The 144179-nt window shown below is 46.3% G+C and overlaps 1 protein-coding gene and 1 long non-coding RNA gene across 2 annotated transcripts; both read left to right on the forward strand.

The window, feature by feature from the left end:
* Window positions 1–14612: 14612 nt before the first annotated feature.
* Window positions 14613–60625, forward strand: MIS18A (MIS18 kinetochore protein A). Its single transcript, XM_042998671.1, has 11 exons — window positions 14613–14977; window positions 17677–17743; window positions 21834–21956; window positions 24688–24784; window positions 25555–25672; window positions 39803–39967; window positions 40583–41221; window positions 55868–55952; window positions 57419–57554; window positions 58035–58255; window positions 60397–60625. The coding sequence occupies exons 1-5, from the start codon at window positions 14635–14637 to the stop codon at window positions 25633–25635; spliced, it is 711 nt and encodes a 236-aa protein (XP_042854605.1). The 5' UTR covers window positions 14613–14634; the 3' UTR covers window positions 25636–25672; window positions 39803–39967; window positions 40583–41221; window positions 55868–55952; window positions 57419–57554; window positions 58035–58255; window positions 60397–60625.
* A 78809-nt stretch (window positions 60626–139434) lies between these two features.
* On the forward strand, window positions 139435–141011 carry LOC122230549. Its single transcript, XR_006207533.1, has 2 exons — window positions 139435–139873; window positions 140302–141011. It is a non-coding gene; the product is annotated as an uncharacterized LOC122230549 (long non-coding RNA).
* The last annotated feature ends 3168 nt before the right edge of the window (window positions 141012–144179 follow it).

The raw sequence follows: 144179 nt of genomic DNA on the forward strand, positions 1-144179 counted from the left end.
TCCTAATAACCAGAAATCTTAAGGCTGCAAAGAATGATGCAGTCGTCAACTAATCCAGGTCCTTGGCATGCAACATTATGAAATTAAAGCCCAGTCAAATGGTTCTCAATAATTGTGGCATGGAATGCATCACACTGGCCCACAGATAGCAGCAGTTACAGAATCTGGAAAGGACATGTCATCCACAATGTTCACTATACCATAAAAAAACCACTGGAATTACAAAGACATGGGAAAGCCGTGACTTCCGGTCTGGAGAAGAGGAAGTCAATGGAAACCAGCTCCAAGGTCATCTAGATACTGGAATTAGCAGACAAGGACCTTAAAGCAGCTGTTATAAATATGTCCGCCAAAGACCTAAATAGAAAATATGACCCAAATTAATGAACAAATGGGGGAATCTGAGCAAAGAAAGGGAACCTAACCACAAGGACAAGAAAACAAATGGAAAATCCAGACCTGAAAAGTATAGATTCTATATAATGAAAAATTTACGGTGCTGAAGGTGGCAGCAGTCGGTATGGTGGGGGAACAGAGGAACAGTAATTAGAACTTCTCCAACCCAAGAAACCAAGGGAAAGATTTAGAAAATGAGTGCTCTTGTGATACATGAGATAGTAGAAAGTTGCCTTATGTATATGTAAATGGTATCCCAAGGGGCAGGAAAGAGAAAACGGGGCAGAAAAAAATTTGAAGAAAAAATGGCTGGAAATTCCCTAAATTGGTTGAAAAACAAATTTGGGGATTTAAGATGCTTGACAAACCCCAAAGGGAATAAATAGAAAGAAAATCACACCTAAGCATATCGTACCATGCAGGGATAAGATTTAACTCGAAGAAAGCATAACAGTAAAAACATCTTGTGTTCCTAATGAGAGAGTATAACATATATGAAACAAAAACGTATAGAACTAAATGGAGTAAGGAAAATCTACAAAGTTGGGTTTTAAACATCACAATGTCAATCTTCGGTAGAATAACTAGACAAAAATCCCCAAATTCATATAGAACATAAACAGCTCTATTGCTGTGGGTTGAATTGTGTAACCTCTCAATTATATGTTGAGGCCCTAACCCCCTAATACCTCAGAATGTGACTATATTTGGGGATAGGGTCTTTAAAGAGGAAATTAAAATGAGGCTGTTAGGGGGGCCCTAATCCAATACACTGGTGTCCTTATAAAAAGAGGAGATTACTGAGGCCCCTGGGTGGCTCAGATGGTTAAGAGTCCAACTTGGGCTCAGGTCATGATCTCATGGTTCATGGGTTCGAGCCCCACATCAGGCTCTGTGCTGACAGCTCCAGAACCTGGAGCCTGCTTCGGATTCTGTGTCTCCCTCTCTCTGCCCTTACCCCACGTGCACTCTCTCTCTGTCTCTCGAAAATAAATAATAAAAAATGTTAAATTTTTAAAAAATGTTTAACATCATTAGTCATCAGGGAAATGCGAATAAAATCAGGAGATCCCTCTATATGTAACAGAATGGGTAAAATGAAAAAAATACCGACTGCACTAAACGTTGGCGAATATACAGAACAACTGGAAATCTCAAACACTGCTCATGGAAATGCAAAATGGTACAACCACTCTGAAGGAAAGAAGTCAGGCACATACAGCCTCGTACAGTACGATTCCATATATGTGTGATTCTGCAAAGGGCAAAACTGCAGAAACCATTTGTTTAATTGGTTGTGTCTGGGGGTGGCAGTCGTGGAGAGACCAGAGGGAACTTTCTGGGCGCGATGGCAGTTTTCTTTTTCAACACAGATGCGAGTTGTTTAAGTATATGCATTTTTCAAAACTCACCGAATTGTACACTTAAGAGTTGTGTTCTTTGCTGTATGTAAATTTACCTGATCTGTAAACAAAGCAAATGCTGTCTTTAAAAGGGCCAATTCCAAAACAAAAGCAAAACAAGTCAAGTCAATTGCCTCTATCTACAGAATTGTATCTGTTAGTGTTGGGAATGTACACTTCGGTTTGAAGGAGTTCTTCTTCACGAGTGCAGTTTGTCAGCAAGGTATGGCGGGCGGGGTTCTGCTTGACCATGTCCCAAGCGCGCCGCGGGGCCTGCCTGCTGGGTGATCCGGAGCCTGGTTTCGTTCCTGGGTCCACCTCCTGGGAAGTGAGGCTGGGACATGGCTTGCGGAAGCTTATAGACTTTCCTAAATGTCGTCAAATTTGTAGAAGTAAATCTATGGGTCGAAGTTAGGAGGTTGGTTGGGGTTTAGGGGAGGGCTTTCTATCTTCATGTAGCCTTTTTTAAATAAAGGAATTGTAGATAACTTTACCCTTTTCTTTTCTTTCTTTCCTTCTATGTTATTTCCTTCTGTCAGAGTTCTCTAGAGAAACAGAGCCAATAGGAGGATCTATCTATCTATCTATCTATCAATCATCTATCATCTATCTATTTCCTAAGGATACCTGTCTATCTATCTATCTATCTATCTATCTATCTATCTATCTATCTATCATTTCCTAAGGAGATCTATCTACCTATCCATCCATCCACCCATCCATCCATCCATCCATCCATCTATCTACCTATCAGCTATCTATCTATCTATCTATGTATCTATCTATCTATCTCCTAAGGAGATCTATCTGTTTCCTAAGGAGATCTATCTATCTATCTATCTATCTATCTATCTATCCATCTCTCCGAATAGCTGCCTGTGACTTCCCCTTTGCCTTCCAGTATCCTGTTAGAACCTAACTAACTGCCTCTAGCCCTTGCTTCCTTCCTCTTGCTCCTTTCCTCTTCCTTTCCCTCCTTCCTTCATACATCTTCAAGTTGATCATAATTGAATTCCATTCGTTTGGAATTTTCACTTCTACCTGACAAAATACTGATTATTAAAAGGAGTTTCTTGGTCTGGTAATAGTCGTGACTTTAAAATACCCATGAAAGTGATGCGGTTTGAAGTGTTGGGGTTCAGAGCCGATGGCCAAGAAAGAATTCTTGAAACGTTTTGGTGCAAAAAGGTGGTTTTATTAAAGCACGGGGACTGGACGGGTGGGCAGAAGGAGCTGCACTCGGGTTGTGAGGAGTGACTGACGATACAAGGTTTTCTGTCCAGTGAAGGGGAAGGCGATCTTAGGACTCCAGGAAATTGAGTCTGTAGGTTTCTGGAGATAGCCCTTTTCCTTGTAAATCATTAAGACAGCTGCAAACTGATGGAGACTCCTGTTCTGCATGACCGCGATCTCTATCAGTTAACCATTTGTTTTTTCCATGGGAAAACCAGAAAGCACCTGGGTGGCTCAGTTGGTTAAGCTGTGCTGACAGTGGGGAGCCTACTTGGGATTCTCACTCTCTCCTTCTCTCTGCCCACTTCCCCACTCTCTCTCATTCTCTCTCACAAAATAAATAAACAGAAAAAAATGTTTCCCCCCTTTGACATGTGTAAGAACTAATACTCCCATCGAGGTCAACTCTCCGAGATAATAGCAACATAGTTATATCAGCAACTACCTCAAAGACCTTGTCTGTTGGCATTGTTTTTCTTCTCGTTTTAATTTATAACCCAAAGCTTGGAGGTGAAGTTGTTTTTCCAACGGTGTTTTCTTTTGTAAATGTTTATTTATTTTGAAAAAGAGAGAGAAAGAGTGTGGGCAAGTGGGAGAGTAGCAGAGGGAGAGAGAGAATCCCAAAGAGGCTCCACACTCAGGGAGGAGCTGGGCTTGGGGCTCGATCCCATGACCCTGGTATCATGACTTGAGCCAAAATCAAGTGTCTGATGCTCAACGAACTGAGCCACCCAGGTGCCCCAACAGTGTTTTCTTTTGTAGGAAACGTGCACACTTGTTAGCTGTCACTGTGACTAGAGATTGAGCGAAGGGGAGAAGGTAAGAGGAAGAAACGTTAAGAAGGGAGAACAGACATTTACTGATCGATGACCTGAGCACTTTGTGTGATTCTCACAACTTTCCACCTCAGCTGCTGGGAGCCCCATTTCCCAGGCAGAAAGCTGGGGTGCAGACAGGTGGGACAGCCTTCCTGCCCTGCCCAGTACCTGTGGGACTTGCAAACCCGGGTGTATTCATGCCCTACAGCTGGCACAACCAGTTACCACACGCTTGGTGGCTTCAAACGACACAAATTTATTATCTTATGGTCCTGGGAGTCAGAAAATGAGTCTCGGGGTGCTACAAATCAAGGTGTTGCTAGGGCTGGTTCCTTCCGGTGACCCTGGAGGGGGAGTGGGGGAGAATTTGTTTTCTTGGTTTTTCCAGCTTCTGGAGGCCGCCCTCACTCCTTGGCTTGTGGCCCCTCCTGTGTCACATCGTCTTTTACCACTTGATTCTTTTGTCACATCACCGTCTTCTGTGGCCAAACATCTCTCTTCCTCTTTCTTATAAAGGTATTTAGGATTACACTGGGCCCACGCAGATAGTCCAGGATAATCTCCCCATCTCAAAATCCTTAATTTAGTCACATCTGCAAAATCCCTTTTGCCATATGAAGTAACATTCACAGGGTTCTGGGGTTAGGACATGGGTATCTTGGGGGGCTATTCTTCAACCTAACACATGTGAGCAAACAATGCTATGCTGTGGGCATACAAACCCTTAAAATAAGCACAGCACTTTTCTCCAGAGTGTCCATTTTCCTCAAAGATTTTTAGTAAAGAGTTACATGTAAGCGTAGGAATTGAACAGAGTGATTTTCGGCAAAGAGTTACATTTTAATCCGAGGCAAACATGGGGATATAACGGAGTAAATACAAACTTTACATGACTTAAAAAATTTATTTTTGTCATAGGCAATTTCAAACATTTCCAAAAACAGCAAAAACAGAGTAATAAAACTCCGTGTAACCATCACTCAGCTTCAACAACGATCAAGATGTGGCTAACTGAGTTTCATCTGTACCCCCACCTACTCCCCCGCCCCCCATTCTGGACTACTGTGAAGCAAATTCTAAATATTTCACTTCATCTGTAAATATTTTGGTATGCAAATATTTTATACATATTTTGACATGCAAATAGTTTAGAGGATTCTTTTTCTTTTTTTTTTAATTCATTTATTTTGAGAGAGAAAGAGAGCGTGTGCACAAGCTGGGAAGGGCAAAGGGAGCGGAGAGGGAGAGAGAAAGAACCCCGAGCTGGCTTTGTGCTATCAGTGCAGAGCCCGACACAGGGCTGGATCCCACCAACCACTAGATCAAGACCCGAGACCAAATCTAGAGTTGGATGCTTAACCAACTGAGCCACCCAAGCAATCCCAGAGGATTCTTTTTTTTTTTTTTAATAAAGCCATAAAACTCTTATCCCACCTATAATTTAATAATAATTATCTAATTGCATCCATAATCCAGTCATCTTCAAATTTTCCCTGTTTGTCTCATAATTTCTTTTACAGTTAATATGCTCAAATCAGGAACAAATAAATAAGGTGCATATGTGGCTGTTGGTTGCTATGACTCTGAAGTCTAGTTAAATTTACAGGTTCTTTCTCCCTCATCCTTCTCTCTCTCTCTTTCTCTCTCTCTCTCTTTTTAAACTTGCAATTTATCTGTTGAGGAAATTGGTTCTATGTCCTGAAGAGCTTGCCAGTTGGGTGCCGTGGTGGAGTTAGTCATGTTCCCCATGCCCCGTATTTGCTGGAAAGTAAAGTTAGAGCTAGAGGCTGGACCAGACTTTGGTTTGATTTTTTTTTTTTTTTTTTTTTTTTTTGGCAAAAGTACCTCACAGGTGGTGTGGTGTCCTTCCTTTGAGAGGCACGTAATGTCTGGTTGTCTTTTTTTGTGATATTACCAATCAGTGATTAACCCTTGATGCAATTCTTTAATGTGTTAAGCGTTGTAAAAATGGTGACCACCTTCGTCTATCTCCTTCTTCATTCATTAGCTACTGTTCTTTAAAAAATAAACAGAAAAGAGAAACCTTCCTTCATGACTGTTCACTTACCTGAGGAACAATTCATATCAGGGTGGGATAGATGTTTGATTTACTTGTTTGTTTAATCGCCAGTTTTCAAAATATTGATTGGGTTTTCCAGCTTCTCCCAGTGAACAGTGAGAGGACATTTTTTTAAGTCATTATGAGCTCATGCCATTAAATCTATTTGATGTTCCAATTCATTATAGCTGTTACTTTTACTGATGCAGAAATTACCTATGTGGACAGTGAGAGCCTCTTCATGTTGGTTACATTAGTAGTTGGCTTTGCCTTGGGTTTTATAGTTTCCTTCCTTCTGGAATGACAAGATGGTCCAGGCTCAATTTGTCTCTTTCTTACCCTAGACCGTGGATTCAGCTATGTCTCCGAGGACTCCTGGTTTCATTTATAGAAAATGGTGTTTAGCTATCATAATCTGGGTGCTAGAGGTGCTTATTGCTATTGGGTTGATTATGTGTTCAGGTCTATTCAATGTAGGGAGCTAGGATATATTTGTTTTTTAAGATATAAAAACATCATGAGTTCATACCAATACTTACAATCCAGAATCACAACTGTAGAGTTCTACTTAACCCTATCGTACTTAGCTGTACCTCTACTCCAAAACTTAAAATCCTATTCCAAACAATACTAACATAATTATTCAGTATATAATATACACACAAATAGTCTTGGAATAACAATTTCAGTATCAACAATAGGAGCAATATGGTTACTAGAAACCATTTGAGACTTTTTATGAAGGGGGCAATTTTGTTGTTGTTGTTATTTGAGTATCTCCTATAAGATATGTGTAGTCAAATTTATGTTTTAAAGTCACGTGAAACAGTTCTCCCTATGAAGGCTGCCACCCACTAAATATATTCAATATCTCAATATTTAGAGATTGCTTTTTAAAAATTTTGGTTTTACAATTATGTAAAATAGTCACGATTCCAAAGTCAAAGACACAAAATAAGGTATATTCATAGAACTCTAGCTTCTGTTCCTGTCCTCCCTTCCTGTAACTTTCAATCAAGTAAGTACTTTCTAAAAGTTTTCAGTTTATCCTTCGACTTTTAAAAATATAAGTATTCAGTCTTTCTCTTCCCCCATTTTGAAATGTCAAATAGCAAACTTCATTTCTTTAAACCTTGCCTTTTTCACTTACCAACTTATTCTGGAGATGTCTCGTGGCATGCAGAGAGATTTTTTTCTTTTTCACAGATGCATAATGCCGCCATTTTATGGGTACAGTACAACTTATTCTTCCAGTTCCCAGTTGGTGGATGTTTGAGTTGTTTTCGATCTTTGCTGTTGCAAATAATGCCGCAATGCCCGTGTTCGTGTTTTTATCATATTCTTGGAATCGATTCCTGAAAGCAAGAATTCTGTCAAAGGCTACACACTAATGTAATTGTGTTAGATATCACCAAATTCCTTTCCGTAGATGTTATAATTACTTGTGTCTCTATCAGCAGTGTATCAAACTACCTGTTTTCCTGGACAATAGCGTGGACAACAAATTATCTTGTCAAGCTTCTAGATTTTATCACACTGATAGGTGAGCTACTGGTGTTCAGCATAGTTTAAAAATAAATGTAGAGAATCTTTTCATATATTAAATGTTTGCTTTTCTTTTACTGAGACCTCACATCTCGCATTTCTTGTTGCAGCACATTTTTGGATAAGAAAGGATGTGGTGAGGATATGTTTTCTAAGTTTAGTTATGTCTGAAAATGTTAACTGTATCTGGTCATGATTTGAGTGGGTATGTAATACTTACCTGAAACTTATTTGCCCTCTGAACTTTGACCTTTCTAGCTGCTGAAGTTGAGTTGCTGATGAGACATCTAATGCCACTCTGATTTTTCTCTTTTTGAAACTTTGTAATCTTCTCTGAAGCATTGGAGTTTTGATTGTTCACAATGCTAAGTCTTAGCGTGAGATGAATTCATTCCTTGGGCTGGGCAGTCGGTATATCCTTTCCATCTGAAATGTTCATACATTTTAGCTCTGAGAATTTATATTGTATTATTTCTTTATTTGTTCTCCTTCATTTTGTCTTTCCTGTCCACTTGATCTGGCTTTAGTCAGATGTTGGACCTCCTGGACTGATTGCTTATGGGTTTGATCTTTTTCTCCCCCTTTTATATTTCTTAGTTATTTAATTTTGTTTTCTGTGAATTTTCTTAAACTCGATCTTCCAATTCTTTTACTATGGATGCAACAACATTGCATCAAATCTGTCTAAAGATCCATAATTTGTGTCTTTGATACTTATGGTCTCTCTAGTACTACTCCAGATCCGGGAGTTAGTCTTCACTTTTTGATCAGTCTCTGTTGAGTCTGGAGAACTTCCTCTTAGTTAAAAGGGAGATTTATAGGTGTTTGATACGGGCATTAAAGACTCATATTCGCTGAGTCCTTCCTCTGGTTGTCTGTTTAAAACATGGAAAGAACCAGGGGAAACAAAGGAAAGAATGTGAGGGACTGACTTACGAATTTTATACTGGAAATGCATTCTTCTCTTACAGGATATTGTAATTCTCCAGAATTAGCCCCCTTGAAAGACTGTATTTTGAAAACCACAAGGCACTACCAAATATATGGTGTTATATTTCAACAATTTGGTATAGTGCTGTGCCTGCTGTACTTGGGGTCCAGAGACCTAGGTTCTGGACTGAAATCTGTGTATTAGTCAAGGCTCTTGGTAGACAGAAACCCAATTCTGACTAGCTTAAACACCAGCGGGTCTTTTATTTATTTTTATTTTTTTTAATGTTTATTTTTGAGAGAGACAGAGACAGAGCGTGAGCGGGGGAGGGGCAGAGAGAGAGGGAGACACATAATCCGAAGCAGGCTCCAGGCTCCGAGCTGTCAGCACAGAGCCCGACGCGGGGCTCGAACTCACGGACCGCAAGATCATGACCTGAGCTGAAGTCGGACGCTCAACTGACAGAGCCACCCAGGCGCCCGAACACCAGCGGGTCTTAATGGGAACATGTTGTGAGGGGTGCCCACAAATCTGGAGGGAGACCCTTGGGAATGGGGATTCGGCCGTTACCCTTGATCCGCACCTCGTATCTTGTGTCTCTCTGAGGGTCAGTGTCATGCCAGGATGGTCCACATCGCTGGGGACATGGCTGACGACAGCTCTGGGATCATGATTCAAGAGGAAAGGTGAGCAGAAGACTCTCCCTCCAAACTTTGGCATGAAACGTTCCAGGGACGGACTGAGACCGGCTCTAGTTCTGACAGCTGTTCGCCTCGAACCAATCTCTGTGGTCGGGAAAGTCGTGGTCTGGGATGGGACGTGCGTGGAGTGAGACCTTCAGGATGGAAAGCCCACCAGAGCAGCATTGTAGGAGTGAGGGAGGGGGTGGTGTAGTTTTCCCAAGAAGAGGGGAAGCGTGCTGGGCATATAACAGCCCAGATGTCCGCTTATCTCTGCCGCTAATTAGATCCAGGACTCCTAAACCACACTGGGCCTCAGCCTTTCTATTTGTGGAGTGAGACATGGAGACGAAGCGCTTCTCTGATTCGCCCCCAGCTCAAATATATTATGAATTTACTGAAGATCAGATGCTTTTCTCCTTATTCTTTTTTAACTTGCGTGAGAATTAAATATATCTGCTAAAGACCGGAAAAGCGTGATTCCACACATTAAATAGGAGAGGGAAACAGAACTATTTAAAGAACATCCTGCATCAGGATTGTGAAGAAGGTGAAGCATATTCCTGTAGTTATTGTTTCGCCCCTGCAGCACAGATAGAAATAGCTAACCAAACTTTTCCCACAGCACATTTTATCCCCCTGGGGAGGGCTCTGATTGTGCCAGAAGGTCCCTGGGGACTGAGTGCCCAGCATGGCATTCTCTTGGTTGCCAGCTGGTCAGGGCAGGCAGCTGTGGATGCCATTTGGCTCCCAGTGTCTCTACCAGTAAGAGTTGGACCAAGAGGTCCTCAAATTCAACTGCAGCTAGCTCTCTACTTACTAGTGGGACCAGCTGATGGACCCTGGGACCTGCAAACACTCCTCACTGTCATTCTTGTGTAAGGGTCAGGAAGTGTAGCAGTTACAATCTAGATCATGATGGTAATCAGCGGCCATTAATTTCTGATTTCCCTCAAATGCCGGTGAGCTTTTAAAAAGGCACAAATTCTTCCAGCAAAATTGCCAAGGTCTCATTTGTTTCTTCTCCCCCTTTTTTTTTCCTGTTCCTTCTCTCTCCTAGTTATATTTTCTTGCTTTGTCTCTCTCTCTTTCTACTAGTGCTTGCCACAGATATTTATTAGACTAGAATTTGTTTGTTAAACACGCCATGGCTTTTTAAATTTTTTTTAACGTATATTTATTTTTGAGACAGAGAGGGACAGAGCATGAGCAGGGGAGGGGCAGAGAGAGAGGGAGACACAGCATCCGAAGCAGGCTCCAGGCTCTGAGCTGTCAGCACAGAGCCCGACACGAGGCTCGGACTCACAAACTGTGAGATCAAGACCTGAGCTGAAGTCGGGCACTCAGCCGACTGAGCCACCCAGGCACCCCTTACGTGCATGGTTTTTGATCCCAGCCAAAAATGATAGTTGAATCAGGTAGTCTGAGTAATGGTATGTTGAGCAAGAAGGATGGAAGGATAGAATCAAAATGAACTCTTGCTTTGAATTGTGCTTCCTACTGTGTTCTTAGAACTTACTTGGTAAGGGGAGCCTGTTCTTTGCCCCTGGACGAGGACAAGGGCAGCCTGTATGCGGGGTTCCCTCCATTGGCCACTCCAGACCCACTCACCAAGCAGACTTGTATGGGCCACATCAATATGCTGTGTGCCCTCTGGATTCTGGTTGCACTTGGGCAATGGAGAGCTCCAGCAGGAAACTGGAGGAAGGAAAGAGAACAAGGTCAGGAATTTAATCTCCTGTCTCTCTCCAGGCCAACTCATCTGGCTGCGTCCCTTGATGGAAGGGTGATCCTCCCTACGCGGTCTGCTTTTCATGGCTCTCTTTCCCTTGAGAAAATGCCCTCCCTGCATCCCTGTGGGTCAAGGCTATGGATACGGGTTCCTGGGCCCTTGAGGATCTCTGCTACATGCTGTCTCTACCTTTCTCATTTGACACTTTGTAAAGAAGCCCTCCCATATTATTGCAGTTTGAGTGTAACTCTCTTAGGGAGTAAATAATTATGCAGCTACTTCAGTTATAAACGGAATCTGTGACAGAAAATGGTAGTGTCCAGTCCAAGATATTAATCTACACTGTAGTCTTTGCTCAAGGGTAAGAGTTATTATCTTCCTCCCCGAGGTGGGATTTGTTGGCGGACACCTGCCCCTAGTGTGGCTGGTTCTGCGTTCTTTCTCACCTTACCTGCTCCCCGCTATTTCCATTCCCAGGCTGAAATGGGGGACAGAGGGGGCAAAACAGTTTTCACTTGAATGGGTTCCATCATAACCTGGTCTTGCACCCTCTGGCCCGGCATGGTTAGAAGCAACTCCCCCCCTAGCCGCCCGGAAACCCCCTGCACTCCCACCTGCAGCTGCCCACCCACGACCCAGGAAGGTCTCCCCTCGGGCTGGTCCTCCAGGGGCCCTTTCACGCTGGGATGCTCACTGCTGGAGAGTCTTTAACCTTACAGGTTATCTTGGGCAGAATTTAAGACTCTAGGTGGCCTTCCCACCAGCAAAGCCCATATCTGCTTGACAGCCTGTCTGGCTCATCTCTGTTGTGCCACCAAAACAGCTCGACAGCCCGACTCTCCCGCCCGCCACCGGATCCCCAAACACCTGGGAGCCCGCGGGCCCAGCGAATGGTTCCTCAGTGTCTCCTCTCAGCCAGATGGAGGCAACGGGGGCAGATACCCTCCACCTTCTCTAGTGGGGAGAAGTGGAGCTCACAGCCCAGCCCGTCTCCAAAGAAATCCTTCTTAGGACGTCATCTCGGTCACTATTTTCTCTCGTCCTTAATCTCGATGAAATATGGGAAGAGGCGTAAGGGCAGGAGGGAATTAATTTTCCAACATCCACTCTGAAGGATCCTTCCAGCGAGAGAGGCAATTTCTTCTCTCACACCTCTTGGGACGTCATTTTTACTGCATCTTGGAGTCTCAGTAAAAGTCTTCATCTTGACATACTGTGTCAGACTGTGACGTACACTTTGAATTGCTGGATAGAACAAAACAGTTCCAACTGGCTTCTACAATAAGGAGAATTTGTTGGTTCGTGTAACGGAAAGAGTTCGGAGGTTGGGGGCTCAGTTTCTCGTTGATTCTCTCAGTTCCCCCCTTCTCTGTGTTTTCAAGACGACTACCTGAAGCACTCTGGGTATGTGCTTCTTTGTCCGCATCCAGGCAACAAGGAGGACGTCCCTTCCCTTAACCACTGAACAAGAGTCTTGAGGTTTACTCTGGTCAAAACTTGACAGCTCAGGTTCAGTTGTTAACCTGAGCCAATCCTTATCACCAGGGGCGCCTAATGTGCTGACTGGCTTAAGTCTTGGGTGGGAGCCATCACTGCACCAAGACCGGAAGAGAGGTGGCTCTCATTGGGTTAAACCTCTGGGGATCCATTCCTGGAACTGGGGGTGACAGTCGGGGACGTGAAACTTGGACTCAACACCTTATGCAAATCTCCTGGCTGTATAAGTAAGAGGAAGGTTTGAAATGGTTGTTCAGGAAGCCTCTGCCCCACCCAGTCCAAGGTCATCTTACTCGAGCGTCTGATTTTGTCCCCATGTAAGACATGGTTTTGTGGGAATCTAAATATTGTGTGCTCATAATACAGACATACTTGTGACTACGAGAGGGGTTCATTTTGCATTGGGGCTGACTTCTCCATTAGGCACAGGGCCCAAGGCCCATGATATTTTTACCGCCCCACAGAAATGTTTTACTTTCTTTTAAAATCAGAAGAAAAAAAGGAACTTTTAGGTTAAAGAAAATGTTTTAATATACAATATTTATATATTCACCTTAGTAGCAATACAGCTGTAAAATGTAATTTGTATTATTATTATTATTATTATTATTATTATTAGGGGATTGGGCCTAAAAGTGCATTGGTGAGAACCTGCTCAGGCAGCCACGCTGTGCATTCCTTCTTTACTGGGCTCTCCCACCATAGAATTTAAGTGTTGCCAATAAGAACCCAAAGCCTGACGCAAGGGGATCATTCCTTTGAATTCCAAGGTTACTACCCATTTGCTTAAAGAACAGATGTGGGTTGTATCACTGTTGTATCAGATATATTATTGTGCTTGAAAACAGCAGTCCAAGGAGGTCAGGCTTGCTTGCACAAAAAAAAAAAAAAAAAAAAAAAAAGAAAAGAAAAGAAAAGAAAAGAAAAAAAATAGGAGGGAGGGCAATTTTCCTCCCATTGGAGGCTAATTAACATGGCCATGGTACACTAGGGTTAAAGCATTTTCAAGCCTATCATATCACTTGATCCCCGTTAACAATCCCCAGGGGGTACTGACCCATTTAACCCATGAAGAATCAGACTCAGGGAAGGAAAATTGCCTTTCCATAGTTTGCTACTAATGGAGGGTTAGGTCAGCCTGCCATTTCTGACTCCAAAGCTTTTGCTTTTGCTGGTGCCCAGAGGCAACTACATTGGAAGTAAAATTTATGTAAACAGTTTAGCAGACCAAGTGAAGTGGGCAGTGTCTTAGGGTACAGGAGAGTCCCAGGAGCTGATCTAGTCTTTGGTGGGAACCGTTTCTCCTACATGCTGCAAAGTTGTCCATGATGCAGCTGTCCCTTCGCCACCGACCTTTCCTGCCCTGACGTGGTCCTTTAAAGTCTGGCTTTTGGTGCATAGCTGAGGAAGTCTGTCCTTACCATCCATAAGGGATGCCCCCTCCATGCAAGGGCCTAATGGCTGGCTCCCGGAACCAGTCAACAATCACTTCCAAACTTTCCATTAACACTGCTGCTGTTCACACTCACTTCTCCAGCTTTTTCCTTGCATTGCTAGCCTGAGTGATCCAGAGCCCTTTCCAGGGTCTCATTCCAGCAAAAACAATGCACAAAAGAAACCTGATAAGGTGGCTTCCCAATAACCCCTCTTTCTCCACTTCGAGGAAACGAGACAGACTAGAGCAGTGGCAATCAAAAGTGGAGCTGGCAATACTCACAGCACTGTCATCGCCTAGGAGCTCGTTACAAAGGCAAATTCTTGGGCCCAACGAACCTTCTGAACTAGATCCGAGAAGACAGGGCCTGTAAAGTTGTGTTTTAATCAGCTCCCACGTAACTCTTAGGCACGCTAAAATTCAAAAGGCTGCAGCACGGAGGGTGGGGGAATGAGGCTGTACAAAGCAAGAGTGTGTCCCAATTCTCTCTCTCTGGGTGGAGTGTGGGGAGGAGTATTCACTTTAGTAACCACTGTGAAAGTCTCAGGGAAGGGTTGGTAATTTAGTTTGGGACCTGTAAATTTCTCAAAGACACCGCCCCTCCTGTGTAAGGGGCTCAACACCCTTACCCAAGTAGACCAGCCGCCAGATCTCTAGCAGCCTCAATTTCCTAAAAGCTGGAAAAGCAGCCTCAACTTCCTCAAGCTGTTCTGCAGCGAAGAACAGCCGCCTTGGAGCAGTCCGACAAGGAGCAGGCGCACTAGCAGGTTGCCAGCCGCCTCTTCTCCCTTAGGCTCCGCCCCTCAGCCACGGCCCCCTTCCGGTCTCCGCGGCCTGGCCCCGCCCCGCGCAGGCGCTTGGGCGCTTTTTCCCGTGGCGCTCCGCGGCGCGGGCGATTTGGAAGAATGGCGGGCAGTTGGTCGCCGGGTTGCAAAGGTTGCTCTTCTACTAGCTGTACGTGTGGCGGCGACAAGGGCAAGTGGGGCGACTCCTCTCTGTTAGGCAGGCGGCTCTCGGAGGACTCGGACCGTCACCAGCTGCTGCAGAAGTGGGCCAGCATTTGGACCTCCTTGAGCGGGGACCCGTCGGTGGCCTGTGCAGAGAGGACGCGGCGCGAGGAGGCTGTGGAGCCGGCCGAGGAGGAGGACAGGCCGCTGGTGTTTCTGTGCTCCGGCTGCCGGCGACCGCTGGGCGACTCCTTGAGCTGGGTGACGAGCCAGGAGGACACCAACTGCATCTTGCTGCGCTGTCAGTGGCCGCGCCGGGCGGGGGGGGGGGAGGGAGTTGGGCAGGGGGCGGGGGGAAGCTTGGGGCCACCTTCTTTCCTAGCGTGCCACACCTGGACGGCCCGGGAGGAGAAAGAGAGAGGGGTGTTTTGGGGCTGTCTAGGGTTTTTAAAAGCAGAAAAATCTGGGAAGGTGAGCTGTCCCAGGAAAAGGGGAGAAGGAGGGTCACCCCTGCGTCTTGGGCTCATGAGGCCGGTCCTTTTCTGGGGTCCCCCAGCCCAGAAGAGCAGCGATTGAACCAGCATCTTGTGGTTTTACATTGCTCAGTAAAAAAATGACCAACTGAATGAGGATAATACATACACGCGGTAGTTAGGAGGATTAAATGAGTTAATGTGTATCATGAGCTCAAAATGGCTAGTAAGGGCCACTTGAAGTGATTTTTGTAACGGAGATACCGTTAATCCTCCCAATCTGTCATTGCTGATCCGGGTCTGGATTGCTTCCAGAGGTGCCTCCGTTAGAACAGCATGTACTTGGGTTGAGATTTTTGATACAGTAGGAGAACCTTTTTTTTTTTTTTTGGAGGCAAGACATAATATGTATGGTGTTAAATCTTTCATTTTGCTTGTAGTTTCTGTTTTTACGGAAAGTAGAACTATCTTTTTCCAGATGCTTTTTTGTTCTGTTTTATGTATAAAGCGCCTTCTGTTACTTACTTTTTCTATAACAGTTTTTAAATTTTAAAAACTGTCAGCTTTAGACAGTTCAATTTACCCCACCCCCCACCCTGTGCCTTTCCCCATTGCTGCCATGAAAGATAAAGAAATGAACTCTTGGATTAATTTCCATTTCCTTCCGCCTCAGTTTGAGTTAGTTATTTTTACTTTGTCAAGGTTTATGACATCTATGTTCTGTTCTGTAGCCATAGCCTGGTCATTGAAGCTTAATGTAATGTTTGTATGGATTTGTTTCTCAACTCCAGGACCCTTATTAATACAAGAAAGCTTAATAGCTTTCTCATTTCTGAGTTGTTTATTTCATTAATCATCATCAGTAGTCCCTTCCCACCCCCACACCAATCCCCAAGAAAACTTCAAATTTGAGTGGTTGAAAATGCCTTTCTGTTCTCTTTCACATGAACGTCCTCTTGACTGCATGTACGATTCTGGGATCATGCTCTTTGCTTTTTCTAGGCAGGGACCAGCTAGTGCAAAGGCCCTGAGGCTGGTGTGACTGAAGAGCAGAATGAAGAAGGCGGCAATAAAAGAGAGGAAGGAAGGGGTCAGAAAATTCAGGGCCTTCGAGGCTGTTCTTCAGAATTGGAATCTGTTCTAGTGAGTGAATAGAATAGAATTCTATTCTAGTGAATATTAGAATATTCTAATCTATTCAGCAAGGGAGTGATATGGCCCAGATTTTTCTTTGGAGGAAGCTCTGAAGGGAAGGTTAAGTGTGGAAGTGGGAGGTCAGTAGGAGCTAGTGCAATAGTCTAGGCAAGAGGACGTAGTGATGGTTTGGGAGCAAGAGTGAGTTTCGTGAGGTGGAATTGCCAGGACTGATCGGTGGAGTGGATATGGGGGTTACGGAGGATGAGATGAATCAAGGGTGACACCTTGCGTTCTGATATGAGCAACTTGGTGGATGGAGGTGGAATTTACCCAGTTCAGGTAGACCGTAGGAGGTGAAACCAATTGCTTTGGACATTTTAAGTGTGAGGTCTTTTTCATTTCCCTCTGTCCCCCATCCCTTCCTTAGTGTATCCTGGACCTAGATCCTCTGGGAATGTTTCCTGCTTCTGGGGTCAGCTGTGACACCATCCAAGTCATGGCCTAAATAAAAGATTTTTGTCCAAGTCCCTGAGAGCTCTGCATTTGAAACCTGGGCGTGTATGCATTGCCTTTTAACATCTTTCTTGGTTTTATTTTATTCATTTTTAGACTAATTTAAAAAAATGTTTATTTTGAGAGAGAGCGCATGCACACGTGCTATCGGGGGCAGAAAGAAAGGGAGAGAGAATCAGTGCTGACAGTGCAGAGCCAATGTGGGGTGGGGGGGCTTGATCCCACGAACCCTGAAATCATGGCCTGAGGTGAAATCAAGAGTTGAACCTTAACTGACTGAACCACCCAGGCGCCCCATCTTTCTTGGGTTTAATCCCAATTTTACTGTACCTTGCAGGTATTCTTGGTAATCTGTGACTGAGGTTCTAGGTGTTCCAGTCTTTACTGGTGATTGAATTTTCCCCTCTAGTTTTACTTGTTAATGTCAGTGGTTTTCACGGATGAGAAAGAACTCTCATTCTGCCACCTTTTTTCCAGGAGAGGTACAGAGGTACATTTTGTTTTGAGCCACCTTGTATGCCTGTGGGACTTTGGGCTCTTATCTTTCCTGGTTCTCTGAGTTCTAAAAGGAAAATTGAATTAGAAGTTCTCTAGGGGCGCCTGGGTGGCTCAGTGGGTTAAGTGTCCGACGTCGGCTCAGGTCACGATCTCACGGTTGGTAAGTTCAAGCCCCACGTTGGGCTCTGTGCTGACAGATCAGAGCCTGGAGCCTGCTTTGGATTCTGTGTCTCCCTCTCTTTCTGCCCTTCCCCCATTCACGCTCTGTGTCTCTGTGTCTCTCAAAAATGAATAAATGTTTAAAAAAAAAAAGTTCTCTAAATACCTGCATGTGTATTATAGCAAACCACATTAATAAATTATTGTTACTTTGCTCTAGGTGTTTCCTGTAATGTTTCTGTGGATAAGGAACAGATACTGTCCAAACGTAAAAATGAAAATGGTTGGTGAGTAAGGCTATTATTATCTGTTGGAATATGTGTATTTGAGAAAATGTTTATTTTTCAGCTAAAAATCTTTAAAAAGATCATTACCAGTAAGATTAGTTGGGATAAAAGTTTCTTTATGGTGGTCAGTATAGAATCAGCCATTTTAATGTATTAACTCTTGCGCATTGGTGATCTTTTTAGATATTGCAATGGAAGAGTTTCTAAATTTCTTTTTTTAATTTTTTTTTTTTAACGTTTATTCATTACTGAGAGATAGAAACTGAGCATGAACAGGGGAGGGGCAGAGAGAGAGGGAGACACAGAATCCGAAGCAGGCTCCAGGCTCTGAGTCATCAGCACAGAGCCCGACACGGGGCTCGAACTCATGGACCGTGAGATCATGACCTGAGCTGAAGTCGGATCCCCAACCGACTGAGCCACCCAGGCGCCCCGAGAGAGTTTCTAAATTTTAAAGTCACATTCTGACACTTTCTTTTGGGTGTTTGGGCTTAGTGCTAAAACAAGATGAAAATTAAAAAAAAAAAAAAAAGTCTATATCATAAAATCTTAGCCAAAGGATGCCTTAGACCAACGCTACCTACGTTTTTTTAATGTCATGCTACCCATAGAGAATGCTAGTCTCACACTTACACACGTGTACATGTGGCCTGTTGAGGTAAACAGACAAGGCTGCATGAGGCTGCAGGCAGCCAGCACGGGGGCTCCAGCAAGCCCCAGGCCCCGTGCTCCCGCTCCCAGGGCTGAAGGCGTCACTCTCTTGGCATCCCCGTCATCCACTGTGCTACAAGTGGCATCTTCAGTAAACTGAATGGGGGGCTCTGCCTGTATAATTGTTGCCCAGGGTGTGCTTTACCGAAGTAACTGTAGGTGGTACACAAACAGCTCAACAGAAATTAATGATCATGCATGTTTTTTCACGTGTACTTGAAACTTCTGGTTTTTCCTTTTAAAGTCATGCTAGCTAGAGTGTCCAATTCAAATAAAGTGCATTTCAATTAGGAGGTTACTCTTTTTAAGGAGAATTACATTAATGGTAGTACAGGTAGTATGTGTAGGTGGCAGAAATGGTGCTGCTGGCAATGCAGGCGACCTCAGTTTGGAAAAGCCAGACTTAGCTTGTTTTGCAGTTTGTAGATAAAGAAAGGAAGGCCTGGGGAGGTAGGCCACAGGACGGTGCAGTGGTTAGAGCTAGCACGGTGCTGTGTCTCCCCTCCCTTCTTGCAAAGTGTTCTTTCTTCTTGCCGAGTTTACTTTTTTTAAGTTTATTCATTTATTTTGAGAGAGAGTGTGCGTGCACGCGTGTTCAAGCACGTGTTGGGGAGGGGCCAGGAGAGGGAGAGAATCCCAAGCAGTCTCCACATGCAATGCAGAGCCCAACACGGGCTCGAACCCACGAGCCGTGAGATCACGACCTGAGCTGAGATCAAGAGTCGGAGGCTTAACTGACTGAGCCATCCAGATGACCCCAATTTTACTTATTTGGATGCCACTTTCACCATTTTTGCCATATTCATATACCAGCTGTCATGTACTTACTATCTTTCATTATATTGACTCAGGATTTTATTTAGATTTATTTAAAAAGGAATCTAATGTATTACTGCCATACATATGTCATTTGCCATTGATTAGATGTTTACTACAATGAAAACAGATGTTATTAAACTCTAGCAGGGATGCTGTCACCTCACTTGTTCTGAGCCCAAAGTCTGTATGAGGTTTGTGTTCGAGACTTCCTAGCACCAGACTGAGACTTGCTTCTTCTTATAATCGGGATTGATAGAGAACTAAAGGGGAATTGACTCATCCTCTGTCAGCCAGTGTTATTTAGTCCTGTTTACTTGTATCACCTGAACCCATCATTCATGCCACATTACACTGTGCTAAATTTCATCAGGGTCCCATATTCCACACTTGGGGAAATACCGTATCGCTTTAGAATGCTCGTATGTTTTTGATAGGCCTGTCCTACTGAATAGCTGCTTGCGTCATTCTGCAGCTGGTCAACAAGAACACTTGTGGGTTTTAGAAATGTGTCGTTAAGGTAGGAGTGTTTCCTGGGTCCGTTCTGTTGCTTGTTAAGTTTCTTACATGCTAACTCATTTCTTGTCGAAAATCACCCTGTGATTTCTGGTACTGCTTTCTCAATATTGTTGTCCAAATTTAAGGGTAGGTTCTGGCCAAATCCTTGCCAGCTGTGAAAACAGAAAGACACTACAAAACTGGGGCGCCTGGGTGGCTCTTCCAGTTCGGCGGCCGACTACAGCTCAGGTCACGATCTCTCGGTCTGTGAGTTTGAGCCCTGCATCGGGCTCTGTGCTGTCAGCTCAGAGCCTGGAGCCTGCTTCGGATTCTGTGTCTCCCTCTCTCTCTGCCCCTCCCCTGCTCACACCCCGTCTCTCTCTCTCTCAAAAATAATAAACATTAAAAAAAATTAAAAAAAAAAAGAAAAACCCTACAATAATTGTAGCTACTATCTCTTCATTGCTTCTCAAGATCACTCTGGAAGTGAATGGGTTTGCATGTATTCTTCAGTGGTGTTTACTTTGATTTTGATAATTTGGGATAAAACAATGTTACCCACTGATCAGTGTGTTTTGTATCTTACCTTTATTTAAGTATCCTTTCTTGGCTGATTACACCTGCATCACATGTTAGTTCACAGTCTTGGTAATTGTATATGGCAGCCTCATAAAGATTACGAGGTTCGATATGTAGTGTGGACATTTTCCTGTTCACCGTTGGTAGCATAGATAACATTCCTTCCCGGGCTTTATGGAGAAATATAAAATGAATAGAAATATAGAATATTAAAATATCAGAAAAACATAAAATAGATTTAAAAATATAAAGTAAAAAGTATAAAAGCCTATAGAAGCTTAATATATGATCAATAGCATATTATGTAGCTAATTATATTACCAGTGAGAACTTATAATTTACTGGGCAGTGGTTCATTTTGTTCTTGGCTCCCTATGGAGCTGCAGTAGTTAAAAAAGTCTCTCCGTATCTATAGGTAAACAATAACTAGAATGAAGGAGCAATTAATTATGTGGAGAACTTGGATCATTAAGTAGAATATTTGTGAGTTGCCTATGTGGAGCATGTGTGGAGTGAGTAGAAGAGAGTTAGGTCGAAGTCTAATCAAAAAAGAGAAAGCTTCTCTAACAGATGGACGAGGAGCGCATGTCCAAGATTTATGTCACTCATTTACTGAGGGAATCGGAACATGGCAAAGCTGGTTTAGAGAAGGACACTCTCTGGAGAACAAATCTAGTTCGTGTCCCCCAGGACAATAAAGCCTCCGCCTTTGAGGTTATCTTTTGTACTAGCAGAGAACATTTGCCTCTCCAGCAGACTAAAATCATTTGTGGTGTTACAGATTGTTAATCTTACTAATCTGCTTTCTGTAAGTCCTCATCGAACTTCAGAGTCTGGGCCCTGATCCGTAGTAAGTAGTAAGCACCCAGTGTTACCTTTCAAGTAGAGCGAAGTGTGGCCCACGGGTCAGGCACTTCTTTTTGTAAATATATTTTTATTGGAACATAGTGCCTATCTGGTTATGTATTGTCCGTGGCTGCTCCTGTGCTACATTAGTAGGGGCGAGTCATTGCAACAGACACCATGTGGCCTACAAACCTAAAATATTTGTTCCCTGGATCATTACAGAAAAAATGTGGCCACCCCTGTCCCAGAGCGTTAATGATTCTCAGTGGGCTTGGTGGACAATATGAGATTAAAAGAGCCTGTGGAATCCTTTCCTTCTTTTCAAGTTTTAGATAATTCTTCTTAATACCAGATTGAGGGATTTACATTCTAGAAAAACTCCACATCAATATCCTCTCGTCACTTTTCTATGTGTCCCCCGTCACTAGGTGCTTAAGTCATTGCGGCCTGGAGGCAACTGTCCACACTTCTAATATATGTTACTACCATTTCTTTCCTTCCTTATTCATATGACTTAGTAAGGTTGAAATAACATATTTTAGCCACTTAGATGTTAAATGTTTCTGGATTTCAACAGTGGGATCTTTGTTATAACGAGTTGTACCCTGTTTGCTGAAGCACCGGCCTTTCGCTGTTGCAGTGTTCTGGAGACGTTGTACTGCTCTGGGTGCTCGCTCAACCTCGGTCACATCTACAGATGCACACCCAAGAGCCTAGATTACAAGAGAGACTTGTTTTGCCTCAGGGTTGAAGCCATTGAAAGGTAAGTTTGATAAATAAATGGTTATCTCCCGATTCCTCAGTTTTCTGCAGAAAAATTAGTATAAAAACAGCAGAACGAAATCAACACTATTTGGTTAAAATACATTTTCAAGTAATAATTTCTGACAAAAAGCCAATGATTTTTTTGTTTTGACCTGATATATTTGGCATGGGAAAATCAGACATACTAAATTATAAGGAGAAAGCACTGCGAGAACATTTTTCAGAGTAAAAATATGTTCAGTTTTTCCTAAAAAGGTTTTTAAGCGATATGTGTTGTCCATTTTATTTTCTCCCCCATTTTTTAGCCTAGAATATCATGAAGAATTAGGAATTTCAAAACTAGTTGGGAAAGAAGTACCTTTGGTGTTCTGGAAAAACAAATACAAAGTCTAACCATTTTCTTGAGTCTAGTGAAGAATCGCCTGCTTTCTCTGAGGATGCAAGGAAGTGCCTTCATTCTTCATGATTTCTAAAAAGTAAACATTTGGAAACAAGGCGAATGGGAGGCTGATGACAGACGTCAGTTAAAGAATTTCAGAGATCTTAATGGCCTTCTAATTAGCCTTTTTTTTTTTTTAATGTTTTTATTTATTTTTGAGACAGAGAGAGAGCATGAGCAGGGGAGGGGCAGAGAGAGAGGGAGACACAGAATCTGAAGCAGGCTCCAGGCTCTGAGCTGTCAGCACAGAGCCCGATGTGGGGCTCGAACTCATGGACTGTGAGATCATGACCTGAGCCGAAGTCAGATGCTCAACCAACTGAGCCACTCAGGCACCCCATAATTAGCCTTTTTTACTAGGAAACACAAAATTAAATAACTCGTTTGACTCCTGCGTATTTTCACTTATCCTAGAAAAGATGTAATCCTCAAGACTTTAAAGATGCCTAAAAATCTTATATATCAGGAAAGAAGAAAAATTTAAGAAGAAATGAAAGAGCTTATACTTTCATTACTTGAGGTATTTTGTCACTCGTGCTGAATTCCTCAGCTTTTCTCTTCAAAAGATTTAAAACAGTATTCTTTTTATCAGAATTGTGATTTCTCATCAAATTATTCTTTGATAACTTCAGTCTGCCACCTTGTTTGAAACTAGACAGGTTCAGATCAGAATTTTAAACTCTGCAAACTTCCTACAGCCCTCACACAAAAGACGGATGAACAGGTACTGTTCACTGTTGTGTGGATGGAAGCCTGTCTGGAGAGATAGCAGATCTGTTTTGGTTTTAAGATAGGAATAGAAGACCCAGGCCCAAACAGATGCTCCTTTAATCTCCATGAGAATATTACTAAGATCTGTGAAAATTAAGTGAGGGAGAGGACAAGTGTGAAAGGACATGAAATCTCAGCTTGGTCGGCTTGGTACAAAACTTTCAAAAGTGGTACATATCTGTATAAAAGGAAACGTGGAAAACTTTGCCACAGGAGAGTATAGTATTGTTGTTTTTTCCTCTTAGGGTGGAATTTTAATGCCAAGGAAACTGCTTGGTTTTAGAAGTGTTTATTTACAGTTTTTTTTGTTGTTTGTTTTTTTGTTTTTTGGTTTTTTTTTTAAGATTTTATTTTTGGGGCGCCTGGGTGGCTCAGTCGGTTGGGCGTCTGACTTTAGCTCAGGTCATGATCTTGTACTCCGTGAGTTTGAGCCCCACATCGGGCCCTGTGCTGACAGCTCAGAGCCTGGAGCCTGCTTCGGATTCTGTGTTTCCCTCTCTCTCTCCCCCTCCCCTGCTCATGGTCTGTCTCTCTCACTCTCAAAAACGAATAAATGTTAAAAAAAAAAAAAATTAAAAAAAAAAAATTTTATTTTTAACTGATCTCTACACCCAGTGCAGGACTTGAACTCATGACCCTGAGATGGAGAGTCACACGCTTCACCCGCTGAGCCAGCCAGGAGCCCCTATTTACAGTTTTGTAAATTACTTAGTGCCACTTCATCTCCCACCTCCTCTCATTTTTTTGCCTTCTGCAACTTTGTCTCCCATGCCATTTTTCAGAAATACAATCAATGAGGTTTCCACGAGAAGATAGTTCTTATTTGACAAAAGAAGTGACATACTGGAGTTACTACATGTGATAAAAGACTTCAAAAGAAATGTAAATTAATCAAGTTTTCTTTGGAGAAATACTAACACCTTCTTGTTTGCTGTTTTGATCTCTTGGGTTACCAACACCGGGCCTGTTTTCCTTGTTTCCAGGCCAGTTTTTCTCTTCCTGCGTATTGTCTGCACCACAGCATCCCCTAACCTCAGAGAGCCGGGCACAACAACTTGGACGATTACTGTTGAAGTTGCCACATTGGGGTGACCAGAACTGACTCCATAGATTATTTACTACAAGTCCAATTTGAAATTATACGTGTTCCCCGAAGTTATAGAAAGCAAAAAAGCAGTGGCTTCCTCAGGATCTTTTCAAATTTTTTAATCACAGAATTTTGAACTATGACTGTTAATGTTTTGGCACCCAGCTAACTAAAGAGCAAGTTCGTTCCAGGAATGAAATACTTAGAGTATTGGAAAATATGTAGGAATATCGGGACAAAGCTGTTACGGAGAAAAATACGATTTTCTGTAATACAACTTCCTACATAGGTTGCTAGTAACAAAAATAGTTATTTTGTGTTTACTTGGTACAAACAGATAGTGTAATATACTTAGAGTTTTAATATTAACTAAAATGGATTTAATATTTGCGTCCTTTTCCTATTTTAACCTTGTGCTGCACTGTACTTCAGTTATATTTTAGGGTCCTCGGAAAAGCAAATCGTGTCAGAAGATAAAGAACTTTTTAATCTTGAAAGCAGAGTTGAAATAGAAAAGTCTCTAAAGCAGGTAATTCTGTTCTGTACTTCGTATATCTTTGTATGAACCACTTCCCTGTTAGTGAACAAGGGCTCCTCCACAAATACTCCTCACAAAGGCATCTGTTTTGATCTTAGTACTTTCATGGTAAGAGAGTGCTTATTTTATTTCAGTTGTTAGTAAAATTGATTTTGGGGGCGAGCCAAACTACAATTTAAGCTAAAGCTTTATGAAAAAAAATAATAAGTCATTTCATGCCTTAATCAAAACAGTGTATAATCTAAAACTAGTAAACTGTATTTCATTTCATGGTACAAACGACCCGATTTTTAAAAGCTCTTTATGTATTTATTATTTGAGAGAGAGAGTGCGAGAGTGAGCATGAGTGGGGAGGGGGGACAGAGGGAGAGAGAGAGAAAATCCCAATGGGACTTGATCCCATGAACCTTGAGATCATGACTTGATCTGAAATCGAGAGTCAGACCTCAACCAACTGAGCCACCCAGGCGCCCCAACAACCTAATTTTTGAACGTTAACGTCTTTTCATGGCCAGATAGGCAACATTCTGATGTGTGTATAAGAGAACTCCAGGTTAGAGACTGAGAACTACTGTTAATATAATGATGCCTTATTTATATAAAATTTAGTTTATGCCTCTAAATAATTTCATTAAACACTGAATATGTGTGATGCATATCATAGTCATACATTTTATTAATGATACATATTTTAATCACTTAATGGTGCGGTTTTAATCATGATCATATGTGTATTTTAAAGTATTTTTTCAATTCGATAGATGGAAGATGTTTTGAAAGCATTACAAGCGAAGCTGTGGGAGGTTGAATCAAAGTTGTCCTTTACCAGCTGCAAAAGCTGAAATGTCTTCCACGTGCCCCATTCTGGACTCCCTGCAGGTAGATGCTTTCTTTTGTAGCAATTCTAGTCATTCGATTTCGCTCGGAATGGAAAGAATTCTAAATGGCCGTATGAATACAGCGCACCCTCTTGTACTGATCAGATGAGAAGGATTGTAGCATTACTTTTAGGATATATTCTTTCCCAAAGTCAAAATTTAAAGCCGTTTTATGATACTTGCTGAAATTGGAACTTTGGAGCTTTTATTTTGATAAACTGCTATGATTTTCTGTACTGTTTTCTCCTTTGTATCAAATTCATTATTGTTCATTTCCTTTCTTAAGAAAAACTTATTCACCTTGAATACTTTGGGAAATATTTGATATTGAAGGACAAGAAAATCTTGGAGGTTTTTCCACCCACTGTGTGAGTGGATCTTTGAAGACTAATGCATAAAGCTCTGAAGAAACTGGTCAGTTGAGTTATTTCTCAGAACTGTTTGAAAACTTGCACAAGAGCAGACGAGCCTATGTTCCAGTGGTAGCAGAATTCCACTTGATCTGTTTGTTTACTACCATACGCCCCCAAAAATCTGGAATAATCTTCACCAAAGAGATTAGTAGTCATCTCTGAGGGTGGGATTCTAGGGGATTCTCAGTTTTCTATAATGTGGGACTTAGAGTAAACATGGGCTATTTTTAAAATCAGAGAGAGAATAAAGATTAAAACAAAGCATTTTAAAGTTGATTTTTACGAAACCGAGTTGTGGTATTTAACTGAACTCAGAAGTCCTGACGCCATGAGTTGTACATGTTTACCGGACCGGTTGCACTGTGGAAGGCTGCTCAGGAATATAAGGGTAACCCCAGATTTCTCCAGGCCCCTTTCTGTTTTTGGGTGCAGATGAGGCCGCGTGACATTAGTACTCAGAACGTAGGAGTAATTCAACTCGGTTTCTGCTCAGAAGTTCCCTAATTCTTTCCCAGAATACTTAAGGTACCCTAACCAAAGGTCCTAAGTCAGATCAACTGAATCATTTAAAGCTATTGAGTAATTTTTGACCAGTTGGCAATAGCCTCTAATAACTAGAAATCCGTGAGCCCTCTAGGGTAGAATGCGGGGGAGGGAAAGCACACACCTGTACCCGCTGGCGACGAGAGAGTCCTCTTGCCTCCGTGAGCTTGATGCAGTCCCGAGTGTCTGTCGCCTTAGGTGCTTCAGGGGCACATTCAGAAGAGAGGGGAGAGGATGTCAGCAGCAGGATTCAGCTGACTTTCTGGTTGCGCAGGTAACAGTACGCCAACAGTCTCTTTGGGGGCTATCCCAAAGACAGGTGGTTTGGCTCCCTAATTCCGTAATACCTGCTCATACCGGGACATGCCAATCCATGCGCCTTGAAAAGTGCTCATTTCACCGAGGAAAACTCATTTCTAGTCGCCACAGTGCTGACGCCTCCCTGTTGTGGGTCAGGAGAGAAGCATGGCTCCCGGGCCCTAGGCTGCCTCTAGGGCGGGCCTTTGGTCAGCCGTCCCCGGAGCTGTACGTCCAGGGAGGGTCCTTCACATGAAGTTAGCTCACCGGTCCTGGGTGCGGACGGAAAGCTCACACACATTTTGTCACGTGGTCTTCACTGAAGCATCTGACCGGAAATGCCAGGAAACCGTCGTGTTCTTCATCTTTGGCCTCTGCCTGTGATGTCACTGAAGGGGTGTCCTTGCCACTGCCGTGGGACAGCGATGCCGAGGTTCCCAAACCGCTCACCCCAAGGGGTCCAAGCGGGACTGCTTTGTGTCCCCTGCATGCTGCACTGTGACACTTGCAGAAGGAGGGGGTCTGCCCGACTCCGGGACAGCCTCTCCTTGGGCCATGTGTCTCCCCAAAGCCTGGTAAGCCTGGCTTTTCCGGCTTTGCGTGAGGTCTTGTCAGAATGCTGCTTTGTAAACTTCACCCTGTCTTTCCACCCTAAAACCTACAAGATGTGAGGCAATGGGGTCTTTTTTCTATTCCTTGCAACTGAAAAACACAATGTGCCATTGTTTCTGGTTACCAAGTTCTGGTAAGTGGCTGCTTGTGAGCAGGAACGAGGGTGCTGAAGCAAGAAATGATTGCTCCCCCCAAATTGCGTAAGACCCGGCAAGGAGCCTTCAGGCAGATCTGCCCTGAAATTGTTCTTCCAGCCATCCCCATAAAGGGTGCTCCCCAGTGCTTCAGGGAGAAGATACGGAAACTGGCACCAGAACCCATTATGTGGCCTTTACAGACTCCTAACTATGTCTGTGTAGAACGTTATATAGAATTTCATCCCAGAATGTGGGTTCTGTCCTCAGCAAATTCTCCCATCGTGTTTATAAATTTCCGAGCTCAAGAGCCCCCTGAGGTCATTGTTCTGTGCAGCATCAATGCCTGGATGGGTGATTCTAGTCAAGCTCTGGACATTTAAATTGGGCAAAATCAGGAGAATGCATCCTTGAAGAGTGGGGTCTAGGCATTTAGCGGGAACTTCTTGAACGAAGAAGCCGTGAGTGAAGGTTCCCTCAGCTTATTTTTGAGAGAAGATCTCACGGGTAGCAGAAATTCCAGGTCAGGGTCCCAGTTTAACTGCTTTATGAGCCGTGTGACCCTGAGCAAATTATTTAATCATTTTGAGCCTCTGTTTTCTCATCTGTAAAATGAGGACATAATAGCCTTTCCTTGAATCACAGATCATCAAAGTAGATAATGCTTAAGAGCGAGTACTCTGAAAACAGTAAAGCATCACAAAAATAAACAACGATTTAACCTTGTTTAAAATGGGTTGATCTGATTCACTCTTCTAGCCGGTATACCCATGGGAGTCTATGGATGGAAAGGGAAACCTCTGAAACACTGTAATACAGATATAAATATTACCGTTTATTGAATTTCTTTCTCCAGTTACAAACATATGAACATTGTAGAAGATTCAAAAAATAGAAGCATGACACAAAGAAAATAAAACCTACACGTCCTCTCACAACTAAAAGACAATTATTATTCACTTTTTGGGGTATATCTTTGTAGTCATTTTTGTATCCTAATTTGGAATCCTACTGAACATACTGTTTTCACATAAACTACTTCATTGCTATGTTTCTGCAGTTATTAAATATCTTCTATAACCTGATTTCTCGTGACTGTATTTTTAACGAAACACTGATTTTAGAGCCTGTTTAAGTGTAATCATACGGGATGACATTCCTCACATCTTTTCATTTAATAAATGGAAACACTGTATCTTAAGACTTCAGTGATTACAGCCGCACTCACTCTTCACCTCTTCTGGAGAAAAAGTGAAAATGCCTGAAAGCTGATGACTTAAAATTTTGTATCGATAGTCAGTGCTGTAGATCTTTTCTGTTCTTCCTGATTAAGATAAATCAGCGGGGAGCCGCGTGCCTGTGAAGAAACAGAAAGCTCGTTTGCAGTTACTGCGAACTGAAGGAAGATCATCTGATCTAACCCAGACTCGTTTTGGGGACTGGTCATTAATTTTGTTTAGTAAGAGCTGAGTCCCGTCTGTCGGGAGGGGGTTTTATCCAGGCAGGTGATCACGGTGGCCCGCCGTCAGGGTCAATCCGTGTAATTGTAGTCTCTTCAGAATGTTTACACTTGCCTAAATTCTTGCGATGATAACTGGAAGGCAGCGTGAAATGAGGGGGTCAGAGGAGTGATAGGCTGGACAGGAGTCTTACTGGCCCAAATGTGATTTGAACTAGAATCAGCCTCCTTTCGTTCCAGTCCGCTCCTATTGACTTTTGCTGGCCTGACAACATTAAGCCTAACTTTCCCCCCCCTAAACAATTGCCACGTGGCTTTAGATATCCTCCATCTAATTGTAGGCAGAGATGGACAAGGTCCCCACCCCCGCCAGGGTCCTTGCAACCTTCTAGCCCATTTGAGCTAAAGAAGGAGATGAGAAATAATTCAAAGAGAAACGAGAATCCATGAACCGACTTTGCAGACTTGAATTCTCTTCCCCACGCATTCTGTCACCTCCGTGTGCCTCCCCCTGACCACCGTACCATCATCCGGAGCTGTGGGTTTACGATTCTGGAGGCTTCCCGAGAATAGCAAATTATGAATAAGCAGGGTGTGTGTTTGATGGAATACCATTTTCCAAACCGAATATAAGAGTAGGTAACCATTTTGAAGAGAAAGGTTCTGGAGCCTTCAAAGGATTTTCCCTAGGGGACAGACAGACGGCTGCTTTTTACTCCTAGCTGCTTCCCAGGGATGACTTCTGCTCTTAGGTAGCGTTTAACGATCATTTCCTACGTACCCAGCACTGTGCTTGGAGCTGGGGGCTCACCCCTGTCTTCACAAAACCCCCTTTCACGGGAATCCTTACTCCCATTTTGTAGATGCAGAAACTGAGATTCAGAGAAGTTAAAGAACGGCCTGACTCCCCAGGGCTCTGCCTCACTTCTGCCTCCTCCATCTATACTGAGCTGCAGTTGGGACGCCCCCTTGGTTCTTAGCAATCAAATATGTTAAGGGAAGGTGAGTCACCGCCGTGTTAGCAGCTTTGGTATCTAGGGTTTAGAACCCTTTTCTGTAAAATGAAGCTGATTGGGCCTCTTTGGCGTGAGTTCCCTCCACCTCCTTTGTTTCTCCCTTGAGGTTCCCCGGCCCGGCCGCTTGCAAGCCCTGCCCTCTTCCCGTGTTTTGGATCTCCCCCGCACTCCCTCCTTTCTGTCCTTTGTTTTACTTTAGTGCACTTACCACCACGGAAGTCACAGATTACACTTGTTTGTTAGCTTATTGTCTCTCTGTTGGAGGGCGATCTCCACGAGGACGTGGCTGGAAGGGGATGCGGCCGCACAGTCAGTGCTCGTTTACGATTCAGCGGGATGACTTCTGCCGAGTCACCTGTCTAATTTCTCACATCTCCAGCCACAGTCCACTCTGCGGACTCTACTCTTGCCCCTCGGGCGCACTCAGGCGTCCTTTTGGTGGCGAGCGCACCTGCGGCCCGGCTACCTCGCTGCACGGCTCTCCCACCTATAGCCAGACCCGCTGGTAACAAGCTGTGGCCTTTCGATCGTCCACTCGGAGCATTCTCCTGAAACCACTCTCTTGAAGGCTAGCAACGAAGGTTGCCACAAAGTGTTCCTATCTGAAATCCCTCCAACTTGCAACAATTTGCTTTTTTTTTTTTTTTAATTTAAGGTTTTATTTTGTTAAGTCATCTCCACACCCAGCGTGGTGCTCGAACTTATGACTCTGAGATCAAGCATCATGCCCTCTGCTGACAAATTTCCAGTTGTCCTCCCCTTTAGAATTCTCTTCCCAGTTGTCCGTATTTCCTAGCCATGCGTGATGAAATATTCAGGGCCAAAATGGCACGGGGCCTGGGACCTGCTGTAAGATACTTCACTGAAGTCACCACACGGCAGGGGTGGTCAACACCATTGATCGTGGCCGGTCATCACTGACGAGGTGTGGAGGCTTCGTTATGACTTGGTTTTTTGCGAGTGTTTGCAAGATTTTGTCAAGCCAAACCACGAGTGCACGCTCATGCTCCATCGTTAATGACCTCTGACCTGCCCCTCCTGCCCTCCCCCCCTTGCCACCCTCACCCGCTGCCCTCCCCTCGTTCTCTCTCTCCAGTCTTCCCTGGACACTTCCCGCCCTGTCCTGACTTCAGTGACCATCCCGGGTCTCCAAATCCCCACAGCCCGGTGGGTCTCCCTCAGGCCCTGGTTCCGAATCCCCAGTGACCTGCACCCGCCCCCAGGTGCCCTCCGTGTGACATTGTCCTCTCTCGTGTGCCCTGGACCTGAAACACTGGTCACACGAACTCTTCCGTTCCCTGCCCCTCCTCCAACCCACCGTTGGGTCCGCCCTCCTTTCTCAAAGTCACGTGTTCCCCAGCCCATTTCTCCCTTAGGCGTCCTTACTTCTTGCTTGCTTGAATTACAGCAAAACCTTGGATGGCGAGTAACTTGTTCCGCAAGATGAACATTTTTAATAAATTTTAACTTGATAAACGAGCAATGTCTTGCAATACAAGTAAAACGTGCCACCGGATGTCACATGATCACAACTGAGCCAATGGTTCTTCTCTCTCTCTCTCTCTCTCTCTCTCTCTCTGCGGGATTGTGGATGATCATCTCCCATTCTTGGATGCTCCGTCTCAAGCCATGGCATTTGGCAGAGATCAGTGATTTTTCAGGACGTTGGAAGGTGCCCACAACTGGCACTAGTATTTTTTTGTCACTTCAAAGCACATGGACAGTCCTTTGCTCTTGTCCAGACAAGAGTAAGCCGAGGAATGCTCGCTTCATTCTAGGTCAGCTGCCTGCAGATAGAGACCCTTTCCTCTGCTGTCTTATTGCCAGTGACATTCAACACAGTATATGACAAGAGTTTATTAATACCGTCCTGTAGTCCAAATCCGTTAGTGAGAGTGAAAATCGTCCTGTGCAATAACCCTCCTCTCTCGTCTCCCTCACACCAGCCCTGTAAGTGCAGGCTAATTTATTTTTCTTCACAGTTTGTATTTTCTGTATTATTTTTTATTATATTGCAGTATTGTAATCATTTTTATATGAATATTTTTGGGTTGTGGAACAAATCTCTGAGTTTCCGTTATTTCTTATGGGGAAATTCGCTTTGATATTCAAGTGCTTTGGATTACAAGCATGTTTCCGGAGCGAGTTATGCTCGCAAACCAAGGTTTTTTTTGTTTTTTAATGTTTATTTGTTTTTGAGAGAGAGAGAGAGAGAGACAGTCCAGGGGAAGGGGCAAAGAGAGAGGGAGACAGAATCTGAAACAGGCTCCAGGCTCTGAGCTGTCAGCAGAGGGCCCGATGCAGGGCTTGAACTCGTGAACAGAGATCATGACCTGAGCTGAAGTCGGGCACTTAACCAACTGAGCCACCCAGGCGTCCCAACCAGGGTTTTACTGTATTTAGTTGGTCTTCATGCTTTAATTCCCTACCCCTGATCCAGTGAACACGCCATTGTCAAATGCATGTTCCCATGCTCGACATTACCACGTAGCACCCAGAATATAGGTCTCTTGATCTGACTCCTGGCCCTTGTTCTGGCCCCAGATGGCTTCCTGGCTCTGTCTCCCAATTTGTTTACCTGGGACTCTGAACTTCTGCCAACCAGAACACTCTGTGTCTCAATATGCCATTTTTTAATATGTATACAGTTTTTACTTGCCCTTCAAAGTCCTGCTTGGATGTCACTTCCTCCAGGAAGCCCTTGTTGATTTCTCAGTCAGAAGTAATTTCTCCCACTTCATTCCTAAGTTCCCTCAGGATGTTTTTCTTGCCTCATTTGATTTCATATTATAGTTATGTGGGAAACTTTCCTGCAAGACTAACAAGTTTTTTTCCAGAGGCCCAACATGTAGGGACTCATATGTTGGAGGCAATTAATACTTGTTACATGAAGAGAGAATTTTCATCTCCTGTCTACTTTGTACAGTCACGATGGTAAATGGAAAACTCTGAAAAGCAAAACAAAAATGTTTATACTAAAGCATTCTAGATCACTTTTAATATTTCAAAATTGACATATAAGGATAAAAGAAACTATCCCAATATGCATTGGTGGTGTGGGGTTAGAATTCCATGTTAACCATGTAAATAGGAACTCATGGGAAAAAAATACCAAATTGAACTCATTTACATGTGTAATTACCCACCTGTGATCATTCTGTTTTATCTATTTCCTCGTTCTCCTCCCACATCAAGGTTAAAAGTACTAACCAACTACAATGAATTCTTGGCATTGGGTGTGTGTGTACATGCAACCCTGTGGCTTGAAACAAGGTGCAGAATCGCCGTGCACCTCACGCGCCACAGTGTGGGTGAGAAGCCTAGCAGATAGACGTCATAAGCCGCCTTCAAACGTGCGATGCACGAGAGGAGATTTGGAAGTAAATGGCATTGGGAATATCCTGCCAGTGTATCTTCTGTGATCGGGAAAGCTATGAAAGAAACCCACCGCCTTTATTAACATGGAAATCCAACAGGCACAGTCCTGTGGCCACTGGAAATAGTTGCTTTTTTTTTTTTTAATTTTTTAAAAATGTTTTTTATTTATATTTGAGACAGAGACAGAGCATGAGCAGGGGAGGGGCAGAGAGAGAGGGAGACACAGAATCGGAAGCAGGCTCCAGGCTCTGAGCCATCAGCCCAGAGCCTGACTCGGGGCTCAAACTCACGAACCGTGAGATCGTGACCTGAGCTGAAGTCGGACACTTAACCGACTGAGCCACCCAGGTGCCCTGGAAATAGTTGCTTTTAAAACAATTTTTTTAATGTTTATTTTTGAGAGAGAGAGCAGGGGGGCGAGAGCAGGGGAGAGGCAGAGACACAAAATCCGAAGCAGGCTCCAGGCTGTGAGCTGTCAGCACAGAGCCCGACGCGGGGCTCAACCCCACGAACCGCGAGATAATGACCTGAGCCGAAGTCAGAAGCTCAACTGACTGAGCCACCCAGGTGCCCCTGAACAAGTTGCTTCTGATGAGGTCCTTGATAGGATAGGAAGGAGTCAGGGAGTGGGCTTTGCCTCAAGACCCTCTTTCCTTGTTGGGGGAAAGGATAATCCTAGAACTGGGGTAGACAGGCCCTTGAGTTTGAAGAGGCAAAAGAACAGTGGTTACCCAGGCATCTTGGTGTTGGGGCGGTGGGGGATTGTAACCCCTCGGGATGCTCTCCAGGGGCCCGTGGTCCCTGCACGGAGGGAGTCTGATGGGGCAGCCCTGGCCCACCCAAGGGCAGGGGACTTCTCTCGAGCCGCTGGAGACTCACGGTGGTGGGGGGGGGGGGGGGGGAGACGTCCCCTGGGAGCTTATTAGTCTGCTGTGATCCCGGACCTGAGTTCGACAAGACCCCGGGGTGGTCCCTATGCATGTTCGAAATTGAGATGGGCTGTCTGGAGGACAGTGAATACATATCCTTTAGTACCCTCATCTGTTCGGTCACAATTAACGTTCTCTGAATATCCTAGTTGTTTCCTCTGCGCCTCGTTGAACACCCCATGAAGCAGGTGAGGATTATGCTCCGGCTTGGAGTTGGATTTTTTTTCTCCCTAATCTGACCACAAGGGGCCGCATTTTACCACATAAATATTCATCGAGTCTGGCGGTCACCAGCTGGGGAGCTGCAGGAGGGCCCTTCCCGTGGATGGGTTGCCTCATCTCGACCTGGAGTTTATCCCTCTCCCTCGTAAGCGAGCCCCTTAATTAAAATCACGTTCAAGGCCTCTCCCCACTAACCCCCACCAGATTGCCAGCAGCTTAGATTACTCAGTATTCATTCCTGAAATTGTCTACACCTACACTCCCACGAGCATTTCCCCAAGAGACTTAGGTTTTACACTGAGAAGTTAATTATGTTTTCTCTTGCAGTCACTTCTTAAGTTTCCATGACTCAGGTTCATTACTAACTCCCCTCCCCCAGTGCTTTCCGAGGGCTTAATCCAGTGTTTGCCAGAGCACTTTGAAATTTTTTTTTTAAGCATTTTTTTAAATATATGAAATTTGTTGTCAAATTGGTTTCCATACAACACCCAGTGCTCATCCCAAAAGATGCCCTCTTTAATGCCCATCACCTACCCTCCCCTCCCTCCCACCAACATTTTTAAAATTTATTTTTGAAGGGGAGAGAGACTGGGTGGGGGAGGGGCAGAGAGAGAGGGAGACACAGAATCTGAAGCAGGCTCCAAGCTCAGAGCTGTCAGCACAGAGCCTGATGTGGGGCTCGAACTCACAAACCGTGAGATCATGACCGAAGCCAAAACCAAGAGTCGGACGCTCAACCACCTGAGCCACCCAGGCGCCCCTGCCTGAGCCCTTTGGAATTGCCAATCAAGAGAGAGGACAGCCTTCCTGAAGAAAAGCACATTTCTGATCACCTTGCTAATATGCTTGACTCACGGGACTTCCCAGGAATCCTAGCCTGTGTTGGTGCCATTCGTTCCTCTGGAAACATGAAGGAACGCTATTATCTTTTTTTTTATGGGACAAGCCTTCAAAAGCATTTTATTCAGTTTAATACATTTTCCAAAACCTTAAAGCAAATTCAACAATCCTATTTTAAGTCAGGCTCGAAATGGAAGTTTTTATGTATGGGTATATCTACTTAAGCATTAAATTATTTTGCTCAACAGAATGTACCCCAGGCAAAGAGGTGCTGTGAGGCCAGACCGGACTGGGAAGCCTGGAGCCTTGGGGTCTGTGTCCTGCGTGCCTCTGACTTACAGAGCAAGTCTTGTCCTTGGCTCCCAGCCTCGGTTTCCTCATTTGTATAATGAAGAGGCTTGACCAGAACAATCGGTCGCGTTCTTCCTTATCAGCGTACGTGTTTTGCTATTCCAATTAAGCATTGATTTGGAATGGCAAACTTGACCAATGGCTGATAGGTCAGACAAAGCATCGGGAAGCAGATGGCCATTGACAATACTCTCCCTTTTGGAGAACCGAGACCACAGAAGAGCCTTCGAATGGAAGTACCACCCACATTTGCTGCCGCTGCTCCTGGCAGTGAGTCGTAGGTGGCTGCAGGTGGCGCGTCTTGAGGATATTCTTGAATCAGCTCATGGAATTCTGAATAGAATTAACACGTGGGCACGTGAACACTTTATTTAACAGCATCTCCGGTCACCACTGTTTCATCGCGAATATTAATCCTTTTTTAAAATCTTTTATTTATTTTTAAAAGAGAGAGAGAGAGAGTGCGTGAGCGGGGGAGCAGCACAGAGAGAGGGAGACAGAGGCTCTAAAACGGGCTCTGCACTGACAGCAGAAAGCCTGATGCAGGGCTTGAACTCACGAACCGTGAGATCATGGCCTGAGCCGATGTCAGACGCTCAACGCACTGAGCCACGCGGGTGCCCCCAAGCATATTAATCTTTAAAGTACGTTAGTGATTTCTTTGCTCATTGCTTGAGTTTCTTTCAGGGGAAGAGATGTGCGCCCCGCTGGAGTCATCTCACTGTTGTCGGTTGTCGTGCTGGTGTCCGTTCCTGGCTCCCCACCCCCATCACTGTAGCCCCTCAGCAAAGCCATAGCCAACCAGAACTTAAAGTCGTCAGGGCTGGGTGTCAGCCACAGAGCAGGGCCAGCAGAACCCCGTGATGCCAGCCCACCCGGCAGTTTCCACGGCAACCGCTGTTGTCTGTCTTCCCGGTCTGGAGGGGACCCTGGGAGACTCCATCCTGACGTGGCTCTGAAGAGAACCAGCGTGGGGTGAGGCAGTCTGTGAATGAGGACACTTTGGTTCCAGCCCCGTTTTTGATTTTTCTCCATAAGGTTACTTCTTATTCACATGTATTTGCTCTCGTCCTGAAATGAGGATTTGAATTGAACTCTTCTGCGGTGGGCAGTTAACAGCATATTTAAAATAGACGCAGAGCCGTGGTCTGAGAATCACTGGACGGCCTTCCAACGATTAAGAAGTAACAGAATGCTCGCAGGAGAAAGAAAGACTTTTTGTCACTTAATGGAGGAAGCATTAGCAGGAGCCAAGATGAGGGAGAAAGAAAGGGTAAGGGATAGCCCCCAACCAGAGCAGCTCAGGTCTTGGAATGTTCTTCTCGTAGTGAGACTAACATTTATTGTCCAAACCAGGGCTCAGGAGAGAGGGACAGGGGCAGATTTAACAATGAAGCCGAGAGGACAGACGTAAACCATCCGAGGCAAGCCAGCCTAGGTCACCCCACCTTTTGTGCTGCGTGGCAAGAAAGTCCTTGCAACAAAGATCCCTTCAGCTAATGGAGAGTGAAAATCACGGGGCTCAAGTGATCAAGATTCCTGGTCCTCTGATGAGATGAGTTGAGTGGGAGCAGCATACAAGAACGGAGAAGGGGGTGGGGGGGGGGCGGTTGGCCAGCAGCCTGGGGAAATGCAACAGAGTCAAACAGAAGTGAACAAAAAGGACAGTGAGGTTGTCTCCAAGGAAGCACGACTTGGGGGTGGCCCCGGCCAGTGGTTTTGTGACTTCGTCCAGTAAAGAGTATAATAATTATGATTTACGTTTGAACGGAAATACATTCACGTTTCTGGGGGAAAAAAATCCCAACACAATTCGTGTGACAGCGTTTGTGGTTTATGATTAATCCTGTTACCTAAAGAAATTCACTAAGAGTGAGCCTCAATACGCTTATGAAATATGTTTATTATTATCCTTGAAAAAGTAAACTGAGTTTCCCATACGTAGGAAGCTAACAATAAGATAAAATAAACCGAAAAGGCTGTTTTTTTATGATATTAAATATACTCACCTCGGGGGCAAGCATACATGGTCTTTAATCAAACGAGCTTTCTTGATGAAATAATCTTAAAACTTTAAAAAGTATGTTTTAGTCTGTTTTGGGCTGCTCTCACAAAATACCATAGACTGGGTGGCTTATCAGTACTGGAAATTTACTTCTCACGGTTCCGTTACGCAGGCTGGAAGGGAAGTCCAAGAGCAGGATGCTGGCAGGTCAGGTTCTGGGGCACCCTTCTTCCTGGGCTACAGGTGGCTGTTTGCTCACTGTATCCACATGTGGTAGAGATAAGACAAGGGGGGTCTCTGGGCTCCCCCTTTTATTTTTAAGTTTATTTATTTATTTTGAGAGAGAGAGAGCGAGCAGGAGGGGCAGAGAGAGAGAGAGAGAGAGAGAATCCCAAGCAGGCTCTGCCCTGTTTGCACAGAGCCCGATGCGGGGCTTAAACCCACAAACTGTGAGATCATGACCTGAGCCAGTCGGATGCTTAACCAACTGAGCCGCCCAGGTGCCCCTGGGGTTCCTTTTTTAAATAAAAGGCGCTGATCCCAATCATGAGGGCTCCATTTTCATGAACTATTCACCTCCCAAAGGCCCCACCTCCTGATACACCCCATCACACTTGCGGGGTAGGATTTCAACATCAGTTTTGGGAGGGTCACAACATTCGGTCCATTGCAAAGTACTCAAGAAATGTATTTTTGCTGTAGAAAAAGTAGAAGACCCAGATAACTGAAAGAAGAAATAAAATCATCTGTAATCCAAGCACTGTAAATATTTTCGTATATATCCTTGCACACCATTTCTCATACATTTTACTTATACCTATAATTATTAAAATGATAGCTGTAATAATAATTATCATTACCATATTAGGAACAGTTGTCAGCAAATGTCAGCAAATATACTCATAGAACATTGTTTTAGTAACTATATAATATTTCACAGTTTTGAAGAGTTCATTTAAGCAAATTCTTGGCATTAGGCATGAGGCTGTTTCCAGACGTTTTGTATTACAAACAATGAGGAATTGAACATCTTCTAGAGGAATCTCTGTGCACGTAGAGTGAGTGCATCTGGAAAGTGTGACTTCAGTGGGCCATCTGAGACCCGTTAACACTGGGCTGTACTTGTGATCTGATTGTGCAAAGTACACACAACACGAATGGAAAAGGGGACATAGTTTCTAGTTCCGGCCCAGACATATAACCCTGAGCACATACCGTTTTTTTCTTTTTAATTTTTTTTAATGTTTATTTATTTTTGAGAGAGCAGGAGAGACGGAGTGTGAGCAGGGGAAGGGCAGAGAGAGAGGGAGACACAGCACCTGAAGCAGACTCCGGGCTCTGAGCTGTCAGCACAGAGCCCGACACGGGGCTCGAACCCACAAACCGTGAGATCATGATCTGAGCAAAAGCTGGATGGTTAACCAACTGAGCCACCCAGGTTCCCCCTGAGTGCATACCTTAACTTCTCTATGTTTTAATTTTCTGATTCCTAACATCACAAAACTTAGACATAATTAATGCACCTTGTTCTTTGAACGGGGCTACTGTAAGGGTTTGTTGGGTAATGTGTGGAAAACCATTTAACATTATAAAGCAATTTACCCTTATAGGGACTTCTTATTTTCTTTTAAAAATGCCATTAAAATTTTTTTTTTAACGTTTATTCACTTTTTTTGAAAGAGAGAGACACAGCACAAGCAGGGGTGGGGCAGAGAGAGAGGGAAACACAGAATCCGAAGCAGGCTCCAGGCTCTGAGCTGTCAGCACAGAGCCCGATGCGGGGCTCGAACTCATGGACTGTGAGATCATGACCCGAGCCGAAGTCGGACGCACAACCGACTGAGCCGCCCAAGCGCCCCTCAAAATGCCATTTTAAAAAATTCTATTACATCGACTAAAACTGCTTCCAATTTTTTTTCCTACATTCTCCAGGAACACTGATTTTAATGAACCAGCCCACAAGCATTGCGTAATTTGGAAGTTGTGGCCCCTGAATGAGCGCTTCCGGGGAGAAGCTACTAGAAGCCCTGGCTAATCAGACACCTGCCTGCCTGCTTTCCAGCTAATGATCGCAAACCAAAGGCAGAGGGAGCACAGGTTTGCAAAGGAAGTAACCCTTGGTGTGTGACCTGGGGCGGGGGTAGCTAGCTACCCACAGTGATCTGGGGCGGATCCCGACCAGCCTGAGAGAGACAGAGGCCAGCCCACTGTCAGAGATAACCACAGCTGTTGGAAGGGAAGGCTGGGGAAAATATTTTCGTAAAGAATCCTGGGAATCCCAGCTCCAGTTGGGGGCAAGTCGGGAGCAGGAATGGAAATTGGCAGGCGGAATTAACCCCAAGGAGACAATCCTGTGGCTGGAAACTGCGCGTGCCTCCCTCACACCTGCCCGTTCACCCACAGGATGGAAAAGCGAGGGGGAGAATTCCATTGGGCAAACATGCAGGGGTCCAGAGCCTCTCCTCCCTCTGCCCCTCGCCCGCAGGCCATCGGCTCACAATTCTGGGGGGGGGGGGTTGTGACGGGGGGTGGGGTGAACGGTGCTCTGTGAGGCCTCTGATGATCTTTGCGCTCTCTGAACAGATGAGTGAACAGCACAGGACACAGAGAGGGGGCCGAGGGTCTCCTGCCCAGCCTGGCAGAGAATGCAGCTTGTAGGAACCCCGCAGTAATTCTCGGGGTCCCTAAAAAAACGTTTGTTCCCACCCACAGGGGAAGACGTCTTGCAATTAGAAGGAAACGGTAACCCCCCCAACTGTAACGACAACATTTCTGAGTTCCCCGAAAGGGGTGTTGTAAAGCTAGCGTATTTCTTTTTCCCCCGGAGATGACCCGAAAACACGAGTTCCCTGTAGGCGGAACCTTCCATGGAAGGTGAACTGAGCTCAGAAAGGGAGCAGGAAGGGAAGGGTATTTCTGGAAGTGGGAGCGCTGGGGCGGAGGGACAGGAGGACGCCCACTCTGCTCGTGCAGAGACGGACAGGTGCTAGCCTGGAGCCCTTACTTTGCTTAGCTGTGGCCGTCTCCACTGCAATTATTTTAGGTTATCCCAGTTATTTTAAATATGCCATATAATGCTGACCAAGTAAATGTAGCAGCACATTCCCCCAGGTTTTAAGATTGATGAAAACGGGGACGACGTGGCATCATACTGTTACAACGGACTTTTTATTGTAGTTGTTGTTTAAGTGCAAAGGAAGGCTGGTGGTACCTGATAAATAGAAAAGGCAAGAGTCTACTACGGACCATGAGCGGAAAACCACGGACGCTTCTGAGAGTAATTAATCCCCGCTGCACAGTCTCCTGCCTTCAGCAGAGTTTGGAGGAAAAGCCTTCATTTGGAGCAAATAGGTAACTTTTCGGCTTGCCTTCAAAGATCAAGTTCCTAGTTTTGTTGGACGGCTTCATTTTTCAACTGCTGGCAAATCGGAAGGGGAGGGACGGCTTTTATTTGGGTTTCTTCTATTTGGGTTTCTTCTCTTACATGTCGAGGTTGAGAACAGACGTGTGGAAGGTTCCATTTGGGGGTTGAGAGGTTAAAGGTCATGTTTTGAGCTTCCTGGACTCAGCATAAGGTGCCTTGAGGGGGCTTGTGGTGGTTAGTGATCTGAGGGTTTGGGGTCAGCCAACTTGAAGGGAGGGGGTGTGCGAGAAGGGAAGAGATAGCGAGAGAGAGGATGCGAGAGGGTGGAGAGAGAGAGAGAGAGAAAGACTGTGAGTTGACTTAGTTCATTTAGGAGCCACAAGTCACCCTGGAAAATTGTTTCCTCAAGACTGTTTTCACACAGGTAAGAAATAGGCTCACTGAGGGGTGCCTGGGTGGCTCAGTCGGTTAAGCGTCTGACTTCGGCTCAGGTCATGATCTCACGGTTTGTGGGTTCGAGCCCCGGGTCGGGCTCTGTGCTGACAGCTTGGAGCCTGGAGCCTGCTTTGGATTCTGTGTCTCCCTCTCTCTCTGTCCCTCCCCCACTCGTGCTCGCGCTCTCTCTCTCTCTCTCTCTCAAAAATAAACATTAAAAAAAAAAAAGAAATAGGCTCACTGAAACTTCGTTGTTACCTCTTAGGGGGCAGCCTTGGAGGAATCTGTGTAAAACCCTTCTTTGGGGAGCCACATCCAGGGCTGCTAATGTAAGGGGGCTTTCTCAACTAAGAAAGAAGGGTGAGGAAAGGGGCTGTCCAAGGGTTGTGCCAGAGTGGCCCGACCAAGGGGGGTTGGGGGGAGCTAGAGAGAAATAAGATTGTACACCATCCAGTCAACCTACGAGAAGCTCAGTCCTGCCTTCTGGAAGGCCCGAGGGCTCCTCTGGACGCCAGCCGGGCGGCAGCGAGAGCTTGGGAGGAGAGACAGGAACTGCCCAAGGGGTCTGGTGGAGGGGGGGGGCGGCCTGTGTGTGCATCCTCTGGGGAGCTCCGGGAAGTAACTGGGGGGCAGGAGAGACGTGAGGTCCTGCCTCAAGTGGGTGGATTTAGGGATTTGCTGCTGGGGGTGGGGAGGCTTGGTGGGTACAGAACATCTATATTATTCAAAAAACATTTTTTTTTTACAAGTGTGTGTTTTATAATTACAAAAACAAAAACCTAGTACAGGTATTCATTTGGCGGGGGGGGGATCGGGGCAAGAATCGAGGCTTAGTTTGGTTCACATGTTGGGCGCTGGTGGGACCCACGCTGTTGGTCGACTTATCTCAGGGTTTGGGGGCAGACAACGTGAAAGGAGGGGGTGTGGAAAAAAGGAAGAGATAGCAAGAGAGAGGGAGGGGGAGAGACTGCGTTGACCTAGCACATTGAGGAGCCTCAAAAGTCATCCTGGAAAATGGTTTCCTTAAGACCGTTTTCACGCTGGTAAGAAGTAGGCTCACTGATACTTCTTTGTTACCTCTTACGGGACAGCCTTGGAGGAATTTGTTTAAAACCCTTCTTTTGGGGGGGCACTTGGGTGGCTCAGTGGGTTTAGTGTCCAGCTCTTGATTTCAGCTCGGGTCATGATCTCGTGGTTCGTGGGTTCGAGCCCCGCACTGGGCTTTGCGCTGACAGTGTGGAGCCTGCTTGGGATTCTCTCTCTCCCCCTCTCTCTCTGCCCCTCTCCTGCTTATGCGGGCTGTCTCTTTCTCTGTCTCTCAAGAATAAATAAATTAATTAAACAAAACCAAAACCAAAATACCCTCCTTTGGGGAGTCACATCCAGGGCTCTTAATTCTAGGGGGCTTTCTCAACCGAGGAAGAAGGGTGAGGAAGGGGGCTGGCCATAAGGCAGGGAGAAGGGGGGGGCGGGGAGGGGCGGGTTTGTTTCTGCCCTGCTCCTTTCTGTCGGGAAGCAGCTGTCTCCCGAGCCTCAGTCTTCTCTGTGAAATGGGACTGTCGAGAGGCTCACGTGGTACCTTATAGAGTGGCTGAGGGGCGATAACGAAGCCTCTCCATGAACACTGGTTTGTGAACTGCCATTTAAACGCGGAGCTCTGACCAGCAAGTTGGTGCGGTTTTCTTCCCTGCGAGGATGGAGTATCCATGGCGCCTCCCCTTCACCTCTAACCCGTTAATCATGGCTTCTGGAGAACGGAAACACAAACATTGCCAATGAGCCCCCTTCTCAGCATTTCCCTGCATTCATGCTGTGTCTCTCCCTGCTGGGGCCCTGCGTTAGAGAGTGGGGAGCAAGGGGGCCCAGGCAGCAGGTCTGGGGGGCCCTGGATAGAGTGCCACGCGGTGGAGGAAAAGACCCCTGCGCTCAGCCTTTCTCCCCTGATCTGCAACGGTCAGAGATTAATGAACCGCTCTCTCGTGGCTCCGTGAGGCTGCGTGAGAGGCCAGGCCGCCCCTCCCGAATTCCAGGCATCCCCCCCCCCCCCCCCGTTGAAATACAAGATGGCAAGGCCGTATCAACCGTCCTTCTCTCTGCCAGCAGACTCTGGAGTCTTGGTCAGCCAGGGAAGTTTAATGACAGCTATATAAGTGATCCCGGATTTGTTTTGTGGGTTTTCCAAAGCAAGAGGGGGAAAGTAATTTTATTTTTATAAAGACGAGAAAACTACCCAGAAATACTTGCCAGCTGAGCCCTTTCTTCATGTTTTTATTTCCTAGCTTCTTGATCCCATAACTTCCCGGGCCTCGTGTGAGGCAAGTTTACTGTCCTAGACAAAGGGTAGTTTATATCCTTTCGCTGCGTGCCCAATGGGAGAAGGGGAGGACGTAAGAGAGACTCAGGGTGCAGCTGTTTCTTCTAGAAAATGCGAAGTCCTACTGGGGGAGTAGCTGCCTGCATCCATAGATTAGAGAAACATCACACGGGGGGGAAGAGTTCGGACTTGTGAAGTCAGTGGGGCCCAAACCGTGTCTTGCTCTGCCCTAGCGTGCCAGAGTTCCACTGCAAACCCAGTTTACGATCTCTCGCCTCGTTAGGTCTGAACAGAGAAGGAGGGTAGAAAGATGAACAAAATTCTCGCATGAGTTTTATTTCCTTTGGCTCCAGTTGTTTGGACGTGCCACACACTCATCTATCCCTTGGTCTATAAACAGCATGTAAGTCCATATATTCAATTCGATCAACAAGCTTTTATTGAGCACCTACGACATACCTGCAGGGGGATGCCGAAGAGATGTGCCATCAAGGACAGTGCGGAGAGTGGAAGGGACGTGAGTGCCAACCCCAGCTCCACCATCTTGTGATCTTGGCCAGCTACCCCATCTTGTGACCTTGGCCGGCCACCCCCATCTTGTGACCTTGGCCGGCTACCCCCATCTTGCAACCTTGGCCAGCTACCCCATCTTGTGACCTTGGCCGGCCACCCCCATCTTGCAACCTTGGCCAGCTACCCCATCTTGCGACCTTGGCCGGCCACCCCCATCTTGCGACCTTGGCCGGCCACCCCCATCTTGCGACCTTGGCCGGCTACCCCCATCTTGCGACCTTGGCCGGCTACCCCCATCTTGTGACCTTGGCTAGCTACCCCATCTTGCGACCTTGGCCGGCCACCCCCATCTTGTGACCTTGGCCGGCTACCCCCATCTTGTGACCTTGGCCATCTACCCCTATCCTGTGACCTTGGCCGGCTACCCCCATCTTGTGACCTTGACCATCTACCCCTATCTTGTGACCTTGGCCAGCTACCCCCATCTTGCAACCTTGGCTGGCTACCCCCATCTTGTGACCTTGGCCGGCTACCCCCATCTTGCGACCTTGGCCGGCTACCCCCATCTTGCGACCTTGGCCGGCTACCCCCATCTTGCGACCTTGGCCGGCTACCCCCATCTTGTGACCTTGGCCGGCTACCCCCATCTTGCGACCTTGGCCGGCTACCCCCATCTTGTGACCATGGCCGGCTACCCCCATCTTGCGACCTTGGCCGGCTACCCCATCTTGTGACCTTGGCCGGCTACCCCCATCTTGCGACCTTGGCCAGCTACCCCATCTTGTGACCTTGGCCGGCTACCCCCATCTTGCGACCTTGGCCGGCTACCCCCATCTTGCAACCTTGGCCGGCTACCCCATCTTGTGACCTTGGCTGGGTACCCCCATCTTGCGACCTTGGCCGGCCACCCCCATCTTGTGACCTTGGCCGGCTACCCCCATCTTGCAACCTTGGCCAGCTACCCCATCTTGTGACCTTGGCCGGCTACCCCCATCTTGCAACCTTGGCTAGCTACCCCATCTTGTGACCTTGGCCATCTACCCCTATCTTATGACCTTGGCCGGCTACCCCCATCTTGCGACCTTGGCCGGCTACCCCCATCTTGCGACCTTGGCCGGCTACCCCCATCTTGCGACCTTGGCCGGCTACCCCCATCTTGTGACCTTGGCCGGCTACCGCCATCTTGCGACCTTGGCCGGCTACCCCATCTTGTGACCTTGGCTGGGTACCCCCATCTTGCGACCTTGGCCGGCCACCCCCATCTTGTGACCTTGGCCGGCTACCCCCATCTTGCAACCTTGGCCAGCTACCCCATCTTGTGACCTTGGCCGGCTACCCCCATCTTGCAACCTTGGCCGGCTACCCCATCTTGTGACCTTGGCTGGCTACCCCCATCTTGTGACCTTGGCTAGCTACCCCACCTTGTGACCTTGGCCATCTACCCCTATCCTGTGACCTTGGCCGGCTACCCCTATCTTGTGACCTTGGCCGGCTACCCCCATCTTGTGACCTTGGCCGGCTACCCCTATCTTGTGACCTTGGCCAGCTACCACCATCTTATGACCTTGGCCAGCTACCCCTATCTTGTGACCTTGGCCAGCTACCACCATCTTATGACCTTGGCCAGCTACCCCTATCTTGTGACCTTGGCTGGCTACCCCCATCTTGCAACCTTGACCAGCTACTTTCTGGTGCTGGGCCTCAGTTTCCTTATCTGTAAGGTGGGGCAGGAACACATAGGGGAGAAACTAACCCACATGAGATAACATACGTAAATATCATGGTTAAGGTCATTTGGGTGGCAGGCAACACAACCCATTTAGGACAAGTTTAACCAAGAAAGGAAGCCAGGCATTAGGAGGGTGTTGGGGTCTCTCCTGGAATTCGCTGAAAAGGAAAACCTGGGGGCCTCAAGGAAAGCGGGGACCCAGGATGTTCTGGGGGTTTCAGCAACCGGAGTCTATTCACCTCAAAGTCTCCCCAGACAAGGTTCTGCTCCGAGTGCTGTGCTCTGTGACTCTCTCAGTCCTCACTCTGACATAAAGAGTCTGTGTGGCTCGGTTAGCAACAGACGGAGGGCAGGTCCCAGTCTAGAAGCATGGGTGGGACGGGAAGTGGATGCCTGTATTAGCCTGCTACAGCTGCCCTGACAAAATACCAAAGACTGGGTGAGTTAAGCAACAGAATTTTATTTTATTTTTTTTTTCACAATTCTGGACAATGCTACAAGTCCAGGATCAAGATGTCAGTGGATTTGTTTCTTTCTGAGGACTCTCTCTTTGGCTTGTGGATGGCCGTATTCTTCCTGTGTCTTCACAGTGTGTGTCTGTGTCTTATAAGGACACCAGTCATATGGGATTAGGGCCCATGATAATGGCTTCATTCTGACTTGATGACCCCTTTAAAGACGCTTTGTCCAAACACACTCACGTTGTGAGGTGCCGGGGTTAGGACTTCAGAGTGTGAACTTTTTGAGGTATACAGTTAAGCACACAACAATGCCGTCCAACAAAGAGGCTTGCTGAGGGCTGGGGAGACGTGCCCAAAGTTGGGCATCAGTAATGCCCCTACCCCAGGGATGGGAACATAGTAGGTTCTTTTCAAATGCTGGTCCTCTCCTCTTTTCTGGGTAAAATACTAGGTCTCTGTGATCAAGGGACTCATCCTCCTCCAGGGGACCATGAAATCTCAAGCCATGGGAAGGACACGGACTTGGGACTCAGGGGCTCGGGGTCTTGGTCTGGGCTATGCCGCTGCTCACCAAGTGGGCAAGAGATGTCTGTCACCTTTCGAGTCTGTTCCTCAGGTGTAAAGTGGGGAGAGTAGATAGTGGTGAGTGGACTCAATGATCCGACAACTTAATGACTCTGAGCCTTGCAGTGGTTAAGGGCAGGGTGCCAAAGTGAGGGGTAATAATTGGTGTTGGCTGGGGTGACCGAGAAAGCATTTGTGCTTGTGCTCGTGCTTGCTCAGAACAGGGTGTTTCCCATAATCTTTGTTTGGGCTGGAGCCAGCCATCCTCCGTGACTGACTGACCTTTTTTTGGTCAAAAGGACCTCATCTCTTTTTCTTCTGTGCTCCTCCCTCTCCCCCCTCCCCCCAAAACACCCCCTCCCCAAAACCAAACAAAGAAACTCTGCCCTTTGGAGCCAAAGCAGCCTGTTTTGGGGGGGAAGTCTCAGAGAAAGTCACTTTCTGCGTGTTCCCCTCAGTCATCACCCTGACTGCCAGGCTCCGGCTGTGGTCAGCACTGCTGAGATGTCTCTGCACAGCCCCCTATGCGACCCTGGAAACTCTGAAGGCCGGTTACTGAGAGAGAAGGCTCTGGAAAGGGTCTGCCAGGACTCTGGCGACGGAGTCAGACAGAGATAACCACTAGAAGGTTTCCTCATCTCTGTGCTCTGGAATGTTCCCACAGGGAGCCTGCCCTCGGTTTACTGTTTCCTTGGATGACTGTTGGGGCTTTTACTTTACATAGAACCCCTTGCTGGAGTTTGAGGGGCTCAAGGAAGCACACCCTCCCCTCTTTGCCTGAATCCAGAAATAACTGAGCAGAAGAAAAAAAGGGGCACAGTGATGAGTTCCCTCATAGAAACCACCGAATCATACCCCCTCCTGTACGACCGAGGAGGGACACACTAAATGCCCTGTGTCCCAGATCTCGATCTAGCCAGATCCGAAGGATGAGGGAGGGAGCCAGGGGCTAAGTGATGACCAGGTGACTCTTTCCAACAAATGATAGAGTCACTGACGTTCTTTCCAGAGGCTGGAGCCTTATGCGAAGGGTCTTGCCTCATGAAGGGAAATGCCAGGAATGGGGAATCCGAAAAAAAAACGTTTCCACCCTGCTGCTGTCCCCAAGACCACCCAGCCCAGACATTCAGGGTGAGAACTTTTTACGGACTCTTGACATGACAGAGGGGGAGGTCATGGAGCAGGACGACAGCCGCTTAACGCTGCATGTCAGCCCTCAGCCCTCTTGCTTTTTGGGTATCCTTTGGGGAGCCTGCCACCAAGAATTCTTCCCTGCCTTCCTCCTGCCCGAGCTATAGCTTCTCTTGTGTTGCAAGATCCTGTGCTCTTAGAAGAGACTTCTCGCACAAAGTTCCTCTGGTTAGGCAGAGGCAGAATTTTAGCCGCTCACCACCCCCCCTCCGCTGGACGTCCAAGGAGCATGAAAGCGCCCCGTGATCGTCTGTCTCCTTTGGATTTCACCCTTCAGCGTCTCGGAAGAGCTTGCAGACTCCACCATTTCTCTGTCCTTTGTGCAGATGGCAGGGAACAACTTGGACAGTGACTTTCCCCGCTGTGATGAATGAGGCCGCCTCCCATCAGAAGGCAGAAGTGCCTACCGCTAGTGTGGGTGTTGGCTGGAATCCTTTTCATCTACGGGGAGACCTCACCATAGCGTGCGAAGCGTTCTCCTCAGCACTTAACGGGGTAATGAGATCAAGGGAGTGAGCCTTCACGCTAGGTCGATGACCAATTAACCAGTGACGGTTTCATTTTTGAGAATGGTGTGAATTACGGAGCTGGCGTGATTCTTTTTCCAGATCGAACCCAGATGTCAACTCCCCTTATTCGATAGCCCATTTTTCCCCCCACTAACTTGAATGGCTTCCTAAATTATTTACTAAAAATCTACACTGATCTGGACCCTATAGGTTTCAGGCTCTATGTCAATTGATTATTGGTCTGCTGCTGCGTCACTGACACGCTTTGAAAATTACGATAACCTTAGGATATATTTTGGTATCCCGGAGCAAATCTTTCCACCGTCGTGCCTTTTCCAAAATTTCTTGGCTTCCCCTATGGGTTTTCACCTCCGCTCAATATTTTAAAAGGATCAGTTTTATTGAGGCATCGCTTACATACAACAAAATTAGTGGGAAATAAAGTTATTGTACAATTCGATGGGGTGTGACAAATGGATAGTCATGTGACCACCTTTACAGTTATGATATCGGACAGTGTATAACCCCAAAACTTCCCTCGTGCCCTTTTGCAACCTGTCCCCTCCTCACCTCTGGGCCCTGGCCTGCAGTTCTGTCTTGTGTCATGGTGGGTTTTTGTTTTTTGTTTTTTTTTCTGGAATTTTATACTAAGGGAATCCTACAGGATGTAGTCTTTAGAGTCTGGCTTTTTTCACTGAGCGTGATGTTTTGGGGGTCATCCACGGCCAGTACAGGAAGCAGTAGATTTTTTCCTCTTTGTTGCTGGTGATGACCCAATGTGTGACTCTACTGACACTTTGTTTCCCATTCACCCAGCAGAGGGACCTTAGGGCTGTCTGCTGCTTCTGGCTATCATGAGTAAAAACTTCGAATTAACATCTGCATACAAATCTGTGAGCGGCGCTCACCCTTCTTTAGGGTAAATACCCGAGAGTGGCATTGCTGTGGTCATGTGCGAAGTTCATGTTTCCCTTTATAAGAACTGTTTATGTGTTCTGCTTTCTTTACATGCTCACCAGCACCCACTCTTATTAGATTTTTAATTTTAGCTACTTTAATAGGTGTGCCTTGTGGGCGTTTTTATTTGCTTTTGCCTAAGGACTAATGGTGAACACCTGTTCATGTGTTTATCTGTCACCTGTAATTCTTTTTGGGAAAGTGTCTGTTTAAGCTTTTTGATTTTTTTTTTTTTTCAAAGTGGGGTTGTTTCTTTCCTTATTGACTTTTAGCAGTTCTCAGTATATTTTAGATACAAGTCCCCTTGGTCAGCTATGTGATTTTCAAATATGCAGGCTGCCTTTTCATTCTCTTAACTGCTTTCCCAGACCAAAACTTTTTAATTTTGATGAAGCCCAATTTAACAATTTTATCTTCTTTGGTGTCCTAAGAACTCTTCGCTAAGCCGCAGATGCCAAAGGTTTTCGGCCATGTTTTCTTCTTAGAAGTTTAAAGTTTTATATGTTTCATTTAGGGCTATCATCTACTTGAATTTCTTTCTTTTTCTTTTTTTTTTTTTTTTTGCAGAAAGCGTGAGGTTTGTGTTCACGTTATGAATGATTTTTCTCTTTCTTTTTTTTTTTTTTTCCATTGGCCTATGGACATCCAGTTTCTCCAGTGGCATGTGTTCAAAAAGCTCATCCTTCCCTTGAATTGCTTTTGCACCTTTGTAAAAAGTCACTCGGTCTTATTTGTGTGGGTCTCTTTCTAGATCCTGTTTTGTTGCATGATTACCACACTGTCTTGGTGAGACAGATTAACAAAGAGTTCACTCGTTTGTTAGGACGTAGCTCACACGTCTATAGGAAGAATTATCTTAAAAAAAATTTTTTTAATGTTTATTTATTTGAGAGAGAGAGAGACAGAGTGTGACCGGGGGAGGGGCAGAGAGAGAGGGAGACACAGAATCGGGAGCAGGCTCCAGGCTCCGAGATGTCAGCACAGAGCCCCATGCAGGGCTCGAACTCACAGACGGTGAGATCATGACCTGAGCTGAAATTGGACGCTTAACCGACTGAGCCCCCCGGGCGCCTCAGAAGAATTCTCTTGCAACATTCCTGGGTAGTACGGTCCTCTCCACATTTGCCTCTTCGCCGGCCTGGTCCCTCTGCCTTAGCCCCACAGCCCTGTGAGTTTCTTGAAGGCAGGGACAGTGGCTTTCCTGATATGAGCCCAGTACAGGGCCTGTCACACGGCAGTGCTCGATGACACTTGTTCAATAAAATGACTAACGGTGGATTAGCGGAGTGCTGTCTGTGTTCAAGAAGACAGACAGGAGGTCACCTTCAGAGGGAGGCTTCTGCCAAATAACTGTCACAAGTGAGGAACAGACAGAGTCATTTTGCTGGGTTGCAGTCGTGAGAAATATCTTTGTTTTTGTTTCGGTGTAGCCTAATTCAGGTGAAGAAATATATTTATGGCCTATGTTTTTTTGTTTTTCGTTTTTCAGTCCAAATGAAAGAGTTCTATTCGATCCCAAGGGGGGAGGGGGACGATATATCTTCTATATCTAAGATTACCTATTTTATTCAATAAAAGACCGTGAACAAGGAGACCAGGACAACTTTGCCTCTTCTCAAATGTCCCCATCCAGGTGTGTCTGAGGAGTGTCAGTCCACGGAAGCCTTATCGTCCTTCGTCCCGGCGTGGACTGGGGCTCATAGTGGGAAACTCGGCAGTGTCAGTCTGTTTCTTGCTGCCGTAAAGAGTTTTTCTAGAAAGGAATTGATTGTCAAGAGATCAACAAAACAAGACTGCTTTCAGCCTTCGGTGGGACACGGGAAGAGCTTGGTTAGGCGGTTTGCCTACCAGTATTCTTTATAATGAAATTCCGTCTCTGAGCTACTGAGGGTTGACATGGGTGTCGGGTGGGGGAGGGTCAGAAACTCAGCCTGAGAGTCCCCTGTCACTGCTCCGATGTTCAGCTCTTCATATCTCTGCTTCGGTCTGCTCCACACGTTTCCCTCAAAATGGAAAATCCTCGGGGCACCTGGGTGGCTCGGTCGGTTAAGCGTCTGACTTCAGCTCAAGTCATGATCTCACGGTTCATGGGTTCGAGCCCCGCGTCGGGCTCTGCGCTGACAGCTCAGAGCCTGGAACCTGCTTCGGATTCTGTGTCTCCCTCTCTCTCTGTCCCTCCCCCACTCACGCTTTCTCTTTCTCTCAAAAATAAATAAACATAAAAAAAAAAAAAAGGGAACCTTCAGGATCTAAGGCATCTTCCTAGTGCACTGCCTTCACTGATCAGAAACTGTTAGTGAGTGGTCATTTTTTTAATTTAAAAGTATTTAAATGTTTGTTTTTGAGAGAGAGAGAGGGAGGGGGAGGGGCAGAAAGAGAGGGAGACAGAGGATCCGAGGCGGGCTCTGTGTTGACAGGGCAGAGCCCCATGCGGGTCTCAAACTCACGAACCATGAGATCATGGCCTGAGCCGAAGTTGGCTGCTTAAGCAAATGAACCACCCAGGCGCCCGGTGAGTGATCGAGTGATCATTTTTAAGTCACCACTGCGGTGTCCCATCTACGGGAACTTGTCCTTTTCCATTCGTGAGTGTTTCTGACTGTCAATTAAACACTTGGCCTCTTCAAATAAAGCAGCTCTCTCCTGGAATGTTGCTGGATTTCAGTTGTATTTTCTTTGGTTGGTGAAGAATTTGAAGTTCTCCTTTCATAATAACCGCACCCAATGATTTCCTTAAACCCAAACGTGAACAGTTAGTTATATGTTTAATTTTCAGAGCCATGAGATTGTATATGAAGGTTATGAACAGGTAATATCATCATTCTGACTTTGAAACAAAACAACAACAACCATAAATATAAAATCACTATGGCCCCTCCAAAAGCACTGAAAGTGAAATGCAACCTTGTCATTTAAATGTGACTTTGAGGGGTAGGACCACACTTTAGCAGCTTGAGCAACCTCATTTTTCGCTCCTTTCTTTAAAGAGGAATTTCTAAAATATTTAACCAGCTTCTGTCAAGTCTCCAGAAGTGAGCCATGAATGAAACTTCCCGTGTTCTGGGATTGCAGTGGCTGCTAGGAAAATAAAGCACAAGTCGATGAATCCAGGGAGGAGGTGTGTGAATGGACTCGGCAGTAATGTTTCACTGGGAAGTGACTGCTGGAGACATTTTCTTGAGCACATAGAGAAAACAGGAGCACTTGGGTGGCTCAGTCGGTTCCTCATCTGACTTCGGCTCAGGTCGTGATCTCGTGATCCATGGGTTCCAGCCCCGCATCCAGCTGTGTGCTGACAGCTCGGAGCCTGGAGCCTGCTTCCGATTCTGTGTCTCCCTCTCTCTCTGCCCCTCCCCCACTCACGCTCGTGTGCACGCACTCTCTCTCAAAATAAATAAAAAGCGTTTTAAAAAATCTTAAAAAAAAAAAAAAAAAAAGAAAACCCAAACGAACCAAACGCTCAAAGACGGCAATGAAACGGTGACGTTAATAATAAATAATAATAATAAATGTAATAATACACCTCGGGGGCATTGACACTTGTGGCCGCCTCTAAGCGCCCATGGGGAGAGATGGGTGTGCCCCTGTAGAAAGCAGAAAGGGAGCCAACTTGTACGCATACATACCCAAGCCTTAATCCTGACGACAGTGTCATGGGCTGTTATTATCCCCATCTTACAGATGCAGAAACTGAGTCCGGCTCTATCCCTTGATTTTGGCCAGCGCCACATAAGTCCTGCTTGTCTCCAGAACCTCCCGGCGTGCTGACACTGATGTTACCGAGTGTCTCCCCCCCCCCACCCCCGACCCCCCGCCAGACACGGGCCTATTGTTCCCACACGATTCCCAGCAGTTAAGATTCACTTCCAACATCAAAGGTCCCTGTTTCTTTAGTTAGACCTGCCTTCGTTTCCGCAGAATCAAACAGAGGCAGAAGCCTGTGGTTCGGGAAATGTGACTGGGAACAGCCCAGGAACCCCTTCCATTCAAACTGCACTGTATTTTCCCTTCAAGCTACTAAAGGTTTCCTGAGCAAAATGCCCCCGGCGTGTAATTAATGTGCCAACCCCGTGGCCCTTTTCCTCCAGGGAGGGCCGGACAGAGTTTGAGCTTTCTTTGTTTGAGAAGCTGCAAACACCAAACCGGAGGGTGGAACTCAGCTGAGGCTTCCTCCCATTCTGGTTTTATTATTTTTTTTCTCGTGGCTTCTCTGCGGCCAGCTGTTATGAAAGCACCCCTCCCCCCAACACCCACCCCGCAGCCTACAGTTGCTCAAGGATCTCATCTCCTTTCTGCGGCTTCTCCACCTGCCTGCCTGTGATCCCCCTTCACGGGGACCTTTTCCTGGGGAGAGTTTTACAAAGAACAGAGAGGCCCGCTCAAGGCCACCTGTGGGGAGCGAGCTCCTTCACCCTCTTCAGCCTTCTTGCCGACATTTGGAGCAACGATGACGGGAGGCAGGTTGGAAGGTAGTGTCCGGAAACTGCAAATCGCGTAGATGGTTTCAACTTTTTTTTTTTAATTTTTTTTAACGTTTTTATTTATTTTTGAGACAGAGAGAGACAGAGCATGAACGGGGGAGGGGCAGAGAGAGAGGGAGACACAGAATCGGAAGCAGGCTCCAGGCTCTGAGCCATCAGCCCAGAGCCTGACGCGGAGCTCGAACTCACGGACCATGAGATCGTGACCTGAGCTGAAGTCGGACGCTTAACCGACTGCGCCATCCAGGTGCCCCGATGGTTTCAACTTTAAGTTCAGGTAAAATATCCGTTCCCCTGTCCCCGGCTCCTGTCTCCCCAGCAGAAAACGAATCCCTGGTAACTATACTACTTGACCACTGTGCTGGGAATTAACTTCCCACGGTCACCCTCAGCACAAATGTAGGGAAGAGACACTTGGAGCTGAAATGAAGCCCAACTTTAAAAAACGTCCCTCCCCTGTGCCGTCATTAAAGGGTTACGTTTGTATGTTAAGAAGAAAATTAAAATTATTCATAACCCCATTGCACAGGTAGAAACACTATCAAGATTGTGCTAAGATTTCTCTTCAGTGCACATATAGGATCGTTAGAAAAAATTTTTTAAATGTTTATTTATTTTCGAGACAGAGAGAGAGAGACAGAGTGCACAGGGGAGGGGCAGAGAGAGAGAGAGGGAGACACAGAATCTGAAGCAGGCTCCAGACCCTGAGATATCAGCACAGAGCCCGATGCGGGGCTCGAACTCACGAGCCATGAAATCATGACCTGGGCTAAAGTCAGATGCTTACCCAACTGAGCCACCCAGGCACCCCTGTTTTTTGTTTGTTTGTTTGTTTGTTCGTTTGTTTTTTACACAACTAAAATTATAAAGTTGATATTATGTCAACAGGAGGGGTCTGTGTCTCTTTCGTAGAGCTAAGGTTTTTTTTTTTTTTTTTTTTTTTTTTTTTTCCAGGAAATGAACCCTCGTGGTGTAAGGTTGGAATGATCATTTAAACATTTTCGGACAAAGCAAACTGCACCTTGAAATGGGAGACTCATGATGTCCTTCTTTGTCTACCTATAGCCCCCCAAACTCATCCCTCCCTTTTCTCCACAGCAGCAACTTCTACTGAGTCAGTAGAAGTAGCTAGAAGTCATTAAGTAGTAGAAGTTATTATGATTCAGGAAGGACTCGGCCCATGGATATCTGAGGAAGGGAGAGAGAACACGGGCCAGAGAAACAAGGGCGCAGTGGTGATGGTATTGGGGTTGATTGAGGAAGGGGCAAGAGTAACAGAGGGAGAGGTGTTATGAGAAAGAGCCAATATGGCGGAGATGGGGTTTCATCCATGTCTGTACACATTCCGGCTTGCTTGAATGGGAAGGCAAGGTCATGGGGCAAGGTATGATTAAAGAAGGTGGGAGTAACGTAGATGACTCCCAGACTGAAGTAAAGAACTGGTGCAGAACTCTCCACCTTCTTCTTCCTCTGCTGCAGGGACCAAGGAGGCCTCACATATAAATGGCGCACCTGGATCCCTAACAGACTTCAGGGAATTTTGGAATAAGCATCTGAAACAAAGGTGAGTTGCATTAAGCTATTGAGATTTGGGGCGTGTTTGTCACAGCAGCACAACCTATTCTGTCTTGACTATCTCACCATGCTGGTTCCCACGATGGAGGCCCACAGTGACAGAACTTTGCTTTCCTGGTCTTGCTCATGGCTTGGCGTGGGCAAAGTGCCTGTGTGGCACAGGTGGGGATCTACTGTGGGGCTTCAGAAAAGTGGCTTTCCTGCCTTAGGAGAGGAGACAAGGGAGGCGACACCATCTTTCTCCCCACTTCTTTTGCCAGATGCTGTCATAAGTGGATATGGTGCTTGGGGCTGTGGCAGCCTCCTTGGGACCATGAGGGGGAGATCTCACTGACATTCTGAGGATGGCAGAGCAGAAAGACGGCAGGCATCTGGGGGTCCTCGGTGATCCCACAGAGCCAGTGAACCATCCTGAAACTTCCCTCCCTCTCTGCTTTTGATGGAATTAGTTAGGAGCACCCATTTCATTTTAACCACTTTTAGTTGGTTCTTCCCTTACTTGCAGTCCCAATGTCCTAGGCACCCATTTAACGGTCAGTAGTACATCAACATTAAAACCATTGATATCATTTCCCCTAAATTATTGGGAATGTAATTTTATAGTTTTGCCATTTGTGAAAAGCTGAACACAGAAAACATATTTAGAGGTAGGGCTTGTTCCCCCAAGATTCTTGTTTTATACAGGATCCATCCCGTAGAGTTGTTTCCAGTAGCAGTAACCTGCATGGAGTTGAGTGATGAATTATAAAGTGAAAGCATTAGGCGACATCTGTAAATTGATTACCACCCCCAATGCCAATCATGTCATTGGGCTTAGCCCATCGTAAGTGTTCGATACAAGGCAGCCCTTGGTACTATTATGCTTATGTCGACGGGCTGTACTTTTCGAACAAAGATTCCACCGCAGATCCGCTGGCAGGAAGGCACGGGGGCTGAATCTGTCTGGCTAGGCTGGGCTACACTGCCATAATACACCAGCCACACGGCAATCCCACCGGCTCGCGGCAACGTCAAGATTTATTTCTCCCTCACGCTACAAGCCCATCTCGGGGAAGCTGGGGCTCTGCTCACATCATTGGCAGCCTCTGTCTAGAACATCGCCGTCTCATGGCAGAGGGAAGAGAGACACCATGAGCCAGGTGCTGGCCGTTAAAGCTTCTGCCCGAAAGCGACACACGTCACTGCTGCCCGCATTTCACTGGCCAAAGCAACTTGATGGTGGGGGGAGGGTCACCATGAGAGAAGAGCAGAATTTGGTGACCAGAGGCACTGACATGGAGAATTTGACTCCATCAACCAGCCTACTTTCCCTGAGATGATACCATTCTTCTCAGGTCCTTGCCTGTGCTCCTGCCATTGAACTGGCTGTCCCCTAACATCCATTGTCTTTTCTCCCACAGTAACAGAATGCTCAGTTTCTAGCTGGACTCCCAGGTTAAACCCTTCCTTCCACAGGCTCCCATGGAGGTAGCTGTGGCTGTGTGTCAAACTCTTGGGTCAACGGAACGCAAGCCACCATGATCCGTGATCCGGATCATTCTCTCAAAAGGAAGAGATAGATCCCCTCTCCGCCACCCTTTGCCACTTCCAGGTATCTAAAATTTAGAACTGTGTTGGGCCGTCGGTGGACAAGAGTGACACCCTAGGGATGACAAATTGGCAAGGTACTAGGAGTTTGTACCTCCTCAAAATCTGTGCTGTTGAGCCACCCTTCCAGCCTGGCCTTTTACATGAGAGATAAATAGATTTTGATTTATTTTTTGCCACTGTTATTTTGGGTTTGTATTTCAGCAGTCTTCCATTTCCTACCCAATACATTCCATTTTTGTAAAACTCAGCTGGCATTAAACAATAGCGGGGGAAAAAAGCAAGGTTATATTTAGTAACAAAGATGCCCAACTGTGATAGTTCCCCGATGCCACTTGTAAGGATGCTCTTAAGACAGCATCCTGCTCCTTAACGAGAACACTCAGCCAAAGAGTGAGAAATGCCTTCCACTATTAGACATGACAGCTTCTTGGAGCAAGGACAGTACCTCTTTAACTTCACCTTTTCCCACTTTGTCTTGCAGACATCCTTCCTATAGAAAAACTTGTCCCGAATGGTGGACTGAAGAAGAAATACAGGTGGACGGGTCTCCAAACCCTGTGTCTCCACCAAGAAGTCACAGGCTGTTTACTCTATAGGCTGTACGCTCTCCTCTGTCTTTGCAGAGGTCAGCAGTTACACTGACAGTTCATCTAGGCTTCTGGCTTCTTTGTCGATGTTCCATTTTGTGCTGGTATATTCTTGGTTAGTATTCTTCCAGTAGTGATGCCAAATAGGTCTCACCTCCTGTGTCAACTCTTGGTAGTGGCAGCATGGCCACCATGTTGAGAATTCTGCCTCATATGTCTCAGGTGGGGTCCCTGAAGCAGACCCTGAGACGGATTCAGATGCTCTGGGCTTACTGAGGGAGGACTTTCCGGAGAAAGCGATCAAAGGAAGCCAGAGAGGGTAGGGAAGTAGCTACATGAAGATATGGTCTCAGCGGCAGCCCGACTTCAGTCTGATCCCCTGGGGGCCCCGGAGCACGTATCACACCTCAGAGTCGGTCCCACCTTGAGACAAGAGGGCTGGACTTTTGTAGCCCCTTATTTGTCAGTTGGTGGCTGTAGGCTATCTTGGGTGAGGCGCCTCCCATTTAGTTGAGGGCAATTCTCTGCAGATGAGGACAGCTGGGCACCTGTCGCAGCTGACATTCGTAGCAGCTGGGAGACGGGCAAGTGTAAATGCTGATAAAGAGGATCCGGGCGGGACACCCCCAGCATCTATCACTCCGCATTCAAGCTCAGGGGATGAGTGCCGTGATCAATTAGCGATGTCTGCCACGGGCACGGTCACCATCTCTGTAGAGAAGTGCGCAGAGATCTGGTGCGATGAGGAGAGGAAGGGCTGAAATAGGTGCCGTTCCATGTCCCACTGCTAAAAATGTTCAGCTAGGAAGGGCATGGAGATGATAGAAGGTGATTTGTGTTACGGCCCAACCGTTGCCTTATAAACTGACAGCTGGCACCGCTTCTTTCCTGAGGACTCAGAAGCAGGAACTGAGGGCAAGACCCTCTGATTGCAGGCAACAGAATCAGTCCATCCCGGGTAACTTCAGCACATGAGGACTGTGGGAAGGAAACTGGAAGAACTTACGGAATCAGAGGGAGCTTCTACGGCTGTCCAGGAATACAGACGGCTTCCTGGGGTGGTGCCATAACACTCAGCTCCAACCACTTGTGGCCTCTGCGTTTCTGTCTCTCTGCCTTTCTTTTTTTTTAATTTTTTTTTAACGTTTATTTATTTTTGAGACAGAGAGAGACAGAGCATGAACGGGGGAGGGCCAGAGAGAGAGGGAGACACAGAATCCGAAACAGGCTCCAGGCTCTGAGCCCAGAGCCCGACGCGGGGCTCGAACTCACGGACCGCGAGATCGTGACCTGAGCCGAAGTCGGACGCTTAACCGACCGAGCCACCCAGGCGCCCCTCTCTGCCTTTTTAATCAACTTTTGATTTTAGAGGATTTTCGGATCTGCTAAAAAGCTGTGAGACTATCAGAAAGGGTCCCCATCTCAAATTTCCTTATTGTTGACACTATTATAGTGCATTTGTCACAAGTAAGGAACCGATGTTGACACCTTACTCCTAACGAAACTCCATAGTTTATTCAAATGTCCTTATTTTTTACATAACCTAATTTTTTAAACTAATGACACTTTTCTGTCCCAGGATCCTACCCAGGGCCCTGCATTACATTCAGTAATGTGATTTTCAGACTCTCCTTGTTTTTGATGACTCATCAAAGTCATCAGTTTTGAGGGATACTGGTCAAGGATTCTGTACAACATCTTCCACTTTGTGTTTGGCCCAGTTTGAGTCCAGCGTCTCCCTCCTTGGATCAAGTGGCCATAGCTAGGGGCAAGGCGGAACAACAGCCCATGGGGGTGCGGTGCAGCTGCGGTAGAGGGGGATCTTCGTGAGTCCCAGCCACCCAAGCTTTTGCCTCCAACCTGGTGATCTAATTAGGGTCCCGTCCCTGCAAAATCAGATGACCTGAATTACAACTCCCAGCAAGACAATTGCATGTGTCCAAAATAGTAAAATAAGAAGCAGCACAGAACCGATGGCCAAGGTCAAGCAATTATAGAGAAGAAACGTGAGTGATTCTGACCAGCACCAAACATGTGGCTGTTGCCCACTTCATGCTCTGTGCCTAAGCTTAAAAAAAGCCGGTATGCCTGCAATTCCTTCCCCGCTTCCAGTCATTTCGATTACAGTGTCACTGCACATAGCAATCTTTTCCCGTAAACAAAATAGCAAACCTCCACATGGTGGTTTCCTCCCGATTCCAAGATATAATTAATTTGTTATTTCTTTTGTTTCTCTCCCCCACCTCCACCCTGCAGATTACAGAACAATTGATGTGCAAGACCCTTGGTTAAAACAACTGAAGAAAATTCAGAAAAGCGATTATCTCTAAATAGGTCATTTGCACAGCAAAGAAGCGTACTGCTCACTGAACTGAGCTGAACTCATTGAATTCATTGACTCTTGCCTTTATTTCGAGAAACAAAGACTTTATCCAGGAAAGCAATTAAACTCTGGCCTATTTAAAGAAACCTGTTGCTCTTTTGTAAACCGGACTAGAATTTCTTTGCATAGGATGTAAATGTTAAGGGAGCTTGGACAATTGCCTCTTTGTGGCTACGTCACGTTGTCACGTAGAAACAGTCACTTACTGTGACTACTGTGTACGTCAGAGCTGGACAAGAAGGATAAAACGATGATTTCTAAGTTCTTGATGATTCTTCTCCTCTCTAATAGCCTGCAGAGAGAGAGAGGGAGGAAAGGGAAATTTTGAGGTCACTGTCTTTGTGCTTGGCTTCTGTCACTTAGTGTAATGTTCTCAAGGTTGATCCCTGTGATAGCTGGATATAGAGTGTGTCCGGACTTCATTCCTTGTATTGCCAAGTAATCTTTCCTACTATTCATACACTACCTTGTATTTATCCTTTTATCCACTGATGGGCATTTGGGTCAGTTTTTTGGTTTTTGTTTTTGCCATTATGAGTGGGCTGCTAGGAACATTTGTGTACGTGTTTTTATGTTTGTTTTTTTTTTAATTTTATTTCATTTTTGAAAATTTTATTTATTTCCTTTGAGAGAGACAGAGACAGCGCAAGCAGGGGAGGGGCAGAGAGAGAGGAAGAGAGAGAATCCCAAGCAGGCTCCATGCTGCCAGCGCAGAGCCAGACTCAGGGCTTGAACTCACAAAACTGCAAGATCACGACCCGAGCACAAACCAAGAGTCGGACGCTTAACCAATTGAGCCACGCAGGCGCCCCTTTTCACATGCTTTTAAGTGAACTTGATGTTTATTTCCCTTGAATATATACCTGAGAGTTGAATTGCTAGGTCACAGATCACACTGGATCTTTTAAATAATATAATGTGGCAACTCCGGAAATCAGATTCTTGCCCCTCTCCAGGGTTTATTGTGTTGTTATCGTTTTAGAGGCTTTTCTGGATTAATCCTGTAAAGTCTGTATTCCTTGTCATGGATGGCCACGAAGTGTCTGCTCACCTAGGTTAGTGATAGGCTACTGATTGAACAGAGGTTCCTTCACTGCCTGGAACCAGTGAGTCTCCCAAACTTTGACAGGTAGTTTACAACATTGCCTTAGCCTTCACTTCCTGGTTGCACAGAGCCTCAAGGTCGGTCAGAGGTGAGAGCTTAAGGCCTTCTCAGTCTTCCCTGAGTGTGACACAACACAGGGCATGCCTACGATCTTACACGTGTGCGTGGCTTTCTAGAATCCCGGGAATGTGCCCGAGCTTTTCAAAACCCCCTGTGAATAACTCATTTCCTAGCTTCTCAGTTGGCCCATTGTTTAGGGCACTGTTAGTCTACCTTATTCCATCATTTTTGCTGACATCCTCCCCAACCCCAGGGCATTTTTATGGTGATGACACCACAGAGTCTTAGAACTTCATCTTCAAATGTTAGATTTTTCGTCATGGTCTAAATTTTGGTATTGCATCTTGCTGTCTTCTTGTTTACATTGAGCTACAAATGATGGGACAACCTACCATCAAAACAACTTATACTAAACTGCATCTCTCAGCTCTTGGTTCAGATATCAGATCACTCTAATTCTGGGACAAAATCATCACATGCCAGAGAAACAGGGGAGTGAATGGCTACTCCAAAGAAGCTGGGAGACTCTTCTAGATCTTCTATAGGACAAAGGCATGAGTAACAGGGCAAAGAAGAAAGACAGCAGTTAATTTTGTGTCCCAACAAAAAAGCTCTGAATTAGGGGTGCCTGGGTGGCTCAGTTGGTTAACCATGTGACTTGGGCTCAGGTCATGATCTCACGTGGGTTTGAGCCCCTCATCGGGCTCTGTGCTGACAGCTCAGAGCCTGGAGCCTGCTTCGGATTCTATGTCTCTCTCTCTCTCTCTCTGCCCCTCCCCTGCTCACACTGTCTCTGTCTCTCTCAAAAATAAATACACATTAAAAAAAAACAAACAAACTCTAAATTCAGCCTGCTTCTGTCTTCCCCCTTGAGGTCCCACTTAGACGGACACGAGCTTACCCTACGATCTCAGCGAGGGTGGCAGAGCCTGCCCTACCTTGGCCTTGTGTAAGTCCTAGACCATTCCCTAGCAGACATTAGCACAGGGCCCAACCCACCACCCACCTCGGACCTCTATCCCTTGCCTCTTGGCCTACCAGGCTCCCATCGTCTGGGAAATCAGCCTTGCTGGGAAGCTGCTACCTTTTCTGTTTGGAAAAAGTTAACGGCGAAGCTTTTAACAGCCAGGCAAGCGCCAGAGATGTCTCTTAAATGTTGTCCCACAACGCTGCCCTTGAAAGTTTGGGTGGAACAATGATTCAGCTCAGACAAGGCGAGTGCAGAGGGAAGAGGCCCCCTTGGGAGGGACAGCGGGGCAAACCCAGCCAGCAGACTGCTGACTGGCCCTGGCCGTGACCCTGATTTGCAATGTCTCCTTCGGGGGCTTTCAAATCACATTAGGCTCCGGCTGTCGCTGACTTGATGAGCTGTGTCAGAGCTGCGAGAGTTCTTCCGCTTGGCCTCACCAGGTGGCCCGGGCCCCTTGGGAGTCCATGTCTGCAGCCTCTAGGCCCCGCTTGGTCGGCTCCGCTCCCTCAGACTGCCCCACCTGCCTTCCCAGCTGCCCTCACTCTCGCATGCAGGGTCCCAGGTGTTCCCCTCTGCGTCCCGGACCAGCCGTCAGACACGGGCCCCGGGTGTTCTCCGGGGTGGCTAGATCCTGGCCAACCAGTGGGCTTCAGATTACAGTCATCTGGGGAACATTTAAAAATACCAAGGCCTGAATCCCACTCGGGGCCGATGAAACCAGAGCCTTGGGGGAGAAGCCTGTGATTGTCAGACGAGGAGCCCGAGGCCGTGAGCGGGAAAGCGACTTCCCCACTTTGCACAGCTAGTGAGGGGCACAGCTCCGGGCATCTCCACCCCTCGGCCCGGTGCTCTTGGCACTGTTACCAACACTGCTGTTGGCTCCGTGTTATTTCTGTGTCTGCGCTTCCCCACGCAGCCTCCTTGGACCGTCCAGACTTTTATCCCTACATATGGTAACGGAGGTCTGTGTGTTTCTATTGGGTATGTTTGAAAGCACAATGGAAATTATGCCTTCGTCTGTGATTAGAACGCATGGGCTGCGCCTTCGTAAATGTAAATTGTTCGGAAGCAAAAAGCTTTTAAAACTCAAGAGCTGATAGAAGGACATGAATCAAGGGGTCACTGGCCAACCTTTTACCCATAAAAAATGGGTTGGGAAGTGTGGCACAAAACCTCCCTGACCGCGACCCTTGGGACTTTGTCTAAATCCTGGCTGTCTCACCCTCCGGGGCTCTGGCCGGTGCATCTGGCATTGTCCGAAGTGTCAACGGGCTGGATGCAGTGGACAGTCTGGGTAAGGCCTCCCTGGCTGCCACGATGCGGAGCTTTGAACAAACCGCCAGGGGAATGTAGTAGCTTCTCAGATGTCCTGTCCCAGGGTGGAGGCCTCCAGGCCTTGCAGGTGGACCTGATTACCGTGCTCGTCAGGGAAGAAAAGTGGAGGAGTGCAGGGTCAAGGGCACGGGCACCCAAGGAAGTGTAGGGGTGAGGCCTTTAACAGTGAACCCTCGCACTGGTGAGCGGTGGGTGGTGTATGACAGGTGCTCACCAGGGTGGTCACCCCCGTTGCTAAGAGAACAGGTGAAAAAAGTAACGAAGAGAGAACAGAAATGTGTTTTTCCCATGCTCCCTGTGGTCGGCTGCCTCATGGCCCCCAAAGAGGTCCGTATCCTAATCTCCAGAATCTGCGAAATATTGTGGACTCTTCTGGGCCCAACTTAATTACAAGAGTCCTTCTAGGAGGGAGCCAGGAGGGTCAGAGTCGGAGAGGAGAATGTGACCATGGAAGCGGAAGCCAGAGCGATGTGGCCGCATATCAAGGAAGGCACGTAGCCTCTTGACACAGGAAAAAGCAAGGAGCTGGATTTTCCTCTAGAGATTCCAGAAAGAACCACTCCGGCTCATACATTAACTTTAACCCAGGTGAGACTGATTCTGGACTTCTGACCTCAACAACATTAGAAGAATTCCTGGTAACAGTCAGGATGCCTTTCATAGTTAAATGTGTGTGTGTGGGTGGGGGGGGTTGTTTAAAAAAATTAATATTTGACTATGGTCCACACTTGAAGGGTGGAAAAAGATACATAATGCAAAGAAACTCTCTTTCCTCTCCTCTCTCCCAGCCGCCAGATTCTTCTCCTCCTTAGAAGGAACTGCAGTTAAGCAGTTTCTTGTGGACACTTTCGGAGTAATTCTGTGCACACACAAGCATGTATGCACACCGACGTATGCCGTGGGCTAAGAGTGGCATATCATACAGTTTTGTGCCCTTTCTTTTTCCACTGCATAGTATTATGAGCTCATACTGTATCAGGGGTTGATTGCGGCGGGGCGGGGGCGGGGAGTGATTCTTGTTTGTAACAGCGATGTTGATTTCCTTCGTGTGTATGTCATCATTGACACAACCGGTCATCTAGTGATAGCTATTTGGGTTGTTTCCAATTTCCTTCGGGTCCAAATAATACTGCAGCGAATATCCTAGTAATATGGCGCTTTGCATCCGTGGAATGGCTCTACCAAAGGACATGTGCATTTTTTTATTTGGCTAGATATCGCCGAGTTGCCCACCTTTGAGACAGTGTTGCCCAGCAACAGTGTTTGGAAGTGTCTGTCCCCCAGCTCCTGGCGACATAACATGTCATCTGACTTGATGTCCTCTAACAACTTGACACGTGGGAACTGGGAAACCGTGAGTAACTCTGGGAATGGAGCCTGGAGGAGACCTGGGTCCCTGGGTGAGGCCCCAGCGCCCCAGCCTGGAAGCCTTTTGCCCCGTGTCCCCGGCAGCTGCACACCTACCTGGGTCACAGGGCCCCTGGATGGAGGCCAGCACCCTCTCTCCCTCCTTCCCGATTGGCTCTCAGTTCTCCTGGAGAGGCGGATGTGAGAGCCTGACCTCTCCAGCTCTTTCTTGAATAGAAAGCTCTTTCTTTACGGCTTGATAAATTTTAGGGCCTGATGCTGAGAGGCAAAGTACGGGGCGTTCAGGGACAGGACAGCTGCAGTGAGCTGCTGTGTGTTCCCGCCTATGCTGGAATGTGGAAGGACAAAGGCATGACTGCATTTTCAGGACACATTAAAGCTATGCCTTCTGATTGCTCTGCATTTGACACTTATCAAGCCTCTCCTCGTAATCTGAATAACAGCTTTATACAAGGGACAATCATCCAGCTACTCAGAAACCACACCAGGTTTCCTTGATGTTAGCCTTTGCTCTCCGGCTTGCCTTGCTTCTGTCCTGCCCCCTGCAGGTTTATGTCACGAGGAGGAGAGTAATCAGCCCATACCCATGTTCCGGTTATAAGGCGTTGCTAATTTTAGACCCCCTCTCTTACCAAAGACTTCTGATTTACCAAATAGTTCCCCAAATGTATCTGTTATGCTAAAATCAGAGTGCGTATGGGGGATACGGAATCTCTTTGTGTGTATTGAGATAGGGAGGACTGGGAGAGGAGAAAATGGAGCCTGAGGGCTTACCAGATACTTAATCTCTGAAAAACATAAAGAGACTGTCAATGCAGATGGGGGATGAAATCGCGTTTGGGCCACACTCTTTGTACATGGTATTCCAGTCGTCTTTCTTTCCTCCTGTGTGTGTGTGTGTGCACGCGCGTGTGTGTGGTGTTATGAAGTCCATCAGAAAAACGTCTGGCCAAATGGTCAGCACTAGAATCAGGAAACTCACAAAGAGAAGTTTCAAATCCCCGTCTAATACAGATCCCCTCCTAAGACTTCCTTCACGGGTTGGTTGGATGTTCGGATGTCCCTCAGAGCAAAGCTCAAAGGTAGCAGGGGGGCTGCTGAGCATATTTCTTTCCCGGGCACCTTGCAAACAGGGTCAGAGCGAGGTGCTAGCCATCTCTGAGAACAGATCTTTTTGTTAGGAGCTGGTGTCTGAGATGCCAGTTAGAGAATACAGCTGGCAGGGGGCACATTTAATTTCCCGGCTGAAACTGATAAAAGAGAAAGAAGAGAGAGGTGTGATTTGCTGGAACAGTTCTACAGCTACTCCTTCATTTCTCCAATTAAAAATCCTACCCATTGGTTGGCTTGTGTGGGCTGCAGACTGGTTGGACAAAGAAGGGACAGCAGATTGCATGTGAATTTTAAAGTTATCTTTGAAGAATAACTAGATCTATTTTGAATGCCTCCGTGAAAAATGAGCGGTCGTATTGTCTGCCTTCTCCCCACCCGTGGAGTTGTTAACACTCTGAGTTATCAGAGAAAGCATTTCTCTCCTCAAACTTTGCTCCAAGTGAACGATGACATTAATTTTCAGGAGACCGTTGTGTTCACGACAGCCTAGTGTCGCCGTTCAGTGCGCAGAATGAGGGCGCGGGCACATTAAAATAAATCAGTCCCGTCCAATCAACAACGTCAACCCCAAACCCTTCTTGGCTCAGCATTAAAAATGCATGAGCACACAGTGAGGTCAGGCACAAAATAAATGTAAACGGCAAATAAAGAAGAGCTCGTCTCTCTAGGTCTCCCAGTGCGAGCAGCAAAACAACACCAAGATTCTTCTTTTTTTGTCTCCTGATTGTTGTTGTCTCCAAACTGCAGAAGCTTTTTAAAAACGATTTCCAAAAATAAAAAAGTAAATCGAAATAATTTCCAATATTGGTGACATTTAAGGATAACTCTGATAGTGTTACCGCTAATACGATCAACGAATACCACGGTGCTTACTGTGAGCCAGGACTTTTAAAAAACACTTTTACAAATAAACGCTCATTTAATTCTCACAGAAATTCTGTGAGAAGGGTAGCAGTAGGGTTAAAGAGACTGAGGCACGGAGAGGTTAAGTGACCAACCTAAGGCCACACAGCGAGGGAGTGGGCACCAGAGCCTCCCAATAGAGCCTTTGGAACCAACTTCCAACTGCAAAGTCTGAGACTTTGCAGAGAACCCATCTGGGGGAGTGTTGCTGCCCGGATGTCCCTCAAAGCTAGAGAGGTAGGGGAAGGAGAATTTGGTGAGGGGTTAGCGACAGCATGCCTCATTCTATTCCATGCGTTCTAATTTTTTTTTTTTTAATGTTTGTTTTTGAGAGAGACAGAGACAGAACGCGAGTGGGTTGGGGCAGAGAGAGAGGGAGACACAGAATGCGAAGCAGGCTCCAGGCTCCGAGCTGTCAGCACAGAGCCCGACGCGGGGCTTCAACTCACGAGCTGCGAGATCATGACCTGAGCCGAAGTTGGACGCTCAGTGGACTGAGCCACCCAGGTGCCCCTCTATTCCATGCATTCTATGTTATGCAGCTTCTCTGGGTTGTGATTTCTTTACTGGAAAGATGGAGATGAGAAGATCAAATATAGTCGTTTGGGCAGATGAAGCCCTTTGCTAACTCTAGACTCCTAGGCAAGAGACGGGAGCTGAGGCCCCACCCCCTGCTCCTCTGGGACTCTGTTAATTACACAACCGAGCCTGAGTGTTTGAGGAAGAAAGATCTCAAGGGTCCATTTAACCTGTCAAAATCACAAGACTAAATAAACTTTGGCAAACTGTCCCTAAAAATGCTTTAACATACGCTCAGCTTTTTGCGTGAGCAGCTCCCATCCGTCTCTAGGAACCCATCCAGTTTTAACATGCTTTGATTCTATTTTTTTCAGAGTTTATGATTATCAAGAGGATTCCATGAAAGGCAAGTAACTCTTAAAGCCACACTGTAGCAAATGAATTTTCCTTTTGAGGAGCTGCCTTACATAAATAAAATGACTCCTTCCAGACAGACAGCTTTGCTTCTAAGCACCTGAGTTTTTGCCCAAGAAGAGAATCTAACAGCTGTGCTATTTCCAACCACCTTAAACAAGGGAAGGATGCCCATTGCTTGGCCATGTCTCTTCCATTGGAAGGGATGCCTAGAGGGGAAATACAAGCACATGGGGTCAGCCTACAGCATGCACACATGATGTCATGATTTACATGCCACCCACTGTCAACAAAATTGAGAGGTGACTTAAGATGAACTATACATTTATCCTGCATTGCTAAACAGGGACTGGAAGGTCGCGTCTCGTTGGCGGTTCTTAGACTTTCAAGGCTCACGGAATTTGGGGAACCTGACAAAGTCTAAGAAGACTTGAGAAAAATGCCTGGGCGCATGTCTACCTGTCCACAGAAAAGACTGCGTGCAATTTCAGCAGCCCCCAGAGTAAGAATCCCTGAGAGAGAGAGAGAGGAGAGAGAGAAGAGAAAAAAAATACACTAAACCCTCGACTAATGTGTCGTCTTTGCCTAACCCTTAAATTTAGTCCTGGACTTTAAGGCACCTGCAGGACAGGCTAGAGAGTTTGCAGGACCCAGTGCCAAATGAAAACGCGGGGGCTCCTTGCCAAAAAGTTATTAAGAATTTTGAGACAGCAATAGCAGAGCGTGGGGTACTTCTGCACGGGTAATGCATGAGCAGAGAGGCACAGTGGGCTCTTCTGGTCCATCTTTGAAACCGCTCGAGTGGCAAGTCCTGGAAAGAAAGATGGAGAGGAAAGGGTTAGTAAACTATAATACCCTGCATTGAGAAATGATTGGTGAACTTGGTATTATAATTTTCTTTCAATCTTTATTTATTTTTGAGAGCGAGACAGAGTGTGAGCAGGGGAGGAGCAGAGAGAGAGGGAGACACAGAATCCGAAGCAGGCTCCAGCCCCGAGCTGTCAGCGAAGAGCCCGACGCGGGGCTCAAACTGAACAACCATGAGATCATGACCTGAGCTGAAGTCCGTCGCTCAACCGACCGAGCCTCCCAGGCGCCCCTATAATTTGCCTTTAAACTTTAATATGGTCTTCGTGTTTATGATGGGTGAAAAAAATCCAACAGAAGCCAATCTGTTTCCCTACTTATGCCAATGCTGAACTGTTGGCGACAGATACAGCCGCTCCCTCCGCGGCGGACAGCTGGGGGCAGATTAGCAGCAAACACATCATTGGGCAGCATGTGGTTGTACGAGGCCAGCCCCCCAGGGTATCTGAGATGCGTCACCTTTAAAGTTTGTGGCTTATAACCCGTGACCCTTTTAACAATTTTCTATCCATCAGAGTAGCACGTACACATGCCGTGAAACAAATGATCGCTTCCTGGCGACGTCTATGAAAACCCAGCTATCCCTTAACCTACTACCCTTTCCTCTCCATCCTTCTTTCCAGGACTTGCCACTCGAGCTGTTTCTGGTGGTAGTTACCCTCATCTTTCTGGATAAGATGCTTGCCTGCAATTTTTGGCTTCATAGGTTTTTGTCGATGCCTGTTGACAGTTATTATTTGCAGAGGCTTGAAATTTTTTGAGGACTCCTCGTATTCTGGTCATTTCCTGCATTCCCAGGATAGAAGCCATAAAAATTGCATTCTCAGCGGGGTGCAGGGATGTGATTTAGACGTCATCAGTGAGATGCACCTGCCAGCATTCTGGTGCTGCAGGGGGCACGCGAGGAAAGGGGCCCCCGGAGAAAGGAGTCTGCCGGAGCCCGTGGAGGTGGAGGTCTGGCTTTTGTGAGGCCAAAGGGGCAGGGGCTCTGTCACGTGGTCTGGGCGCCAGGGGCGTCCTGGGCTGGCTGCAGTGTGGGTGCCGGGCGCTGGAGACAGTGCGGGCACTCACCAGGGCAGCCCGCAGCGCGTCGGATGCTGCTCCCAGAGAGATTCTGGAGCGCACCTGATATCCCGACAACCTCATTTCCTGTTTTAACGAGCCAGACTGGAGCCTGCTCTCGGCACCTGGGAGCCTTGACTTACACACGCCGCTCTTCATCTGCCATTATGTTCCCATCGACATTTTTGGTTAAATCAGTCTTCGGTATCTACATTATTAGGACCTTGTAAAAATACTGTTTACCGCTGAGCCAGTTTGCATATCATGAGTGATAGGAAGTTAAAGAGGGTCCCCCCTCCCCGCTTTTTTTTCTCAATGTAGGCTACGTTTCCAACACGACAGATAGTATTGATTCCCGCTTTCCAAAGTGAGGCATGGGGTCACCTGAGCAGGACTTGCAGCCGAGAATCAAATGACTAGATTTTGCCCTTAGCTGACCAGCCAGCTCCTGTCCATTGAAAGAGGCTGTAGAGGAACCCCTGGGTGGCTCAGTGGGTTAAGCGTCCAACTCTTGATTTGGGCTCAGGTCATGATCTCACGGTTTCTGAGACTGAGCCCCGCATCAAATCCCCCTTGGGATTCTCTCTTCCTCTCTCTCTGCCCCTACCTGGCTCACACACACACACACACACACACACACACACATACTCTCTCTCTCAAAAGAAATAAATGCACATTTTTAAAAAGGGGCTGTAGAAACCTAGGGAGTCGGGGATTAGATGAATAGTTTTGTAGAGAGCTGTCAGAATGCTGAGAACTGTAACACCAGCCCTCCCCTACCCCATCCTACACCAACACACACGGGAGTGGTGGGAGGAATTCTCCCCCTCACTTGCAGCCTGGGGAAAGGGGCTTCGGTGGGTCCTCTGAGAGCCCGTCCCAAGTCCCCAAGAGCTCGAGGAAACCTAGTAGTGTCCGAATCACTCCTGAAAAACCTAAAAATGAGATGCTGTGGCTCTGGTGCCGGGGACAAAAGAGGTGGCAGCTCCGGGGATGCCCTGCAAGCCCAGAGTTTGTCAGAGCAAAAGTTGAAGGACATGTCGCTCGGGTCAGATGACCCACACGAGAGAGGTCACCTTATGTCCAAAAGGATAGTCTGGAAGAGCATATTGATCCCGACAGGAGGTAGACCACTGGGTTCCCAGGAAACAAAGGGGAAACAGTGGGTGGCCAGCCAGGGAAAGGCGTTTGCCTCGGGAGAATTACAGGGGCGCCTGGGTGGCTCAGTTAAGCGTCTGGCTGTTGATGTCAGCTCAGGTCATGATCTCGCGGTTCGTGGGTTAGAGCCCGGTGTTGAGCTCAGTGCTGACAGCACAGAGCCTCTTGGGATTCTTTCTCTTTCTCCCTCCCCCTCCCCCACTCCCACTCTCTCTCTCTTCTTCATAATAAATAAATAAACCTTACAAAAAGAGAGAATTACAGGTGACAAAATCCCAAGAATCACTGGGGTGGGGGTGTCTCCTCCCTCTCCCAAAGTGCCCCATGAGAGAAGGCATCATCTCTAAACACACACCCATCCAAAAAAACCCAAAAAAGTGGAGGTGGTGGGAGACTTTCTTATCCCCTTACCTCTCCCTTCTTTTCTCTGCTCCCATCCTGACAAGGCCAGAACTTTTGCTTAGCAAACGAGAAAACGAGGTGAAGCATAAGCCTGAGTAGTCAACCTACCATAGACCTGAGTATTCAGAGGGGCATAGCTTTAAATTTAAGTGACATCTGGGGAGCCTGGGTGGCTCAGTCGGTTAAGCTTCGGACATCGGCTCAGGTCATGATCTCGAGGTTTGTGAGTTTGAGCCCCGCGTCGGGCTCTGTGCCGACAGCTGGGATCCTGGAGCCTGCTTCGGATTCTGTGTCTCCTACGCTCTCTGCCCCTCCCCCACTTGTGCTCTGTATGTCTCTCTCTCTCAAAAAATAAACATTAAACAATTTTTTTAATAAATATTTTAAAAAATTAAAATTAAATTGCATCTAAGTTATGACTCTTTCAGTGTAGTCATTACACACATTTCTATTTCCTTTCTTGTTCGAGTTTTTTAGCTTTTTCCAGAGTTAATAATTGCCTCATTTTTTCATATTACATGAACCCGTCTAATTGTCCCATCAGCAACTGGTTCTTTTACAAATGTGCAAACATGTCCTGTAATTCATTTGTTTATTTACTCTTCCTGCTGACTTCCTTCCCAGGGCCTCTATACCTTTAGCTGTTTGGTTGTTCTTGTCTTGCCCTTTTCTTGCTTCCTGAGACTTTCTTGTGCATCTCTCTGAGTTGAATCCATGAGTCTTATGCCTTCCTATTTCTTAGTTCACCTCTTAGTTCATCCCTTGGTTTAGTATAAAAAATATCTCCCAGCATCTTCAACAACTGCTGCAAGGTAAAGTTTCTACTCCTTGAATTTTTAAAGATTTAAAAAAAAATTTTTTAAGTAATCTCTACACCCAACATGGGGCTCGAACTCACAACCCTAAGATCAAGAGTTGTATGCTCCACCGACTGTACCAGCCAGGTGCCCCACACTCCTTGCATTTTTAAATGTTTTTATTCCACCTTCACACTTGATTGATAGTTTAGTTGGGTATAGATTTCTAGGTTGAGACAAATTTTTATGTGGAATTTTAGAGATATCACTACCTTGTTTTCCAGCTTCCAGGGATGATAGTGAGAAGTAAATGGTCATTTTACTCTCTAGTACATAACTAGGTTCCCCTCTCACTCTCTAAAAACTTTAATATCTCTGGGGTCTGAAATTTCATGCTGACATATACTAAGCACTCAGTGAGCCCTTTCTATTTAGAAACTAATTTCACTGGGGCGCCTGGGTGGCTCAGTCGGTTGGCCATCCGACTTCGGTTCAGGTCATGATCTTGCAGTTCACGAGTTCGAGCCCCAGGTCGGGCTCTGTGCTGACAGCTCAGAGCCTGAAGTCTGCTTCGGATTCTGTGTTTCCCTCTCTCTCTGCCCCTCCCCTGCTCATGCTCTGTCTCTGTCTCCCTGAGAAATAAATAAACATTTAAAAAATGTACTAATTTCCTTAACTTTAGGAAAAAATGTTCTGCTCTGCACTTTTTAAAAAATGAAGACGATTTTTAAAAAGCAGTTTAAGTTTCACTGCAAAATTAAGGAGAAAGTACAGAAATTTCCCATATATCCTTGCTCCCACATGTGCATAACCTCCCCTGTTATCAATATGCCCCATTAAAGCAGTACATTTGTTACAACTCATAAACCTCCACTAACACACCATAATCACCCAAAGTCTATGGTTTATAGGTTCCTTCTTGGTGTTGTATAGTCTATGAGTTGGGCAAATGTAAAATAACATATATCCATCATTATGATAACAGAGAGAGTATTTTCACCGTCCTAAGAATTATCTGTGCCCTACCTATTCATCCTTCCCCACTCCCAACTCCTGCCACCCACTGATCTTCCGATTGTCTTCATAGTATTGCCTTTTCCATAATGTCATGTAGTTGGAATCGTATAGTATGTGGCCTTTTTATATTGGCTTTTTTTCACTTGGTAATATGCACTATTTTATTAACAACAATTTTCCTCTTGGGGTGCTTGGGTGGCTCAGCTGGTTAAGCATCTGACTTTTGATTTTGGCTCAGGTCATGATCTTGTGGTTCGTGAATTCAAGCCCCACATCAGGCTCTGTGCTGACAGTGCAGAGCCTGCTTGAGATTCTCTCTCTCCCTCTCTCTCTCTCTGTCCCTCCTCTGTTAGCGCTCTCTCTCAAAAAAAAAAAAAACTTTAAAAAAGATAACAATTTTCCTCCTTATCTTCTCTATTCTTTCTTTATGAAACTCTTCCTAGTGAGATTTTATACCTCCTCAATTGATCCTCTATTTTTTTTCCTCTTTTCTATTTTATGTTCCCAGTCTCTTTTTTTTTCTTCTGAGAGAATGTTGTCTTACACCTTTATCTTGAGGATACTTATAAAACTTTCTATTACATAAACAAAAGTTTCTAAGAAAACGGAATGGAGATTTTCCCCCAAATTAAAAATAGAATTATCATATAATCCAGAAATTCAACTTCTAGGTAAATACCCAAGAGACCTGAAAGCAGGGTCTTAATGAGTTATTCACAGTATGTCTTAGGCTTACAAAGCCTTATTCACAATAGCCAAAAGGGGGAAGCAACCCAAGGATCCTTTGACAGATGAATGGATAAGCAAATTGTAAGCACATACAATGGAATATTACGGAGCCTCAGAAAGGAAGAAAATTCTGACACATGCTACATCACGGATGAACCTTGAGGACGTTACGCTAAGTGAGATAAGCCAGTCAGAAAAAGTCAAAGCCTATATGATTCCACTTATATGAGATACCTCGAGTCGTCAAAGTAAGAGACAGAAAGCAGAATGGTGGTTGCCAGGGCTGGGTGGTGGAAGGAATGGGGAGCTCCTGTTTAATGGGTACAGTTTCAGTTTTGCAACATGAAAAGAGTTCTGGAGATGGATGGTGGTAATGGTTGCACAACAACCCTGATGCCACTCAACTGTATGCTTACGAGTGGTTAACATGGCAAGAAACCACAAGCATTGGTGAGGATGCGGAGAAAAAGGAACCTTCGTGCACTGCTGGTGGGCCAGCAAGCTGGTGCAGCCATTCTGGAAAACAGTATGGAGGTTCCTTCAAAAGTTAAAAATAGAACTACCCTATGGCCCAACAATTGCACTACTGGGTATTCATCCAAGAGATACAAAAACCCTAATTTGAAAAAAAGATACGAACCTCTGTGTTTACTGCAGCATTATTTACAATAGCCAAATTATGGAAGCAGCCCAAGTGTCCATCAGTAGATGGATGGATAAAGAGGATGTGGTACACACACACGCGTGCACGTGGGCACGCACACACACACACACACACACACACACACACACGCACAGGAATATTACTCGGTCATAAAAAAGAATGAAATCTTGCCATTTGCAACAACATGCGTGGAGCTAGTGTGTGTAAATGCTAAGCAAAATGAGTTGGCCAGAGAAAGACAAACGCCATACGGTTTCACTTATACTTGGAATTTAAGAAACGAAACAAATGAACAAAGGAAAAAAAAGAGAGAGATGCAAACCAAGGAGCAGATTCTTAACAATAGAGAACAAAGTGATGGTTACCAGAGGGGAGATGGGTAGAGGGATGGGTGAAAAAAGTAATGGGGAGTACAGAGTACGTTTGTGACGGGCACCGAGTCATGTACAGAATTGTTGAATCACTATACTGCACACCTGAAACTTACATAACACTGTATGGCAACTATGCTGGAATTAACATAAAAAACGGAATAAAAAACAAAAATAAAATTTAAAGTATTTATGTTAACAAAGGAAATGGTTAAGAGGGTAAATTTTATCCACATTTTGCCACAGTGTTTTTCACTTCCAAGGGCTCTTTTCTATTTTCTAATTGTTTTACATAGCATCTTGCGCCTGTTTCATGAATTCAAAATCTTCTTCTCTTTCCGAGGAATAATCTTTTTCCCACTGAAATTTTTAAAAAATACATTCTTCTGTTTCCAATACCTTCTGTTCCAGTATCTCTAGAACTCAAGGTTCCTTAGTCTCTAGTTTCTTCTGTTATTTGTCTTTGATGTTGAGGGCTTTCCTCAAATATCAGGTAACATTCAGCCTTCTGTTCATATTTGAGTGAGGTAATGCAAAGCTGGATGGAAATCTCTGCGTTGGGGGTGCTTTTTGATGGGTAGGTTTCACCAGAGAATCAGGGGACAGTGAGGCAGCCATTTTAATTGGGGATTCCAAAATGTCAACATCTGGAGGTCTTTATTCTGGTGTTTTTTAGAATATCTAGAGAAAAGTTTAATTGCCTGCCAGAGTTCTGAGGGGGGGAGGGTACAAGGATCCCACCATTTTGTACCCAGACTTTCACTTTGTTCCCATATGTTTTTTAAATATGAAATGTATTGTCAAATTGGTTTCCATACAACACCCAGTGCTCATCCCAACAGGTGCCCTCCTCCATGCCTGTCACCCACTTTCCCCTCCCTCCCACCGCCCATCAACCCTCAGTTTATTCTCAGTTTTTAAGAGTCTCTTATGGTTTGCCTCATTCCCATATTTTTAACCATGTTTCTCCATCTGCCTCCTGCTTGCTCTCCACCCCTCCTCCTCCTTCCCTTGACCGTTTCCTCTAGAGAATGAATTTTCTAGATCAGATCTAGGAGACAGGGGTGGGGAAAATAGAGACTCACTTGTCCTGTATATACTCTTAGACTGTCCTCTTCTTTCAGCCTTGAGACGTGCTTTCACTTTCTGTGTATTTGGGGTCCCCATTTCCTGGGGTTTTCCATAGTCCATGGGGGTGGGGATTGGCTTACTTCTCTGTCCATACTCTGTTGCTGAACTCAACACTTACCACCCTCTTTCTACTTGGTAATCTATTATCTGGGCTCCTGCCCCGTTCTTCTTGTCCTTGAGGTTTACAATGAAAATGTTTCCTGTTGTCATTTCCAGAGTCTTGGGAGCAAGAGAAGAAAAAATCTGCAAGGTTAACCTGTTTCACTAAATGTTACAACCACTGACTTAAAACACCGTCCACATTATTAGGGAAATGTCATTCTTGTTTCTGATTCATTGGCCAGGATTCATCACACCCCATTTCACAGAAACTGGCTCTCTTTGTCCAAATGCTGGGCCAAACTTGCAAAATAAGTTGCTTAAGTGACCAAAAAAAAAAAAAAAAAAACAAAATGGCGTGGCATTTGCAGTAACAGAGCCTGGCCTACTTAGCTATCTGCCCTAAGGAAGTTTTGTCTTGTGTAGCTTAGGTTCCCTTCTCTTTATCCTCAGTCCAAAACTTCTGCAGTTTTCAAATGTTTTCTAGGATACAGCATATATATATTTTTTACCGTAAGGAAAAAACCTCTACCGCAGGTTAGTAGTATATCAACATCACAGTGTAGGTGTGGGAAACATTTTGTGGCACTACACTTACTTCTGTCCCCTGTCCTCTACCTCTTTACCAACAGAACCTCAATTTTGTTTCGGACAGCAATTATTGAAAGTTAAATTTCCCGGGGCGCACGGGTGGCTCAGTCAGTTAAGAGTCCAACTTTGGGGGCGCCTGGGTGGCTCAGTCGGTTAAGCGGCCGACTTCGGCTCAGGTCATGATCTCGCGGTCCGTGAGTTCAAGCCCCGCGTCGGGCTCTGTGCTGACAGCTCGGAGCCTGGAGCCCGTTTCGGATTCTGTGTCTCCCTCTCTCTGACCCTCCCCTGTTCATGCTCTGTCTCTCTCTGTCTCAAAAATAAATAAACGTTAAAAAAAATAAATAAGTAAATAAAAAGAGTCCAACTTTGGCTCAGGTCATGATCTCATGGCTCTTGAGTTCAAGTTCCATGTCGGACTTTGTGCTGACAGCTCAGAGCCTGGATCCTGCTTCAGATTCTGTGTCTCCCTCTCTCTCTGCCCCTCCCCTGCTCATGCCCTGTCTCTCTCTCTCTCTCTTTCTCTCAAAAATAAAGAAACATTAAAAAAACCTTTTTTTAAAAGTTAAATCTCATCTCCCAGTCTCCCTTAGAGACTAGAGACTCCTGATACATTGGATGCAAACGGGCGGGACTTTTAGGAGAGCTGTTTTAAACGGAGCTCACTCAGCTGGCATGAATCCTTTTGATCTCTGTCCTTCCCCTGATTCTTGCCTAGGCCGCAGACAGGACGCTGAGGCTGGAGCTGCCACCTTGCAGCTATTAGTTGACCAGCACGAGGTCCAAGCCATACAAAAAGGATGGCTGATAGCAGGACAGAAGGAGGCTGGGTCTCTGATGCCAATGCGGGGGCCGCCATGTCAGACCTGCCGGGCTTATGTATTTCTTACGTGAGAAAACAAAACCTCTAATATATTTAAACCTCTGTTTAGCCACATTTTCAGTTATTTTGCAACGGAACACAGCCCGCGCTGACATGAATTTTCTCTGTCTTTTAGTAGAAATCTATGCGCAGTTGTATGTTCAGAGAGGGTGATTACAGAAATTGTGGTCTGTGGCGACAAGGTAGCTCCTGCTGGTGCCCCAGACGTCACCCCTTGGTGCTCACCATTTCTCGGCTTGGCAGCCTGATTTCCATCCGGCCAGCACCTATGACTTTGCTCGAGGGCTTCCTTCAGCCCCTGGGGCCTGTTCTCTTTATACACGGAACAGTCTGGAAGGACATTTCAGGGAGTTAACGTTCCCCTTGTTCTCACTATTTGGGAACATCCTCCCAACCAGTGGCTGGTGGGGTTGGTACAGAAATACCCCAGCTCCCTTGTCCCTCAAGTGGGATAATTCTGAAGCAGGCTCTATACTGGTTCCCAGGGATCATGGAGGAGATTTGAGCCTCATTTGCCCACAGTAGCAACCACCTTGATAGCACGTGCTGTTGTGGTTCCCTTTCCTTCCCTGTTTCACTTCGGCGCTCTCTTATCAGGGTTCACTGGTCTCGCCTCACAAGTAAACTGCCTGCGCTAGAATCTGTCTCAGCGTCTGCTGCCCGGGGGACCCGAACCAAGACAACGGAATTTTGCAAGGGTTGCTCTGAGGTCACGGAAGTTAAAGAGGCGAGAGGTATTGTGCGCCCTTCGCGTCAAACTAAGCCAGTTTGCAGTGCGATGTCAGGCAATGGTTCCTGCTAACCCAGCATGGCAGGGCCTCTGGCTGTTGATCTTTTCTTGGTGCTTCTTTTCCTCCCCTACAACTTTCCGTGATCCACCCCTCCGTGTGGCAGACTAAGAAAGAGGAGTCCGAATGAGATCCGGGTCGGCAGACATCTGGATGGGGGTGGTTGTGGGCAGCCCAAAAGGCTGGCCATGAAAGGTGACAGGGCAGGGCACCAGCCCCAGGTCTGTTGGTTTACAGCTGGATGAGAATATTTATAAGCTCTGATGAGCTCCGTGGGGTTTACCTCAGGTAACTGATTTCTTCCTTCTCTGGTTCTCTTGCCTACGGAGGGTCATCTCAGGAGGTAATTACAAGTGCTCCAAACAGCCTATGCACGAACCTGAGTTTTTAGCATTTTTTTACAATAAATGTAAAAAACTGTATGGCCAGCAAAGCTTAAATATTTACTCTCTGGACTTGACAGAAGCAGCTGGCTGACCCCTGCCTTAGGCAACCACCGAGAGTCGCATCCAAATCTGCCCCTTCAGGACGCACCTCCTGAGCCTTACCCCACCCCCCTCCTACCACCAACTCACCTCCGTTCCAAGAAAGGCGCTTCTGAAACTTCAACGTGCCCGTGAGTCAACTGGCCATCGGTGGTTGGAAATACAGGTTCCCATTCGGTATGTCTGGGATGGGGCCCAAGACTATATCTAACGGGCTCCCCGGGCATGCTAATGCTCTGGTAAGAGGACCACCCTTCAAGGAGCAAGGTTCTAGAAGAGTAGGTTCTCCTCACTAGGACAGCGACTCCTTATCAGTGTCCTTCATTGTTTGGAATCGTCCGGCAATGCCAACCCCCTCCCTGACCCTCTTCCTTCCCCGACACAGACCCCAGATACAGGAGCCACTATCTTTTCCCAGTGAGCTCTGGTCTTCTATCTGGGGAGCATTTCAAGAGTTAACGAGCTATGAAACCAACAGCCGGAGAGATGCCAGAACTCTAATTAGTCCCCCCGCTTTATATTTAGTTTGCTATTAGATAATGCTCGACACCTGTTCACCAGACAAATCTGTTTTTAATCTCTTCCATTTCACTTTCTTGGACATGTGGCCGCACAGACATGTTGCGCTGCGTGAGAAATGGGGTGAAAGCCAAACAAAACAGCCATTTCTTTGGAATTAGAAGCACGGCAAGGGACCGAAAACGACTGAGGCCGGGTTTGGGCCAAGCGCGAGGTGCTGGTGGGGAAGACGGCTCCGTGGCTGGGATTCGTCGCTTAGAACTCAGGCGCCGATTGCTTTCCTTCCCTTGACTTTAGGCGCCCGTGAATCTTGGAAGTGAGTTTCCCGCCTTCCAGCGAGAAGGGAGGCGACTACAAGGAAACTCTCCGCGGGGCTTTAATCAGAGAGCCGGCAGACAGTTTTCACAGCAACGATCTAAATATTGCTAATTTTGATTTGATGGTTTCATTCGTGTGAAGTCACCCCAGATAGGCAGTTCCAGCCTTACGGATCCTGAGACCTTTTCTGAGATGCCGCAAGCAAACCAGGAGTACGGAATCGATTTAAAAACCTTTCCTTCCTTCTTGAGAGTCTGTATGTGTGCTAGAAGTGGAAATTACCTCTTCCATGGAATCAACAGGATTGGCCATTTATGCATGGGGATGCCACTTTAACTCAGTGTACTGGCAAAATGTGGCACCTGATTCAGTCTCGTCCAGTGATTGTGAAACCTTTGTCTTGCTGGGAAACACTGTCCTTTCCAAGAAGGGTTACCAGCCGTAGAGGCCTCTGAGCCCATGAAATGTCCTTCTGCTCTTTTTGGTTTTTAAACGTTTTGTTTATTTTTGAGTGAGAGAGACACAGAGCGTGAGTGGGGGAGGGGCAGAGAGGGAGAGAGAGAGGGAGACCCAGAATCCGAAGCAGGCTCCAGGCGAATCATATGTCAGTACAGAAGCTTTTAGCATCTTGTCACTGTTCATGGTCAGCAGTCCCCAATGTTGTAATATCACTGATATCTCCAGAAGATAACCCAATAGTGTCTATTGGCTATATAATTTGTCAGACATGAATAAAGACCGGAACTATCAGAAAGCAAAACAAAACAACAAAAACCCCTCCTTTTTGGGTCCCTGGGCTTTGGTCATCTGTTATGCAGTGTGGCTAGAAAGGACCCACAGATGTGGAGACCCAAATCCATGCGCCTTTTTTTTTTTTTTTTTTTTTTTTTGAAATAATGAGGACAGAGAATGTGAAGAGATCCTGAGCCCAAACCTCCCCAGAGTCTAACAGGGTGAAGACGCGCTAATCCTGGATATGAACAGGAAGCTGCGGCCGGTCATTGTTTTTAGGTTTTCACGTGAGCATACATCCTTAAATGAGGCCTTTCCTGTCCTAACCCTCCCGAGATGTTGTGCAACTGACCTTTCACCCACAAAATGAAAAATGCGGTGTTGGGTGACTACATCAGAGTTTGCAATATTTTATGTTATTTTTTTAGTATTCTGTTTCATTTATTTTATTTAAAATTTTTTGAATGTTTATTTTAGAGAGAGAGATTGAGAGAGAGAGACTGGAGTGGGGGACGGACAGAGAGAGAGGGAGAGGATCTGAAGCAGGCTCCAGGCTCTGAACTGTCAGCACAGAGCCCGACGCGGGGCTCGAACTCACAGACCGTGAGATCATGACCTGAGCCCAAGTCGGACGCTCAACCGACTGAGCCACCCAGGCCCCCCTTCAGTGTTCTGTTTTAGACAGAGGAGAGGCTCTGCCCAAATGCTGTCTGGGGTGCTCACACCTGAGTGCACAGGGCCGTGTGGTCACAGATGGAAACTCCCCCCACCCCCGGTGGAGCTCTGGAAACACGGCAGGCAAAGAGCCCGGGCCTTGAGTCTGAACTGGGATTAATTACCAATAGGGGGACGCAGCATTTCTGCTCTCCGTGTGTCAACCCCAACAGAACCAAGGACTGGCTCCTGAACTGGCTCCAGAAAAGGGCACTGCGTGGTGGCCACACCCAAGCCCAGAGCCCCCAGTGCCTGGCTCCTTACTTTCAGCCGTTGCCCCACAGTGTGCTGTGCTAGGATCATAGGTGACTCCCAGACAGCGGCCTGGTCACAGGACTTCCCCAGGGCCTCTCCCATTGTCTCTCTTGACTCTTGGACCTTCTCTCCAGCTTCTCTGAGCCTTCGGCCCCTGACCCTGCACTCCGGTTTATGATGCCTGCTTCTGGCCTTCCTCTTCCCCCCCGACCTGGGCCACCTGCCTTGGATCCCTACAGATGAGACCCCACACCCCCACCCCCCACCGCCACGAACCCTCAGCCGCAGCCCCGTGACTCCTCCCTGGGGAGGCTGGGACCTCTTTGGGGGCCAGGGAGCCAGGAACCAGGGGACGAAAGAGGTAGGGGAACTCCCTAGAACCAGGGAAGTCAAGTCATGCCCCTTAGCTACTCCGGCCAAGGCGTTTTCTAGCACAGCATGAAGGGATTGGCCCTTAACCCCAGAACCTCTCTTTAATTTTCTCAGGATTATTGTCTTTGCCACATAGTAAATCTGCATTAGTTCATTCCATGGGGGGGGGGGGGGCTCAGTTGCTCTCAGCAATTTTATTTTTTTAAATCCTACCACCCTGGGATTAAAGCATTATAAAAAATAGGTCTCTACCTTAGGAAGTAGGTCTACAGGCCGTTTCTGTGTGTGTTTGCCGCATCTTACACATTTGTATCACGGACCTGAGGCTCAACTGGTATACCACTCAGATTTCTCCAGAGAAATAAAATTGATAGGATGTACATATATCCTTTATAAGGATATTTATATAAGATATATATAAGATAACATTATATACAAGTATATATAAGATATTTAAAGATTTATTATAAGGAATCGGTTTCCGTGATCACGGAGGCTGAGAAGTCCAAGTTGGAGGCCCAGGGAGCTGAGTGGAGTTCTAGTCTGAGTCTAAGTCAGATGGTAGAGGATTCCTAATGCCCCGGTGTGAAGACAGGCAGAGAGAACGAGCCTCCCTCCCTCCCTCAGCCCTTTTTCTGTTGGGACCTCCGGTGCACCGGAGGAGTGTCACCCATACTGGGGAGGGCTCTGCGTTACTGAGCTCACCGCGTCAGATGTTAATCTCATCCAGAAACACCCTCGCAGACACTTCCAGAATAATATTTGACCGAATATCTGGGCTCCCATGGTCCAGGCGAGTTGACACGTACCGTTAGCCATCACAGATGGGTGGAAATGTAAAGCACCCTCCTCCTTCGTCCAATTCCTCCAGGCTCCTCTAGAGCGTGAAGTCCATATTTAAAAATACTTAAATACACCCACAGTATCCCCCATGTACAAAGACAATCTTCCTCGAGAATTTTGCCAGAAAAGTTCCAGAGAGGACTCTGATCGGCCTGGTTTGGGTAAAGTACCCATCCTTGAGAAACTCACTAGGTCAGTGAGTTTCCTTGAGAAACTCAGCTTGGGGCACCAGGCACTCCCTGCCGTGAGGGAGGCAGAGCTCCTATACGAGGGCATAGAATCTGCTGGAATCCTTGGGCCTCCAAATTCCGAGAGTTTGGTGAACTTGATCGCAGGCCTCGGATTTTTATTTTAACCATGACTGAACTGAAATGGAATGTTTCTTTTAATGATAAACATAGGCCAGTGGTATTTATAGTGCCTGCAACGTTGAAGCCAATAGAAATCACAGATATATTTTGTATCACATTAAAGTTAAGGCAGAAATCTCAAAATATCATGTGTGTTCATCTCCCGTCTACCAGTGCTGGAATTAGGGGCGCCTGGGTGGCTCAGCTGGTTGAACATCTGACTCTTGATTTCGGCTCAGGTCATGAGCTCACAGTTCGTGGGATCGAGCCCTGCATTGGGCTCCATGCTGAGAGTGCAGAGACTGCTTGGGATACTATCTCTCCCTTTCTCTCTGCCTCTCCCCACCCCCAGATAAATAAATAGACTTTAAAACAAGTGGCGAAATTATTGGGCCCATCCCAGAACCCTTTGAGCTAACGCATTAATAAATACAAGGATGTAACTCTATCACAGAATATAATCTTTTTGATAACTGTCTTTCAATATACTTACTTGCCTTTGTAACCTTCTGTGTTCATTTTATGAACTTTAAAACATTTTTCTGAGGACGGGTACACAGGCTTCCCCAGAGGGTCAAAGAGGTCCCTGCTAGAGATTGACTGAGTCACTTGGGATGGAGGAAAAGGCAGTTCCCGCAGGGAAGAGCCATGTGCACAGAAGATAAGAAGCAGATACCTCCTTCCTGTCGGCCCAACATGAGTGTTCTTGCAGATTCCTACCTCCTGTCCTTTTGGAGAACCCGTTTGTACCCACCTCTGGACAAGGTGCTGATCTCAGTGCTGGTTAAATGACTGCGCCCTGCTCCCCTCAAGCTCTGGGTATTAGCGAATGACTCGAGTCCTTTCAATGTGGAAGGACTTATCCTTAGACATTCACGGGCCCCTGGGGTCCTGCTGTGGCTTCAGGGAGAGGAAGCAACAGGCCATGAGGCAGGGGTGAGGGGGCTCTGACCGGCTCCCTCTGCACCTCGTGTAGAAAACAGAAGCCTGCAGGGTTCAAACGACTCAAGTGTGCCGTGTGTCTTCACCGACTGTTTTGGATGTACAAATATATTTTGATATTTCTGTTTTCCTAAAAGTTTTCCTCTTCTCGCTTTTTAAAATTCTGGCCCCATAGAGGGACTAACAGAGCTGATGATTGTTTCCGTGTTTCCTGCGCAGGTACAGGGGCCTGTGTGAGAAGGTACAGGTGTGGCTCCTCCCACTTCTGGAGAGTTTAAAAATACCGGGCACCTGGGTGGCTCAGTCGGTATTCGGCTCAGGAGATCATGATCTCACGGTTCGTGAGTTCGAGCCCCGCGTCAGGCTCTGTGCTGACATCTCAGAGGCTGGAGCCTGCTTCGGATTCTGTCTCCCTCTCTCTCTTTGCCCTTCCCCCACACACTCTCTCTCTCTTTCTCCAAAATAAATAAACATTAAAAAAACCTTTTTTTTTTAATTAAAAAATACTATGTCCAAACTTCAGCGCGGGTGACTGAGATCCCTGTTGCCTTATTGCTTCAGAACAGTAGTTCTCCACTGGGGGCAATTTTGTCTCCCAGGGGACATTTGACGTCCAGAGACATTTTGGTTGTCACATCTGGAGAGGAGGGTGCCACTGGCATCAGTAGATGGGTAGAGACGAGGGACAGTGCTAGACATCCTCCAGTGCCCAGCACTGGCCTCACAACGAATTCTCAGGCCCCAAGGATCAGTAGGGCTGACACTGAGGACCCATCGCAGAATTTTACGCCAAAATTGTCACCGAATCTTTCCTGGCCATTTGCAAGGGCGTGGGCTGAAACATCAGAAAAATAAAACAGAACCAAAGCAGTGATGAACCTGCTGTCTCAAAAGAAGGAAGTTTAACAGGTTACACAGTTGGAAGCAGCAGCCCTCTTGAATAAAATACATCTCTTAGAGAAAGAATGGCTACTGACTGAGGGCAAACGGGAAACGGAGATCGTTTCTACAGGTTCTTCTCTTGAAGTTATTCATGCAGTTCTAGAGGTCCTCCTGGTTTCAGCTTGGTTGTATGTCAGTATCTATCATTTATCTATCTATCTATCTATCTATCTATCATCTATTATGTACCTACCTATTATCTATCTATCTATCTATCTATCAATCTATTATCCATCTATCGTTTATTATCTATCTATGATCTATCTATCATCTATCATCTATTATCTACCTACCTATTATCTATTATCCATCTATCATCTATTATCTATCTATCTATCTATCTATCTTCTATTATCTACCTACCTATTTATCTATCTATCTGTTATCCATCTATCATCTATCTATCTATCTACTTATCTATCAATCTATCATCTATCTACTATCTACCTACCTATTATCTATGTATCTGTCAATCAATCATCTATCATCTGTCTATTATCTATCTATCATTATCTATCATCTATCATCTATCATCTATCATCTATCTATCATCTACCTACCTATTATCTATCTATCATCTATCTATCTATTATCTTTCTATCTATCTATCTATCATCATCATCATCTCTCTCGATTATCTATCTGTCTTTATTATTATTATTTATCATCTACCTGTCATCTAACATCTATGTACCATGTCAGGAACCAATTGCTTGAACTTTGGCAACAAAGTTACTCAAACCCACAGTGGCTGGAAGGCCTGATGATGCAGAGCTGTGTCATGAACGCTTCAGGATTTGAGGACCTTTTCTCCTTGTTGTGATGGATGAAATAGCACACGGAGCCCCAGGCCTGGCCCTCTCGTGCCCTCTTTCGAACTGCACTGACTGTTCGTGGGGCAGAGGTGGCCAGGGGACCTTTTCAGCTCTTGTTAAAATAAAACAAACCAAAATAAAAATCTGAGACAGATTCTGGGCATAGGACCTTTGCTGTCTTCCCTCATTTTTCATTATCATGAAAGCGAAGTGTCGCTCGTCTTATTTTCTCACATGCCCACAGGCAGCCCTTGATGTTGATTTAGTCTGACCTAATCAGGTAAACAAGAGAGGGGTGGGGGCCCATGTGGAAGCGGTTGCAGGTGCCTGCCTCGTGGCTCCTAGGAGCCCTGCAAGCTGTGTCCGGGGAGGACCTCCAGCTGCTCCGGTGGGCTGACAGGTGACTGTTCCTCCTTCCAAGGCCACGTGAGACCGTAGCACATCCAGATGAGGTTTGGGGAGGGGGCTGGTCTCTGTCTTTCTACCATCTAGTGTGGCTTCAGAGCCCTGGGAGGTTGGGGCACCCAGCAGAACTGGCCAGACTCCGGACAGGGGGAGTGGGGGACGGTGGGGAGCAGACACGAAGGAGGCCTGATGTGGAGACCAGGGAGAGAACTAAGTGAAATTGTCCCTGGGCAGAGGTCAGGCACCCCAGGGAGACCCCAGGGTGGGGTTAGGGTGGCATTGCTGATCTGCAGTCAGAGAATTTGGTATGAAGGTCAGTATGACCACATGTGCATCTGGGACTCACGACCATCTAGGACACCCAGGTCCAGGACAGCCCATCCCCTCTGGGCTGGCTGATAGGACTGGGGGACTCACGGGGCCATTGAGCGGAGGGCGGATGCCCAGATACAGGGGTCAACAGAACCCAGAAAGCAGAATAAAAACTAGGTGATATTAGTACCATTGTCTTAGCCTGTTAAAGCTGAATAACAAAATACCGTAGACTGGGTGGCTTATAAATAACAAAAATTTCTTTCTCACAATTCTGCAGGTTGGGAAGTCCAATATCAAGGCATTCGTAGATTTGTTGTCTGGTGCGAGCCCGATTCCTGGTCATAGATGGCTTCTCTTCCCTCAAATGGGGCAACAGAGCTCTCTGGGGTCTCTTTTATAAGAGCACGAATCCCATCACAAGGGCCCCACCCTCATGACCCAATCACACCCCAAAGCCCCACCTTCTAACACCATCACATTAGGGGTTAGGATTTAACAGATGAGCGGGCATTCAGTCCGTAACAGCCTTGGATGATGGTGTCGCTTTCCTTTGAGAAGTTTCACTTTGCTGTTGTCCCCAAATTTTTGTGCCCCACCCCTTAAATGGAGGGGGGGGGAGAGAGCATAGGTAAAAAAAACAAAACAAAAAACAAAAAAACAAAAATGGCATGACCTTTATGCCAAAAACTTGAGATGAATCTTGAACTGTGGAATACAGTCAATTTCTTCACGTTGGAGGACAAAAGACATTGAGGTAATTTAAGGTGAACTTGAGACCAGAAACATTCTTTCACTTGCTTATTTGTCTACTGGGAATTTGTTTGAACACCTAGTATATGTTGGGTCTGGGGGATGCAGACATGAACGCCACACAGTTTCTACCTTTGGAGGGTGCACAGCCCAGGAGCTAGACAGGTGCCTGCTGCTGAACTCCGATTATAAATCTGGCGTATGCGATACCTTGCTCCTTCCTTCTACACTTGTTCTGCTTTATTTTAGGGATACCTGTGTATTTTGGCAGACGGGGGCACACACAGGGAATGTATTTATGGCACGTATGACTCACTTTTGCTGGTGCAGTAAGACTTGCAGGGACAGAGGGACCTCAAGATGGCCCAGGAGCAGGATGAGGTCGAATTAATAAATGCAGAATTTCTAGGTCAAGCCGAACTTTCAGAGGGCTAAAGATTATGGAAAACCATTTTCATGGCTTCTCTGCCTATTTATCACCCCCACGCAGGGAGGCCAAAGTCATCAAACGGTCACACACCACCCGCTCCTTGGTTGCTTCTGTCATATCCTATGGTTGGTTTAGTTCACAAAGGGCTATAGGACCTGAGCCCTCTTCTAAAAAAAGCGTGCTCTGTGCTCCATCACTTCGGAGGCTCAGGATCGAGGGAAATTAAAGTAGCCAGGGGCATAATTTGGGCGCTTTGTTTAGTGTTTGGCTTTTTTAACCAGAGGGCTGTGGACATCGACCAGCCCCAGGCAGTTGTTTGCAAAATCTTGAGGGTAGGTGGGCATATACATTTAGGGGAGGAGGAGGTCTATGGATGCATCAGATTCTCAGAGGTCTCTCTCCCCGGTGCCCATCACCAGCTCCCAAAACAAAAATAAAGCTTTGGAACCACCAGAAAACTGGACATCTTTCACTTCTCGCTTTGTCCTCTGCACAACAGAGGCGGGTGGCACCTCTATGCCTCCAGGAGACTATGCAATACTGTTGCATACAACTGGTAGGATTGTGCACACGCAGGGAAGAGGGAATAAAGGAAAGAGAGAGAAAGGGAGAGAGACAAGGGGATGACATAGCTGATGACTGCATTTCAGGAAAGGAAGACGGGGAAATAGTCAAAGAATAAGAGTGGAGGAAAAGAACTAAATGTCACTGCTTCCTGACACTCTGGAGGCGACTTGCCAATAACCGAGCTCTCTGTAGCGCGTGGTTGAGTTCTGGAACCTTCACGTTTGCTAACGACCTCAGACCTTTGTGGACTCAGACCTGTCACGTCAAGGACAGGGTGGAAGAGAAAGTGAGAGTCATTCATTTAATGAGTGTTGGTTGGGCAATTGCTCGGTGCTGGGCGCCCTGATGGCGAAAGAAAAAGGCAACGGCACCGCTCCAGGTATCTCAGAGTCTCGGGGAGAAAGGGCACAGATGACCAAGAGTGGCGTGGAAAGGCCGGGAGAGAGGTGGACGGAGACGATTCCAGGAAGCACGGGGAAGGGCGCTTCACCCAGCCTGAGATGATTCAGGAGGGCTGCCTACAGGTGACAGGTCTGAAAGGAGGAGGGATGAGTCAAGCCAACTGGGTTTTGAGGCGAGAAAGACAGGAAGGGCTGCATGATAAAAGGTCAAGGGGTGAGGGAAGCAGCAAAGTGTGGAACCAAGAGCATGGCAGTGGGAAGCCCTTGCAGCACGAGGTATGAGGCAGGGAGCTCCAGACACGCAGCTGGGGAGTTGGACAAGGCAGTTCACGAGGGGTCTGGGGTGCCTCTTCCTGTCTCACTTCTGCTGCATCTGAACACTGAGCCACGTGGCTTTCTGCACCTTGTCTGCTCCTCCACGGCTCCATCTACTCGTCCATGGGATCACAGCCGAGGGGGGTTATCCCGGAAGGGCCGCCATTGAATGCATTTCAAGGGGATCCTACAGAGAGCCCAACCTGAGAGAAATGCAATCTTGAGAAAATCTCTACTCTCTCTGCATGTGTCTTGGGCTTTAGAAAATCTTTGGACGGAGAACTGACCGTCATCGGTTTGATGACCTCTGTTGGGGGCCAGTTCTCCACGAGAGAATTCTTGGGTCATGTTGCGCATCTGTGAACGGAGGCACTCACTATCTTTGTTCCAGACCCTCTTTTCAGGGGTATTTGTCTAGCGAATAGCCTTGGGAGACGGAGTGAATGTCTATACTACACTACCACTATAAAAGATTCGGGTTCCCGAAGCGCAGAGTTCCTCTCTTGCAGTGTAACTCTCAGTGGGCACAGGGGTCGCCTGGCCTTCTTGGAGTCATTCTGTGGGGATTGGGCTTGGGGGAAACTGCACGTAAGCTGACACTGCTATTGCCGTGAGTTATGAAGTCCTTTGTCTCTGACTCAGGAGTCTCGTGTCTTCGGGAAGCATCCACGAAACTGGCTAGCTGTCTGTTATGGCTCAGGCAGCTATAACAAAATACCATAGACTTGGTGGCTTAGACAACAGACATTTATTTCTCACAGTCCTGGAGGCTCGAAGTCTGAGATCAATGTACCAGCCTGGCTGGGTCCTGGTGAGAGCTGTCTTCCTGGCTTGTAGATGGCTGCCTTCTTGCTGTATGCTCAGAGGGTGGAGAGAGAAAGCTCTGGCCTGTTCTTCTTCTAAAACCGCTAATCTCTCGGGGGGCCTGGGTGGCTCCGTTGGTTAAGTGTCCGACTTTCGCTCAGGTCAAGATCTCACAGTTCATGAGTTCGAGCCCTGCGTCGAGCTCTGTGCTGACAGCTCAGAGCCTGGAGCCTGCTTCGGATTCCGTGTCTCCCTCTTTCTCTGCCCCTCCCCTGCTCTCTCTCTCTCTCTCTCTCTCTCTTTTTTAAATAAACATTAAAAAAAAAAAACCACTAATCCCGTTGAGGGTCCTACCCTCCTGACGTCATCTAAACCCAATTACCCCTTAAAGGCCGCACCTCCAAATACAATCATGTTGAGGGTTAGTACGTTAACATAGGAATTTGGAAGGAGACATACACATTCAGTCCCTAACACCAGCTAACCTGAGGAAAACCTCAGACCCTTCACAGTTCTGGAAAGCTTCCTCCTCCAACCCTCCAAGGAAGAAGGAATCACCCTCTCACTCCCGAGTCCCTGGCATTCTATGTTTATTCCTGTTATAGCTCCTGTCCCATCATTGAGATTTGTTGCGTGAGGGCCTCTTCTGCTGGCCTGTCAGCTTTGACCTGAAAGGGGTAGGCTGCATCTTCCATAGTTTAGTTTGTATGTCCCAGAACATCTTATCTAGAGGGGGCGCATAGTGGATTATCAGTAAAAGTGTGTGGGATTCCATTGAGGCAGAAACGACACACATTGGTCCGGAAAAGAGAGAGTCGTCCAGAGGCGAACTTCCCCCCTCCTCTGGTCCCAGGATGACTTCCTGTCTTCAGGAAGGGGAACTCCAAACACAAACTGTTGACCTCTCTGTCTACTCCCATTTTCTGCAGACCTCGGTGCTGAGTCACCTACAGCCAGCTGTTGCGCTCGTCCTTGAATTAGCTTCCAAAGATGACACTGGCAGGAGGCTAACCTCCCAAGTTCAAGCCCCAGGAAAATAAAAGTAAGTAAATAAGAATTCGACGCCAGATGGCTTGGAAGGACAGAGCGGGAGTGCAGGATTAACTGGCTGGTAACAAAAGCTGTCATTACGGAGTGTCATCGTTGGCGGGTTATTTATTAGCTCTTCCCGTTTGATACCAAATGTCAAATGTGTTAATGTGCAGAAACCAAGCCTTCCCCTCCCGGCTGCTCTGATGTCAGGCTGCCAGCTGCGTTGTCTCCCTTGCAAGAAGTGCCAGGAACTTAGCCTTCATATGTCATGTTATGCACATACCATATTGCGCTTAAAAAAGGCCAGATGAGGACAACGCGGCCTAATAACCAGCCTGTCAATCATTACGCTGCATTGGGCATGGCAGCGCTTTCTCCCAAACCTTTGTTCCCCGTCAGAATGGGCTCTCTCTGGACCCCATGCGCCAGACAGGGACGAATGGTCTACTTTGCCAATTGTTGCCCAGGCTCAAAGAGGGATATTCACCCACCCAGCGCTCAAGGAGGCTTAGGGAATTGTAACACGGTTGCAACGAGAAGAATTTTGCCAGTGTGAACGGTGCTTGGTCTTAAGACGGCCCTGAAGTCTCTCTCTGTCTCTGTACACATCATCCTTTCTCTCTCGTTCACACAGGCACACCCCCTAAGTTAGTTTTATGTACATCATTCTCTTCTTTCTGTATTCTATCTGCCGCTGATGCATAAAGTTTAACCTCAAGCAACCAAACACCGTATCACATGATCGGAGAACAGACCTACACCCGATCAGAGTTTGGAGAGGATTCCCATCGTTCAGAAAAGCTTGGGTTAACACGTGTTCCCTGAGCACCTACCTGTGTACAGCACCGTCACCACTGGGGAGGCCAAAAAGACGTAAGGCCCGTTCTGAAGGAGCCCGCGGACACACAGGAGATGGGAAGGTACCATGCCTCTGTTGTGTGCTCGTTATCTTGTATTTTGCTCACTATTCGAGGCACAACCATTCGGGACAGAACAGACATGTGGCCAGAGACAAGGGTCTCTGAAAATCTCCTACGTCGTGGTCATCATCTCTCCATATTTCGAGTGGAGTTGCCGTCCGAGGCCACCGCAGTGTGAGAAGTTACAAGAACCATGCTAGTGTGGCCTTGAAGCCACGCCTTGGGCCTCAGAGGCCGGGGCCGAGACGGGGAGGCGGGAAGGTGGGAAGCCTCCTGGACGCTGTCAGTGGCAAAATTAAACACCCAGCTACCCACAGCCTGCCTTGAACAGGACCCCATGCAGGTGCTGTGGAGGGTGAGAACGATAATGAGTCTGGGGAGACTGTACCTGCCCTCAGGTGTAATTTACCAGGAAGCAAAATACAAACACGTGAGAATTCCCACCAGAACGCAAAGTTTCCAGGAACATCACGTGGCAGTGTATGATTGCTAAGGAGCGGGAGCAGCCAGGAGGGGTGAGTGCAGAGGAAGGGGACATTCAGGGACCTGAGAGGCTTCACGGCGATGTGGGAGTTGGGGAGGATCTGGAAAGAGAATGAGAACTAGACGTACAGAGGGAGGCGGTGGGTGTTCCCAGAAAGGGAGAAAGTAAGACGAGAGGCAGGGAAGTTGCCTTATTGTTGGGATAAAAGGGGGTCCAAGAAAGAACTCCCCTCCTCCCTTGAGTTCTACATTAATTGAGAGTAGTAAAAAGGAATAAGGCAAATGGGAGACACAAACGAATCACTTTACTACTGAAAAATCTGGGATTGGAAGACATGGGTGGTACTGACACCTATAGGAGCTGGCTCCCTAGCACCCGCAAAGGCAGCCTGGGACCCCTATTGGCCTCCCCGCTGTGGGGGCTGCCTCTTATAATGAGGCCTGGATCCACTGAGTGCGAGGCCTGGCTCCTAAGATATAAAAGGAAGAAAAAGGTGCTGGGCTATGAGGTCCTGTTCCTTCTCCCAAACTAACCAGTTAGAGAAGTCACTCCTCCTCCCGGTGTGGGAGGAAGCTTTCCCCAGTGGAAACCACTTGTGCGGGAGATGGGATCCCCTCAAATGATAGGGTCCAGGGAATCGCGAATAGACCCATCTGAACTGCCCGGGTTAAATGGGAGCCAAATGAAGATTCCATTGGCTGCCAAGAGAAGGACTGTGGTGTAAACGTTGGGCAATAGAAACCATTGAAAATCTCAGAAGATGATTCAAGCAGCCTTTGGGGGAGATTGATCCATGACTGAAGAGTCAACCGGATTCTCCCAGGGAAGAGACTGTGGGAGAAAGCCTGGCAGGAGCTGGTCTGGAGCCATAGTAGGAAGGGTCTGAACTAGAGGACCAGCTGTGGGTGGCCTGGGAGTGGCACAAAAAGGCGGAATGCCTGGGACCTAGTGGATAGCCGCAGGGGACGAGGAGAGGGAGCAGCTCAAAGGAGCCCGGGTTTGTGCCCGGGTGACTGAGGGAATGGTACCCCATGGGCAGACATGGTGGCTTGGGCAGAGGGAGCCCAGCCAATGGTGGGGCGGGACAGGTGTGCATTTCTGGGCACTGAGTTGAAGACGAACATAGGACACCGGTGGTCCTGAGGGACGGGAATGTAGGGGGTGGGGAATCTCTGTGCATCCCAGGGGAAGCTACCAGAACAGGAGCGGGTAGGTGTCAAACAGTGAGGTCAGATGAGGACGGATTGGGAACTGTTAAGTGTGGTAATTGGGATGTCGCTGGTGACCTTTTCACAGTCAGTGCAAGAACGGAGATTGAGAAAAGATTTCAAATGTTCCATTTCCTAAAGAAGAACCAATGTAACCTGACTCTGGCATTTTCTATTCAGCCTAGTAGCAGAACTATAAGTGAGTAAGAAGATGGCGTTTGGACACTTTATTTGCTATCCCCTCAGTGTGGGAATGAAATCCTGGGTTTGTTAGTTTCCCCTAATGGTGCCGTGGAAAATGGCCTGCCTCAAGGTCTCATACCGGGAGAGGGAATGAAAAGCTAATCATGTTCGGAGGGCAGCATCAGAGTCGACAGAATCTCTTGACCCCTGACATTCCCACAGGGCAGTTGTGATGCCAGGGGCTTCCTGAGGTGACTATTTTGACACGGCCATTTAGAAGGAAGTGAAGAAGAGGGTGAGGCAGAAAGGAGGGTTCAGAGATGGAGTTGGAAACACCCAATAGTCTCATAACTTGGTCATTCAAAATGCCAAGTGAATGCCATGCCCTTAAGTAGCCCATTAGTCAGCTTCTCCAGAGAAACAGAACCAATAGGAGGTTACACACACACACACACACACACACACACACACAGATGAGGAGATTTATTATAGGAATTGGCTAATGGGGTTATGGGGGCTCAGAATTCCCATCATATGCTGTCTGCAAACTGGACAACCAGGAAAGCAGGTGGTGTAGATACAGACTGAGTCTGAAGGCCCCAGAACCTCTGATGTCCGAGGGCAGGGCTGAAAATGGACGTTCCCGCTCAACGAGGGCACATTTGTCTTTCCTCTGCCTGTTTGTTCTATTCAGGCCCTCAGCGGGTTGGATGGTGTCCACCTGCGTTGGTAAGAGCCGAGTCTCCGCCCATGGCTTTTAAACTTGAAGCAGAGTGAATCACGTGAGGCGAGCAGTTGTCTTGAGGAAATTGTTGGGTCAGCTTTTCCCGTTGCCCCATGTTTTGGATCCAAAGCACGGTGTGCTGGAAGTTTGGGTCTGATCTCCCTGAGGCTCCTTCACTGGTTGAGGAAAGGAGGTTTCTTTTTTTAAGTTTATTTATTTATTTTGAGAGCGAGAGAAATGCACGAGCAGGGCAGGGGCAGAGAGAGAGAGAGAGAGAGAGAGAGAGAGAGAGAGGAAGAGACAGGGAATTCCAAGCAGGCTTCACGCTCTCAGCTCAGACCCTGAGGCGGGGCTCTATCCCGCGAACCATGAGACCATGACCTGAGCCGAAACCAAGAGTTGGTCGCTCAACCGACTGAGCTACCCAGGTGCTCCAGGAAAGCGATTTTTAAGGAGAAGAACCCAGAATGGCCACACCACTGCAGTCAGGACAGCCACGCCCAGGGTGATCCAAAAGGGATACATCCCCCTTGATCAGAAAACCTGGACAGTTATTAAAAGCCATTCTTACGAGTTTACGTCAATAAATCGTTATATGTTATAGTTATCGTCTCTGAGAAAAGTGCAAGACTCATTATGGTTTGGGGAGATTGCCATGATGTCTTCACGATAATTTCACATAGCTTTGGGTAAAATAACACATTTTATTATTTAATTTTCTTGGTGCCTTATCACTAAAACATACTCCAGAGCAATGGTTGGCTGCATGCTTTACGCAGCGTGTATGTGACAGATGCTTCGTCACTGTAGATTCACCATCAGGGCTTCATGACATGTACTGATTTAGAATTTTGCTGAAGTAGGTAGGGTCTTGGTTCAAGGGGCCAAGAAGTCTGTGTGTGTGTGTGTGTGTGTGTGTGTGTGTGTGTGTGTGTGTATGAGTGAGTATGTGGGGTAGCATGGCGGGCAAAGGGTACCAGTACATGATGTGTTTCCAACCCCCAAATTCCCCTCCCAAGGGGTCTCGTTCTTGAATCTTTGCTTTGACACAATATCATCTTTTGTACTGGTAGGTCTTTTTTCCACTAGGAAAACAAATCCACAGGAGAACTCTGGGTTGTCACGGCATTTCGCTATTTGGGAATCTAGGAAAATTCCGGAAGATCCTTCAAGGAGGTCAAGGCCCTACTAACGTGCACATATAATATTGTACTTTCGTGCACACGTATACATTGTTGCACACTTCTGTCTCAAAAACGTAGTAAGTACAAGAGATGTGCCTTTCCTTTCCCAGAACAGAAAAACAAAAATTTTATGGGATCTTGGAGATCATTTACCTTATTTTAGAGACGGGATACCAGGTCCCTGAGAAGTCACCCGGCCCACCCAGCTCCATGCTGTTTTTGCAGAAGCTAGAATCCATGCCCGAGGGTCCCCCAGCTTTTTTCCATCGCATCATGTTCTCGTGTGAATCTCTTCCTCTTCCTCCACCCCCCACCCCCCACGGGGCTCTCTGCTTTAGAGCAGCGACTGTGGAAAGACAAGGGCCACCTCTGCTTTTGATGAGCCCACCTGGGGCTCACCCACTATCGTAGGCACCAGTGCGGTGAGCAAATGGGAAAAAGGAAACTCTCTACAGAACTCAGGACAGAAAAGGAGGCAGGGCCTGCTTTCAATATATTTTAAAAAGAGCCATGTGCAACTGACCTCACGTAAAAATCAGTCCTGTTTGGTCCATTCATAGATCCCTTCTTGGAAACTTGCGATGGGACATTTCCTGAATCGGTATTTCCTTCCGGATTAGTCGTGAAATGCGGATCACCGAGAGGTGTGTGCATGGCCTGCCGCTGCTTGTCATTTTGAGCCATGGCAGGACACTAGCGGCGGGTCACAGTGTCCTGTCCTTTTCCTGAGCCCAGCGGTGACCTGGGAATTCTCCTCGACAGGTTGAAAACCAGCTGCTAGTCCTGATACTATATAGCTCGATCTGATGGAATCGGTCAGGGGTTTCATATATGTCTAATGATTTTATGTCCATCAGTAATGATGGCGATAGGAACGATAACCTTTATTGAGTTCCTACTATGGACCAGACCTTTGCTAAGCATTTTATTAGTATTGTCTCATTTCTTTTCATGCCTAACTTACACATATGTTTTGAATATTTTCGCTTTACAGATAAGGACACGGAGGCAGGGAGAGGTTAAATAAAGTACCTCAGGTCTAGGATCTGTAAGTAAAAGACCCCAGATTAACTGCTTCTGAGGTCGCACCCTTACTCTGCTGCCTTTGCAGCCTCTAGACGCTGACGAGGGAAGTGACAGCAAAACTCTTGTCTCAGATACAGATACGCACGGAGATCCACCAGGACCCTTGTTTCCATCTTTTCTGTTTCTGTGCCCCTTTTCTTACCTGGCCTTCTCTGGACTGCCATCTGTCGTCAAAAGGCCAGATGTCTCCTCGCTCTTTGGCCCTGGGACCTGGGATTTCCATTATCCTGGCCTCTCTTTCACTGGCAGATATGACATTTCGGCTCAGGTCATGATCTCACTATTTATGGGATTGAGCCCAGTGCAGAGCCTGCTTGGAATTCTCTCTCTGCCTCTCTTTCTGCCCCTCCCCCACTCATGCTCTTGTTCTCTCTCTCTCTCAAAAAAAAAAAAAAAAGATATGCCCAAGGCAGCAAACAGGCTGGTTTCACTGCCTCAAGCCGAATGCTAGTAAGCAGTGGGGGGATGGGAGGGGGGGGCTGGCACCGACCCCCTGGCCCTCAGAGCCTCAGGAATGAATCCTCCTCCTTTCACCGGCCTGTGCTCTCACTCCTAGTAAGTTAGAGAACCACCACCCCCCCTTCTCCCAGTTAGCCACTGGGAGCAATCAATGGACACCAGCTCACCCTGGAGGAAAATTGTGGACTCCTGCTTTAGTTCCAATGTCCAGAGGAGCCCAGAACAACACAAATGCGTCACTCATTACCCATCAGCAGGTCAGAGAGAGAAGTTCATTGGATCGGTTTGTAGAGAGAAGGTCCTTAAGAATTAAAATCGGGCACTACCACCTGTTGGCAGAGATCTGAAACACCAGACTTGCCCATACTTGCAATTGGGAGTGCCGTTGGGAAACCACTTTGACAAGCACTCTGGTGACATCTGAGAGGGACAGTGTGCATCCCCTACGATCCACCAATTCTACTCTTTGGCATTTTTCCTGCAGAAACTTGCACATAGGCACAAGAACATGAATGGCAGCGTCTTTGTGATTGCGAAAAATTAGACAAAATCACTGCATTAATAAGATCACGGAGAAGAGGGCTGTGAGGGAGGGACTCTGGGAAGGTTGGCTGGGAGAAGAGAAAGGAAGGTCCGTTGTGGTTGAGGGGCAGAGCGAGGGCATGATGGGGTCTGGCAGCAGAGGCCTTGGGAGACAGCTTCTGCCTTGATCTGTGGATAAATGGGACTCTGACCCCAGTAGAAGCAGAGTTTCACCTTGACCGTGTTTTTGAAACCAACCCAAAGAAGACCACTGTTTTTTCACTGAAGGTTCCCCTGTCTGGAAGCAAAGAACGGGCCTGAGTTTCTGATCCATGAAGTTCCTTGAGAAGGGGAGGTGTCCGATTAATTTCCCAAATACATTTTGCTTACCATGCTGAATGTAGAAATTTCCGAATTCTTCACATTAATAAGCCTGTTATAGATTTCTCTTAAACACATCCCTGTTCAATAGTCTTTTGGTTTGGTCAGCTTTGCTGTTGGCTGTCTTTTACATTTGTGGATATTTATTTTATGCCCAGGATATGGTCTATTTTTTTTATATATATAAATTTTTTTAAACATTTATTTTGGAGAGACAGAGGGACAGAGTATGAGTGGGGGAGGGGCAGAGAGAGAGGGAGACACAGAATCCAAAGCAGGCTCCAGACTCTGAGCTGTCAGCACAGAGCCCGACACGGGGCTCGAACTCACCAACTGTAAGATCATGACCTGAGCCGAAGTCAGACGCTTAACCGACTGAGCCACCCAGGCACCCTGGATATGGTCTACTTAAATAAATGTTTTATGTGCTCTTGAATAGAATGTATATATGTGTCACTGAGTGTCATGTTCTCTAGGTGTCAGTTAAATGAAGTTGCTAAATCATGTTGCTCAAATTTTGTACATTTATGCTGACTTTTTCTGCTTGTCTTATTAGTTACTGGGAGTAGTGTGGATTTGTCTACATTTCTGTTCACTGTTTCAAATTCTGCTTTGCGTATTTTGAAGCTATGTTACTACACGCAAGAAAATTTAGTTTTATCTTTACAGAAGATTGACATTGTATTATTGAGAAATATTCCACTCTATCTCTAGTAATGTTTCTTGCTTGAAAACCTACCTTGTTTGATAGCTACCCCAGCATTCTTTTGGTTAGTGTTTTTTCATAGTATATAATTCTCATCTTTTTTTACTTCAACTTGTATTTAAGGCGTCTTGTAAGCAGTGTATATATTTTTAAAAATCCAGTACAAGAATCTTTGCTGTTTTTAAATAGCATCTTTATTGAGATATAATTCCCACACCATAAAATTCACCGGTTTAAAATGTATGATCCAGTGGTTTCTAGTATATCCATAGTGTTGCAGCTATCACGTTGATCTAATTTTAGATCATTTTCACTACTCCCCGAAGAAACCCCGCATTTCATTACCCTCACCTTTCACCCCCGGTAAGCACTGATCACCTTTCTGTCCCCGTGTATTTACTTCCTCCGGACGCATTTCATATAAATGGAATAGGACAATCTGCGGTATTTGGTGACAGGCTTCTTGCATTTAACATAATGTTTTTGAGATTCAGCATCAGTACTCATTCTTTTTAATGCCAAATCACATTCCACAGTATGGGTATACCACATTTTGTTTATTCATTTACCCATGGATGAACATTTGGGTTGTTTCTACTTTTTGGCCATTATGAAAAATGCTGCTAGGAACATTCACGTACAGTTTTTTTTTTATGAGCATATGTTTTCACTTCTCTTGGATATATATGTAGGGGTGGAACCACTGGGTCATATGGTAACTCAATGTTTAACATTTTCAGGAACTGCCGAACACTGTTCCAAAATTACTGCATCGTTTTACAATCTCACCAGCAATGCATGAGAGTTCCAAATTCTCCACATCCTTCCCCACACTTGGTGTGGTCTATCTTGATTCTAGCAGTCTCGGTGGGTCTGTCATGATTGCCTGTGTTTTTGATCTATATTTCCCTAGCGGCTGATGGTATCGAGCATCTTTTCATGTGCTGGTTGGCTATTGATATATCTCCTTTGCAGAAATATCTATTTAATCCTTTTCTTAAACTGCGATGTTCATCTTTTTGTAATTGTAAGGGCTCTTTATAAATTCTGAATAGAAGTCCGTAAATAGGGATATGAATTACAAATATTTTCTCCCATTCTATGAGTTTCGTTTTGTTTTGTTTTGTTTTTTGGTAACGTGCATTTATTTTTGAAAGAGAGAGAGACAGAACATGACCGGGGAGGGGCAGAGAGAGAGGGAGACACAGAATCTGAAACAGGCTCCAGGCTCTGAGCTGTCAGCACAGAGCCGGACATGGGGCTCAAACTCACAGATGGCGAGATCATGACCTGAGCTGAAGTCAGACGCGCCCAACCGCCTGAGCCACCCAGGCGCCCCACTGTGAGTTGTCTTTTCTCTCTCTTGATGGTATTCTTTGAAGCACATTTTAAATTTTGATGAAGTTCAATTTATCTGGTTTTTTTCTTCTTTTGTTGACCGTGCTTTGGTGTCAACATGTAAGAAACCATTCTTTAACTCAGGTTCATGATGATTTAACCCTCTGTTTTCTTCTAAGAGTTTTATAATTTTAGATCCTACATTTAGGTCCATGATCTGTTGGGTTTTTTTTTTTTTTCCCTAATCTTTTATTTTTAAAGTAGGATTCATGCCCAGCGCAGAGCCCAAAGCGGGCTTGAACTCACGACCCTGAGATCAAAACCTGAGCTGAGAGGTCCATGATCCAATTTGAATTGATAAACCTATAATATGAGGTTAAGTCCAACTTTGTCTTCATACAGGTATTAAGTTGTCCCAGCACCATTTGTTGAATTTCCCCACTGAATTGTCTTGTACCCTTGTTGAAAATAAATTAAGCGTAAAAGTGAGAGAATTTATTTCTAGACTCTCCGTTCTATTCCACTGATCTGTCTGTCCTTATGCCAGTACAAAATTATTTTGTTGTAAATTTTGAAGTTGGGAAGTGTGAGTTCTCCAGCTTCATTTTTCTTTTCCAGAATTGCTTTGGTTATTCTGACTCCCTTGCATTTCCATATGAATTTCAGGATCATGTGAGTTTTTGTAAAAATAAAAAGGCAGCTGGGATTTTGATAGGATTACACTGGATCTGAGGATCATTTTGGGAAAGTATTGCCCTCTAACTGTGTAGAATCGTTTGAACTATGAGCATGGAATGTCTTTGCATATTTTTAGGTCTTTTAAAATTTCTTTTCATGATGTTTTCTAGTTTTCAGAGTACAAATCTTACACTTGCTTTATTACATTTATTTCTAAGTATTTCCTTTTTTGATGTTATCATAAACGAAATTGTTTTCTTAATGTCATTTTCAGATTATTTATTGTTAGCGCATAGGAATACAGTTGACTTTTGTATATTGATCTGGAATCCTGCAACCTTGCTGAACTCTGTCATGAATCTGAGTAGTTTTTTGTGTGTGCATTCCTTAGGATTTTTTCAATATACAAGTTCAGGTCATCTGTCAATAGGGATCATTTACTTTTTCTTTTTCAATTTGGATGCATTTTATTTTGTTTCCATGCCTACTTGCCCTGGCTAAAACCTCCAGCACATTGTTGAGTAGAAGTAGCAAGAATGAACATTCTTGTCTTATTCCTGATCTTAGGGGAAAGTATCCAGCATTTCACCACTGAATATGAAAATTTCTAGATACCCTTTACCAGATTGAAGAAGTTGCTTCTCATTCTTAGTTGGAGGGCTTTATCATGAAAGAATGTTAGATTTGGTTAAATGCTTTTTCTGCATCTACTGAGATGATCATATGGTTCCCTCCCCTTTATATTATGAATATTATGTATTACGGTGATTTATTTTGGGATGCTAAACCAACCCTGCATTCCTGGGATAAATCTCCCTTGGTCATGGTGTATTCTCTTTTTATATAATATTGGATTTGGTTTCGTAGAATTTTATTGAAGATGTTTACATCTACATTCCTTCTGGGACTCACGTTATGCACACATTTGTATCCAAAATCGCTCTTAATTTTTTTTATTCTTTTTCTTTTTTGTTTTTTATGTCATTTCAATGGACATATCTTCATGTTTGCTGATTATTTCTTCTGCCGGCTCAATTCTGCTATTGAGCCCTTCTAGTGAATTTCTCATTCAGTTATTTTACTTTTTTCAACACCAGATTTTCTGTTTGGTTGTTTTTAATAATTTCCATCTATTTATATTCCATATCTGGTGAGACATCAATCTCACACTTTTCACTAATTCTTTGGACATGATTTATTTTAGTTCTTTGAACATATTTATAATAGCCAATTTAAAGTCTTTATAGAGTAAGATAAATATCTGGGCTTACTCAGGGATATTTCTATTGACTGCTTCTTTTCCTGGGTATGGGCCATCCTGACCTATGTCTTTGCCTGTCTTGTCATTTTTTTGTTAAATATTGGACATTTAAAATAATATAATGTGGCAACTCTGGAGATCATACTTTGCTCCTCAAGATTTGTTGTTTCTGTTTGTTTGTTCAGTGACTTTCCTGGGCTTATTCTGTAAGTACCTATTCTTTATTGTGTATGGCCACTGAAACTTTCTACTCGATCAGCTTAATGCTCATCTAATTATTAGACAAAGATTTCCTTAAATGCCAGTAAGTATCTCACACTTGGCCAAGGAACTCTCTCTACGTGTTGGGGTATACCTTCAATGTTCAATGTAATTTACAATTGTGCTGTTGTCTCCGTTTCCTTCTTGTACACAGCCTCAAGGTCAGACAGAGGTAAGAGAGTAAGGCTTTCTCAGATATTTCCCGGGCATGCGTGTGCTCTGCCTATGAACATGACCTTCTAGATTCAAGGAATGTGTTCGAGTTTTTCAAAACCTCCTTACGGACGTCTCACTCTCCATGTTTTCCTTTTGTGTTTTGGCCAGTCTCTTGTTGGGGTCAACCAGTCTTGCTAACTGAGGCCGCTGTGTTGTTAAATTGTCACTGACTGCCTTTGATAATACCCACTGAGCAAGCTCTGAGTCAGGTCAATTAAGAGAAGGTTTATGAATGGGGCCATTCCAGGGAGCTGCCACAAAGGTCAGATCATGACAATTCTCTGGGAATGGTTTTTTGTTGGGGGGGAGGGGTGGCTTCCAACCTGTTATGCCCAATCCAGTGGCTTCTAAGTGGCTGTTTTTCCACAGCTACTGTGTTTGGGAAACTGCTGGCTTAAAAATCTACTGCCTAACTATAAAGAAGATGGGGAGGGGGGAATAGGGTAAATTAAAATGTTGTGACACAGTCCTTACCAACATTCCTCTGTTTTTATTGAATAAATGTTCCTCATATCAGCGCAAGCCTTTGGTTAATTTCTAGACTTCCGGACAAGTTCATTTTGACAATTTTCACTAGAGTTCTTTTTGCTCTTACAGAGGAGTGGCATTTTGGGGGTCTTTACTTTGCCAACCTAGAAGTGCCTTCCCAATCTTTAATTTTCAAATGGAGTATTTACATTGCTTACATTGAGTTACTATTGTATTTGGTCTCATATCCACTATCCTACTTTTTATATTGTATTTGTTACAGCTATCTTATTTTCCTTTTCCCTTCATTTTCATACCTTTAAAATTATTTATTCTGTTTTACTACTTTCTATTCGGGTATTAGAGATATATATTTCTTCTATTCTCTTAGTGTTCACCTTAAATATTACAACTGCCATTTCAAAGAATCTTATTAATTAGTAACTTTACCACTTCCCAGATAATGCTAGGGCCTTACAACCCTTGCACTCAACTTCCCTCCCTCTTATTCTTTGTGCTGTTGCAGTATGCATTTTTATTTAGATATAGAGAAAGCCACATAACACATTGTTATTTTGTCCAGTCCACACACATTTAGTTTTGCCCATATATTAACCCTTTCTGTTGCCCTTAATTCTTTCATATGTAGGTATTTTTAAATTGAAGTACAGTTGACATACAATGTAAAATGAGTTCCATTCTTCATACATTTCTAACTGCCTAAAGAAATCCCTTTAGTATTTCCTTAATACAAGTCGGTGGGCACCAATACCAAAAACTGCTTTATATTTCTCTCCCACTTTTATGAGAAAAAAAAATTGGTGTAGATTTCTATGTCGCGATTTATTTTCTTTCAGCACTTTCAATATGATGTCGGTCTTCGTCTGTTCAGGCTGCTGTGGTAGAATGCCTATCCTATAACAGGATAGAATAAATAGGGTGGCTTAAATCATAGGCATTTATTTCTCATAGTTCTGAGGCTGGGGAATCTAAGACCAAGGTGCTGGCCAATTCAGTTTCTGTTAAAAACTCTCTTCCTGGCTTGTAGAAGACTGCCTTCTTGCCGTGTTTTCGCCGGATGGAGACAGTTCATCTTCCTCGTATCTCTTATAAGGGCATTAATCCCGTTCATGAGGGCTCCGCCCCGCGACCAAACACTTCCTAAAGGCCCCGTCTCCTAATACCACTACACTGTGGGCGAGGGCTTCAACATATGAATTAGGGAGAGATGCAGACTTTCGATCCATAGCAACATATCATTTTCTTGTTTCTCTTTTTGTTGTTGAGATGCCAGTTTTATGTTTGCTCCTTGGAAAGTAATGTTTTTCTTCAGGCAGCTTTAAAGACTTTCCTTCTTGTCTTTGGTTTTCAGCAGTTGAATTTGATATACGACAGTGTGATTTTCTCTCCGTGTGTTCCGCTTCATGTCTGTGGTCCTTGTGTTTGTAGTTTGATGTCCTTCATTCATTTTGAAAAAATCCCTAGTCATTATCTCTTCATATATTGTTCCAATTCCGTGGACATTAGCTCTTCCTTCACCCCAGGCTATGTGTCTCATGCGTTTTTGTTTTTGTTTTTGTTTTTGTTTTTGTATGTCTCATTATTTTTGCTCTCCATGCCAAGTCAGGATATTTTTTGCTGACCTTGCTTTCAGCCCTCGAATCCTTATTTTAGCTGTGTTTAATCCACTGTTAACTCATATACAATGGTTTCAGTTTCAGTTTTCATAATTTTTAGTTTTCTCATTTTCATCCTGTTTTTTAAACTGTTTTTTGGTAAAAATGTCCATTTGATAATCTAGTGTTTTGACTATATCAATCACAATTACTTTACAATCTATGTCAGTCAGTCGAGCATCCAACTCTTGATTTCAGCCCAGGTCATGATCTCCCAGTTTGTGAGTTCAAGCCCTGAGTCAGGCTCTGTGCTGACAGTGTGGAGCCTGCTGGGGATTCTCTCTCTCCTCCTCTCTGTGCCCCTCCCTCCCCTGCTTGCTCTTTCTCTTTCAAAAATAAATAAACATTTAAAAAAATCTTGGGCACCTGGGTGGCTCAGGTCATGATCTCACAGTCTGTGAGTTCAATCCACATGTCAGGCTCTGTGCTGATAGCTCAGAGCCTGGAGACTGCTTGGGATCCTGTGTCTCCCTGTCTCTCTCCTCCTCCCCCACTCGTGCTCTGTCTGTCTCTGTCTCTCTCAAAAATTAAAAAAAAAACACATAAAAAATTTAAAAAATCTATGTCAGGTAACTTGAATATATGGGCACCTGTAGGTCTACTCTCTAGTTGTTCTTCTGGTCCTATTCACTAGTAATTTTAGATTGAATAGTAGATACTGTGTGTGGTAAGTTATAGAGCTCCGGATGGTATTAACTACCTCCAGAGAAGGTTCACCCTTTCCCTGGCAGACAACAGAAACAAATTCAAGTTGATCTACACAGGGACTGAGAAAGGTCAAGACTGATTTGTGGGTTTTGTTAGGCTCAGTCTAAGAACCGAGAAATTTCTGAGGGCTCCTTCTTGGTGAATCCTGAGGCGGGATTTTAATTTCTCAGCACTGTGAAACCACTGAGAACTTTACTCTGATTTTCAGCTCTTTCTCCTTGACTTCTTAGCATCGTGCCTGCGAAGGGAAAAAAATGCCTCAATAGAAAAGCTGATGCTGAGTGTCAGGCTCACCTCCTGTGCTTTTCTTCTCTTCCGAATCTTGGCCTCTCAAGACCTGGCTGCTGTGGCATCCAGAATCTCCGATTTTTGTCTTCCTCACCATGTGAGGTTTTGTAAAGCTTGGTTGGCTTTTCAGCCCCACACAAAGGTTGGCAAATGCCCTGAAGGGAAAAGCTTCATGCCAAAGTTGGGTTTCTTCAATGCAGTTTCTCTCTGGGATCTGCTGTGTCAAGTCCTGGCTTCCTTGGAAGCTCTTTAATGCCTTCAGAAGGTTTCGGGTTTTTTCTTTTAATACAGCTCCTCTTTGTGTGTGTGTGTGTGTGTGTGTGTGTGTGCACATCATGGGAGCATCGGCCTACTAAGAACTTACTCCATCACAGCTAGAATTAAAACTCTGCATTTATATATTTTTTTAAGAGACTATTGTTTTTAGAGCAGTCAAGTTTCACAACAAAATTGAGCAGAAAATAGAGTTCCCATAAGCCCTTACGCACAGCCTCCCCCACCGTGGACATCTCACATCAGAGTGACGCATTTGTTACAATTGATGAGCCTGCATGGACACATCGTCACCCAGAGTCCACAGCTTCCATTACTGTCCACACTGGTCTCGTACATTCAATGGATTTTGACAAATTACATTTCTTTTAAAATGAACTTTATCTAGAAGGAATTTTAAATTGACCTAAAATTTGCAATGATAACCCATCGAGTTCTCATCTACCCTTCACCCAGCCTCCCCTAATGTTATTATCTTATATTACCATGGTATATATTTTTAGAACTAAAAGCTAGGGCACCGAGGTAGCTCCATTGGTTAAGCTTCCAAATTTGGCTCAGGTCATGATCTCACAGTTTGTGGGTTCAAGCCCCACATCAGGCTCTCTGCTCACTGCTTGGATCCTGCTTAGGATACTCTGTCTCCCTCTCTTTCTGCCTCTCTCTCTCTCTCAAAGTTAAATGAATAAACCTTTAAAAAAATAAATGAAAGCTAAAAACTAAAAAAATGCTATGCTACTATTCAGTAAACTCCAGACTTTACTTGGATTACAACAGTTTTATTATTAATGCCTTTTTCCATTGTTTGTTTCAGGATCCAACCCAGGATCCCACAGTGTATTTAGTTGTCATATCCACTTTGGCTCCCCTGCTCTGTGACAATTCCTCAGTCTTTGTTTTTCATGATGTTGAATTCTGAGTATTACTGACTAGTTATACTGTGGAAAGTCCTTTAGTTGGGGGTTAGCTGATGTTTTTCATATGGTTACAGTGGGGTTATTATTAGTTTTTGGAAGACAAATGTCTTTCTAATCACCTCATATCAGAGGGGGCTTGCTCTCAACCTGTCTTACTACTGGTGTTGCTAACCTTGATCACTTAGCCCAGAGATTTGGATGGTTTTTCCATAAAGTTACCCTTCTCTCCTTTCCATATTCTGTTCTTTGGAAACAAGTCATGAAGTCCGACCCATATTCAAGCAGAGGCAGTGGAATTAAACTTCATCTCTTAGAGGGGGTATCTATATAACTATTTGGAATTCTTCTTTGAAAACAATAGTCTCTTCTCCCTTATTTACTTATTCAATCATATATTTATATCAGTATGGACTCATATATAATTATTTTATTCTTTGGGTTATAATTCAGTGTTGTTATGCTATGTTATATCATGTTACGTTACGTTACATTATGCTACATTATGTTACATATGTTATGTTATGTTACACGGTTATGTTATGTTACGTTACATTATGTTACATTACGTTATGTTATGTTACGTTATGTTACCTTATGTTACGTTATGTTACATGATGTTATATTACGTTATGTTACCTTACCTTATGTTATGTTATGTTATGTTATCATTGGTTGCTCAGATTGTTCCAATTTTGCCCATTGGGAGCTCTTTCAGTTTGACTTCTGTGTCCTTTTGACATGTCCCCATCCTTTTTTTTTTTTTTTTTTTTGACATTGCCATACATTCTTAATACTGCCAGATGTTCCAGGTTCATCTCGTATTTTCCCTGTCTCAGCCCTAGCTCCAGCCATTTCTCCAAGGCTGTGGTTTCTTTTTATTAGAGAATGGTATTTAGAAACCAATATCGGACGACTGGCATGCTCACAGTTACTGAGGTTATGTCACACATTTTGTAAGATAGAGTCTTTCGTCAGAGTCTGCATTCCATCCTGGGATTCTCTGACCTCTGGTTGAGGGCTCTTCTTAAAATTTGTATACATTAAAGTTCACTCTTTGTGAGACAGAGTCTTATGGGATTTGACAAATGGGTATGGTCATGTATGCACCACCATGGTACCGTACAAAACACTGACACCACCAAAAAACAGCCTTGTGCATCCCTTTTGTAGCTGCTCACTCTGTTGAGCATCGCCCACAACCACCTACCTGTCTTCCGCATTTAGTTTTAATCCTGACTCTCTGCCTTGTTTGCAGTCCTTGGAGTGGGGAAGAATGCCCAAGATGGCGTTTTAATGTCAGCTTTGTTGCAGTGAGCAGGTCTGCTGACTGGCTTGTGAGGTATTTGTCTGGTTTGTCATTATTTCTGTAGAATAGCACTTAACGTGAAGTAGGTGCTCATGAAAAAAAATTTTTTTAATGCATAAAGGCCCAGCATGGGCCTGATGTAGTGTATGGTTAACCTGGGATCGTTACAAATGTGCTTCTTGAAAGGTTTGAGAACTCCTAAGTATTCTAAACACAAGTAATTGAAGGCTGCTGCAGTGTGGACTGGCTGTGCTAATACCAGCTCTGCAGTTCTCTCCGTCCTCTGTCCCTAAGCCTCCTCGCCCTTGATTAAAATCTGTGCGGAGCATTTGACACTCTTACCTGGTTGACCTTAAAAACAACCCCTCCACATAGGCCATAGTTACCTCCATGACAAAAGACTGCCTCTTTTGGACCTCTAGGTTTTAATCCAGATTTTTTTTTTAACCTAGAAATTATTTGCCACTTCATCTTCCGTGGACCCAACGGTGGCCCAGAAAAGCCTTGGGGAAGCAATAGATAAGGCTTCTCTCAACCACCAGCCACTCAAAATGGCAGCAGGTAACAATCTAGAGAGAAAAGATCAATTCTTTAACAAGTCACATTCAACACATGACCTCCAGAAAGGGACCTCCACTTCTCTTGGCTCCTGTGATGAACGTCACAGAGCAGCTAGTTTTGGGATGCTGATACAGGAAGGAAATGCAAGTTCATCACCTTGGACTGGGTTGACCTGCCAGCTTGAAGCCACCAGATTCCTTTCAGGACCAGGCATGAGAGCAAGCATCCTGATGCTGTGAGCATCTCTTGTTTTCTAATGTGGAGAAGAGCCACAGGGGTAATGGAAGAGGTGAGATGCAAGATATAGAAGGATTCACTAGAAGAACTGGGCAGTTTGCTTGTAATGCATCTGTAGTCTCAGGGCTAAATGGGCCCAGAAAAAAAAAAATGAAGTGGAAATTTGGCAACATGCTCATCAATGATCTAATTTGGCTGTTTACTCCAATCAAGTTAATTGGTTAACTGCCAGGTTTTCATTCTACTTTGAATGGCTTAGGGACAGCCAAAGGGAAGGGGGATTAAATCATGCATCTGATGCTCTTGTATATAGCTGATGGAAATGTCTTTTTGGAATAGATATCTGGCCTTTAAGGTACTTTACAATGAGACGCTTCTTGCATTTTCTTTGCAAAATGACAGAAGAGGCTCAGCTGGATTTCCAGCCCATTAAATAACTTAGATACTGAGATTAGGCCAATTTCTCACTCACAGGTTCCAGACATTACTCAGCCACACATCCAACAAGATGCATTTATAGCAAGATTGAAAACTCCTGGAGAGGTTGGCCATGTGCCCCTGGCCTTGGAGAAGAGAATGCAGAGGCAGCATTCAGTTCGTTTTCAGGAGTTTTATGTCCCTGTGTGGAAGATTATTATATAGCCTTCCATGTTCATTCATCCATCCATCCATCCATCCAACCATCCACTCATCCATTCATAATTAATTAACTAATTAATTAAACACTGGTAACATGCCAGGCACTGCACTAGGAGTGGCAGATGCCAAGATGAAGGAGACAGGTTTCTTGCCCTGAGGAGTTCAACATCTGGTTAGACAGTGGGAGCTGTGAATGAATAATGCCACTATAGTATGACCAATGTGTAGAGGCACATACGACGAACTTTGGGCATATGGAGTGGGTAGGATAGAAACTGCCTGGTTGGGTCAGAGAAGGTTTGTTTCATAGAGCTGGGCGTTGAAACTGATAGATGAAGCATCAGTGAGATCCCTAGAGGTTGGCAAGACAAGGTGTTCTAAGCATGACAACAGCACATGCAAAGACACATGGAGAGGTGTGCTCTTCAGGAGAACTGCCAGGTGCTCGCTGTGCCCCGAGCTTAGGGTGCAAGCGGAAAAGTGGGGAGTCTCACTGGCAGGGCTGGAGGCAGTGCTTCGGAGAGTTTGAAAGGAGAAAAAAACGTTTGGTCATCTTTGAACGTCCTTGTAATGGTGACAAGGATGAGTAGAAATTCTGGCGACAGCCAGCGATGGTTCCAACCCACAGCTACTTTTTTTACTGGGTAGCCTTGGAGAAGTTCCCAGGTACCACCAAGCTTTTAGAAAGTAAGATAATATCCTCCTTCAAACAGTGTTGAGAAAATTAGAAACAGCATATATAAAGTATCTAGAAAAGTATCTGAAATGTTTTGCTATAATCGTGAGGCTAATAGAATGTATCGGAAAGGAGAAGAGTTTCTGAGTCAGAGAGTCCTGGATTCTGATCCCAGTTTTGCTTCTGACTAGCTGGGTATTTCTTTGGCGCATTTCTTATCTTTCTGAACCCGTTTTCTAACTGGTAGACATCCATTTATTCCATAAACATTTATTAAAGAACCTCTGTGTGCAGTCTGGGGCTAGCAACGAAGTTACATCAGTGAACAACTAGATACAGTCTCCCCTGAAGCACATAACCCAAGTTTAATATGGGAAAATAAGTCAGAAAATTTCTGGTAGTGGGGCAGCCTGAAAATCCCTAACACTTCCCAAAACTGGCATTGTCATTTAAAAAAAGGAAAACTCTAGGAAATAGTCACAGCCAATTGGAGCCTAAGGAGACACAACAAAATGTAATAAGGTATCCCAGGGGTGCCTGGGTAGCTCAGTTCGTTAAGTGCCCGACTCTTGGCTCAGGTCATGATCTTGCAGTTTGTGAGTTCGAGCCCCTCATTGGGCTCTGTGCTGACAGCAGGGAGCCTGCTTGGGATTCTCTTTCTCTCTGTCTCTCTCTCTGCCCTTTCCCGCTCACTGTCTCTCTCTTAGAATAAATAAACTTTAAAAAAATGCAATATGATATCTTGGATATGATTCTTTTTAAAATTTTTTTAATGTTTATTGATTTTTGAGGGGGGGAGGGGCAGAGAGAGAGGGAGACACAGAATCTGAAGCAGGATCCAGGCTCTGAGCTGTGAGCATAGAGCCCGATGTGGAGTTCAAACTCATGAACCTTGAGATCATGACCTGAGCTGAAGCTGGGCGCCTAACTGACCAAGCCACCCTGGCACCCCTCTAAATTTTCTTATTATGTTAAATACACATAACATAAAATTTCCCATCTAATTCATTTTAAGTGTACTGTTCAGTGGTGTTAAATACACATCAATTAGCTTTTATCACAGGACATGGGGGTTCTAAGAGGTGCCCCAGAGGACCTCTTCTGTTTCAGACGTACTCCATTGCCCCCACCGAGTAATGACTACCTCGTTTCCATGGGATCAATCTCCCAAACCAGTACAATCACCTTCTTCTTTTCCTATTGGTTCATTGGCGAGAGCAACCCAAAGTAGCCAAGGGTTAATCTCAGCTTCCAGTTGAACAGAACCATGATTGCGTCTTCTGATAGAAACAAAGACATCTAGAGTGACGGGCTCCAAAATCATGGGGACAGGAAATGAAAACCTTGCTGGTGGATCATGAAAGGTAATAGGAGAAAGTACTGCCTCTTCCACCCCTTGGTGGTGGAAGACGTCTAGATACCCTAGTTATCTAAACCCGGGCTATGGCAGAAACAGCATTATATCCCGATTTAGAGGATATTCCGCATTCTGGAGTTGCCACCCAACTGGAACTACAACTAGGTCATCGAAAGCCTATTCGATCATTCTATCAGGCCCGCTGCTTTAGGATGATAGTTGAACCAGGGCATCCCACGAGCATGAGTCCATTGTTGCCCTTTGTATGCGGTAAAATGAGCTCTTTCCAGAAGCAATGCCACTTGGAATACCAGGACACTAAAGACAGTACCCCATGGGTCTATGGATGATGATGGAAGCACTGCAGGCAAGACGGGAAAACCGCTACAGACGGTGTCTATTCCACTCAGACCAAGATGCTATCCCTGCCATGATGGAAGTCCTACAGTGGAATAGATATGCCACCGTGTGGCGGGCTGGTTCTCTCTGGAGCAATAACATATCAGGAATTCGTTGTTGGTCTCTGTGATTGGCTGATTGGACGTTCAGCAGCGACTGTAGGTGGATTCGCTTTGATCAGTGGAAGCTCATGTTGTGGAGCCCACGCATAATCTTCACCCCTATTCCCCTAGCCACTTCGTGAGTCCATTGGGCAAGGACATAGATGGGCGACAAAGAGGCTGACTGATATCCACAGAATGAGTCCTCTTGCCTATTTTGATTGATTCTAAGATCCTCCCCTGCTACGGCCCCTTTATTGTAAGCATTTAGATGACACACAAACATCCTTACACAGGGTACCCCTTCAGAAAGGCTGAGCTACATACCTCCTCCTTAGGTCTTCTTGTCACTAATTCCCCAGTTACGGTTCTTCCAAGCTCCTGACCTTCTAACCAAACCCTTAGCGGCTACCCAGAAATCAGTATAGACACATATCTCTGGTCATTTCTTCTTCCAGGCAAAATGAGCAACCAGGTACATGGCTTGAACTCTTGCCAGCTGGGAGAACCACTGTTCTTTGGTGGCATTACAGTGATAGAGCTATTCATCTGTAGGAACATATCCTGCAGAACCATCTATAAACCAAATCTAGTTTTTTTCTTCCTCAGTGACGACATAGGACTACGGAAAGGCCTTCAGAGAGTAACGGCTACTTCTTCCTCCTCTGTTGGCAATATGGGATTTCCCCTTTTGTTCAGCTGAAATCTGGACTCATAGGAAAGGGGGTGTGGGGAGTAGGTCCCAGCTTACCAAGTTAGTAATATTTACATAGACATTTACCATTGTTGATCCTCTTCATTCCTTCTTAAAGAGCTGGGATTTTATCTTGTATCAACCTGATACAAGGTTGATATCTCATCAACCTGAACATGTTCTTTTGCAATGATGGTCGTGCAGTTCCCTGGAAATGAATCCTCCTTTCTTATTATCCAAAAATACCTTGATTTTGCCTTTATTAAAAAAGTTTTTAATATTTATTCATTTTTGGGGAGACAGAGAGAGACAGAGCATGAGCAGAGAGAGAGGGAGACACAGAATCCGAAGCTGGCTCCAGTCTCTGAGCTGTCAGCACAGAGCCCGACGCAGGGCTTGAACCCACAAGCTGTGAGATCGTGACCTAAGCTGAAGTCAGACGCTCAACTGACTGAGCCACCCAGGCGCCCCTTTGCCTTCATTTTAAAAGAATATTTATACTGGTTAAGAAACTCTGGGTTGGAAGTCTTTCTCCCTTTCAATATTGTAAAGATATTGTTCCATTTCGTCTCCTGGAGTTTCTTTTTTTTTTTTTTTTTAATTTTTAAAGTTTATTTTTGAGAGAGAGGCACAGAGAGTGGGGGAGGGGCAGAGAGAGAGAATCCCAGGTAGGCTCTGCACTGTCAGTTCCAGCCCGACGTGGAGCTTGAACTCATGAACCATGAGATCACGACCTGAGCCAAAGCCAAAAGTCAGACACTTAATCGACTGAGCCGCCCAGGCGCCCCGTCTTCCAGAGTTTTTTTATGAGAAATTGGACATTACTCAAATCTTTGTTCCCTTGTGTGTAATGTGTCATTTTCTTCTGGCTGCTTTCAAAATTTTCTCTTTATTTTATGTTTGGCACTTAGCTATAAAGTACCCATAAATGTGTACGTATTTTCTTCATATTTATCCACATTTATCCTGCTTAGAGTTTGCTAAGCTTTTTTGTACATATTGTCTTCATATTTATCCACATTTATCCTGCTTAGAGTTTGCTAAGCTTTTTCAATCTGTAAATTTATGTCTTTTACCAAATGGGATACATTTTACCCATTATTTATTAAATATTTTCTCTACTCCACCCCAATCTATTCCAGCTCTCCTGAGCCTCCTATTATATGTATGTTATACCTTTTGATAATTTTTCAACTGGTTCCTGAGGCTCTGTTTGTTTCAATTGTTTTTTCTCTGTTGCCCTCCCCCCCCCCCCCCCATTTAACAGATCCATAGTTTGGATCCATAGTTCTATGGTTCTATCTTTGAGTTAATTGACTATCTTTTCCATTCTATTCTCAATCACACACAGGGAACTTTTTTTTAAATTAAATTTAATTTTTTTGAATGTTTATTTAGTATTGAGAGATAGAGACAGACTGCGAGCATGTGAGGGGCAGAGAGAGAGGGAGACACAGAATCCGAGGCAGGCTCCAGGCTCGGACCTGTCGGCACAGAGCCCGACGTGGGGCTCGAACCCACGGACCGTGAGATCATGACCTGAGCCAAAGTTGGACGCTTCACCGACTGAGCCACCCAGGCCCCCCATGGGAACTTTAAATTTCAGATATTATTCTCCAGTCCTAGAATTTCTATTTGACTCTTTTGAAAAATAATTTCTAGTTCTTTGTTTTCCTTTAAGTCAATTAATATAGTTCAAAAGCTGCTTTAAGATCCAAGTCTGCTAATTTCAACATCTGTTTGGTCTCTGATTGCTTCTTCTCTTGAGAATAAGTGATATTTCCTTGGTTCTTCCTATGTTGGGTAGTTTTTTGTTTTGTTTTTTTTTAATTATTATGTCTTGGATATTGTAAAGTTTATGTTGTGGAATTCTGGCTTCTGTTATGTTCTTTCACAGACAGTTGATTCACTTTTGCCTTTTTTGTTTTAGCATCTAATTAATTTGGTTGAACTCAAACTACAAATTCACCTTCAATGCTCCAAAGCCCTGTTGTCATTCCTGGGATGGGTTTTTTTTCAACTGCACCACAATAACAGGTGTAAGTGTGAGTCTCTCCCCTACTGAACAGTAAGCTTGTCAAAAATAGTAACTTGGTCTTATTCATCTTCGTGTCCTTCGCATATAGCTTACTGTTGCACACAGTGGACCTTCCGTGATGCTGCGTGCATGAAAAAGCTAATGAACCGTGTAATTCAGGAAACATCCACCAAAGCAGGACACTGTTACTGCGAAGATTCAGGAACCAGGAGGGAAAAGCTGAGAGCTTTGCATGCATATACAAACTTTCACCTTCCTGGGCTTCGTGTAATTTTCAGTTGTTAATCCACTACCAAGAATCTGGGTTTCAGTTACATGTAGTCTTCAGTATTTGTGCCCTCATGTATTACCTCCTCCAGAGTACGCATTGTAGCAAAATCCCATTATAGTAAAATAATTAAATCAGCAGACTGTTCCATCATTCCTTTAGCCACATTTCCATAATGTGGGAATAAGCTAAAAGGTATACATTCGTGCCCACAGCTCAAGACTACTTTATTTCTTCATTTGGTAGACCTTGAGTGCCTGTGCTGTGATAGGTTCCAGAAATATGAAAATTAATCAGCACAGTTCCTGTCCTCAAGAGGTGAGGGTTAGTCATTTAATTGGTTATTCGTAGATCCTACAAGTATGTATTGAGAACTTATTTTGTGCTGGGAACTTTGCTAGGATCCGGGGACACAATAATGAGAAGATGGGCAATTCTGTGCCCTCAGAGAGTTTAGGGTTTCTCTGGAAAGCATTAACTCCAGGACAGCTTTCCCTATATTACACTCATTCAAGTATCACCGTCACATTTTGTTTCTGCCTTGGCCTATACATGTACTGCTAATTCATGTTTTATTTGTCTCACTCTTCAAAAGCTTAAGTCAATTTAATTTTAAAAGAAAGATTATAGGGGCGCCTGGGTGGCTCGGTCAGTGAAGCGTCCAACTTTGGCTCAGGTCATGATCTCATGGTTCGTGGGTTCGAGCCCCACATTGGGCTCTGTGCTGACAGCTCGGAGTCTGGGTCCTGCTTCAGATTCCGTGTCTCCCTCTCTCTCTCTGTTCCTCCCCTGTTTGCATGGTCCCTCTCTGTCTCTCAAAAATAAATAAACGCTTAAAATTCAAAAAAAATACATACAAGATTATATCACAGATTGGATATGCTACTTATGCTTTTCAAATTCACATGAGCATAAATGCCTAATTGTTAAAAAGCAAAATGACTAAATGCAAAATATCAAGTATCACATGTCCCACGCTCTGAGGAACACCGCTTTAAGTCTGTTAAATGTTGTAAAAGAGACGTTTGTAAAGTGCAAAAAGTGTAATGGGAATATAAAAGGGACTATTAATCCTTCCCGTGTTTATATAAGGAAGGCTTTGCAGGAAAGTCTTTTTGAGGGAAGCGACAGTATCCTCTTTACTGTCTCATCCTCTGTGGTAGTCAGAATAATGTCCCTCCCCTGGTCCAATCCACATTTTGGTCTGAATGCATACGTGTATTACATTACAAGGTGCAGGGGAATTATGGTGGCCGATAGAATTCAAGGAACTAATCAGTGGGCCTGAAGATAAAGAAATTAATCTGGATGGTCTGGATGGGCCCAGTGAAATCATGAAGAGCCTTAAAAGCAGAAGAGGGAGACAGCAGAGGGTCAGCCCGATCCGATGTGACAAAGAGGCTGCCATTACCGCAGGCTATACACATGGAGGCCGGGGACCATGGGCCTCGGGCCCATGTGGCCTCTAGAAGCTGGAAGAGGCAAGGAAACGGACCCTGACCTCCAGAAAGTCACACAGCCTTACCAACACCTTGCTATCTGCCCAGCAAGGCCTCTGTTGGATTTCCCACCAATGGAACCATAAGATAATGGATCTGTGCTGTCTTAAGCCACTGAATTTGTGAGCATTTGTTATAGCAGCCCTGGGAAGCTAATACGACCCATAGTGCAGATGCATCTTAGGTTTTGGCTGAAAGTGAATCAAACAGAATGGAGTCTCCCCTTTAAGTTCGTGAAGGGCAAGGGCCTCATCTTTTTGTCTATTGTAGACCTAGTGCCTACAATCACACGTAGCAGACGGTTGGCCGCAGTGACTCTTTTCGGCGAGTTCTGAAGAAAGGCACTGTTTGCGCCCGATGATCAAGAGTGGGTGGGAGTTTCCAAGGCATGGAAGTGGATTGAAGAAGGGCTTTGAAAGTGAGGGAGATGCTTGAGCAAAGACGAGAGAGGGAGACATGCAATCCGAAGCAGGCTCCAGGCTCCGAGCTGTCAGCCCGGAGCCCGACGCGGGGCTCGAACCCACGAACCGCGAGATGGTGACCTGAGCCGAAGTCGGACGCTTCGCCGACTGAGCCACCCAGACGCTCCGCGTTTGTGATGTGTTTAGAGAAATAAACTACCATGTGGCAGAAGACAGCATGCTCAGGGAGAGTGAGTGACACAAATCCAGGGCAGTGTCAGGGTGGGGCAGGAAGGGCCTTGTGTTGGATACCCAAGAGTTTGATTCAAGTCCTGAGGCCGCAGGTAGCCACGTGTCCATCTTGTGTGAGGCATTAAAGGCAACATGGGCTTGCCCTCTCTGGAGCCGTAAGCTGGAATCTTATGTTTCTGGAACCAGGATCTGCGATCCATGCAGAAGTCTGGGGAGAAGGCCTGACCCTGAGGACTTGGATTCTTGGGCTGGGGGGGTCAAGTGTTGCACGTGAGGAATGGCCAGACAGAGGAAGGCAGCAGCCTGAGAAGCTGGGTGACCCTCACGCTCCCTGGAACTTCCTCCCTGCAGGAGCCGACAAGCTGTCAAGGTTCCGTCATAAACCCCACACTCCATGTGTTTGCAATGTGGCCGAGGAGATGCACAGGGGATTCGGGGGCTGGGGTGTGAGGGCTTACTGCTGGAGGCACCGCTTCCTCTCTCTGCCCGTGCATTTTGGAGAGAACTTATTTTGCTTTCTTAAAGTTATGGTGTGGAATAAAGGGACAGTAATGAGTTCCAGATGCTTTTATTTTTCTCCTTCTATAATTGGAAACAAAAATATAGCATGGCTTTTAAATCGAAAGTGCCAGAGAGGAATGGTGCTTTTAGCTCTGGGGTTTTAGCTGTGATTTAGAGCCCAGCGTGAGGCTGTGGCCCTCATCACTACACAGCAGCTCACTCGCTCTGCTCCCTGCAGACCCGGCTCAAGACTTTAACTCAGAACCTGAGTGAGGTTCAACCGTGAGTCCTATTTTAAGAAACTCTAATACACGAAACGCAAACTTGCGACGCAGACAGATTTGGGCAAAGTGAGCCTCCGCGTATTCGAAGGATGATTGTTTTGCAGAAGATCCCCACCCAGGCCTCTTTTAATTGGAGCTCCCCCCAGTGCACCTAAGACTTTCCCCACACGCCATTAATTTCTGAGGAGCGGGACAAAGAACCTTCTGGCCGAAGCGTTCCAAGTGTGAAGTGCTGAGTGAAGATCAATTAAAAAGTCAAGGGACCGGAATCTTGAAGTATAACGTGATCCGAAGAAGAAAGAATGCTTGAATTACCCTGGGCTCATTCATGCCGCACCCAACTTTACGAAAGTCATCGTGTGACAGCTTGACTGTGAGTCCTAATTGGAATTAGAGCCTCCTTGTTAGACAAAGAGATCGGCCCCACCATGCAGGAGGAAATGCCTATTGTTAGACTCAGGTCTTTAGGTTGCTTTTGGACTCAGGTCTGTAGGTTGCTTTCCTTTGGCCAATTGCTGCTACAAAATAGAGCAATGGGGAAAGCAGGATTCAGACGGAGACCGTGGGAAAGCAGTTGGCCTCCACCTACGAGACATAATAAGACCAGATTACGCTCTCTCCGGGGAGATAATCTTTAACACAAAGCAGATCCCAGCCCCCGGTTAAACAGCAGGCCAGCAAGGGAAGATAAAACTAAATGGCCACTCAATCCTTATATGATTTGCACAGCACACTGGTAAAAATAGGCATTCTGGACCCCAGAGCTGAAATTTAAGACTGGCCTCTCGCTTTTCGTTCACGGCAAAGCAGAAAGCTCAACTGCTCTTTGGTGCCAAGACTTTCAGGTCAGTCTCGAGGAGCAAGAGACTGTCTCCTAATCCTCTCCCTGCCCCTTCTCCCGTTGCTTTTTATATTTCCCTCTCGCAGCCTCGAAAGTAACTGCTCTTCAGCACATCGGGCTGCCATTCATCAAGCACTCACCGCGTGCTGGCCCCCTCACAGTGGTGTGCATCATCGTCCACGATGACTGCCGTTCTCCAAATTCTTGATCGGCCAATTCCAAAGCACAGAGACTTCCCGTATATTCTGCTCTTAAAACATGTGTAGCCAGTGATGTGGGTCTAAAGGGATTACTCAGTGGTTCTTCACATTTTGAAAATCTGACCAAGGCTGGGGCTCCACCCTGAACCTCTCCAGAACCTCTGGGGCCTCAGCCTTTGTGTCTTAAGTCTGCACACTGTAATTCAGATGCATGGTGGGCTGGAGGACCAGTGCGAACGCACCTTAGGGGCTTAGGGGGCCATTCGGAGAGCGGACCCCTTTTCGGGGAAGCCCTCTACTCTGCTGTGGGTACTGAAGCCTGCCTGCCGCCCCTCATTGGGCCTGAGAGAATAATAGGGGAGACCAAAGCAAGAGGCAGGTGACTTGACCCTAGTCCGGCTCTTTCCTGACCTTCTGAATTGGGCCAACTCCTTCCCTTTAAATCCTAGAGCTAGGCTTCTGCCCCTTTCCTCTGTCTTTTGTTCCTATTGTTTTCTGGACGCTTGAGGGGGCCCTCCAAGAAGTCTTTCCCAGCCCTTGTGAGAAACTTGCTGAGCCTTAATAACACAGAATGTAAACTATAGAAGAAAAGAGGAGGAAACTTTAGTAGGAGTCACCTACTCCTCCCAAGGCAGGAGAGCCCATCCCCAGTAATGTAGGGTGTTCTCAGTCCTTTTTCTTCCAAATGGCTGGGATTCATCTTGTCTCCCCATCTTCCCATTTGGTTGGTGTCTCCGTCGAGTATTGATTGACAAAGCCCATCCCCCCAGGGGCAGACGCTCCACACTGATGTGACTTTCTGGGTTGGGGGATTCTTTGGGCTCTGACCTCCTGGCCCACATGGGCTGTCTGGGGGGATTGCCAGAAGCAAACATCTAAACACAGACATGAACTGCTCTTCCCCTATGGGTGAATTTACTTCAAGTCGAGGTCCCCTGAGGAAGATGTGGAATGTGTGATTTTTCTGAAAAAATGACTATATAGTCATGATCGCCTTCTTGGAATTTAGCTTAAGTAAATAATTAAGGATGTGTTCCCACAAGTGGTTATAAGGGTGTTCACTGTTGCATTATTCTCACTGAACAAACCTGGAAACACCCTAAATGGCCAATAGCAGAGGATCGGGTGGATGAATCATGTCACGACGAAAAATCATGGTATACATTCCTGCTTTGGGACACGGAGAGTTATTTATTGTATTTTAATGCCAAAAGCGGGTTACAAAACAACATGGACATTATGATCTCATTTTGGCATCTGGGAAGATACATATCAAACTATTAATAATTGCTATCTCTGAGCTGGGGCTAAAGCGGGTTCTCATTGCCTCTTTCTTTGCTTGTTCGTATTTTCTAATAATCATAGTAGTTAGTAAAGAGTGCATAGTACCTTGTTAATTGGGACAAACCTAATGTTGGTGTTGAGGGAAGGCAGGTATCTGAAAGTGAGGCAGAAACAAGAACATATAGGCACCCTGTGGGACCCCCAAAGGCATAAAGGCCGTGCTGCCACACAAACTCTACCCGCCAACCACCATTGACATCAACGGGCATTACATGCGTTACTTACTAACGAGACCTCCATAGTTTTTCATTAGTTGAAGAGAACACAGATGGAACGAGACTCCACCGTGGCCACACCGTTTCTGAGGTTGCCGGAAAGACTTGCAAATCTGCGAGACAAAGAGATCCAACACAGAGGCCGGCTGAGTTGAGAAATAGACTCCTACTCTTGGAGTTGGCCAGGGAAGCAGTCTCCTAAGTTTGGAATAATTGAGATAAGAGACAGGTATCGAGCAGATATAGTCACAGTATCACTTTCATTTCTGATAAAACTAGATTTGGAGACCATGGTTATTCCTCTTAGTCAAGTGGGCCTGATGAGACCTCACCCTGGAATCAGGCTGCAACCGTGGCTCTGTCACTGGTGGCACGAATAGCTTTAGGTGTCCCCTGGATGTCCTGCCCCATCCTGTCCCCTGGATGTCCTGTCCTCTCCATGGAGCCCACCCCCCGCCCCCGCAGTCAAGCAGAGCTACCCCAAAGAAGGGATGGCCCCAATTTTCCAGGGAAATACCCATCAGTCCCAACACCCCCCCGGGGGTGGGGGAAGGAAAGGAATAAGGAGAACAGCCTCCCAGAGTGTTCCTCTAAAGGAAGGGTCTGCAAACTCCTCCCTGGGGGCAAAATCTGGCTCTCAGCCCATTTTTGTGGGTGAGTTTTACTGGCAAGCACACACAATCGTTTATGAATTGTCCAAGGCTGCTGTCCTGTTCCAGCAGCGGAGTTGAGGAGTCTTGGCAGAAACCGCGTGGCCCAGAAAGTCAAACATTGCCGGCCTCTGCTCTACAGGGTGTCTCTCTGGGAACACCCGGGGAGAGGGGCATGCGTCTCCTCTAACATCCCTGGCTACGTCCAATGCAAAGTGTCCTGGCCTCTCTCCTCTGTCTGGCTTTCCAGCCTGGCTCTTGTTGCCATCCTGGGCATTAAAGTTCAGCAAGGCTCACTCCTCAGCCCTTTTCTCTCTCGCTTCACATTCTCACGGTCTCCTCTTGGGTGTCCCAAGGGCCTTTCAAATCGCACAAATCTTAGCCCAGGGTGACCACAGAGTCTATGGGTTCAAACCAGGACATTTCTGGGGAATAGCATTTCTGGACAAGACTCTGAGGTAACAGGCATAATGTGGATTGTCCCAGGGACAATGGAGAAGTCAGATCTTTTTTATTTTATTTTATTTTTAAGTCTGTTCATTTATTTATTTATTTTGAGGGAGTGCGAGCAAGCAGGGAGGGGCAGAGAGAGGAGACAGAGAATCCCAAGCAGGCTCCGTGCTGTCAGCGCGGAGCCTGATGCGGGGCTCAAACCTACGAACCGTGAGATCATGACCTGCGGCCGAAGTCAGACGCTTAACCGAATGAGCCACCCAGGTGCCCCGAAGTCAGATAATTTTAAAGGAAAACACGAATTATCTTCTTTCCCTGAACCCGGCTCCTTCTCCAGAGTTTCCAGTGGCTCTGGCGTCATCATTCTGCCCATGGTAAAAACAAGAAACCCAGGCCCTATCCTTTACACCGCCCCCTCCCTCACCACCCACCTCCTCTCCGTCACCAAGCCAGACCGCCTGCCTTTCTTTAGAATCCACCCACTTCTCCAGTCTCAGCTGCTACATCCCAGTCCAAACCACCACGATTTCTTGCTTAGGCTACTCCAGAGACTCCTCCCTGGCCGAGGACCACTGGCTTCCGCCCCTCTTTTTCACGGATCCCCGGGAAACTTTAGTCTGATTGGGCCACCCCCCTGCATGAAACTCGTAGTCCGCATGCCTTTAGGATAGAGATGCCAGTCTTCTTTCTTTCTTTCTTTCTTTGACAGAGAGAGAGGGGGGGAGAGAGAGAACAAGTGGGGGAGGGGCTCAGAGAGAGAGAGAGAAAAATCTCAAGCAGGCTCCACACTCAGCACGGAGCCCAACACACGGCTTGATCCCACAACCCTGGGATAGGACCTGAGCCGAAGTCAAGAGTCAGTCAGTCAACTGACCGAGCCACCCACGTGCCCTAAGATGCAAGTTCTTCCTCTTGGACTCTGGGGTTGGCATGGGCTGCCTTCCACCCCCACCCAGAACCCTCCTTCCCTTCTGCCCTTTGGGAATGCTTGAACACATGCTGCACCTTCCTCCTTCTGGGTCTTCCTGCAGACTTTTCCATGTGACCTCCCCTATTGGAGTCCGAGGCCGTCTAACCCTCACTCCCTCAGTGTCCACACTAGGCTGTGACCACATCATCACCTGTCACCGTGCCCTGGGCTCTGCAGACCGTAATGACAGCGGCGTTATTTGCTTACTGACCATCTCTCCCACCGTAAGCTGCCTGAGGACGGGGTTCCTATCCTTTCGCTCACCGTCGTATCTCAGCATCTATAGCACTCAAGAAATATCCATTGAAATAATGATGACATTCTCTGTATGGCTTATTTCACTTAGCATCACACTCTCCAGTTCCATCCACGTTGCTACAAAAGGCCATATTTCATTCTTTCTCATTGCCACGTAGTATTCCATTGGTTTCACTCTTATGTGGATCCTGAGAAACTTAACAGAAACCCATGGGGGAGGGGAAGGAAAAAAAAAAAAAGAGGTTAGAGTGGGAGAGAGCCGAAGCATAAGAGACTGTTAAAAACTGAGAACAAACTGAGGGTTGATGGGGGGTGGGAGGGAGGGGAGGGTGGGTGATGGGTATTGAGGAGGGCACCTTTTGGGATGAGCACTGGGTGTTGTATGGGAACCAATTTGACAATAAATTTCATATATTAAAAAAAAGAAAAAGAAAAAGAAATAATGATGACACAGGAAAAACAGCCTCCACGATTTCAGAGTTTGGGGGCCTCCGTTTAGCCCGGATGGAACATTGCTGGTTTTCTATGGCTTCTGTAACAAATTGTCATAAACGTGGCCGCTTACCACAACAGAAATCTCTCTTCTCACAGTTCTGGAGGCCAGGAGTCTGAAATCAAGAGGTCAGCCGAGCCATAGTCCCTGTGTGGGCTCCGGGGGAGAAGCTCTTCCTAGCTTCGGTGGCTGCAGGCGTCCCTTGGCTGGTGGCCACGTCACTCCAATCTCTGCATCCACCTTTACACCACCTTCTCCCCCTCTTTGTCCAAGCATCCTCCAGGGACGCTTGTGATGGCACTGTGGAGCCACCCAGATAATCTCCTCTTTTCAAAATCCTCAGCGTAAGCACATCTGCAAAGACCCTGTGTCCCAGTAAGGTCACATTGACAGGTGCCAGGGATTAGGATATGGACACATCTTTGGGGGCGGAGTGGGGTCATTTCAACCCATCAGAGGGACATAAGCCTAGATTTGGTCCAACGGGTCTTGGGCAATTCAGGGTCAGGATCTTGGCAAACTAGGAGACAGAATAGACTCAGCGATCGTGGGAGAGAAACATCCTTATAATTCTTCCCACCGGAGCCAAAACAGACACTATTATTGTCCCCTTACCCATTCTTGCTTTCCCTGCCCACAAAGACCACCCCCCAAGCAGAAGGCTTGGGTGAGAGCTAGCTCTTACTGAACTGTTGACATGCTCGCCTGACAAGTCAGTGGAAAGGAGCCAGAACAAAGGACCCACATTTGCTGCACAATATTGGGCAAATAGCTTCATCACTATCAGCCTCCTTTGTAAATCAAGTTCCCTTTCCTCCAGGGAGCAATCGGGATGTTTTCCTGTCATTTCTCATGCATCTTGGGGGTAACAGTATTAATACAAAACATCATTATTATCTGCCAAGTCAGTGCCTTGCAAGGACTGAATCTTCCTCCCAGGGCGACTTCGCACTGCCCTCAACTCTCCGGCTGCCTTTAAAAATAACAACAAAAATCCACCCAGACCTCTCAGTCGCCACACACCTGTGTCTTTTGTACTTCCACGAGGTGTCCTCCTCCAGGGTTTCAGTGTAACTGGAGCCTCCAGAACCATCCACAGTCTTCTGCCGCCCTGGGAAACGTCCCTTCGTGGCTAGGGCACCAGAACGCATTTTGGAAGGAACAGCTTCCTAAGAAAACTAAAAGGATGCAAACATAGGCGCCTGGCCGGGAATAAATACTACTGTATTTTTAGAAACCTGGGTCCTTTTATTTTTAGGTAAGGAGTTTGATTCAATTTCTATAAATCCCGTTGTCCTTTTGAGGTCTAACTTCAACTGAGCATTTTGGAGCTTCTAGGCAGCCTTTCTGAAATGGCAGGCCTGCGCTGTTGGCTGTGCTATTTAGGAGGGAGAATTGGGGTGAGGTTCCATTTTTGGCAGAGGGTAAAAATAAAGAGTTTTCTTCTGAGTGGGCCCCTCTCCGAATCCAGCCTGGCTGCTCGGTCTACACTGGGCACACGTGCACAGCATATGTCAGGCTTACCGCTGCAAAGAGAATGAATCACTCTGCCTGGCGCTTTTCGGAGGAGCTTTAAATCATGCTGCTCCAACAACATGTAAAGCAGCGTTTGATTTTCTGGGAGGGAGGTTTTGCAACTTTTTTTTGCAGTAACATATGAACAGTCAGTACCCACTGTGAGGACTTCAGAGAAAACAAACTAAAAGATGACCGTCGGATGAGTTCCCTGCCACAGGGAGCTCCCGGACGCCTTTCCTGGGGGTGTCGGTGTGGTGGCAGCCTTGTGAGAGGGCAAGGTCCTTCCCTCCATCAACAAACATTTCTGGAAGCCCCCGGTGTGCATTGGGGTTGTGTAGGAGACAATGAGCTGGGTGTACATAGCCGTGTGTTTGCTTTTAATGAAGTGGGTCACAGCTCCTCCAAAATCACAATCCCAGCAGCAAACTGGTTCATGATAACCAAGTTCAAGTTCAAGTTCAAGCAGGGTCGGTTTATCCATTGCATACATGTGCTTCCCTCCCTCCCTCTCCCCTGCAAGTGAAGGGGGCTGACCTCATCTGTATTACAATTTTGGGGAGACTTTGGGGGTTTGGGGAGATTCTGGAAAGTTAGACCGAATCGAATTTTGTATCTGCTGGGACACCTCTCCTCTGGGACACTCCAAGTTTGGGCTCAAAGGCACTCAGTCCCCTGGGGGTGACCCTGGCAGAGGTTAGTTGCAATCTGCCAGGGTCCCAGTGTGAACCCCCAAGGTGCCAAAGCTCCAGCCTGCCTTAGAGGTCTGAGGGTGTTCTTGAGGGGCAGGGCTCGAGGCCCAAAGGAACAAAAGTGGGTCCATCTGACCATAGCCCAAAACAAGAGGCAGGAGGTCCTGGTGATGATGCTCCGTGGCCTGAAATGTATAAGGGCACAGAGTGACACGTAGTCAAGAGCCCAAACCAGGTGCTGGTGAGGCCAGAGTGGGGGAGGGCGGCGGTGAGAAAGGGTTGAGAAGGTGGGGGAAGCAGAGGAGGGGAGGAGGAGGACTAGGAGGGAGAGAGGAGAGAGTCTTCCTGCTTTTATCTAAGAATTCCACTCTTCTATGAGAGGAATGGTGTGTGCAGACAGGGATGGGATGAACTGAAGAGAGGCCTGCCCCAGGGAACCCCGGGGAGGCGGGGAGGCTGGCTCACCTAACTGAAGAGGAGACAGGGGAGGACTTCCCTCCACCACCCACAGGGGCCCCGTGGGTACCAGGGGACGTGAAGGGACGCCCTAGGGGACACGCTAACGGAAACGTCAACCCTCAACACCAGCACCTGCTGCTGTGCTGAAGGGGTCCTTTTCCTCACGGGAGCTTTTTCAGCCACTCACTAGTGCCATTCTGATCCTTCGTGGCCGCTGCTGCGATCCTCACCGGACCTCCAAGCTCACACGTGCATACATACACACACACACACACACACACACACGAGTCATTTCCTGGAAAAGTCAGCAGCTGAAGCGCTCTGTCTTCAGAACAGGGTCACCCCAAGAGCAGGGAGCTCCAGCTTCCTTCTCAGAGGGGCTGGCCCCGCACACACCTCCCCCTCCCCCCGGGCCTTCGAGATCCCGCCTCCGTGTAGCCACCTTGGGTTTCTCAGCTCCATCCAGAATGGCTTCGTCCCTCGGGCTCCCGTGGAATTTTCTGGAACATAGCACACAGACTGACAAAACCCAAGGAGGCGTTTCTCCAAGCACAGACCCGGACCGACCTGTGCCAGTTTCTCTGCTCTCCCTAGTCAGGCATGGGTTGGGTCTGATTTGTGTTCGGGCTGCCTTCCCAGCAGGAAGATGCAGATGCTGCCTCGGGGAACACAGAGCAGGCTGGGGATCCCGGGGAAGCCCCCTCTCCGCCAGTGGCTTAGGGCGCCCGAAGTTGGGGTTTCCGGCCCTTCACTCTGTTCTGAGCCATCAGGGGGTGTCTTTGCTGCTATCCCACCAGACTGGCCGGCTGTGAATTTCGGGGACACAGGAGAATCCCCTGCAAAGGGTCTCCCAGTGAAACGCTTGCCTGTGTTTGCGCACAGCCCACCCCCCCCCCCCCCCGAAGATGCCCACATCTGTTAGAGACAGGAAGCAGTTAATTCTCTTTACTGACAAGCAACGAAATGCCAAAACAGAAAGAAAAGGAAAGCAATGCAAGCACCAGGCACATACCACCTCTTTCTACTTCCCTTGTATTATTAGGGGTCCAGAACTCACCATCTCTGTTCTTAGCTGTTTTTAAACAAATGGCCACTGTTAATTTCGTGTCCGTTCTGTTGTACTATTAAGGTCTGAGTGCCCTGGTCCTCCAGTCTCTTCTTTCTGGAAGAGTCTGGAATAATCTTTCTCTTGAAGCATATGCTTCCCTAGGAAAGCCCAGGGTATTCAAGGAAAGAGCCCAGACTCGGGGATCAGACTTAGGCATGAATCTTAGTGTAGCTCTGTGTCCTTCGGCAAGTGATTTAATATCTCTGAGCCTCAGCTTACTCATCCATGCATGGTTGAACCAAACTCCATCGCCTACTAGCTGTGTGACCTTGCACTAGCTACGTAACCTCTCTGGGCCTTAACGATCTTTTATAATATGGGATAAACACTGGTATCTATCTCGGGGTCATTGCTATTATTAACTGAGTGACTATGTGCAAAGCCAAACGGTGCCTGGCACGGAGTAAGCATGATGGGAGCGTTTGCTGTTAGGATCACAATGGGCTGCTATGGGGACCGAATGAGATGACGTGTGTCAGGCACCTGGCACATGGTAGGTATGTGCCCAACCCACCCCTCCTCCCAGCCTCCCCAGCATCCTCAGCTTCTTTCTCATTCTTTCTACGAACACATTCTCAGCCAGGTGCCTTTCCACGGCAGGCCTTCCACCCTGGTCTTTCTCTTAGCTGCCCTGCCCTATGATTTTGCACTGTCCTGTGTGTCGGCACTGACCCCAGCATCTCCTGTCAGGACCAGTTACTCTCTTCAGGCTGAAGATGAATGGATGACTAAGCATTCCTCTCACAGAAACCAGTCCTACTCTTCAGCACAAATAATATTAGACAAGAAAATTAACCCCAAATATAGCATGGCAGACTAAATATGGCCACAGGCTCTTTGTAGCTCAAGAACTGCAGTCTATTTGCCCATCCCTCCACATTGGGCTGGCCTTGTGATTTTCTCTAATAGATGTGGTGAAAGTGACTTTCCAAACGAGAACACAGCCCTGAGGATGTCACGTAAGGAAGCTGGTCCAACCAACTGAAGATGAGGGGCCGTGGGATGAACAGAGGGGCCCCAGGTAAGGCTGGTACCAACTGCTTCTAGTAAATCCCTCACCTGTCCTGTGGTCGGTTGTCTCTAACTCAACCTGACTGGCATCCCAGAATGCAGAAGGTACACAGAATTCTTCAGAGGCATTTCTTTTGGAAAAGGCATTCAATTCCACGTACGTATCTTGAGGTCTTCTCGAGGGAGTGTTGGGAGCCAGAGATGGGGATGAGATGCAGGTTTTGGTACTGGAAGGGTTAATTCAGGACTGCCGAGCATTTTGGAGCATCCATGGCGAAGGGCACGCCCTGAATGGAAAATGCTCTCCGTTAAATTGCAGCTGGGTCCGGGAGCAGAGAGGGAGGAGAGAGGGACAGCCACATTTCATTATTAGGGTGAGTGGAATGTTCTCTGAATTGTTCCATCTCTGCCATTCCAGCGTGATTGAATTCTGCACACGTGTTAAAGACTTTGGAGCCCACGGACATGGAGATCAGAGCAAGGCTGGGTCTGCCGTTTCAGTCAGCATTAAACTGTTTTTGTTTTTGATGAGGACTCTGTCAAAAGGAGTCCAGAGCCCAGGGTCAAAAGGAAAAGCACCAGGGTGGCAAAGGGAATTCACACAATCTGAGCAATGCAAGTCTTTTTCCAAGCCCAGAAGAAGCATGTGTTTAAGGAAAACAAGAATACCATGGTGGCATGTAGTGATTAAAAATTTGGTCTTTGGGGTCAAAGAGATCTAAATTCAAATTCTACGTTTGCCATTTACTGGCTAGCTGTAGCAGTTATATACTGCTGTGTAACAAACCACCCCAATTCTTAGTAGCTTAAAATAACAACCATGTATTTGTTCAGAATTCCACAGTTGGGACTGGGCTCAGCGGGGAGGCTCTTCAGCTGGTCTTTGTGAGCAGTCATTCATGTGGCTGCAGTGAGGGCTGGCTGATCTCTGATATACTCACTACCATGCCCCGGGGGCTCAACAGGAATGTCTGGAATAATTGGGACTGCTGGGTGTCTCTCTCCATGTGGTCTTTTTTCCACCTGGTCTCTCATCCTCAAGGAGGCTAGACAAAGTGTCTTCACATAGTGGAGAGACGGTTCCAAAAAAGGGAAGCTCCAATGCACACGTGATTATCAAACCTTTGCTTTTATCACCTGTGCTGATGTGCAAGGCAAGTAACATGGTCAAGTCCATAGTTAACATGGGGTGGGGGGTGAGGATTATACAAGGATGTGAATCCTGGGAGGTAGAATGCATTGGGGAATTAACATAACAATCTCCACACTAGTGACCCTGACCAAATTCTGATCTCTCTGAACCTTGGTGGGTTTCCTGACCGGTAAAATGGGAAAATAACATGCATGTTCATTGGAAATAGACTGGATTCATGTAATAAAAACCCCCCAATAAGTATGGTGTGAATGATCCAAGGGTTATTATTTTCTCCAGGGGTAGATGGTTGGCAGTGTTACCTCAGAGACTACATGATGTCAGGGTCTAGGTGTCTGCAATTCTCTTGGCTTTTCCCTTGGGGTAGGAAGATGGCTGCAACAACTCCAGTCCTTCCAATGCCTTTCGAGGAAGCAGGAATAAGTAGAGAAAATAGCAAAAGGCAGGCACCAGCTGGGTCAACTTGTCTCCGAAAGAGCTTTCCCAGAGCTCTACCCACTCCCATCTCATTGACCAGGACAGTGTCACATGACCACCCCCTAACTGCAAGGGAGGTTAAGAAATGTCACTTTTAAAGCTGGGTCCAGAACCCAAATAAAGTTAGTAACAAAAGAAAAGAGTATGTATTGGGTAGGCTCCTAGAAGTAAGTGCCAGCCCTCACCCCTACCTCACAAGGTTGCCTTCCACATAGTAAGTGCTCATTTAACAGTAGCTATTTTCTTATTTAGTTGATAGCTTCTGCTGGCTAGCTGGTGCATCTGAGGGGGGAAAGAGGGAGCTCTGAGCTGTCCCACGACTCTTCCCTTCCTGGTGTCCCAGTCATTCCTGTAACAGTTAGTACATAACAAACCGCTTCAAATCTCAAGAGTGTAAAGCAAGCCTTGTTTTATCCACAGGTAGGCTGGACCAGTCTCTGGACTCTGCTGGGCTCATTCATCCCTCTGGGGTCCACTGCGGATCAGAGAGGCGGGTCAGGGCTGCAAAGCGACATCGGGAGGACTGGACACAGGCAGAGGTGAAAGATTGCAGCCATTCTGTAATCAGTGTATCCCAGGGTGAGGGATGCCATAGTGCCCTGATGTCATGGAAGGACCCAAGATAGTCTGTTGACTTGTGAACTGCACCTCCTTGGTCCTGCTATTTCCCTCACCAGAGCTTCCTTGGATCCTTTGTTTTCTGCAGAAACTTTCACGGACCAGCTCTTACCTTCACTTGCTCAGTCCTCTTGCTGCCCTCCCCTGACGTCCAGGGAGCATCAGGACATCGGACAATTAGAGTGTTTTCACCCAGGAGCACCTCACGGCTCCTCCCTCTGGCCCACGCCCACTTGTGCCTGGTCACTGTCTCCCATCAGCTGGCTCTTCCCCCGTCAGGCTCAACATCTGGGAGGCACAGGTAGCCCTCCCCCTGAACAGCTGGGGGCCCTGGAGCGAGGCCCCCAAGGCTCCCGAGAGTTTTCATCCTACAAGCCCCCATTTAATACTAAAGACACCTTCTGCTCTGGCGTTTTCTTAACAAGCCCAACCCAGCGGAGGACACACAGCCAGATCAGCTCCCTGGGGCTACAGCCCTTGGGCAAACCTCACAGACCCTGGAGCCAGGTGGCCTGGGTCCTAAACCTGGCTCATCTATCACTCGTTTCCTGTGTGATTTGAGGCCCATTACTTCCTTCTCTGTACTTGGGAGCAGTGTTAACCTGCCTCATGGGTCATCATGAGGATTCATTGAGCTCCCAGACCAGGGCCTGGCACACCACGACACTATATACACGACGGTCCTTGCCATATTCGCCACTATTTATTAAAATGGACCTCTTGGGGCGCCTGGGTGGCTCAGTCGGTTAAGCGTCCGACTTTGGCTCAGGTCATGATCTTGCGTTCCGTGAGTTCGAGCCCCGCGTCGGGCTCTGTGCCGACAGCTCAGAGCCTGGAGCCTGCTTCAGGTTCTGTGTCTCCCTCTCTCTCTGACCCTCCCCTGTTCATGCTCTGTCTCTCCCTGTCTCAAAAATAAATTAAACGTTAAAAAAAAAAAAATTAAAAATAAATAAATAAAATGGACCTCTCTTTTTGGTCCTTTTCATTATGCAGCATTAATCCCGGCAGCTGCTTGGATTATTTCCTTTTACATTCATCCATTCCTCCCCCTTTCTTCACCGATTCAAACCCTGCCTGCGTGCCTTCCATATATTGGTATACACCGCGTTAGACACAGGGGACAAAAAAAATAAAATAAAAATAAAAAATCAGTCAGCTGTGGTCTTGGTCCTCATCAAGACAGTCCAGGAACCCAACTCTTTAAAAACCCCAACGGCCAAGAAATACAGGAGAGGATGACAAGAGCCTGGGTCAGGGCAGGGGGAGGTTGTGAGAGTCCGGTGTGGAAAAACAGCATTAACTGTTTTAGTGCTCCGAAATGCCGCTACAACAAATCATGCTGGGGGAACTAGGCCATTACCTGCGGCTTACAAATATTTTGGCCACGCTTCACTCGGATTCTGACTGTAACCGGATTTGACTTGTATTTAGTGGCTCCGTTTCCTCGGGGTTGAAAGAGAGGTCCCATCTTTCAGGAATGAGACTTGACAGCCAGTAGCTTTTCCAGTCCGTGAAGCACTTAGAGGAAGGAGGACCATCCCGTGGCACTGACTGTAACTCACTTTGTTGAGACCAGATTGCAGTCATGGAGGGGTTTTAAGAACCATTCATCTAGATTTTTATTCGAGAAGTCTGTGGCCCTAGATTAAAAAGGCAAAACAGTGCTAAAAAGCCTCTTGAGGGGCGCCTGAGTGGCTCAGTCCATGAAGCGTCTGACTCTTGGTTTCGGCTCAGGTCGTGGTCTCACGGTTTGTGAGTTCGAGCTCTGCATCTGGCTTTGTGCTGATAGTGCGGAGCCTGCTTGGGATTCTCTCTCTCGCTCTGTTCCTCCCCTGTCACGCTCTCTCCCTTTCTCTCAAAATAAACTTAAAAGAAAAGCTGCTTGAAAACAGCAGTCCCTTGCCCCCTACCCCCTCGAAAGTTCTTCTCCCTTGAGGCGAATACTTCCCAATCTTTTGAGGTGTTCTTCTGGTGTCTTCCTTTGGGTTTCTAAATAACACGTGTGTATTGCAATTTCTTGCTTTCTCTGCACTGGATGTTGGTATACCCTGCTATCGTACTGCATACTTTTGGTGTTTATAGCCCAATACTCTTACTTTCTCTGTGCCCCAGCCAGCTGATTTGTTTCTATAATGATGTCCGGTCAAATTTGTATTATTTTGGCCATGTAAATATCAATCACAGGTGTGCCATAGAACTCACCAGGATTACTTTTTCTTTTTCATACCTACCATTAATAATTACCTCATTTAAAAATTTTGCTTACGTTTTCATGTCCTTACCATTAATTGGTAATGTTGCCTCTACCAGAGCTGAGATTTCTTGAATCCCTGCATATCAGGTTCCGTTTTTATCCTAGGTACATCTCTTCTAGACAGTTTCAAGACCTGCCTCCAGAAAGACCCCAGACGACAATTCTGTCATTTCTTTTTATACTCATCATAGGATTTCCTTTCAGGACCATTCTGGGGGTTCTTTTAACTCTTCCCCATGTTGAATCCTTTATTTCTTTAACTTCATATCATTTTTTTTTAATTTTACTTCCTTGTTTTGGTGGAGTGTTTTAGTAAATGGAGTTTATAAATAGCTAAAAAATAACTTCATTCTACCTCCACACTTGATTGCTAGATTAGCTGGTGTGATACTTAAAGTTTTTCTGTTGTTGTTGGTTTTTTTTTTTTTTTGCTTTTGTTTTGTTTTTAGAGAGAGAGAGAGTACGAGTGGGGGAGATGGGCAGAGGGAGAGAAAGAGAGAATCCCAAGCAGGTTTCACACCCAGCATGGATCCCAACTTGGGGCTCAACCCCACAACCCCAGGATCATGGCCTGACCCAAAATTGAGTTTGCGCTCAACCAACTGAGCCATCCAGGTGCCCCAAGGGAATGTGGTGTGATGGTTAAGTTTATGCATTAACTTAACTGGGCTAAAGGACGCCATATGGCTAGTAAAACAGTATTTCTGGGTATGCCAGTGAGGGTGTTTCTGGAAGAGATGAACATTTGATTCAGTAGACTGTGTAAAGAAGATCCATACTTACTGGTGTGAACAGGCCCAAATAGAACAAAAATGAGAGAAGGGTGACTCCCCACTCTCTCTTCTTGAGCTGGGAGATCTATCTTCTCCTGCCCTTGGATGTCAGAACTCCTGGCTCAGGCCTTTGAACTCTGGACTTACACCAGTGGTACCTCGGTTCTCTGTCCTTCTGCCTGAGGCTGAACTGTATCACTGGCTTTCCTGGTTGTTCAGCTTGCAGACAGTAGACTATGGGACTTCTAGGCCTCCGTTACCATGTGAGCCAATGCCTATAAAAAATCTCTTCTAATCTATATCTGCATCTATAGCGGTAGATAATCTGTATTTATATAACCTATTGGTTCTGTTTTTCTGGAAAATTCTAACACAGCTGGGTATAAAACTTTAGCTTACGAATAATTTTCGCTCCTAGTTTGAAAAGCATTTTTCCCTTATTTTCCAGATTCCATTATTACTTTTCATCATTCTGATACCATTCTGATTCCAAGCCCTCTATATGTTTCCTACTTTTTTTTTTTCCTCCCTGGAATTTTAGGATACTTTCCTGTGACAGTTCTTCTAAAATCATGCAATCGTTTGCCTTGATGTGGGTCTCATTTTCATTCTTCATGCAGGAAACTCAAGTTAGCCCTTTCAATCTGGAGACACATGCTTTCAGTTTTGGAAATTTCTCCTCTTTCGTTCTTTAAGAAAATCTTTCCCTCTATACAATTTTTTCTTTCTAGAACTCCTATTATGCAACGTTCGCACCCTTTGACTCACAGACTGTAATTGTCTTAGCTTCTCTTTCCAATTTTACTTTTTTTTTTTTTTTTTTTGTCTTTCTGGGTGATCGTTTCCACAGTATCTTCTAATCCTTCAATTATTTTTTTTTCCTTTTCCATTGATTTTTTTTTTTTTTTAATTTCTGTTCTCAACGAACTTATGGCTGCCAGGGAGGAGGAAAATGGAGGGGTGGGCAAAATACGTGAAGGGGGGGAGGGAGATACGGGCTTACAATTGTGGAATGAAGAAATCGTGGGGATAAAAGTTACAGTATAGGAATACAGTCAATGGTATTGTAATAGTGCTCTCTGGGGACAAATGGCAGTCACACTTGTGGTGGGCACAGTACAACGTGCAGACTTTCCAGATCACTATGTTGTACACCAGAAACTAATGGCACATTGTGTGTCAACTATATTTCAATAAAAAAATGAAAAGAGTTCTGTTCTTATACTTCAAATTTTCACAAGCTCTCACTCATTCTCTACATTCTACAAATATCACCTCTCCTTTTTAGGATCAGCTTTTTGTTTCAAACACACAATACCTTCTCATCTTTCTGAGGATAACTTTTTCAAGTTTTATTTTAAAAATGTTCTACTCCAGGGGTGCGTGGGTGGCTCAGTCGGTTAAGTGTCTGACTTTGGCCCAGGTCATGATCCCACGGTTTGTGAGTTCAAGCCCCGTGTCGGGCTCTGTGCTGACAGCTCGGGGCTGGAGCCTGCTTCGGATTCTGTGTCTCCCTCTGCTTCTGCCCCTCCCTAGCTCACACTCTCTCTCTCTCTGTGTCAAAAATAAACTTTAAAAATAAATAAAATAAAATAAAATAAAATAAAATAAAATAAAATAAAAATGTTCTACTCCTGGGGCGCCTGGGTGGCTCAGTCGGTTGGGCAGCCGACTCTGGCTCAGGTCATGATCTCGCGGTCTGCGAGTTTGAGCCCTGCGTCGGGCTCTGTGCCGACAGCTCGGAGCCTGGAGCCTGCTTCGGATTCTGTGTCTTCCTCTCTGTCACTCCCCCATTTGCACTCTGTCTCTCTCTGCCTTTCAAAAATGAATCAATGCTAAAAAATAAATAAATAAATAAATAAATAAATAAAAATGTTCTACCCCTTTACAATAGCCAAATTATGAAAGCAGCCCAAGTGTCTATCAATAGATGAATGGATAGGGGCGCCTGGGTGGCTCAGTCAGTTGAGCGGCCGACTTCGGCTCGGGTCGTGATCTCGCGGTCTGTGAGTTCGAGCCCCGCATCGGGCTCTGTGCTGACAGCTCAGAGCCTGGAGCCTGTTTCGGATTCTGTGTCTCCCTCTCTCTGACCCTCCCCTGTTCATGCTCTGTCTCTCTCTGTCTCAAAAATAAATAAACTTTAAAAAAAAATTTAAAAAAAAATAGATGAATGGATAAAGAAGATGTGGGGGTCACCTGGGTGGCTCAGTCGGTTAAACATCTGACTTTGGCTCAGGTCGTGATCTCACGGTTCATGGGGTCAAGCCCCACATCCGGCTCTGTCTGACAGCTCAGAGCCTGGAGCCTGCTTCGGATCCTCTGTCTCCTTCTCTCTCTGCCCCTCCCCCACCTGCACCCTGTCTCTCTCTCAAAAATCAATAAACATTCAAAAAGCTAAAAAAGAAAAGAAGAAGTGGTTTATATGCACAATGGAATATCATTCATCCATAAAAAAGAATGAAATCTTGTCATCTGCGACAACATGGATGGAGCTAGAAAGCAACATGCTGAGCGAAATAAGTCAGTCAGAGAAAAGACAAATACTGCATGATCTCACTCGTGTGGAATTTAAGAAACAAATGAGCAAAGGGGAAAAAGAGACAGAGGCAAACCAAGGCTCTTAAACCAATGGGCTCTTAACTATAGAAAGCAAACTGATGGTTACCAGAGGGGAGGTGGGTGGGGAACGGGGGAAGTAGGTGATGGGGACAAAGGAGCGCACTTGTCGTGATGAGTACCAGGTGAGGTACGGAAGTGTTGAGTCACTACACTGCGCTCGTGAAACTAATATAACAACAATTAATAATAATTATCAGAACTAAAACCAAATAAATAAATAATAACGGAGAGGTCTGCTCCTGCCCCTCTCTCTGTCGTTTGAGTTCCTCTTACCTGTTGTCTTTTTCTGTCATTCACGCTAGAACTTTTCCCTCAGATGCCTGGTGACACCTGGTTGCCCACGTTTTAGTCAAAAGTGAAGCACAAGGATTTCTTTTGGGGGCGGTGAAATGTTTTGGAAAGAGACAGAGGTGGTGGTTGCACAATATTGTGAATGTACCAACTGCCACTGAATTGCTCACCTTAAAATGGGTAGGTTTATACTATGTGAGTTTCATCACCATTTTTTTTTTTCTTTTTGCAGAGAGGAGGGGTACATCCTGCTTTGGACTAGGATCTCTGTTGTGCCTGGGTTGAGCCCATTGACTGGTAGACCCGACCCCAAGGGATTGGCCAGGAATCTTGTCATCTCACTGGGGGTTTCCAAGTGTCAGTATCTGTTGGCTTTTCCCATTGGACGGTTCGGTTTCCGCAGCCAGGAGGAGTGCTCCAACTTCCTGCCTGGGTTGGGGTGCAAGCCTGGATCCCAGTGTTCGGGTGTCTGGGAGCTCCAGAGGGAGTAAAAGGCACGCTGACTTTCTCCCAACCTTCCTTCCCTCAGTGTGCTATCTCACCCCACTAGGCTCCTCCCGGTATCTCGGAGTCCAAGGCACTTGGGTTCAGCTTCTCCAGGAGTAAACTCTGATGTAGGTCTGGCCGGGTCAGGGAAGGATAATCTCCGGGCTGCATCCATCTGGGAGGTCTAGTTCTTTCTTGTGCTGGTATCAGTTTTAGTCCCACCCACATCCCTGCTATCCTGGGTTCTTGGGGCCTCCAAGTCTTGAGACCTTCCAAATTTCTGCTTCTTTCTTAATACTCAGCTGCCTATGGCTACCTCCCTGGACACAGGTCTCTTCATTCTGCTGACCAGGTTGTGTATCTTTTTTTTTTTCCAAGCACAAAGATGCCATCTTGGTGGCTGAAGACGTTCCTCCAGCAGGTTGCTCCTGAAGCTCCAGCCTTCGAAGGAGGGCCGTGGAGTGAGATGTGTGAACTAGGGTAGGGGTTCAGAGTTAGGATTTAGCCTTCGCTCTGGCACCAACCAGCTGCTTGTACTTGAACATGGGACAGGACTACACTTCGCTCCAGTTTTGTGACTATTTTTCTGAACTGTGAAATGGTTGGTTGCAGGCAGATGCCGTTTCCAGGACTCCAAGCCAGGGCTTGGGCAGAGGCCTTTCGAAGATCAGGTGTATGGCCCCCCGGGAAGTCGAGAATTGCTGGGAGTCCCTTTGAAACCCAGGGCAGTCATTTAATCCGGCCCGCACCTTTGGAGCAACATTTTCAGCTAAAGGTACAAAGTGCATTAAAAGTAAAAGAATACTTGAAACACAAGAGAATCCCCAGGGGACAGAACTATTGACCAGAACGGGTGACTTAGAACTTAACCTGTTGGCTGAAATTGATATACTTTAAATTTTCATGCATCACGCATGGCTCATAGTTTGGTCTTATGTTCCTCTACTCGACCACCCTTCTCCTTCCTTAGGTCACATCCTGGCTCTCCCTGGCACCACACAAACTTTCCAAATTGCAGTGGAACTAGGGTGTCTGCAGGACTATACGCAAGAGGGGCTCAACCGGCATTTCAGAAAAGCCAAGCCCAGGGGCGCCTGGGTGGCTCAGTCGGTTAAGCGTCGGACTTCAGCTCAGGTCATGATCTTACACTCCGTGAGTTCAAGCCCCGCGTGGGGCTCTGTGCTGACAGCTCGGAGCCTGGAGCCTGCTTCGGATTCTGTGACTCCTTCTCTCTCTGCCCCTCCGCCTCTCACTGTCTCTCTTTCAAAAATAAATAAACATGAAACAAAATTGAAAGGGGCGCCTGGGTGGCTCAGTCGGTTAAGCGGCCGACTCCGGCTCAGGTCATGATATCGTGTTCCGTGAGTTCGAGCCCCACATCGGGCTCTGTGCTGACAGCTCAGAGCCTGGAGCCTGTTTCAGATTCTGTGTCTCCCCCTCTCTGACCCTCCCCTGTTCATGCTCTGTCTCTCCCTGTCTCAAAAATAAATAAAACGTCAAAAAAAAATTTTTTTTTAATTAAAAAAGAAAAGCCAAGCCAAATCAGTGAGGCAGAGCAAATATTACTATTCTAAAATGTTATAAAAGGCATCCTCATTTACATACAGACCATCCTGGAGGGGAGGGGGGGAGCCAAAGTGACTCAGCAGGGGAGGCTGGGGCGGTGAGGTGGGGGTGGGGTGTCTGGGGTCCAGAGAAATAAACAGGATCTCCTTCCGGACGTTCACAAAAAATATGCAGAGCCCTTTAAAGCCGCATTCACAATCTAAGCTACTTCTGCGACTCTGCTGTTAATTTTAGAAAATAAGAATTGGAGGAAAGAGCGTGGTTGGATTTCATAAGTCTTGGGAGAAACTTCCCTCTGGCTTGTGTACCTCGAGTGGCTCTTTTCTTCCCCGCCTCCGCCTTTCGCTCTCCCCTCCTCCCAGGGTTACCAGGCTTTCTCCGTAAAGCTCCCATCCTCCACCCCTCCACCGGTTCCCCACCTCCCTCCCCGCGCTGGGGGGCCTGTGGGAGACACGCAGACCTCCCCCCTCGGTCTGCCTTTTCCTCTAGCCCTTCGGCCTCCGCTGGCTGCTTCCGGGGCCGACCTCTTAGCTGTCTCCGTGAGGCCTCCAAACCCACCCCTTTGGCTCCCTGATGTTTACCTTCCAAGTTGAAAAGTTTAATTGCAGCCCCAAGTGAGGCCTAGGAGGCGGAGCAGGGGTGGGGGGCGGGGAGGGAGGAAGTAATAAGGTCCCGACCGGCAGGAGGCCGTCCATTGGCCACCGAGGGGCAGTGACTGTGCCCGGGGTGGGGTGGGGGCCCTGGGGTGCCCACTGCTGATTATGATTAACCAGCCCGCGAGAGCCAACGGCTGCTCATTCCTTCTCTGAAAACGCACGTTTCCCCCCCAAACCCTTTAGCTCGGGACTCTCGCTTTTTTCTTTCTGGGGCCGATTCTCCAATTCCATATGTCTGTTTTAACTGAGGAGTGCTGGGGGAGCACAGATGGCGAGGAAGAAGCTCACGAGGTAAAGTCGCACCGTCCCACTGCGTCCCAGCAAAACCTTGGTGGTTTGGCGGTGACATGTTTGCAGCGGCCTGGAAGGGGAAAGAAGGGAAACTCTGCTTCCTTGGACGTGTGAAATCCAGTCAATCTTTTTGCCATCCTTGAAAAATGAAGGGGTCGGTGAGCTTGCTTTTTAAATTTTTTTTAGTGTTTATTTATTTTTGAGAGAGAGAGAGCATGCGCAGGGAAGGGGCAGAGAGAGAGAAAGAGAGAGACAGAATTGGAAGCAGGCTCCAAGCTGTCAGCACAGAGCCCGAGGTGAGGCGCGAACTCACGAACCGTGAGATCGTGGCCTGAGCCCAAGTCAGATGCTCAACCGACTGAGCCACCCAGGTGCCCCGTGAGCTTGCTTTTTAAAAGAGAGGTGTTTTCTAAGCATACCTGTAGTCCAGAGGCCCCTAGAGTGCCTGTCGAAGTGCCTCCAACTCCTGAGCCAGGGGAAGTGGGCATCCAGGTGAGGCCTCCCGGAAGTGGCGTCCTGAGTTCCTAGGTTCGGGTGGGGAAGCGCCTGGGGAAGCGCTTGGATCCCCCATTCGTTCCCCAGCTGGTTCACTGTGCTGTTTGGAACCATCAGTCTCGGCTCGGCTACTTCCTTATGCGCAAGGTCTGCAACTGGAAAATCAAAACGGAGATGAATTTTTCCGGCATCTGAGGTCTAAGGAAGAAATGTTTTGCCGCGTGGGCCATCGCCTCTGGGCAAGGTGGGATTGGCCGGAAGGTCAGTTGTTGGGCCCGCTTCTAAAGGCATTGGTGCCTCGGTTTCTCCATTCGCTCCCCCTTTGCTATCAACCAGTCCTAAGCAACCAGGTCGGAAGACATTTAATACTCGTATTCACGAAGATTCCCTCCTCTACCAAACTACTCGGCTCCGCTGAACGTCGCAAGCAGGACCTTGACTTTCGGACTCTCATCTTCACCTCTGCATTGCCCCATTTTGGTGACAATCCTGCCGAGTCAACACAGCCAGGATCCCCGACCTTTGCCATCTGGATCCAGTTTCTTATCCTCCACCATCCCGCAGAGGATTTCTGATCCCCTCAGCCTGCCTTCAGCAAGAATCCTCCTTGGTCCACTTAGCAAGAATCTCCATTTACCCCTGATGTTTCCTCTTAATAATATCCATCCACTGGCTCCCACCCTGCCCCGTGGCTATCAGTCTCATGTGCCCATGTGGTATTCAGACTTGGGTCCAATGCTCCCCATTACAGTGGTCCCTAGTCCTTATTGCCTTGAATAAAATCTCCCTTGCCGTGATTTCACAAGGGTCATTGAATAATTTTTTTCATTAGTAGTATTTATTTATTTATTTAAGATATTTATTTATTTTGGGGCAGAGCGCAAGCGGGGAAGGGGTAGAGAGAGGGGGACAGAGGATCCGAAGCAGGCTTTGCACTGACAGGCTGACAGCAGCGAGCCCGATGGGGGACTCAAACTCACAACCTGAGAGATCATGACGTGAGCCGAAGCCGGAGGCTCAACCGACTGAGCCACCCAGGCGCCCCAGCAGTATTTTTGATGTAAAGGGCTCTCACTACTTGTAATATCGGCCCGTGACAGAGCTGTTATGATTACTATTGCTATCTCACAGATAAAGAACTTAAAACTCAATTAGGTCAGGTGACTCACCCGACAAGTCCAGGACAGGCAGTCACCCCCCCCCACCCCCCACCACCTGGGTCTTCTGACTCCCACATGCTTGCTTCCTACCAGAGGCAGAAATGAGGTGCTCTCTAGTTTGAAGAATGCTCGGAGCCAAGAGAGTTAGTGTCAGCGCTGAGTCTGAAGTGTGACTTTGATGAATTCCCTGCCCCAATCAACAGGGACGGTTGTCTCTGCTAAGACAGGGAAGAGCCCCCCCTTATTATGTAACAGCAGCTGCGTTTCCCAGGAAGATCGTCATCCTTGCAGCATCTGAGCCTTGAGAAGCGCACTGGGAATGGACTGTTGGATATTTTGGGCCAGAGCTCTACCAGGGGAAATAATCTGAGTGATTGGAAAGAGCTTTTTTTAAGCCCACCACGTCCTGTGAGGAGGTTGTGCGTCATCGGAGACATCACTTGGGTCTCAAAGGCTCTGTAAGCCTCCCCTTCTCACCAGCATATTTCAGGCTTATTGCCACTGGGCCAAACCAGGAGATAAAGGACACTCTGGGGAAAAAAAGAAATGGGTTGAAAGGAGCCAGGAGACCCTACCATTAAGTCAACAAGTTCAAAAAAAAAAAAAAGGAACAGAAGAAAATTTGTAGTACTCACCTGTGCTCTGCTGGGGTCTCCAGAAAGGTGTCATTAAAGTAACGGCAGTGGTTTCGAGATGAAGTTGATCCTTATAAAATGATCCAGCCAAGATGTTAGAGAGAAAGTCTGGGGAAAGAAAGGAGGAATCATGTAACCTGGGTCCAAATTCTGGATCAGTTACTAACTACTCACTTGACCTTAAATATGTCACCTCTCCTTTCCTGTCCTTAGCTTCCTTATTTGTACAACAAGGTAGTTGGGCAAGGTGACCCCACTTTTTAAGGCTCCTATAACCACCTGACACTCTTTAGCCCTCAACTTCCTGCCACAGCACCAAGGAGAAGGGTCGTGACAGGCTGAAGCTATTGCCAATGGGTAGACAGAATACCAACCAGCATCCTGTACCCAAACACACTAAGGAAATAGTGTCACTGCCCCACCCAATTCACATCCAAATGGGGATTTACAGTTACAGAGCCTTCCATGCACATTGTCTGAACTATTATGGTAAGCATTTCAGTTTCTTCCCAGGCTACTGGGAGACCCGACACAGATGTGAGTATATGAAAAAGATATGTTCTTTCACCAACTGGAAGAAGCAGAGTGAGCTTCCAGAAACTGGCCATGATCAGGCCTGGACCAGCTGCTTCCCAATACAAGTTTTTGATTAAACCCTGAGGTGATGATTCCATTTTTGTGGTTATGTGTTTCTATCTCTCCTTCTCTCCCTTTATTCCTTCATTCATCTACTCATCCACACATCTATCCATCCATCCCTCTCTCCACCATCATCCATTCATCCATCCATCTATATACCCATCCACCCATCTATCATCCATTCATCCATTTATCCATCCACCCACCCATCCATCCATCATCCATCCATCTATCCACCCATCTATCCATCCATCCATCCATCCTTCCATCCATCTCCCCACCACCATCCATTCATCCATCCATCTATCTATATACCCATCCACCCATCTATCCATCCATCCATCCACCTCTCCACCATCATCCATTCATCCATCCATCTATATACCCATCCACCCATCTATCATCCATCTATCCATCCAGCCACCCATCCATCTATCCACCCATCTATGCATCCATCATCCATTCATCCATCTATCAATCCATCTATCCATCCACCCATCCATCCCTTTATCTATTATTCTCTAAAAATATTTACTGAGCACATAGTTGTAGGGGTTACGGAAAGACCTGTGTAGGATATTAGGGACAGGTTGAAGATGGGCCCTTGTACCAGAAGAGTCCTTTTTCAATCTGGGAAGACACACTTCTGCAGCAAAAATTGTGCAGCTAGGATCACCAGTGCTGATGAGGAGTACAAGAGAGTCATGGGGCAGTCTTTGCCCTTCTTTCCCTCTCCATCCCTTTCATTCTCTTGGACACCTATATAGCAGGTCTATCTCTGTCAGACTTCTTCTTTAGCTGCAAGTAATTATGTGGTCACATTTACACAGCAGAGAAAAGAATGGTAGGGAGCTATTTCACAAAGGAACATTACTGAACTGCTTCCTGAATGATTGGCATTACTATTGCAGCTGGGCCCTCCTCCTTGACCAGAGGAAGGTCGCTGTAGTAAAATGAGCCTTAGTTTTCTCAGAGCACATTAGTATTTTTTAAAAAAAATGGATGTACCCTCTTTTGGACACCTCTTCTGGAGCTTCTTAGTACGATTCTCATTCAACTTGTCTTATCATTAATTATGCTATAAATGAATAATTAAAAGGATAAGTACTTGCTGTGATAGTCTCCCTGGCCATCCCACTTTTAGGATGGTTGTGGTAAACTGGGGTTTGTCAGAGGGAGATGATCAGGATGGTGAGAAGGACATGGGCTAGAGATCACGCCATTGCATCAACAGCCTCTGATGGTGAACATCCACACCATGGGGATCTTGCAAGAAGAAGGAGGATGTTTGTCATGGGTTAACCTAGAAGTTCAAAGCTAAGACAAAATTTCAAGGCAGATTGTAGTGCAACATAACAAGCTACTCTTCAAGATAATCAAAATGTCCATCAAGTGAAAAATAAATGAACAAGATGTGGCATATCCATACGATGAAATATTATTCCGTGACAAAGGGAATGAAGTGCCGATAACCTGCTACAATATGGATGAACCTTGAAAACACTGTGCCAGACACAAAAGGGGACGTATT

Source organism: Panthera tigris, chromosome C2, assembly GCF_018350195.1.
Source record: "Panthera tigris isolate Pti1 chromosome C2, P.tigris_Pti1_mat1.1, whole genome shotgun sequence".
NCBI lineage: Eukaryota > Metazoa > Chordata > Mammalia > Carnivora > Felidae > Panthera > Panthera tigris.

Coding starts and splice junctions, on each gene's coding strand:
- MIS18A (XM_042998671.1), top strand. CDS start 14,635: ATGGCGGGCAGTTGGTCGCCGGGTTGCAAAGGTTGCTCTTCTACTAGC. Junction 17,744..21,833: donor CGTAAAAATGAAAATGGTTG/GTGAGTAAGGCT, acceptor TCGCTGTTGCAG/TGTTCTGGAGACGTTGTACT. Junction 21,957..24,687: donor AGGGTTGAAGCCATTGAAAG/GTAAGTTTGATA, acceptor ACTGTACTTCAG/TTATATTTTAGGGTCCTCGG.